We start from the raw sequence: 144179 nt of genomic DNA on the forward strand, positions 1-144179 counted from the left end.
GTGTGATGCTTGGGATTGTGTGTAATTAAACTGGGTGTGGATTCTTCATGAAAATAATGTACTGTAAGAAAAATATAAATTGTTATTTGAGTAAGATGTGCACAAAATACATTATTTGTTTAATTTAAAATATGTTTTGTATACCATTGCACATGTTATTGTTGCTCCTTTCTTCTTTTGGGAAGTTATCCTCTAACCACTCAAGTGTGCTTGCCATTTCCGTGAGAAAAAAAGTGCTTCCATCTTATAACACATGTTTATAAAATGAATGCTAATAACAGATAAATAAATACAATGCACTTAATGTTTAGTAACAATTTGTTGTGTTCAATATCACCTGGTGTTTCTCAATTTGTGTGCAGAGTTGTAGTGAGAAGATTGTATGAAGTGTACAGTTATGGTTTGTGATTGGCACATTCCATTGCAATGTGTGCTGAATATTGTTTAACATGTTTGTACAAAAAGGTATATTTGCATGTTGTAAACATTAGTTTTGATTTTATGAACATCTGTTTTTTTGTTGATTGGCACATCCTTTTTGGTCTCCCCTATGATTCTGAGACTTGTAAATTCACTGAAAAAACATTGTTAAAGGGACGTTATGTTTAAGTTGCACTAACAAAAACCCATGAAATTCAGTGAAAAACAATTATTAAAGGGACGTTATGGTTACAGGTAAAACCGAACAACCCTTGAGATTCAATAAGGGTGGAATCCAGTGCCTAATTTGTAAAGAAACAAGTGCCAAGGCCAGAAAAGGTTCTGAGCCCCCTTGTGTCACTGCGGACCTGCCCACTGAAATGCCCCACACGTTTTTCACAGTATTGCCGTTCTTCTCTTGCTGCATCTTCTTTTGCTGCATCTGGAGGGGTGGGGGATGGACGCATTAGAGCAGCCTGCCTGAGCAAGTATTTTGCATCCTTGAAGGAACAAATTGTTATAGGGGCTTTTGTGCTCTCCCTCAAATGAACACACATGCAAAAACGTGCATTTGAAGACACGCCTGGATCAATAACTCAACAAAGATGCCAGTGCTCGCAGGTTTCCTTTGGCCATGCGTTACATGGCCGTCCAGTTCTGTTTATTATTTCCCATTTGGATTCAGGATTTTGATTATTTCCCATAAGGGAAAACAAGTCCCAGAATCACAACCAAAAACAGAAGTTGATGGCCTTCTCATGCATGGCCACAGGAAATGTGAGATCTCCGAATTTGTTAAACTCCTAGGAGGTAATATTGCGTACCCTTGGTGTATAGGAGAAAATACATGTGTTTCAACAGTGAGGTTAATGCAGCCTGTGTTCTTGAGACATGTCTCAACGTTTTTTATTTAGGCAAAAGAAGTGAGAACCTTTTTTTTTTAAATTGGGAGTGTTGTTATATAATCCTGATACAGGCCTCATCCCTTTTCTTAGGCACAAACAGCATGAAAGGTGGCAAAACATCCTTCAAATCTCATTCACAGGCCATGGTTTTTTGGGGGCATGCACAAGCAGACATGCTTCTTGAAGTACATCTTGGGCCATTCTGCAAATTCAGAATCGCTGTGTAGTTCTGGACCGGATGCAGTTGTAAAGCAATGTCATTGTACTGGTGGACCAGTGAAGACACAATCATGACTGTGCTATCCTTCTGCTGTCATACCCCTCAGCATGGTATGACTGTCTTCCCTGGTCTGTCAGTGCTGTGGTATGCCATCTTCCTGTGCCCTCTGCTGCAAGTGGAGGTACAGCGGCTTCATAACATCCAATGCAGCCTAAAGCCAGAGTGCACATACAAGGAACTTGTACTGTGGCTATTTGTAGGACTCACACCACAAACTGAATTATCTGAATGCAGGAATGAATGAATGAGCTCCACGATCCCTGCATTGCTTTAACCGCATATGCTGTACCAACGCTGATGTTACAAAGGGGACCTTCTAAAATCACTGCAACACCATCAACACCAACGTACTAGACCTACTTTCTCACTGCAGCACCTATTGGCCTTCTGCTTGTTTTAAAACACCCAATCAGGAGCTGACAGGTGAATGCCGGCCCCCCACCAAAGGCCCACACTCCAGCCCTGCTTCCAACTTGCCATATTCTTATCCTGACTTCCTGTGCTGAAGTTGCATACCTCCGCCAAGCCTATGGATCCTGCAGATGGGCCCCGGCTGCCGCTCTTCATTAGGTAAGCCCACTGGGGCTGCAATTGATTTTATCATCGTGCCTTGCTTGAATCAAACTCTTTTCAGTATTGACTGCAAACTGTACTGTTAACCAGTTTCAAGGTGTAGCACAATTAGCAAAAGTCAGCTCACTGAATGAGCTTTACAACCCCTGCATTGTTACAATGGCGTATGCTGGACCGACACTGATGTTACACAGGATACCTTCTAAAATGGCCGTGATGCCATCCAGCACCAAAGTGCTAGCCCTACTTCCTCATCGCAGCATATGCCTGCACTGATTGGCCTACTGTCTGTTTTAAAACACCCAATCGGGAGCCAGCAGGCGAATGCTGCTCCCCCACCAAAGGCCCACACTCAAGGCCCTGTCCAAAGCTTATCGGAGCAATGGTAAGTACAATAGCTGTTCCATTCTTGCCACCTTCTGACGGCAGAAGTCGTCGCTGCACTTCTCATTGGCAATCTAACCTAGTCTGCTTTGTCCACTCTGACCTACATGCCTATTTCTGCATTGCTCCATACCCCTATTTCATATTGACTTACCCTTCACCCGACAATATCACCGGTATAACATTCACGTCTTGCTACTCCTCGAAGTAATCTTTATCTCCCACAGCTGTGCAAAAGACCTCATCGTATAAAGCTGTCTATGTTAATCACCTCATGACTCGCAAATGCGTTGAGTTCAAACTAGTCTCACCTTATTCACTTGCCTCTACTTTCACGGTACGCTCATGTCCCTTGTCCATCTTGTTCCAGCTATACCTGGCTCACCGGCTTTAAGGACGGAGACCCAATCTAACATTAAAGATATCTGTCACCACGTAAACTACACTGTGGGCCTGATCACGACCTCGGCAGTAACGCTTACGCTATTAGCGCGACCGCCATAGCCCCCGGCGCTAATAGCGCGGGATCACGAGTTGGGTGGACTTGGAAGTCCCCATTCCCCATTGAGCCCATTCGGGAATGCCCCATTCCCCGTTGGGGTCAATGGGGAAAATTCGCGCTCTTACCGCCGGCAGATTTCCCGCCGGCGGTAATAGCGCAAATTTTTGGCAGATTTCCCCCCAGCCAAGAGCTGGGGCGAAATCCGCCAAAGCCCTGATTCGGCGGACCCTTAAATCTGGCGGTAATAGCGCTACCGCCGGATTTAAGGGTTACCGCCGAGGTCGTGATCAGGCCCTGTGTCATTACTGCCTCGGTAGCAGTCTGGTGGTCAGTGTCTTCCTTTGCTTATACTCATACATTCTGCCGCAAAGTTAAGGTAGTGCAACATTGCTATCTGCCTACCCTGCTTCTTGTCTGCCACTGATTGCTTCTCCCCAATAAATCTGCCTATGTTACATCTTGTTGGAAAATCGCTACGTGCCTATTATATCTTTTCAGAAACTATTATTGCAATTTACTGGAAACTGTTCCATGCCTATTGCATCTAGACAAAAATGGTCTCAGCATTTTGATGAAAACGACTCCTTTGCCTATTGTATCTTGATAGTAATTGTCTCTGCATTTTGATGAAAACTTCTGCTTTGCCTATTGCATCTTGATAGCAATTGTCTCTGCATTTTGATGAAAACTGCTCCTTTGCCTATTGCATCTTGATAGCAATTGTCTCTGCATTTTGATGAAAACTGCTCCTTTGCCTATTGCATCTTGATAGTAATTGTCTCTGCATTTTGATGGAAACTGCTCCTTTGCCTATTGCATCTTGATAGTAATTGTCTATGCATTCTGATGAAAACTGCTGCTTGCCTGTTGCATCCTGATAGTAATTGTTTCTGCATTCTGATGGAAACCAATCCTTTAACCATTGCATCGTGATAAAAACTATTGTTGCGTTCTTGCATCTTGATACAATCGCTATTTGCCTACCTACTCTGCAACACCTTATTACTTTATCAGTCGAATCTAGTCTATAGCCACAGCTAGCTTACCAATCCCGCCAGGCATGCCTATGTACAATGCTACACCCATGCTTAACCAGCCTAGTCAAAAACTGTGACATTGGCTACACTAACTACTATACTCCTACTTTCTTCAGCCATGCCTGATATAACTAGGAATTGGACAACCATGCAACCTACCACTGACCATGTTACCTTACCTAGTAAGAACAACATATCTATCTCCATGTCTACCTCACTACCGCACCACATTGCTGTAGAGCCTACCTACTTTCTGCCATCCTGTTTATTACATCCTACTAAACACTATACAGCTAACCATTTCAATGTCCTCACACCAATTCAATGGATTCAGCGCCATGCCGCCAAACCCGTCCCCAATCAACCATGCCAATCTACAATCCGAAACTTTAGACTAGGCTCCAGATTTAGGCAAACCTTCTTACCAGCCCCTAATGACACAGTTCCAACCAAACTTAAATCTATGTCAACCATTTCTACTATGAAAAAGACCTTGATCACCTTTACAAAAACAGCCAAATCTTACCCTTCCTGCACTTCCAACACTACAGAGCCGCATAACCAACTCAATAATACTAACTCTCCTCTCAAAGGAGCACTTATAAATGCCAGATCATTGACGGCACATGCGCTAGATAATGCTGAGATTTTCATCTCTAATCAGCTTAACTTCTTGACCATAACAGAGACCTGGCTCCACATTGCAGCTGGACCTACACTATCCCTTGCCGTTTCAGATAACTACATCATCACAAGACTGGACAGAGATACCTCTAAAAGTGGGGGAGTCGCTGTAATATCCAAGACTCACCTAGGACTAAGAGCTTTGCCATGTATCCCTTTACCATCAGCGGAAATATTATCCTTGAAGCTCCCACTTTCAGTTTCTCGCACTTTAAAAATACACCTCCTTTACAGACCTCCAGGTCCTATTTTGACCTTCAAGGAAGATATCTCACAACTCCTCTCTACTAATACTGGCTCACAAATTTTAATTCTTGGTGATTTCAATTTAGGGTTCCTAGATGCTAATGATAACAGCCAACTCTATATCAGAACTAGTTTTCTCCCATCGTATCACTACTCCTACAAACAATAAAGGTAGAATCCTAGATTGGATTGCTGACCTCCATAGTGACACAAATTTCCTCATCAACGCACCTTGCGCCTGGACTGATCACCATTTTGTCCCATTCACCCTACAATCTGGCAGTCATCTAAACCTGCCCACCGCCTTAACACCACAGGCACTGACTATGAACAAAAAGAACATTACAACTGAAAACTTACTACCTCTTATACAACCTATCCTTAACTACTGATCCACTTACCTAGACCCCTCTACATTTGTAGATGTAAACAACTAAACACTTAACCAAGCCATCAACACCATAGCTTTTTGAAATTGCATAAAGCTAAGCCCCAAGCACACCTTAAATCTTGGTTTACCTGAATTACAAAACTCTACGCAATAACAAAAGAAGAGCAGAAATAGTGTGGGAAAACCACCCTTCTGTCACCAACAAAGACTTATTTGCAAAAACTGCCAGTTGCTACAAGTCTTCCATCCTCCAATCCAAAAGCGACATTTTTAATAACAGAAATACCAATGACAAATCCGGTACAAGCGAGCTTTTCACCATCCTTAGAGAGCTTCAGTCACCTACTACCACTACGGAAACAAAATACAAGCAGCACTACTAGATAATATTTTGATGCTACAATCCAAAATAGAAAAGAAAAAAATCAGTATTGCCTCCGAACTTGCCCCACCTAAGCCTTAATCTACAATTACTAAACCTGACAGCCTATTCAAATTTACCCCTCTGACCATTAAAAAAGTTGAAAATATAATATCCAGCCTCAAACCATCACACTGCCAGGACTACATTTGCCCAGCTAACATCATTAAAGATGCAGCTAAAGAATTAGCAGCTTCCATCACCACATTTATAAACTCCTCATTCAAAACTAGCACAGTCCCACCTAACCTGAAAGACTCCTGGGTCCTCCCCTTGCTAAAAAAAACTAACCTTGACCCAGACATTCCCACAAATTACAGACCTATTACTACTGTACCATTTTTGTTGAACATTCTTGACAGGGCTGTGTATGTAGACATACAAGCACATCTAGAAACTAAAAATCTTTTAGGCCTGCCACAATCTGGGTGCAGACCCAGACACGGTATGAAAACTGCAATATTAGATTTGAAAACACAAATAGATTACCAAAAATACAAAGGAAACAAATCACTCCTTCTATTGTTAGATTTATCAGACGCTTTTGACCTTGTCAACCATGAAGTCTTGTGTGACCGCCTTATATCATCAGCCCATTTCTCAGACGAGGCCACGGCCTGGATACAATCTTTCATTGACAGTAGAACAATGAGGGCTTTCTCAGCTACAGCCTCGGCAGACCCGGCACCAGTGACATGTGGAGTACCACAAGTGTCCTGTATCCCTCCAACATTGTATAATATTTTTACTAAGCCTTTATTTGATGATCTGGACCACTTGGGTGTAATGCAGATGACACCCAAGTCCTCATGCCTATCCCCGGGAAATATGCCCAGGACAACAAACTACCAGATAAAATATATCTCATCATTCAGGCATGGATGGCTACCCATGGCCTCTGCTTCAATGATGAGAAGACAGAATTACTTCTCACTGGCTCCCACGTTAAACTAAACAAAGTTGACACCAGATACAATGCCTTTAACATAGACGGCATTAATATCCTGGTATCCAAGGAAGTCAATGCATTAGGTTTTTATCTTGACTCATCATTAACCCTAACCAAACAAGTAAATGTGACAGCATCCGCGACAGCCTTCACCTGTAAGCTCATAAACGCTAGCTGACATTTCCTTTCAACAAGTTGCTCTACTGTAGCCAGAGCACTCATTTTATCCAAATTGGATTACTGTAACTCACTTTATCTAGGAACTAACAAGTGAAACCTGAGAAAACCTCAAGTTCTGCAAAATAATGCACTTAGGTCTACCTTCAATATACAGAGATCCGACCACATATTAGAAACCAGACATAATCCTCGCTGGCTCTCGATTAAGAATAGAATATCCTTCAAAACTCTCACACTTACTCACAAGTGCGTATCTAATTCAGCGCCTACATATCTGATAGATAGATTCTCCGAAAACCATTCTAACCGGCCTACCAGAGTTGCTCAACTATATTGCCTCAGAGTCCCGATATTTAACCTACAAAAATTGGGGGTAGCAGCTTCGCTGTTTTAGCATCCAAATTATGGAACTCCGTACCCATAGATCTAAGAGTGGAGCCTTCTTTGTCTTACTTTAGGACTCATGTAAAATATTGGCTCACCACTCAGGAGATTCAATAAGCCTTTCATCCTGAGACTTTCTGAATAGTTCCTATCTTTACTGTACCTACAATTGTATAGCTCAAGAATGTATCACCATATACAACAATGTTACCTGTCTGCTTTGATGCTTCTACTCTATCGTTGTATATAACCACTTCAGTCTACCTCACCTTGATACCTGTACTATATTGTATCTAGACATTGTAACCATTTACTGTAACTTGTCATGTACCTTAAGTAATGTTCCTGAGACTTTTGAATAGCTCCCACCTTTACTGTACCTACAACTGTAGAGTTCAACAATGTATTACCATATATATTAATGTTATCTGTCTGTATATAACCACTTCGATCTACCTCACCTTGATAATTGTATTATATTGTATCTAGATATTGTAACCATTATTTGTAACCTTCCATGTACCTTTAAGCAAAGCGCCGAGTTACCTGAGGGTCAGGTGCGCTATATAAATAAACAATTCAATTCAGTTCAATCTCTTGGCACTTGATTATAGGTGTTATTATTACTCAGCTGAATGATAACCAAAGTATTCACTCCTGAAAGGCTCACTTGGATTTCAACAATTGTATTGTGTACTTTAAACGATTGTTGGCATCTCAACAGTGATGCCTTATTACATGGATCTGGGGATAGAGCGAGGCAAAAAACACTCAATGATGTGTACAGTTGTAGCCATGCCTAGCTACGCGTGTATCTTATAATGCGCATTACACCTATCTTGTTAGGGTCACACTATTATCGCAACTGTTAGTTCCTTACATGTTCTCAGACGGTATTCACGATAAAACCATCTCCTGTTTCCTGGCATTTAACCATGTTCAATTGTCTTGTTCACCAGTATAAACGTTCCCAAATGAATTGCCTGTCTGCTTCGTAGACGCACATATCACACCTCATGTTTATGAGCTCCAATTAGTCCTCCTTTCTTCCATTCTGGTTGCTTATTAGCTCTACAGTAGACCTTAATGCCTTTTACAGAAAGACAAGCCCCCCTATACACACACACACACACGCATGCACCCACCCGCCCCTGTATCTAGTATCTGTGGAATCCTATTTATCAATGTGATGCTTAAATGTACCTTAAATGATCAGACATTGCTCAAACAAACACTTCATGGTGCATTTTTCCACAAAGGCCCTTAGTTCAAGGCAGGTCAACCTATTGAATGATCTTCATGGAGTTTTACAGAAGTGTCCCTGAAACCCCATTACACTCTGGTTTGATCTATTCCCCGGATCCCACAGTGAAATAGCTCAACTAGGGTTGCTTGGCATGCCTTTATCGCTGTCAAACCAACATGCTAAATGTAATAGAAGTCACAGTTTTCCCAATATTTAACAGACTCAAGCCTACTGAGAGTTGTAGAGGAGGAGCCAAAAACCTCTACCAAATTCCCGCCCTAAATGGCCTATATGTTGGGAACCAGAAGTAGTGATAAACAAGACACTTGTAATGATGCCAATAAAGCGAGCAGCCTTTGAAGCAAAGTACCCATTGAGAAAACCGTTCTTTATGTATCCACAAAGAGCTGACAGTCTCTTGGGGAAGATCCCTGAAGAGCGAAAGAAGATGGATGAAAGAGCACACAGGTGACATCACATGTTGTAAAGTGACACGCCGAGAACAGATGACTGATCAGAAAGTAAAGAGAACAAATAAAATCCAGTGATGACGTAAGAATTGAGTAAACGTTCCCATGTAAAATGAAGATTACACGTGTGAAGAGCACGGAAGAAAATGCAAACCATTTTATAATTGTACAGACGCTGTAACGCAAGTAGACTAAGTAATCATAAAGGCTGGCTATACGTAGTGAATAGATTGCGGCGATGCGCCAAGGTATATATATGCATAAGAAATCTGGATGTTCCACATTGTGTTTTAGCAAACTGAGACCCCATGAGCAGGGAAGACAAAAATGTGGTGCAGTTAATAAAAGTAGCTGATGAGCAAGAAAGAATTCAAGAGGGCTTGGTTGGCCCAGTGTCAGAAGGCCAGTGCAGCCCAGAACTGGTTGTCTAGCTTCAAGAGATACAATTAATGCAAGAGACGGGTCAAACCCCAGCCAAGGCACAGCAAAAAGACAATGATTGCCAAGTTTTATTTATTTTAAAAACCATCAAATACAGAGAAGAAGCTCAAAATGTAGTCTCCAGTCATGTGACCTAGATGGAAATAGACTTGGGCAGAGGACGCTGAGACTAGAAGATGAGAGCATGCTCACACTCCCTTTTTATTACCAGGAGTTGTGAGTCTTGCAAGGCCATGTTCAAAGGCTAATTGATTGACAGAAAGTAAGAGTGATGATAGATGTTGGGCTAATTGGGTGGAGAGGCATGGTCAAGCGCAACCCATCAACAGCTGGGGTACCAGCTTTTGTGCTGCTAGCAAGTGGAATATTCCAAAAGGGTACATGCGTGCCAACCAATTATAGAGGGCCACATATCAAAGAGCCCTATAGTCTGTGAACCAATAAATCTTTGTGTATTTTATGAGGATGAGGATGACTTTCACTAAAGGAGGGCTTAGTTGCCCACCTGACAATAGAGACCCAATCTGTTATCCAACCACAACCCAGTTTAAGTTTTACAGTTTGCCACGTAGTGTGACATCAGTGATGACAAAGTTTTACTATTAAAGCTTGATTTTTATGTAAATCGATGAGAGACCTTGCCATGAGACATCCGTCGATGTCTGTTGTACTCCCTGTTTTAGAAAATTGTTAAAACAGCGTACCTTTTGCCAACTTCCTCAGTCAATCTTTTTATTGTTGTTTGAGTAACTTCTGCATCCCATCCATTCAATAAGAGGGCCACCTCGTCTTAGAGGGCCTACGGGTTCACATCTTTAAATACAGGAGTATGATTTAAACATCATACATAAGGCTGGAAAAGAATAGAACCTGGCTAACTGCATGCCTCGTCACCCGCTCCCTGATCTGATGAGTCACACCTCCCTAGCAGAGAAATGATTCAACTTTATCACTTAGACGCTGCCGTCGGGCTCAGTGACTGCAAGTCTCACCAGTGAACAGATGCTAAATGATGACACCTTGCAGAAAGTACGAGAACTGATTGCAGCCAGGAGATGGGTATCCATATTTCTGGGGGTGGGGGCAAGAAGGAAAGGTTTCAATGGCAGATCTATATGCGCTCAACCAGGTGAAAGATTAATTCTCTGTGTAGGGGGAAGGCCTAGTGACAGCTGGTGAATTATTGTCATTGGGATCGTATCTCTCCAGGACTGAAATCTCTGCACTGGCACCCAGTGCCTGCGAGGATTAAGTTCAAAACCCTCTGCATTGTACACAAGGCCTTCTGGGGTCTGGGACCAAAATACCTTTAACTCTCCCTAAATATCTTCCTTCTCGAGCTCTTCGCTCATCCGCCCCCAACTCCCTCAGTGTTAGTCACTTCTCCAAGCAACGAGTTGATGGAAGATTACTCTCTTCGCTGGGACCCCTCTCTGGAACAGCCTTCCTGCCTCCCTGAAACTCGAGGAGAACCATCTCCGGTTCTGGAAGCACTTCAAAACCTTCCTCTTTGCCTTTGCTTTCTCTCCCCCTCTCCCCTGCTGATTTTCTGACTGAAACTGCTCGGGTTACCTGGCCACCCTTTCTGATCTCTGGCCTAGGCCCCGTCAATTTGCCCACTTGCACTGCCTCCCTGGCAACCCCTTCACCTGGGGACCGTTCTGTATCCCTACAGTCCCCCACTAGCACTTTTGTCTGCACTTCCGTGCACTTGCCACCAGCTGGCCATTATTTATTCTTATTTATTCCACTTTTTCCCATGTACTGCACTTTCCCCTCTCGCTTCCCCCGCGCACTTTTCCTTTTCCCCCCTTCCCGTGCACTTGCACGATCTGAATGACACTTGGCCTAGTATGATCGTTGTCTGTCCTCCCCTTGTTTCCCCCCCCCTTGTCTCATCGCGCCTTGAAACACTTGTGTGTATAGGCGCATTATAAATGCCACATCATATCATATCATATAATATCATATCATATCATATCATATCATTGAGGCATGTAGATATTATGGAGGACTCTTTGCGTACGGCCGAGCATACCAATAGTGCCTAACCAACCAATGGTGTTTCAGGGGTTTGTTGATGATTTTGCCCACAATATTTGCTAGTTTAAAAATACATGTGATGCTTGCTGTGGTAATATATGTCAGTAGTGCCATGTACAATCGGATTCATGGTGGCTAGACCCATAATTCTAGTAAGGTCACTGCAAGATTAAATGTCAATGAAGGATGCTTCAAAATATGTCAGTATACCCATATAAGGACAAACTTTGCCCATACTGCAGGAATAATACCACTGTTACTAAATGTTAGTATCCCTCATTTAGCACATAAAAGTTGACGTTGCCCCTAATGGCATAATGCCAGTTTATGAAAACATGGTCATGCTGGCTGACCCAATATTTGTCCGTCTCAATGCCTCAAGAACATGTTCATGTTGTTTTTGTCCATAATGCAGAAATAAGATCAGTGTAATAAAACATGAGTAGGATGATACGCTAATACATGCCAATAGTTCCATCCTAGGACATATTCTGTCATGGGGGATTTGCCCATATTCACTAATGCCACAGCACTCTATGATGTGGGATTGCATGATGAGCATCTTTAAGACGTATGTGAAAATCACAGCAAGAAATAAAATGGCCCCTGGATCCTTACTTGTTTGTTTGTTTAGTATTTATTATGCACACCGGACCCTCGGATATAAGGGCGCAGGAGGTAAGAAAACGTGCAGTTTAGTGCAAGGTTACAGAATGTCATTAATGCGAAAGGATTAACAATCTAACAATTTAGTAAAATAAACAGTAAAGAGATAGCAATTGTGGCAGGAATATAGGTAAAAGCAGACGGGAGCAGATTACTTGACATCAAATCTGTAATGTAAGCACGCATTGTATTTTTAAACACAGAGAATATGGTGCCAAGGGAGAATATGAAATTGTATTAATTGCCTTAAAATGAATATTTTTTCAGAAAGGTTTATATTTTGTCATTAACGTATTGCTATATTTAAAAGATTCAATTCAGAAGCACTGTCATAAGGACTTTGAAATAAGTTGTACAACTTGTCACCAGACCAGCAGTGAGAGCAGAAATACATTTGAAAAATGTCACAATAGGAGGGAGACGAACAGAGAATAATCACAGTTAATTACACAGTTAATTACATGTATGGTAGTATCTACTGGCCGGAACTACTGGCTTGGATACCACAAAACAGACTTACCGTCACTGGTACTCGGTCTGGCGGAATTTCTGGCAGTTTCAGAGTGCCTGTAAAGTAAGTAAATCCCAATTCCATGGAGTCTCATAGGACTCCATAAAGGTGATTTCTTGGAATTACCAGCACTGGAAATTACCAGTACCAGTAATTCTGGCATTTATTTGCCAGAAAAGGCAAGCTTGACCTCCAGCTCTTTACTGGAGGTAAATCAGTGCCCGCACCAGCAAACTTGTGATTGCCGGTGCGATAAAAGTGCCGGTGCTGGAATTACCAGCACTTTTACTGCACCAACACCAACAAAACTGTGATGAGGCCCTAAATGATAGAAAACTTTTACTTGTCAAACACGAGGCCAACAATGAAGCACTACGTAAAAACATATTATTTGTACATGACTCACACTCTACACAGATGCATCATTTTGACTTGTCCAGCATTGTAACCACGGCTGGACTTCCTTCCCCTGCATGTAACCAAGCTTTGCAATCCTCTTGTTGCCTCTGCACCTTGCTACCCCTGCAGGGGTTAGGTGCGAAATATAAATAAATAAAATACTAAAAAAACAAATACTAAATCTGGCTCACACGCGGCCTCCTTTTATTTCAGCACATAGTCTATCTCTCTCTGCTGAGCCCAAATCCCGTTCATCCTGTTCCTTCCTGGTGGAACACTACGTCGGATCTCCTACACCTATCACTGCTCTATGCCATGTTAGGTTCTTATTGGTCCCTTTAGCCCAGATACAAGCCCTGTCATTTTAATGTGTATTAAACAATATAGAGAAAAGTCTTTCCATGTAATTCCACCCAATGTGTTGTAAGGTGCGAGAGAGAGAAAAGACCCCTCAGCCAGGAGCAAAACCCTTCGCAACTAATCATTTTACTGCTCCACAGACCTGAAAATGATGTTAACATTTCAAAGACCAGAATATAATATATAACTATTTTATTGAAAAATGTCCAATTCATACAATCTGTCTATCTAGAAGAGACAAATCGAATGGAATGTTTAACAATTAAAGGAAACAAACAGTGACTAAAATTGCAAGTGCTTAACGGTGACGTGAGAAGAGTTTATACTGCTATTGTTTTTAGCAAGGTGCAGTGAAGGGAGGAGGTGCGTCATTGAATTCACTATGGCGCTGAGGATCAGCATACCAATGATCGGTTACGGAAGATTGACCATGCCAACGCACAGGTCCTTTCCAATAGGTCTCCCGTTGGCCGGTTTTTGTTTGCCTACAGCCAGCAGACTAGAGTTTCAATTCTGCATCCCAGCCATCACCAGTAGACTTTCCTCTTCCACTTGCTTACATATAACCACTTTGGCTTTACACACCAATTTCACACATGCACACACAACCATACAATTATATTTAGCAACATACACGCATAATTAAGTACATGCAGACAATGAACTTCTACACTTACCCGTGCACCCTGAGTCAGCTTCCAATGGCCTGCCAGGGGAGTCTGAATGTGTGCCTGGTCCTCTGTATCCTCTGCGTCATGCATGCTGATTGCGCAGAGATGTGAGGCAGCGAGCCCATCCTTCCTACGCACTGCTGGCCTCTCAGTGTTGCAGTTTACAGCTTCTGGGTAAAGTCCTTTGTATTCCATATTATGCATCACAGAACGTTCATAGTGGGGGACGGGCCTCTGCTTAGAGGCAGGCGGCAGCCCAGTCGTGGAAACAGGATACAACCCCACATAGCCCTGCTTTCTCAGAAGGACTGCACAATAGGTGGAAAGATGTAAGTTTATAACGTTAATTTAAACATACTTCCCGACCAGAAAACAAGGGGGGGCCTCTGATCTCATGCCTCAACAGACCAGAGGCCCTCGAGCGTCCACATCAAATTGTAACTCTAGCTCATTAAGATCATCAAGATTTGGTTACCAAACATAAGATAAGAAACACCAGGTGGTTTCCAGGGATTGACACAATGGTGGAATGCACCATTAGAGCATGCCATCCATGTCAAAGTATGACCTGGTTGAATGTCTGATCTGCCTGACACAGTGTAGAGTCACTCGGCTATTGATTTCCTTGGGCCATTGAAGGTTACTGCCCAACAACCACGTATATCCGCTAGACCAAAATAAAGGACAAACCCCAATAGGGAATGAGACCAGGAGAGTAATTGCAAGGGAAACAAATGTATATAAGATGTCAAAATGCAAGCAGAGAACTATGCTGCCCGAGAGCACTCTGCCAAACAATACACGGCAGCACATTATAAATCGAAATAACATCACAATTGATGTCACCACATACAGTATGAAATAACAGTTTCAATTGGTTGGCCTCCATGTTGCAGCATTCTCTGTAGGTGGTATTGGGCTGCAAATGGCTGCTGTGCCTGGCTTGTTCGGCTGGCACGTGGCTCAGCTGGGCTCATCTCTGCTCATCTCTGCGGTGTGAAGGTCGCACAAAGTCCACGAAGAGTTACACATCTAACTAATTTGAACTAAACAACAATCATTGGCATACAAAGAATAATGGTTGACATAAACTACTAGGTGGATAGGGGGCCTTTGTATCGCACAGATAGATATATGGGCATTCTAACCCTTGCATTTGTCTGGGGGGTGCCTTACCTGTGGTGTTTGATCTGGTGCGTTCCCTGGTGCCTTGGTCCAATCCTGTTTTGCATATGGTCCTTCACCTTCCTGTAATGGCTTGACAGGTTGAAGAACAATTGTCTGGACATTTGCCCAGAACTATGCCAGACGTTAAGATTAATTGTAAACCTTCCAGCTATTACTTCTTTTGTTTAGCCTTTGTAAGAAGGGCTGCTCACTTTTCAGTGTGTACATGTTGCAAGCTTATGACTTAAGGTCAATTGAGGTCGCAGACACAAGATCACCACTAGAAACACATATCACCTGAACATGGATTCACAATTATGGAGGTATTTTGCATCCAGCGTGTGGTGACACAAAAAAGAGGTGGGGTGTTGGATTTTTTTTATCTCTGCACCATAGCACCAAGGCTAGATTATTAACATGATATGGAAATATTTTTGGACACATGAAAGAGGAGAACTAAATCGCACAGCAATGTTTCACAATTTGGAACTTTGAATACTCATGCAAAAACCTGGGGAGCGGATAAGTGCAATCTTTCGTCATCCTCCCTAACACAGGGAGTATGATCAATAATCAGTACCTGGAAGAGACTAAGCAGAGCGTAAACCAGGAGAATAATTATGGACATGGTTGAAGGAACGCCAAGATTCTTCGACGTTTGTCCTGTGGGAGACACTTTTGTTTTAATAATGATGTCATGTATGTGTATGTGATGGCACGTAGTGTGTCCTTTACTTGACACCACTTACAGGCTCAAATACCTTCTGATGTGTCCCTTCTAAACCAGCTTTTCAGGCTGCGATTAGAAAAAAATATATACATATTCGTATTGGCTGAAATCATTATGTTAGCAAATCTCAATGTTCGGCTGCTTCTGCAAATACTATCACCACAATTGCGCGACATGACTTCAAAGGCATCATGTGTCTCCCTTACATGTTCCATTCTGCCTTGTGATGAAAGGCCAAAAGGGGTAATCAATATTCTTTTCAGGGCTTACTTTTACAAACAATTGGTGAATATTGCCTAATTGATTTAATCATGAAATATCGGCTTAATGCATATTTTCAGTAATTGATATCATGTTTTCCTAAAAAATAATAATACAAGAAATTATAATGAAAAGACATATTACAGTCCAATTTAATTTCATCAACAAAGATCTTTTTTGGATCGGATTCTACAGAAGAAAAGGGAATTTTTCACTGCTTCTTAGAGGGTGGGTGGCTACATTTTGCGTGAAATCATTTCATTGAGACCATTATGATGGGATATAAGTCTTTTATAACGTGCCTGTACACAAGTGTTTCTAGGTGCAACAAGACAAAGAGTGTGGGACAGAAGGAGGACAAAACAACAATCTTACTAGGCCTTGTGTCATTCAGATCATGCAAGTGCGGGGAGGAGAGAGGGGGAGAAGTGCCAGGGGGGAGAAGTGTAGGTAACTCAATAAGTGCTGCCAGAGGGTGGCTCATAAGTGTAGAGAGACAAGGGACTGTAGGGATGCAGATACAGACCCTAAGTGCTGGGGAGCCCAGAGACAGTGTGAGGGCAACTAGGCAGGCAGGAGCCTGGGCGCAACTTTCAGTGGGTAGCCAGGTGAGCAGTGTGCAGAGCAGTCAGGGACATCAGCAAGGGAGAAGAAAGAGAAAGTGGAAGCAAAAAGGAAGGTCTTGAGTGGTTTCAGGAACCGGAGGTGGATCTGCTCAAGTTTTAGAGAGGCTGTTTCAGAGGGAGACCCCAGCCGAGGAAAGAGATCTACGCCCACTCTCTGCTTGAAGAAGCTTCTGACCCTCAGTGAGTTGGAGGTGGATGAATGGAGGCCTCTAAAAGGAAGATGTTTAGGAAGAGAAAGTTGGGGGTAGTGCGGTCCCAACCCCCAGAAAGCCTTGTAAGTGATGCAAATGGTCTAGAATTTCATCCTTGCAGCCACAGGGAGCCAGTGGAGAGATTTCAGAGCTGAAGCAATATGATCCCTGGACTTGAGGCCAAGGAAAAGTCTTGCGGTCTTGTTCTGTATAAAGTTGTAAAGGCAGACGAATAGGGAAGGAGTTGGGGAAGGAGTCTGAAGAGAAGGATGCCCCTGTGACAATGTCTTCCTCCTCATAAGAGGGGAAGGCCAGACTCACAGAGTGGACCCCCAATGTTTTGACCTTACATCTGGGATCCCCCTTTGCATGGTCACTTGCTTCACAAGCCACACTACATCTATTGGGTCTTGGGACATAGGGAGGCTTACTGTAATCATAGATATGCTTGTGGGAGGATGACTCCCACTACTGTGAACATTCTCATGGGACTTACCATTATTAGACTCTTTGTGGCCCTTATGGGAGGAAGATTTTTCAGTATTGCCACCCTCCTTATCTTTGTGTTTTTCCCCTCCTCCTGCTTATCAGAAGCAGACTTGTCCATATGGGAAACTGTGTGGCACCCATAAATCTGTTGCAATGGCTAACTTCATTGGATCTTTCTCCTTAGAATCAGCCAAGTGCTGCTTAAGCTCAGGGGAACAAGAAGTAAACATAGGAATCAGTTACATACGAAATCCAAGTATTACCTTTGTTCTTTTTGTAATCTTTAAATCTTTTCAAGTAAAATCTTGGATGAGAGGAGGAGACAGACCCATTACCAGATCCTCCAGAGGAGCCATTGGCAGCTTGTAATTTAGCAAGCTCCAACTGGTGATCCCTGTCCTTCTGTTTCTCTGCTTTCTCCAGCTGTAGCTTAGCCATGCGAAATTTAAGTTCCTTCTGCTTAAACAGCAGTTATGGCTACTTCAATTCCAGCATGGCCTCAGCCTCAGTGCGAGAAAAACAGATGTGACTCTACATCATCCCTATCATCATCTGTCTCCTCTATGAAGGCAGCAACAGTCCTTCCAGCACTGTTACTGTGAGCATCTCCAACACTGTATGCATTGTCATAATAGGCTAAAGCTGTGATTTGGCTTTTCTGCCAATCTATGATATTTTGGATCATTTCAGCTTTTATGCCAGAGGCTGACAAGCCTTGTTACGTACAGATCTTCCTTGGTGTCTCAGACTTTCAAGCACTTAAAGTTACATTCGAAATTGCTTCCCTTCTATAAGTGTGGCAGGTGGCGTACAGTAGAATTTAAACTAAGGTGACAGTGTTTCTTGTATATGTGTAACCTGGGTATTTCACCAGTTTGCAACACTGGGTACCTCTGATCTGATCCCACCGCTGTACACCAATTTGTTAAGATGGATTTCTAAACTCTGACCTGGTGGGCAGTAGTTTAGGAGGCCACCCTAGTTTAGTGGAACAGGGGAACCTTCTGGACAAGTGAATGAAACACAAATAAACCACAGTAATAATAAAACAGTTACCACACCCGCCTTTCACTATTTACCATATATACAGTTACGTTTCGCCTAATGCGGTAAAGGGAAAAACACAGGCACAACCTGGAACAGAAGGGTAGGTTAACACAAATATAGCATTAGGCAGTTCATTAGAATCAATCCCTAACTTAAGCAGTCCAGCACTACGAAGTGGAGAGCCTTGTGCTCAAATGTACAGCAGTGCGTAATGAGGACAAGTGGGTCCTCTTCAGGGAGCTGTAGCAGTTCAGGAAGGGACTTGAGGTGATGAAGAACAGTGTCCCACTATTCTAGGAGGGTCTACCCTTGCAGGCAGAGCGACTTTCGAGTTTCAGGAATAGCTGGGGAGCGCAGGCTAGCCCAGCTAAGGCGATTATCTTTTCAGGGATTCTTGTGCGTAATGAACAATCTCTGTGTCAAGGGACCACCGGTAAGTGATGCAAGTATTCGCCGACCCTCGACACAGTCTGAGCCAAACTTTTGGAGTAGACCAAAATTACTGAATACAAATTATCGACCCCACCAAAAGACCTAAAATACATACCACCAAAAGTTGGAACTACAAAAGTTTGAACCTTTTGTGGTATTTATATTTTGGCGGGGTCAGTAAAAAAAAGAAAAACAAAGGCTGTGGGGGCTGCGGGGCTGTCCCCCGCAACACCTATAGTATAGTGAGGGAGGTGTTGCAGGGTACAGCCCTGCAGCTGACCCAACATAAGAAAAAAGAAAAGCTGCAGGAGCTGCGGGGTGTTCCCGCAACACCCCGCTCACTATACTAATCAGTATAGTGAGCATGGGTTGCGGGGGACACCAACACAGATGACCCGAAAAAGAAAAAAGAAAAGGACCCTGCAGCACCGGTTACCGATCATGGAAGTGAAGGGGAACAGGTGTCTCAGGGTCCAGCAAGATGGAAGCCAAGGTAAGTAAGGGAGTGGGGGTTAGGGTGTGTTGGGGTGGGGGTAGGGGTGTGGGTGGGGGTTTGGGTAGGGGTTTGGGCACATCGGGAATGTTCAGGGGAGAAATGACTGAAGATTATTTTGAGCAAATAATCTTCGGTCATTTCTCCCTCGAACATTTCTGTTGCGGGAAAATCACACAGATTCAAACTTTTCCAGTCTAGGCCAGGTTGCTTGTATGTTCAACCCCTGCAGTTGCACGTTGCTCCGGCTCTCAGCAGCTGTGGGACGGGATGATCATCTGTGGTGGGACAGTAGCCTTTTCTCAGCTTACAATGAAGAAAACAGGACAGGTACAGTGCAGCACGTCCCAGGGCACAGGGGGGTAGGCAGGCAAGGCTCCTACGATGACAGTCACCACAGCAGGGTGACGTAGGAACCGCAAATACTTGCGGCATGGCACACTATCTTAAATTGCAAGCCTGAGGAACTAGGACTATGACATCTGGAGGGAGAGGGCCTAGGACCACAAGATAGCGATTTGCCAAGTCTCGGGTGTCAACTCAGAAGGGATGCGCTCCTATGCGATACCCCGGGTTTGAGCTGGTCAGTTCGCTGGATGACCCAGGAACACTTCTGATGAGGCACTTTTGGAGGGTAATCAGGAGGTACCGGGAATAGTTGTTCCCACAAATTCAAAGGGTCGAAGCGCCCTTGAAGGCCTTCAGTGATCGATGCAAAAACAGAGGTGAGACGGGACAACAGCGGGCTCAGGGTGCCAAACCTTCCAGCAGGTCTCTGGTGGTTCCACAGGTCTGCTTTCTTGATTTGATTTGAGGTATTTCTAAATGCGCACAAAATGAACTAAATTGAATCCTGGCACAGATGTAGAGAAGAATAAATGTAAAAATTCAGGCGCCTGACAGTGATGTTGTTGGGAGCACAAGGAAAGGAGACATTTATTTGGAAAGGTGTGTCTTTAGGCCTGCTCTAAATGCCAAGAAGGAATTAGCCTTCCTTAGGTTCAGAGGAAGGCTATTCCACAGTCTAGGCCCAACAACTGAGAATCTGCAATTTCCCCATGAGACACATTTTGTCCTTGAGATGTTAAGCAGAAGTTTATTTTCTGACCTCAGGGCCCGGGTGGGACGGTACAAATTCAACATATTCCTTAGGTAGCTTGGTGCCAAGCCGTTGTAGCATTTAAACACTAGACAGCCAATCTTTAATTTTACACAGTCCTCCACCGCTAACCAATGAAGGGAGCAGCGGAGGCCTGAAGTTAATGTGTTTTAGGTGCACAAAACACAAATCTAACTCCTGCATTTTTTGCTTTTTGTAGGCGATGGATCTGTTTAGCTGGGACTCCAGCAAGGAGCCTGTTGCAGTAGTCCAATATTGAGTTGATTAGAGCTCCTACAAGCACTGCGCGGTCAGTCTCAGGCCCATATGGAAGCGCTTGCCGCAGCAGCTGAATATTATAAAAGACTTATTGAACTTTAGCGGAGACTTGGCCGGCACAGCCCACGTCACACTGCCACATACATCCGAGGTTTTTTACCCTTGAGGCACATTTAAGTGTAGAATCCAGAAACTGAGATGGGGCGGACTACTGTTCCCCTCCAGTACATGTTTTGTTCTTGTTTCAGGATACTTGACTCCTTTTGTAGTTTGGTTTGAACTTTAGTTGATTGACCTGGAATGGATGCAGAACCCCTTCTCCTATCCAAGATTTGTTTTGTGCTCAAATGTAGGATAGCCACGGGAGGATCTGCTCTCTTGCATGCTCGCCAGGTGTGGGCCAATAACGGCCCACAGTGGTTCCAGTCATTCAGGCATACCAGAAATACTGGCACCAGTAGTGAGGAATGGGAACAGACAGTCCCAGTCCTCTTGCTGGGCACTAGCACACGTGACATGCAGGAGCCTACAAAAGTTGTGGTTTTCGCGCGAGGCTGCATGGCCAAATAAGGAATTCCCATGTCTGCTCAACCTGGAAGAAGGCACAAGGACAAAATGGCCAAAGGACAGAAGACGAGACTTCGTGGCATAGCCATTTTCGGCACTGGCCACAGTCCTGAGCCAAACACGGTAAACGCGATATGGTTCGTTATAAAGAAGTAAAGATACTTTAGAAGTAAACTGCTACCACCTGTTCATCCTAGGCACACTTGTACAATCACCAAAAAATCCTCATACAGTGTCTAGGGTCATAAAACAAAAGGACCCCTATGCATGGTACTGTAAGGTACTTGACACATAGATAAAAGGTTACCAAGAAATGTCAACATAGTCAAAGACTAAGGAAAACATAGGTTACCAGTACTGATAGTCTGAAGGATGTGTCAGTTTCCCCCTAACAGATGAGCAAAAGCCCAGAGGAGCGCAGCTGAAGGCTGTGCTCCACTGGAAAAGTCAGGTTAGGTTAGCTCAACAAAAGCAAAACTTTTGTGGGGTTGGTTGATAAATAGAGGGAAAATCGCACCTAAGGGAAATCTTTCCTAACAGACCACACAACAATGTGCTGTGTTGACATGGGCGTGTGTCATGACTGTGATTCACACTTCACACTACACTCATGTGGCAGTTGACCTTCAGTTTTCATGGGCACGTACATGTGTGTGTGCATTGTGTGTGTGTCAGTTCCTGATTGCTACATACTGCATGATTGTTGATGTTGATGTTGTCTATGCCACTCATGCATTTACAAAGATAACTGATGTCAATGTCTTTTGTCCCATTTTCCACAGTTGCTGCAGCACGTGAAGAGGGCAGAGGCATTACTGTAGATCATAAGGACAGGGACCAGCCCACCAGACCAAAGCGCATACCCCAGCCAAGCAACATTGATAACACCTCATCTGAGGCAGAGTTGGCTGGGGGAGTGCATGTAACATCGGGCATAGCTGCTGAGGGTATGTCACAGGAGGTTATTGTGGAGGGGGACTCCTAAGTGGCTGTGGGCCAGTGTACAGTAACAAAGGGGACATCCAGGGAGGAAGACTCTCTGGAGTCATCCAGCAAGATGGAGGGGTTGCTGGAGGAGGAGGCAAGTGAAGGCCAGCACACAGGGTCATACAGGAGTGTGTTCAGGCTGCACTCCTACACCAGGGATGTGAGGGTGTGCAGTGCACTGTGAAGGTAGCTGCACAACCTCCTGTCCCTGCTCAATCTGCTGCAGCCCTGCCCACCGTTGTGGATGCCTCCACCCAGACCGAGCCCCCCCTTGTGCCCGAGGAGACAAGCCCTGAGTTGGGCATGCCTTGCTGTCTGGTCTGGAGAGGCCACAATTCGTGATGCTTGTGAGGAGCTGGCACAGCATCACATTTCAATGTGCCTCCACCTGTGCCAGCGGACACATGCTCTACTACTATCGGATGGTCTATGGGTGCTGACATATTCACTTGCCCCCTCCTTCTCTGTGCCTTAGTCATCCTCTTGGCAGTCTTCCTTGCAAGGTGGCATCAAGGACACCTCTGTGCCAATCCCACCCACATCCACACCTCCCAGACTTGTGGAAAGCATGTCCCCGCCTCCGGTGGAAGTTAGAGTTACTACAGAAGTAGTGATCACTGTGCCTGCCCAAGCACCAACACAGAAACAGTCATCAGTGGGACAGCTGGCACCTCAGGACAGTGCTGACACTGTACCCCTACCCCCAATGTGTAATATCCAGTCTGCAGCGGTACCTGTACAGCATATGCTCAGCTAGGCAGCAGCAGATAAGGAGTGCCCAGAGGCAATCCTTGCAGGGCTGTACAATATCAAGAAAGCAAGATAGGCAGGGAAGTTCAGTCAACTGACAGGAGGAACGGAGGTGACTCCAACAAATGGTGTGCATCAGAAGGGATGTCCGAAGGGAGCTGATGACAGAGAGGCAGCAGACTAGGAGGGCAAGTGTAGCTAGGGCCAGGGCAGAGGTGGTGGAAAGAACTCTGAGATGGGTTGCTATCCTGGAGGATGCTTGCAGGGATGCAGAGAAGCAGGAGCGACAGTTGTTGGGGGCCATGCAGTAGAGAAAGGTGGCCCGCCTCCAAGTGGAGGACAAGGAATGTGACTCTGCCCTAGAGGATGTGATGAGAGACTATTGAGCCTGCTGCCTGTGTATATAGTTATTTGTGTGGATGTTCCTTTTGATCTTTTGTTCATTTTTGCCTTTGAACATTTCCTCCTTCCACATGGTATTTTTTCATAGTGTACATATTCATAATACAGATTTGAGTTTCTTCATCACACAGTTGTTGGTGTCTCTATGTTCATGTCCTGCATTTAGCTTACTTTGGTTTTGGTATGCATTTGTTCTGTGACTGTCACGTAGGTTGAGGAACTCACTGTGGATGTGTGGGATACACTCATCACTTGTGCAGTCGTTATTTGGTAGGTGTGTCCCTACCGATGCATGGCCACCGACCTACGCACATCAGCTATCACCCAGTGGATGCTCTCTTTTCATGCTGCACATCTGCCACTCAAATTCTTCATCTTCACATGTGAGTTTTTGAAGTACTAGCAACTCCCATACGAAATATATATTCTTTTTTTTGCTGATCATGGGGAATTAGATAAGCCGACCACCAAATCCTTACGATGTAGCATGGCCATGTGTCACATTTTTGTCATTTTCATGAAATGTACGAATGTATGAATATGTAAATTATCAAGCATATTCCTAGTTTCATTTTTTACCTTTTCACCCACCCTCACATTTGTAATATGTTCAGATCAGCCAGAAACCTAGTCTAACTTGCCATTAAAGTTCCCAGAGTCACAGCTAGATGCATTTTATACCCCCAAAACCGACTGGAAATTAAATGAAAAATTGCATACAAATGCAAATAATCCTCAGTTTGATTGCTGCGCAAAACGCCAAAAAATTAAATAGTCTTTTATGTTAATGATGAGTGTTTCTGTCAGCAAATGGGATGGCTGCTTCACCCCCCACAGCCATCTGTTCCCCTGGGCCAACCTGTGACCAGAGATGTGTATGAGTCTCTTTGAAGTTAGTGTGGGCTCTTTGAAGTGGATGCAGCCAAAGAGGGTCTGCTCTTGATGTCCCTGCTTTCCTGCCAGCAAATCTGTAGGATAGTGAATTTTGACGCCTTCAGCAGCATCACATTTTATTGCTGGGTTATTAAATGGGAGGTGTGACATCCAGCTGGAGTGGGGCTTTTCATTGTGAAGTTGTGCACCCAGCCAGAACAAGTTTTTCCTGAAGTAAGTGTCTCTTCAAATGTCATTGGTGTTTTGTGGGGGAACCATAATATACATTGCTTTGGTCAACGCACACATTCTGTTCTGCTTTCCTGATATTTTTTTGTGAGCAGTGATTTCTTTTCCCAGTGTGGCTTTTTAAAGCCATGTTTATGTGCAAACACATGTGCAGGGCGTTTTTGCTTCCAATGTTTGAAAACCTTGTTTCCCATGTCACAGGATTCCTTGATTCCTCCTTCTTTTGTGAATGAAACTGCTGCTTGTCCATGGACAATGACAGGTAGGCCCCTTTCCCCATGGTTCGTTCACTTTACATCAACAAAAAAAGAAAAGGCGATGCCGTTTTTGTTGCAGTGTTTACATTCCTGCCATTCATGTGACTGGGAAAGCAAAAGCCAGGTTGTTTGTGGTTGCAGTGTTTAAATGGCTGCTATTCATGTGAAATGGACTTCTGTGTGCCGCCTTTAAATGCACCCTACAGTGCACATTGGCTTTGTTTGTGGATCGGGTGTCTTTGTGATTTGGAGTCCATGAATACACGGACCGCACATTGGAAACTTTGCACATAGGGCCGTTTTCTCCATGCTGAATTTGTGGGGTCAATGCACACTTTTCCATGAATTGGTTCCTCACTGTCAAGCAGACAAATACACGGGTGAGCATTTTGCTTTTGCATGGCATTCTCCGTTAGGGTCATTCAGCGGTCGCATTTTGTGTGCACTTCATGGGTGATCTCACACGGAAATAGTTCCTCCTTTTTAAACAGAAGAAAACAAATTGTGTAATTACTGCTAAAAGTGTACACTGGTTCCCTCGGCTTTTAATATTTATTACTCGTGGTCCCATCGGAGACGCTCTGTGCAGGCTCTTTGATGTGCTTTAAAACGTCCCAATCACTTCTTAATGTTCTTACCTCCCCTAGCCCAAATGTCCCCTAGCCCACGCCCTGATCCTCTTCATCCGTGCATCAAGCCATCGACTCATCCATCCATCATCCACCCATCTACCCTTCCTTCCTCTCCCACCTTCACCCCATCCTCCATCACAAACACACTCAGCCATCCATCCGCTTACCAGTCAACAAACTCAGGCATCCATAAACGTACACAGTAACACAAACTCAACCATCACCTACTTCACATGCTCACACACGCTCTCACACACGGTCATATTGAGCCATTATCCCATGTCTATCCAAACACACACAAACCCACAAATGTATCATCTTACCTACACACGCAGAAACTCGGCCATCTATCCAATTAGCCACCCACACACACACTCCCTCATGCATTCATTTACCCCTGAATCTATTCACACCATACTCTCCCCAATTCGAAAGCAAAACCCAATTGCTTTATTAATGGTTGTTGTTTGTATTTGAGCATGCATACTTTGTTGGTAAAGGAAGATTATTAAGTTTGTAATAATTCCAAGAGCCACATTTTTGGAGGCTTGTGACAAAAAGTGCAACCTTTAACCGTGTAATGCTCCAAACTTGTTTTTTCGTGGCTTTCCGTCACTGAATATGCATCTCTTTGAATCGGGGAACTTACATGAGTGCACTTGCTCGGGTGTTTTTCTGTAAATGCGACAAGCCCACATCCACCCCCTCTCTTTTTTGTAATCGATAGCTTCCTACCCTGTAGAACCTCTAAACGTTTGCTCCCTGAAAATGGAAAAAAAACGGAAGCAAATGCACCAATGTAAGCGCACCCATGGAAAGACATTTAACGGAAACCCATGCCACCGTCAGATCTTACTGTCTGGTGTATGGGCGATTTTATAAAGAGAAAGAACTTTGCCGGTGTATATTTTTTAGTTAAGGTCTTGTGTTGACTGTCCAATTAAAAACAACTCCATACTGTCCTACTTCCACATCCAGTGATAAACCTGTCAATTAACACCAACATGATGACTTAATTAAATTCATCAATAGCTTCCTGTTTCTGTATAATATGTGCCTTTGTCCACAGTTTATCCTTGACAAAAGTTTCAATATTTCAAAACCCGAGGGTGTGTTCAAAATGTGCCCGGTAGCTGTATCTGTGTCCTGATTGGGCCCAAAGATAGCATCCTGGTGCCTCTCTGTCATTGAAACAAAGTCCTGACATGGATGCCCCTGGTATGGGAAGAAGGGCTTACCCTCCAGTGCAGTGAAATGAGACTTCACCATTGTTGACGATCTATTTTGGGGGGGATAAAAGCTGACAGATGTGTCAAAGGTATGATGTGTCTGCTGGGGAAGTAATAGGGGCTGACAAGTGGGACAAGAGCGTCCAATGCAGCCTCACGTGAGGCAATGAGACAGCCAGAAGGGAAAGATGAGGGCATGTCCAAGCTTTAGGTGGAAGTCTTTCAGATGACTGTGAATGTATTGCCGCAGACGGGGAGGAATATTTCTGCTTTTGAAATGTATAATATTCGTTTGGAACATAAATTCGGACAAACCTAAAATACGGCTACTTCGTGTGTTTCAGCAGTATTTGTATTTGTGATATAAGGTAGGTTTTTGTTTTATCAGATGTTTGTGTACATACTTCAGTTATAATCAGAGTTTCTGAATTTCTAAAACGAGTCAATAATAAGTCACAACAGAATTTCTAAATCTTAAAATAATTGTGCGACATTTTAATGATTTGTTCAACTTTCTCAACTATGATAAACGCGTAATCAGTATTAAAACTCTACTGAAAGATGCACCAGGGTTGCAAATCCCCATGTTTAGGAACACAGTTATTTCACAGTTAATACCCCTAATCCCAAACTATTTCGGATTTCAACAAACTGTTTAAGCAAGGGTGCAAGTGCCTTTGTGAAACACACTTAGATGTTTTAAATTATTTTAATCAAAAGCACACGTCTTAAACAATAAAGGGTCAGGGCGCACCTCTGCAAGTACCGGAAAGTTCCGCTTGGCCACGTATCCTGCTCCAGAGACTTGGACCATTACTTTCTGCAAAACAGCATTTGTTGCTGCTTTTCATATCATCTATCAATGTGGACTACATAGCCCACAAGGTGATTATACTTCAGCCGCTGTTAACATCAGCATTAATAACAACATCATCAAAATAGAATTGTAAGTGCTTACTTGTGATTTGTTTACTGTAGGCTTCACCCTTCCTGTTGGAGGTGGTGCTATAAAGTACGGAACGCGTATGCACCGCACGCACGCACCTGGGCAAGTACCGGAAAGTACCGCTTGGCCTCTTTGCCGTGCTTGTCGCGGGTTGCGGGCGGTGCTTTCTGGTACTGCCTTACGTGTACTTTGGTAGGCCCTTTTTCGGAGCATACTGATCCATTTTTAAAATAAAACAGAGCCCGATATCGTTAAAATCAGGCATGCCGTTGGTTACGGCAGTGCACTGTTCTAATGGTGCCTCTTCTTTGCTAAATTCACTGCAATGCCCATCGAAAAGAACGCGGTCAAGCTCTACACTGCGCACAGGGCTGTTAAAAGCAAAATTAAGTTCCAGAATTGGACAACCATTGGGCATGGATATTCAACCATTTTGTCGGGACTTAGCTCTCCATGGAGGTTCTGAACTGGATAAACAAGGAGAGACTCCTTCTACAGTTTTATCTTCAGCAGAACTGCCAAACTCTGTTTTTTTCTACTCAGAATGAGCCAGTGCACGACATGTCTGAAAAGAATGAAAAGCAAATCCATTCTGATCAAAAAGCACGGAATGCTTAATTCATCAGTTGTATTTGTAAATGAGAATGTTTCTTTAACAGACAGTGTTTTACTCTGCAATGTGTTAATTGGCGCTGGTGACCCACTGTGTAACTTGCCTAGGAAGAATGCTTCTGCTTATTTGGCAGTTATTGACTTAGATCTAAATGGGTCATGTTTCTCATCACACACATTATCTGAAAATCTGTCCAAATCACCAGACTTATTTACCAGTGTTAGTGACATGAATTCAGTTGGGAAGCTTTCCTTTATAGATCCTACCGCGTGGAAACCAAAGGTAAATCAAACACCCCTAGAGGAGATTGACCATATTGAGAACTCAAATGGTCTCATTAACGTCAATGACCTCTGTGATTCATTCTCTGGCCAGGTTGTTTGAAACCCTATGTACAAAATCTGATACTCATTTGCAGCAACTTGACCGCATTATAGCATAGCAGCAAACCATTGTTACATAAGTGGGTACTTTAGGGGTCATATCAAATCTGACTACAGCAAAGGTTTCAGTAAGTTGTCAAACTAACCCACATATAGAGGGATATCGTGGAAACAATCTCCAAAGTTACTCAGTTCCTTTTATCCCAGAACCCATTGTTGATTTAGTCAGTGAAGTAAATACTGAACCTGACCAATGTATGAGAGTAGGAACACAAATGCCAATGCAGAAAAAATGTAATTATGCTCCATTGGAAGGTGGAAGCACAAACATATTAGAACTACATGCCAAGACTAAGCTTCCTACAGCTGATCTAACAAACAAACTAAAAACATAAAAAATGTTAAGTTAACACCTTCGTCTCAAACAAATCGTTTTGTCAAAAATCTTACCCAGCTATGTACTGCGGCCACCACGGCATCCAAGGCAATTGTCAAAAAGTATATGCTACAGTCACAGTCCAGACAAAATCAACCATTCTTGGACAAGAGCAGACGTGTAGAATCTTATGGCACCCTCAACGACCTGGTAAATGCCATTTCGGGCAATTTATCGGAAAGTACTAAAAGTCCACAAAATGATGCAACGCCACAATGTCTTATCAGCACCGAATAGTTCATCTGATTGTGAAAAACTAAGACAAATCGTTCGTCGTAGCGAAATTAGACAAGCGGTAGATGAATATGTGGCAGCTCAACCAGTCTCCAGTTGCTTAAAGGTTTCCAAAAGTTATAAGAAGGCTCAGAATAATGAAGGGATATCTACTAGAGATGATTTGCAGTCGAATCAGCAGCTCAAATACCTGTCAGAGTAAACCTTGAACAAGATTTGGCCGAGGGGCATCATGGAACTAACTATGATGATCAATCGATTCAATCAACAACTAGCTCTGACATAAAAAATCTGATAAAATCAACAATATCGCAGATTTTGGATGAAAGAGCTGGTGAAATTGGTAAGTCAAAGCGAGTTCTAGCAGAAAATCTTCAGAAATCAAAAGATTATCAAAGATAATGACTTTACCAATAAAACGTCCAGCAGTTCACTCGCTAACTTTGATGTGTCGGCTATTCCCAAGTCCCGGGAGGATAGCTCAGCGGCAGAGTGTGCGTCTTGGAAGCAAAATGACACGAAGCAACACAGGTTCGATCCCCGGGTCTGCGCTTAGAAACCTCTGGGTGTTTAAGCGCGTTATAAATACGTAACTAAGACAAACAAACACAATTACGCAACTAAGAAAAAACAAAACAGCGCCTCGATGCCTGCGGGCTGTGTGAGCGCTTTATAAATGTAAAATAAAAAAACTCAGTACAACTTGAATTGCGCATCGGTTCTATCTATATTTAGTGAGATCCCAGCCCTGGACAATATTGGTACAGTCGATATTGAACAGGTCGAATTCACTCAAGCTTCTAAAAAAACCTCATTGACTTTGTGGATAAAATCTAGAGTTGTATTGAATACTATTTGGGCTGTGAAATCCCAGCTTTTTGATTTAGGTTTTGTGATTCTATCAGGGCCTGGATCATCAGTCATTAATTCAACTGGCACGCCTAATCAATCTGTGGCAAATCAGATAACACACAAGCAAACAACATATAATCATGCCTGCAATTGTAGTGAGAAAACTGCACAATGTTAGCTAGTAGAGTATAATACACTATTTCTGTTCAGCTGGAATTCTAGAGGATTTAAACATTTAATAAACAATTATTCCTCTACTATGCAGTCTCATGACATTGTCTTATTGCAAGAAACATGGCAGATGACAACACCATCCTGGAACAATTATGATGTTTATATCAATCCAGCGAAAAAGGGCACTGTCGGGAGACCAATATCGGGCTTACTAATTGCCATTACACAAAACACGTTTACTAAATCAGAAATATGGTTTCACCCAAACCCTTATGTGCAAATGCTTAAACGGACTAAACATAAGATCCTCAATGCACGTATTAATGTATAATGGATATTTGGTGGCAGGTTTATGGAATGCATGAACAAAGCTTTAGATTTGATAATTCGAGACAGTAAAATGAATTACTTAATAATATCTGGTGATTTAAACCTGCATTGTCTGGAATCAAATAGACAAATAGAACGGATTTCAATGCTAAAATGGACCCAATTTGTTAAGAATCGAAATCTTTTCATGCTAAATGGATCCTTTTTGTCAGATGTCCCCCCGAGACCTACTTGGCATAGAGGCTGATCTGTTGAGTTAAATTCATTCTTTCCAGGTACTTCACTCTGATAAGAGTGATCATAATATTCTGAATGTGACCTGGGCATCCAGATGTATGTCGATTGAAAAGACAAACGATTATATCCAAGGTTCAGTCATCGTAAATACTGCTCGAAACAGACTGATTTGGACAGAGACATCATTGAAAGCGTTTAGAGATTACTATGGCTCATAGATGAATTATGATGAGAACGGAAAACTCGGTCCATTATTAGTATATCCTGAGCTAATGCAAATGTTTCAACCAGATTCTATTAGGCAAAGGACAAAACAAACACCACACTTGCATATTTTTAATCAAGAAATTAATAAAATGAAAACACAAATTCGATCTGAAAAAAGAGAAGTTCTGAAGCTACCTCATGATAGGAGAGCCCTAGCGCTAACTTGTATTATTAAATACTGTCCAGCAAAAATTCTGGCCAATCATGGAAAATTATTAATCAAGTAACAGCTGGGCATCAGGTAGCTATTCAAACAAATGATGTAAAAGAGGACGTCTGGGTTAACTATTACACAAACCTTTATTCCTCATCCAATCCTATATTGTCCGCTTAGTTGACAAAGGAGCTTAAAGGGTTTCATCTAAAATTCGATTGTGAAGATATTCTGTATTATATTCATAAAGTGAGTCAATCAAGGGCTCCTGGTCCCGACGTTCTGTCAAACTTGATTATGAAACAATTTCCAGAAATGTGGGCCGATATATTGGTCATTATGTTTAATAACATACTTTCCTCCCAAAAAATTCCTTCCTCTTGGAACCATTCGATTACCATTCCAGTTTACAAAAAAGGTGACCGAGCTAACCCTGCCAGTTATAGACCAATATCCTTGCTTGATGCCCCCAGTAAGATTTTTTTTCATATCATCTTAAGCGAACTGAATGAGCGATCTAGTAAAAATTCTAAGAGAGATCCTTTTCAGTCAGGTTTTGTCAGTGGGCTAGGTACTTTGCTTAACATGATTGCTTTAAATATGCTAAAGTCACAATATGCAATCTGGAAACAATCTTTGTATTTTGCTTTTATTGATTTGCGGATGGCGTTTGACTCCATTGACAGATTTTTGTTATTTCAAAAAATTGCAAGCTTTTACTAGCTCTGATAAAACAACTTCATTCAGATACATCCATGCAAGTGCATCTCAACCTGGAAGGGCTCTTGTCGACATAATTTAATACCTTCCAGGGTTTGAAACAACGATGTACCATGGCTTCGATTCTATTTAACCTTTGCATCTTGGATATGGGTGAGTCCTTTCATAATATCATTTCTGATGCACCGGAGCTGGGTGGTCAGCGTATAGCATTGTTGTTGTATGCCGATGACCTTGTTCTGGTGTCTCAGACCCCATGGGCTTACAAAATGTATTGTCCACCTTGTCCACATATGCTGAAATGAACAAACTGGTTGTGAATTTAGAAAAATCCCAAGTATTAGTTTGTAAAAACTCAGGAAAAACCAGAATTGGTAATTATATCTGGACGCTCCAGAATGAGCGTATGAAGATTGTATCAGAATACAAATATTTGAGTCTGACAATATAGAATACTGTTACAAACACGTTGTTTCTGCCCAATATACACTCAAAATTGTTATCCTTAATTTCACAAGGAAAGATAAAGATATTTTCAAATATTTAAATATTTAAATTTACATACAAACATGTGCTATTCTTTTATGAACATAAAGTAATCCCTATCTTGATTTATGGAATTGAATCCAGGCTGTATAACAAAGATAAGATGTGAAATGTAATTGAGGCCCGTTTTTGGCGGAAGGTATTACACCTCCCAAATTGTACTCCGATGTCAATCCTACGATTTGAACTGGGCTTAGTATCTTTGGCCAGCCATGTAATGTGGCGATTGTGCATCTTTTTCAGAAAGTGCCTATTAGGTCTGGAAATCAATAACGTCTTAAGCGTTGTAGCTCGTCAATTAATTTCATCTAGTCATAGTTTTCCTCTGAAATGTCGCAATTGTGTACTGAATGCTTTGGTGGAAGCAGATATCACAATAACATTTTTACTCGAAAACCCTATACGAGCAAAGACTACATTTTAAACATTGGGACTGGATAAAAAATCGAGAAAATTGCATGAAATATAAAGAATTTGATTCCCTTAACTTTGGCCATAAAATGTTACGCCAAATGTCAAGCTACTTATTGAAATGTCCTTTTCCAACTATAAGGAACAAATATCTACGCTTCAGACTTAAGTTGTGGCCCACAAGGGATATTCTTGCCCGGCGAAATGTTATATCCTCTGATATTAATATTTGTCGTCATTGTAAAATTAACATTGAAAAGGATACACTGCAGCATGTAGTGGAATCATGTCATCAATTGAGTGTACAGCGTTACAAGTTCCTTGCAAAATTGTCGTGTTTGGATAATGTGGTAGCAGAAAAGCAAATTTGGCACCGGTTATTTTCAAGCACAAAGTTCACAGTGATGAAAGCAATAGTGCAATTTCTCGAAGTAGCCATTCCAGATGAAATCAAAGAATAGATGTACAATTGGTCTGAAATTTTATAACAGAAAGGTGTAATGTGTAATTAAGTATTTTAGTAATGAAATTATTTACAGATGTTTTACTTTGTTATAAATAAAGGTAATTATTGTAATTTGAATGTGAAATGAAATAAGATTGTATTTGAAAAGTTGATTTATCAGCTATGACCTAAGCCAAGGAAAGTCTCTGGAGAAGGATTGAGGAGGTGTTGATGTGAACTTCATTTTCTTATAACAATGGGCCCTAATCCTCACCAGTGCCAAACAAGAGAATGTAATTAACAACTCCTAATGCATGCCTTAACTTCCTCTATGAACACCACATCGGAAATGATTTTGTCTATGTTGAGGCTCCTGTTGGGGAGGGACAGACACACAGGGGTGTGTTAGAGACGTCTTCCATCTCCTTAGGAATCAGTGATTTACATCTGTACTTGACAGATGATGGCAGCACCAACACGACCATGCAGTACCTTGCACATGGTGTCAATATGCCTTCATGAACATGCAGACAGTATTGTTTAATTTAAGGTTGCAGTTAACAATGGTGTCAGCACCTGCACATGTGATTTTATACCTTAACATATGGAGACTTTTCCAGAGGCCTCCAATAGTGGCTGAAGACCACACATATTGCATTATAAGATATAGACTTTGTCAATATCTGTTTATTGTTGGTTGCAGTTTGTTTGTAATGGGGGGAGTAGCTAATTTGTGTTTGGTGTGGGTAGATATCCTCCCGTGGGGGGATTTTATTTAAGTTATAGGAGAACCTTGAACTTTAAAAAAAAAAAAAGAAGAAGAATAATGTATGCGGATTGTCAGGTGTACCATACAAAAGGGAAAATTAAATGTTAATAAAGAACAGAGGAGCATACAATCAGTGTGACCGGGGAGGTATTCCAGGACCAAATGATACCCATTAGAAACAGCGCCACTCAATCCCTTAACAATACTCCCCACCGCCCATTGCATTACCTTTGCTGTCTAATTTAAAAGTTTGTAGGAACCTAGTTGAGTGATGTGATCTGTCGTTCCTGAAACAGCATGCCTCAGTACGATTTCCAAAATGACTCATTTAGTTGGGTTTTGTTAGCTTAGTGGTTCATGTTCCAATTGTTGTGTGTTGATGTTTACATATTTGTAACCTGTTTTTGTGAAACCTTATGATTGTTAAACGTGTTACTCAAGTTAGGTATGTTTTAAGAATGGGCATATGTATTTGGACAGTGATCAGAATTTGAAAATACTGCCAAAATTGGCTGCCTGACATATCAATTAACTCATACTTTTACTTTAACATTTATTTTTAGGACAAAAAAGTGTATCTGTTGTAGGTGTGATGTGAGTAAGGGAGTGTGTGAGTAACATGAGTTTGTTTTGTGTGTGTGTGTGTGTGTGTGTGTTCGTCCATACCGGTGTATGGCACTCCAAGACTTCCATATCCGGGCCCCCATTTCATTATTTCTATACTCCAACAGTATGTTCGATCCAAGAAAATGTGATCCTACTCCAACATTATTTTCCCCATTTGCCAGTTTACAAAATCCTATTACAGTGGTTGTGCATTCTCCATTACTTATTTGTTTATTTATGCATCTATTTACATTGAGATTTGGCAATGCACAAAATTGCAGTTCAGCCACAGCAAGTGGATAAAATATTGTGATTTTCGGATAATTAACCTGCAATTGATGGTGCATGTCAAAATGATCAGTGTGGTATATTTGATAACATAAAGAGAAGAATACAAAATTGGGTAAGTACAGAAAGTCAAAATCAACTTGTCACCATGGGGGACACTCCTCTTCTACACTTATGCAGGACATTACTAAGATAAACACCTAATATAAGGAAACATCATTCAGAACCGGTTCAAGGTATTACTAATAAGACACTAATGCTGTGATCTCAGGAGGGGTTGTTGTCAAAAAGAGCATTGTGACATATGGCAGCGTATTTGCATGCTGCACATAAGTGAAAGAAGTTATAGAAAGGGTTGGCTGTTTTAGAGCTATGGAATATGTAGCAGAGTGAGAAACAAGATCCAGCGGAGGAGAAGTGAATGCTTAATCAGCATAAAGGGAAGGATAAAACACCTTTGTGAAAACAAGAGCGTGGACACAGAGGAAAAGGGATTCAAACCCTTAAAGGAATTGAAAGCAGCGGCGGTGTACATTAATCTGACATAAGAGCCCTCTGCTTATAACAGTGAGGACAATGTGGACGAGAGTAAAAACAGAGAACGCAAATATATCTCGACACGCAATGAAAGTAAACGGCATGATGAGAGAAAGGACAGACAAGCTAGACAGATGGAGATAGAGGAAGAAGAAAGGAAGCAGAAATAAATAAAGGACTAAGTTAAGGGAATAACAATAGTACAGAACAAATGGATGGGAGGACAGATATTACTCAAGCTGGATGAAAAGGGCATTTATGGGGTTCGAGAAAAAGAAGAGAGAAAACAGTGGGAAAATAAAGAAAATGAAGAAGAGAGAGCATATAAAGAAGAGAAAGAAATAGAGACTACATGAAGGGAAGAATGAAGAAGGTACGAGGCAAGGAAAGAAAAGGCTAGAAGAGAAGAGACAAGAGGAGGTACAAGCACAAAGAATGAACGCATTCAGGTTGCAAAGAAGGCGAGAGGAAGTTGAATTAAGAGAGATGAGAAGAAAACTAAAAATGAATAGAAGTAGGGGACTAAAAGATGACGAGGTATTTATGTCATAGAAGCATAGTGCCAGTCGAAGCACAAGAATGAATTGAGGAAGAGAGAGGGTCACAACAGCCCATCAGTGAGCTGCAAATAATAACAAGAATACCAACATGGGCTGATGAGCGAGATACAGAAGACATAGGGAAAATAATTGGGGATTTATATTAGAAAATGAGGAATAAAGGGCATACAACCCAAGAGAACGTAGAAGGATCTCTATTGAGGGAAACTCGAGGCCGGTCAGATGATGGCATAACAGACGAGCATAGAGCGCTATATTTAAGTAGACTAGATCTTGATGATGCAGAAAATGATAAAAGTCATACAAGCTGGGGCATAATAAAGTCAGACGAAGAAAGGGAGGGATGCATGCAGATTTTCAAAAAAATTGAGTGTAGAAAAAGGTGTAAAACGGTCAGATTGAGAGGGCCTCAAAGAAGAAAGAACACCAGAATCAACACTATGGGCCTCATTATGAGTTTGGAGGTAGCCATGCCCTTAATAAGGGCATGGCTACCCCTAAACCCGGGTATGGGTTCCCTGAATGGGGAAATACTGGGCCATTCCAACCTTGGAGGGCCCGGTATTTCCCCATTCAGGGAAACCAGACCCGGTCCATCCCAATTCCATTTGAGTGCCCATAGTGCTTAATGGTAATGGGGAGCATGCTAACAATGGGCCCGTTAATGATGGGCCCGTTGTTAGCATGCTGGCCCACTTGCGGGACCCGCTAAGGACGTCTGGTAAAACCAGGCGTCCTGAGCGGGTCCTGCGAGCGGACCTCATAATGGGGCGGTAAGGGGTTAACGGTTCCCGCACCTTTACCGGTGCCGTGAACTCCTTACTGCCCTCCTCGTAATGAGGCCCTGTGTACTGATCGACCACAAGCACGATCACGCAGTGCAGGGGCTGTATCCCTACCATATGTAAGTAGATTAAGGGCACTACCAGGACGGAAACAAACTGACAATACTAGCCCCACCTGGAAGACGAGAACTGTAGGCAGGTATGATTATGGACCAGGATTTTCACAATACCCATTATTAGAGAAAGGGGGAGGGCGACCACAATATATACCATGGGCACAAACGTATAAAGCCAATTTAAGATGTAAATTATCGTATTCAATTTCCAGTGCAGGAAAATGAATCCATGAGTTAGAAATAATGACATCAGGAATAATGTTAGCTACAGGTGACATAAAAGGATTGCTAGCAGCCATTATAGGGGAGAGAGCTGATGACATTTGGAAGCAAGCAGGATATGCAGGTTTGACTGTACAAAACACAACACACGATGGAGCGCAATTTAAAATTTCACAGCAGATGTATGGCGTCCACTCAAAGTACAATATTCTGATACATCAGATATGGTGCGATTATGACTAGGGAACTGGGGAAGGATGAAGACCCTATTGCTTATATTCAAGATATTCAAGAACACTTGCACCTTGAGACACGTGAACTGTGGGATAAAACTGTAGAATTATTTTAGCACATTTTGCGTCATGAACTGCCCGAGCCAGTGCAAGGGCATATGGAGAATCAGGTGGGAATGGAAGCGAAGCCATGGCCAGAAATACAAGTGATGATCGTGCATCACTGCTGATTGATGCAGGAGAAGAATAAGAAGAAAGTTGAGAGCAGGAAGCAGGAAGAGGAGAAATTAGTCCAGAAAAAGTTAACAAAAATAGCCATAGAGGGAGCGGTAATGACAAGCAATGAAGGTGGGGTGGCGCAGCAGATGCAATAAGTGCAGTAAAAAATGTAGTGTATCCCATGGATACCCACTACAGTGGGTAAAATATTTGACCAAGGGGAAGAGGAAATGAGCTTAGAGGAGGAGGGTGAGATGGATTTCAAAACCGTAAGGGAAAAGGAGGATTTAATGGCAGGCAGCCATAACAATTCTGGAATTACAGAATAATAGGACACATAGCCAGAACATATAGAAACAGAGGAGGTATGCAGCAAAATTGGCAATCTCCAACAGGGGGCTGGGCTATGCTCCACAATATAATACAGATCCAAAGGAATATTATGCCCAATATCACACACAGATTCAGACATATGCACTGTAACCACAGCAAATGCAGCAAGCGCCATTACAATTGCAATCGCCACAAGGGCAATCACAACAAGTGTCCATGCAAATACAACAGGTACAAACTCAGCAAGCACAGACACAGCATGTTATGGTGTCACAATGGAATAGTAGTACAGGAGTCCAGCAATCACCTAAACCCACATTAGGGAATGTGGCTGTGCTAGGAGGAAATCCTTTCAAAGGTACAGGGATGAATTATTTTCTACAATAGGACAGCCCACAGAGCGACCTGATGTTTTCAGTACTATCAGTGACACCAGACCACCAAGAGGAACCAAGGGTCAAGGTGGCGATAGGAGGCAAGACATTTTTATTTCTTGTGGACACTGAAGCAACTCGTTCCTGTGTCCGTGAGGGGAAATATCCAATGTCAGGTATTGCAATGAATGTGCTCTAGAGGAGAACACAACATGTATATGGCATTACTATATTGTAGGTTTTACACCAGTTAACATATTATGCCATGACTTAATGATGAAACGTAACATGGCAATATCTTTTCCTGATAAATGAATTGTGTGTTCCACTCCATTGATGCATTATATGTATGTGAGAGAGTTTACATTAGCCTTTACAGGCCAGAAAGCATTACGAGGGGTCCCTTTGGACACAGAAGTATTTTTGGAAGGAGTGACTGGGCCTCCTTATGACCCTGCCGGTCTGGTAACAACGGTGCAGGTAGGCTCACCGGCACTATTGTTACCGGACCGGCAGAGTACCGGCAGAGTACAAGTCTGCAAGACTGATGTTTTTCCGCCCGCCAGGTTTCACCTGGCAGGCGGAACGGCACCCGCTTGTATACTTTGACAGAAACACTGGCACTGTTGCACACGGTGCCAGTGCTTCCATGCTCCCCATTCCCATTGAGTCCTATGGAACTCGAATGGGAATGAGGAGTTACTTTTTCCGGCACCTGGCTCCCGTTTTTACCAGCATGGCTATTATTGTGGTTTCCCATATTGATTGGTAAACTATTAAGAATACCTGATGCATTTTTGTTCAGACCAAAAATCCCTATGGATGATGAAGGGCAGATTTTCCCCTTAGGAGTTAGAAGCAGTAGTGGTCAGAGAGGAAAGGGTGGTTCTTCATGGGACAGATGATAAGGGAAGAGGATGGAGAGCAGTGATAGCCCTGAGGGAAGGATAAAGGCTGACAGATTTGACAGATGAGTTGCTTAAAGACGAGTACTAAGATGATGAATTAGTATTTTTCATAAGTCCTATTTATTAGATAAATGTAGAGAATAGAGAAATACTGCAGTGAATAGTGTTGTTAAAAAAGATACCATTATTTTTCCAGGAAGATTTATAGAAAGTGCCAAAGATTATATGGACAACAAGTTCATATGAAGTGGGTCTATTAAAAGGAGTATGATCAGTTAAAATCAAGCTTAAACCAGGAGTACTTTTGCCACATGCAAAGCAGTACCCATGTCCAGAGAGGCGAATGAATGTATATTCAGGGCCATTCCCACTTTGATAAAGCAAGGAATATTGAAACCATCTGATTCTCCATGTAGCACAGCTGTGTACACAGTGAGAAAATCAATGGGGAGTCATGGAGATTTATACAGGATCTTTTCCCCGTAAACAATATAGTCAAAGCTTAATTTCCTTTAGTTCCAAATTCTACGACAATATTGTGCAGCATCCCATCTAAGGCCAAATATTTTACTGTCATAGATTTAAAGAATGCGTTATTTTCAATTCCCCTTAATGAATACTGAAATGAAGTTGCTTAGTATGTTTTCTTGTAGTTCCACAGTCGGCTTTATTGCATGTTACAGCAGGTTGTAATAAAGATAGGGACTAATAGGATCCACTGGTGTCCCATTACCCAGGCTCTCAAGTTCTCCAACTGCCTCAGCTGGAACCTCCACCAGTGTTACATATAAAAATTCCACAATGACATACTGAACATTCTCACAAGCCACTCACTCACAGAAGCACTATAAAACAAATAGTTTCAGTATTTGACTTGCTTTTCATATAGAACTATCCACGTGAAACATACTTGTTTGCCGCAGGGGTACCGTGTGTCCCCTTCAATCTTTAGTAGAGTCCTCCAGATGGACTTAGGCAATGCTCAGCTCGAAAGTGCACTAGCTCAATATGGGGATGACATTTTGGTGTGCAGTGAGACAGAGGAAAGATGTAGAGAAGATTCAATTAAGTGTATGACTATCCTCTCAGACAAAGGATACAAACTCCACAAATAGAAGCTACAATACTGTCAGGAAGAGTATTGACTAAATGATTTGAAGAATTAAAAAAGGCGATCAGTACAGCCCTGCGTTGGGAATTTCAGATTATCATGAAGAATTTTATTTATTTTCCCATACAAATGGAGAAGTGATGACAGCAGTCCTTACACAGAAAACAACATCAGGACATGGACACAAACCATTAGCCTATTATAGTGGGATTTTAGAGCCAGTTAGGAAAGGGAATTATTAATGTGAGCTGTATTTAACTGCTGCTGCTTTCACGACTGAAAAAGCTTCAAGTAACAATGGGGTGTTCAGTAACATTATTTGTTGAGCACTCATTATTTGTCATTTTAGAGAAACCCAAAAGTACATTGACCACATGAAAAAGCATCAGGATACACAGTAATAATCTCAAATCCTGCGATTGAAATTGTCAGATGTAACCCAGCAGCGTTCATAGCTGAACCAAAAGGGGCGTGGGGGGTGATTATGTACATGATTGCACAACGTATACTGAATACTATAATGAAATTCCCCAAGCTAGAGAAAATTTCCTCAGGAGGGGGGGTGTTTTTATTAATGGTTCTTCAAAATATTGACCAAACAACTGGTGAAAGGCATACTGAATCAGCGGTAGTACAGCTGAACCGAGATGGTGAATTTAAAGTAGTGACAAGTGAGAGATTGCCTGCGCTTTGCAGAATTAGTGGCGCATCAGAGATTCAAAAATGAGGAAGTGATGGTGTACTCTGACTCCATCTATGTGACATGAACAGTACATGCAGTTCTGTCATGCTGGAATCAGAGTGGCTTCCTCCATGCAGACGGCACTCCAGTGCAACATGTAGCCCTATTGAATAAATGTATTGAAGTACTAGCACTCCCATTGACTCCAGCAGAAATAGAATGTGCAGCCCATTCTAAAAGGACAGATTAAATTTCTTGCGGAAACAGAGCCACAGGTTTAGAAGCCAAAAAGGCAGCCTATTTCCCAACCATTTCTAATTTTGAAATAGAACGTGATAATCAAATAACAGGACGATGCATGTTGATAAAGGAGGGCTTTAGCATGCTGTCTATTCTCCAGTTAATTGAGATACAAGGGCAAGCACCAATAGAAGAGAAGGATTTATGGAAGAAACATGGGTGTTCTTTATCCCCCACTAAGGCAATTTGGAGACAAGATAGCACTGGAAAGCCAGTTATGCCTCTTGCATTATTGAGGGTAGCACTGAAGCAACTCTACTACCCTGTGCACGTGACTTGAGAGAGTCTAGCTGGTACAATAGCAGAAGAGTGGTTTTCGGCAAATCAGTTGCAGCATGTGGCACAGTTTATTGTAAATTGCATTCTGTGCCAGAAATATACTGCAGGGCACACTTAGCAAATGCTGCCAAATTCCTTGTGCGTGAAGTGTTCTCAAGATGCGGTGTGTGTGAGGTTTTGCGGTCTAATAATGGACCGCATTTTGTAAATGAGCCGTTTGAACAAATAGTTTTTCTATTAGGCATTAAGCATACGTTTTCCTCTGCTTATTACCCACAGGTGAATGGTGACTGTGAGAGTTTCAATGGATTATTGAAGGAAAGGATTGCAAAAATGTAAATAACTCAGAAGAAGGGATGGGAGATTGCCTACCCTTAGCGTTATACACTTTAAGAAATTCAGCCTGGCTCAGATCACCATCGAACCCCTCATGAATTGGTGACTGGACACTACATGAGAACCCCCTTGCTCCTTCAACTAGGTTAAAAGCTGATTCCCACAGTGTAGCAAAAACTCTAGATGACTAGATGATTACCTAACAACAATGACTGCAAGTATTTCTTTCATGTCTCAACAGGTCAAGAATCAACAGGAGGGGTCAAAGAGAAGCAACATAGATGATCACCAATTGAAGCAGAGGATTTGTTAAAACAACCAATTTTATACCTAGGCGACCAGTTTGTACGCACTTGAAGTACTCCTTGCTTTGAAGGTCTGTCATTCCCACAGCAGCCAAGTTAAAAGGAAGAAACAAATAAAGTGAAACCCTTACCCCTCCTGCAATTACTGACTGAGAAGCAAGAGAAGAAGTTCTGCATATGCAGATTGGTTCTATGGCCAAGAGTAAAGACAAGGAAAATAAAGCACACAGCAGCACTTTACTCTAAAGACCAACATCTTTTAACATTTCACAAGGAATAAACAGACTTGCAGTTATCCTGGAACCTTTTTAGATAGGCTAAAGGAACCATGCATTAAATTATCAGAGCTGAAAGAAGAAATGCACACTTCATCGTTATGTTACCTATTGCTAAATGTTACACACATTCTTGTATGCGGTTTTACCTACCTATTAAAGTATTATCCAGCTCTAATAAAAAGATACTTTATCATAACGTTTCTTGGAAATCCTAAGAACAGTCCTATTATTTTTATAATATTTATTGCAATCATCTTGCAGTTCTTGATATAAAGGTGTGATTCATAGAGACTTAAAGGGTTACATATCAAAAGTCTGAGCAAAAATGAGGAGGTTTCAAAATATAAGAGGCTCATTGCCATAAAGAAAATTGATATGTTTCCAAGGAATAATAATTGTGGTTTCATTCTGCATTATGATTTGTTTTTTTCTTTCTGATTATGTCACAGAAAAAGAACCAGAACCAGAAAATGAACCAGAGATTCCAGCTGTATTACTGTATGCAACTAAGCAACCAGGCCAAGTATAAACAAATACATATTCCATAAGCACTATCCCCAATTTTATCACAATCATAAATGCCATGTAGACTTCAATTACATCATACCACCATATTACAAAAACAGTATACTCCCACTAAATTACCTATAATTAGTATACACATATTACTATCGTGTGTGTGGCCAGATTCTTGGGAGCATAACAAGTACATACAATACACCTTCAAATAAGAAAACTCGCCCTGAACGCCATGCAATTGAAATGATATCCACGGACAGAAACATTTACTGCATACTCGGCAGCACCTGCATTCCCCTTTTTCACTTAGAAAAACAACTCCATATCATCTTATTCCACTCCCCAACTCTTTCCAGGCCCTCTTTCGGCCACCAAAGAACCCCAAATGTGTACGCAAGACTTTTTTCTCACTGCACTGTTGTGGTCAGCGGCTATGTCCGTGGACTCGATGGCACTCACAAACCCTTTTTTCACCTTATAAAACAGCTCACTCCCCACTCCTTTCCAAAACCTCTTTCGGACACCAAATAACCATAAATGTCTTATCCAGACGTTTGCCCCACCATGCTATCCGGGGACATCAGCGGCTGTCAGTGGATCCAACATTACAAACGTTTCAAAAAATATGACGCACCTCATGCTTTTGAGCATCCAATCAGCGGCCAGGTACAAAGTCTTGCGGAGAGCACACAGCCCATTGATTGGTCCAGACGTGTCCACGGACCCTGAATCAGGAAGTAAGTCCATGGACCAGACCCATATGTCACAATTTTGTTTGTGCATGCTTTTTGGATGTTTTGAAAAGACTACTGGACATATTTACACCAAATTTACAAAGGCATGCTTTCAGGACTATGAAACCGCTCCTAGGGAAAATTTGGTGAAAATCCATGAAGCAGTTTGGGCTGTAGGTACGGGCAACATGTTCACTGCTCCGCACTCAAAAGAGGTCATAAATTGGGTTCCTCATGAGTAAACCAAGACACAGCATGCCTTCCGTTCGTAAGATATAGCCTTTATTTACCATACATGGCAGATCCAAAATACAAATTGAGTCAATTCTTTTGAACAGTATATAAAGGGGATTCCACTACAGCTACCCTCCTTCACAAGCACCAGGTGTGAATGTCCACACTTAACACCGATTCATAACTGCCATTTTCAATTTAGACAGAACTATTTAAGGTTAGTGTGCATATTGTACATGCTCAGTTTTAGCTTATTATAAACACATTTTTATTATATTTTTTTATTGTAGAAATTTGTGAATGACCATCATGCATGATGCTGATTGATGACTAGCCTGAAGACGGGCTCAACAGACCACGAGAATTTGTTTAAGTCGATCGCATTGTTTAGTTTTTTGAGACCTAGAAACACAAATATGTGTCCACCAATTTAAGGAGAAACATTACTTAGGGTCCTTTTTCATTGAATATGCCATTACTAACCTCACATATTGGTTAATAATGTCCAGATTGAACTGAGACATCTGTTGTGTTCTCGCTTAATGAAATAAGTGATGCCTGCTGGTAATGTCATATCATGCATTTTTAGACTTTTTATGTCTATGTTGTTGTATACATGTGATATATAAATATTAAGATATGTTAGCTGTAGAGCATGGTTCTGTCTAAATTGAAAATGGCAGTTCTGAATCGGTGTTAAGTGTGGACTTTCACACCTGGTGTTTGTGAAGGAGGGTAGCTGTAGTAGAATCCCCTTTATATACTGTTGTATTTTTTGGTCCTCTCCCACACAGTCACCTAAAAAAAGAGGACGTAGACACAACTGCTCTCCAAAATCGCACACTCTTACTATACTGTAGATAAACAATTGACATAAACTGAGCACAGACCAACACTTTTGGTTTTATTCCTGTTGAGTCCAGGATAACTGTTAATTGTGGTTTCAGTCACAGAGCACATTAAATTATTCCATGTGTAACATGAATCCTGTGAGTATGGTAGAGATATGAGCTGTGACACAATTCTTCAACTATCCTTTTTATTCAGGGAGTTATTGATCTTACATGGGTGACTAACAGTGCAGCAAGGGAATGGCATGATAATGAAGGAAGCACATAAACAACACATTGTTATATTATGTTATCTTAAAATTATTTTGCATGCTCATGTAATGCCAGCAATGTAGCTTCACATTAGAGTGAAGCTAGATCTTAGATATTGAACTAGATGTAGAATCAGTTATGGAACAACAAAGATTTTAAGGTCTTCCTGAAGGACAGATCGGCACCAATGCTCGTCATAAATTGAGTGAGAGAAGTTCACAATACGGGGACTAGAATAGAGAGAGCACAGATATGTTTCAAATGTGGGATCACCGCCAGTTTTGTTTATTTTATCTCAGAGAGAGTTCTTCCAGTCCTATAATTAATAGTTTTACTAAGATAAGGGGTCGTCTCATTCAAAGGGAAGCTCTGTAAAGTATGCAGAATGCCTTAAATTCAAACACTATTTCTACTCGGAGACAGTGCAAGAAATTCAGAACCGAGAAGAAATGTTGAAAGCGGTGGGAATTTCTAACCAGACAGGGAGCTGTATTTTGAAGTCTTTGAAGATTAGTGATCATCTATTTAGGTGAAGCTTTATGGATGTCATTGGCATAATCTAGTCACAAAGGTATCAGGGCAATGAATGATTGCATCTAGAAGAGTGGTCTAGGTTTGGACAAGGTTCCCAGAACTGAGCAAGCAAAAAGAAGTTTTTTTAGTGCTCCGATTAACCTGATCTATCAAAAAAAGGTGACACACTATAAAGATCTGTTGATTTGTTTTATTGGATTAGAAGGTTATGGGAGGGGCACCAGCATTGGGGAAAATATCTAAATAAGGTTAAAAAGCAACCAGTATCTCTCTCTTTTGAGAGCATGAAGGCCTGACCACAAACAATGTTTGTGCTCTGCTGACAGTTTAAAAGTGCACTTTTGGCCAATCTAGTGTGTTTCAAATTGAATGTTTAGCCTTCCAGAACTCCTATACATATCTTAGTTGATCTGGCAACTTTCTACAACTTTCCAAGGGCTATTTGCGACTCGGGAGTGCATGGACAGTCACGCAGTCCATGCACAGTTCCTCTGAAGGGACCCACCCATTACTTTCAGTCATTCTCAATCTGGCAGTCCAGGAGAGAGCAGCAGCTTTTCAGAGCTATTTGGGAGAGCTGTAATCTTGCTGGAAATGGCATCACTCATGGCCATGCCTCCTCCACAGCCATTCCCACCACATCACCATCTGTAGGGCCTGGACAGGGGAACATGCACAGTGATACAGATCAGGATGAAGAGGAAGATGAAGATTAGGTGGTGGAAGTCCCTATCTCCAGCACCCAGACTGAGTCCTGGGTGTAGCAATAATTCACTACCATTGAGGATGTCCAGAAGGCTTGTGAAGCCAAGGTGCGATGCACTGAGTGCAAAGTTGTACTCGTTCGCAGAAAACCTGGGCTGTATTCATACGGGACCACCTCCATGAGGTGCCACACCAAATCTAACCACCCGAGTGCTCTGAGGAAGGCGGTCATTTGACACTCTATACCCCATCTTCTTCAACTGCTCCTGTTACCACAAAGGATACTCCTTTGGGGCAGAGGATCCCAGCAGCCGCCTTGCCGGCCATACAACACACTGTTGCCCCTTAACTTTTGAGGATCACAGTACTATGTATGTACTGCGATGAACCGTTCTGTAGGGGGGAGCAGTATTGGAGTGCTTTCAAGGCCTCGGTCAAGGAGCACGAGAAACACAGCTCCTTACCTTAAATTTAAGGCCCTCCCAACATTTTTGGTGCCCCTTCCCTCCCTTCCCTCTCCCACCTTACCTTGCCTCTCCTGGGAAAAAACACAAAAAAGCCCCAAAAAATACAAAAACAAAAAAAACAGAAGCCACATTTCACAGTTAAATAATAGAAGTGAGAAACAAAGTTACAGGCACCTTTGCAGCCTGCATGGTCTGCAGACAGCATGGTAGTCCTCAGACATCTGCAAAATGCCAATGAAGGGGTAAGGGAATGGAAATCATTTTAATTGTTTTTCACACAAAAATGGTGGCTCTTAAAATAACCTTGTTTTCTCTTTTTAAATTTCCTATTTTTAAATTATTTTTTAAGCTACTAAACCAACATTCTACACAATGTAAATATTTGTATTTTTTGTGTATTTTTCATTTTTATTTAATGCAACTTCTAATGAATACTTGAAACTGCTTCAATGCATTTTGAAAGTTTTCCAGAAAAATCAGATTGAACACATCAGTTAGATGGACTCCATCGCTTCAAAATATGTTGACAATATCAAATTTAGGGCCTGATTCACAGAACATTTTTCAATGGTATTGCTCCATTGTAAAATGCTTCTGTGTATCAACCCCTTCATGTTCTCATTATGAAAAGTTGTAATGGCAACATCTCGCAAAAAAGTACACACTGCTTTATTCACATTGCGCCTTGCTTTTTTCATTTGCTGACAAAATAAATCTGAACGCATCCACATTTCACTCAGAGCAATGCGGGAAAAAACAATGGAATCTCGAAACATATCCATCAACTTTCCAAATGTATCCTTCATTGCAAACAGCAATGACATTCAGGTAACGTACCTCAAAGTTTTCCCTCCACAATTAACAACAATGATGTCTGGAAGTTTTAAGTGAACCATATTCTTACAAAATGGTAATAAGTCAGCCCACTTCATTTCTTGCACTCTGTACCATGACAATTCAAATTCATGTAATCCAAGATGTTCAGACAATCCACAGTGCCGAGAATAGACCTTCACCCAATGGATCCAAGAGATTCCCAAAATCCTTATACTCTGCCTCCTCTAAAGACATAGGCATAGCCCTCTTCAGTGCTCTCACCAAACAAAACTCCTGCCATCCTCTCTTCCTGTAAAACACACCCAGGAAACTTGATTGGCTGAACCACTGATGTTTGTGGACCCCATGACTGTCTGCGACATTTGCAGTCCCATTTCCATGCCAGGCACCCTTAAAAGACCCAGATGTGGCACATGCCATCCACAGACTACCATGGTGTCCACAGAAGGCATAGCAGCAATTCTAACCTTTCAACTTTCATGTTTGTAACACTCCCTCATTGACTGCTTTCAAACAGTCACATATCCATCCATCAATCACATCCAGAAACTCTACACCTAGCCCTGTCATCTTAGTTCAACACTTCAGATGCATACTTGAACTCTCAGAGTCCATATCTCCTGTTAATCACAGCCATCTGCATCAAAAACTATTGTTAATCCCTCCAAGATTTATATTTCCAGATTCAACAACATCCATATATAACAATTCTACAAGTCTGAGGAAGCCTGAGCATTCAGGCGGAACGCTTTACTTTCTCCATCCACTGGGCTTCCTTTCTAACAAAGAAGTTGAACATCGGAGGAAAAAGAGTAAACCTTGCAATTTGGGACATGGCAGGCCAAGAGCGATTCCATGCACTTGGCCCGATCTAAAACAGAGACTTGAACTGAGCTATTTTAGTATATAATGTTACAGATGAAGACTCCTTTCAGAAGTCATACATGTGGCATAGCAGTATATACACAGTCGATGCTTCAATAATTGGCAAGACCAAGATCAGTTACACACAGTATTGAAGTGGTGAAGGAGGAGGAAAGGGCGCGCTGTTAACTGCTGTACCGCTGAGAGACTTACCCTATCTTCTGTGATCTACAGAGACCAGCAGAGATTGAACGGCTGAATCACTCTTGCCGCTCCGAGTCGCGTAAATCTGTCAGTTTCAGACAGCTGACAGCGGTTGAGGAGAGCGGGAAGCGAGAGCCAACGAATTTGCATTCCCATGTGATTCGTGTCACGTGCCATCAAGAGGACATGCCCCCTGACCAGCCCATAAAACCATAATAGTGCGACCCTTGCGGTGTGAACCCTGCAAGGAAGAAAGGGCGCGTTGTTAACTGCTGTTTACGGCTGAATCGGCGGGAAACTGCTGGTAAGTGTCAACAATTAATTATATTCATAAAATCGACTGAATAGTAAGAAACTGACTATTTACAACCATAAATACCCAAAGATGGATATTGTAAAACCTTGTACAAGACTCCAAGAAAAATTAGAAGAATCTGTAATGATGACTAACACAGTCAGGGCACAGGTCACCATTAAACATCAGCCCATTACTACATTCATGGAGGAGAAACATAGATTAGAAAAAAACTAAGTCATTAATGCACACAAAACAGAGACTAAAAACAACATCTATGAAACAACACCTAAGACAGCGGCTACCACAGAGGATAACATGGAAGCCCAGACACAGTATGCAATCAGAAGTACTTTGGAGCTGACAAGCGTACCAGCAACAGAACTTCTAACCAAAGAGATCTTAGCAAATACTGATACGGATACTGATTTAGTAGCACCAGACCAAGGTATTATCAAGAGTGACAATCTACAACAACCAAGATTGCAAGACTCCTGCTCACACCATCATTGCAAGAGAGAGCAAGGATTGCAAACAACATTGGCAATCAACATATCGCCCGACCAACTCACTTTGCAATAATAATATGCAGACTCTACCTATCAGGATAGCACACCTGTCACTTAACATTACTAAAACAGACGCAATAATGGACTCTCAAGAGAAAAGACAAGAATTATTCAACGGGATCCATCCAACTCCCCATACGAATCAAATAAACACCTCTACACCGATAATCCATAAAGAAAGCCATACAACAACGAAAGCATGTACCGAAAAACCAAATAGCAATGTAAAGATACAAAAAAAAAAAGAGACTACTGAATCCTTATCCATAAATAATCATTCCGACCTGACGAGGGACCTGCCTAAATCTCCTCAGAGATTACCTACCACAATGTTAGACTTGCAAAATACCTTGATTGCAGTACTATCACAAGCAATGATTCCATTTTTGAAAATGCAGGAATCCATGGTTGACGCTACAAAAGATCAAGCGACACTTTTAGCGATGATCATGACGAAACAAACTCAGTTCGAATCATTTACTAATACCATACAAGAGCGAATGAAATACGAAGCAGAAGCATCCAGGACATGGCAATCACGATTAGCGGACATGGCAAGAGTGGACCGCATAGATAAGCAGAATTTACTGGAGACAGTGTCAACAATAACAAAAAAATTAACAGACGAAAAAGCGAAAAAACAGTCACTTATGGCAACTCAATCACAATCATCAATTCAAGAAACTCAAACTGAGGAAAAAGGCTACGGTAATAGAATTAACACTGATCAGACAACACAGTATGAAATGCAACCTTTGATGATTGAAACAAACAACCACTTACTACCGATAATTCAAGCCACAAATGAACCCCCAATGTGCACACCATTTGATATATTTGATCTTTCCAATTGAGGCACGGTGGAACAAGCCGCCCTGAATAAATCAACTCACAAAAAAGCGATTAAGAAATCACAAACCGGATCTCGAGCGTTCCTAAGAAAAATGCAAAGTATGCAAAAAGCACTAGGTGATAAAACAAAGTCAGCTAACCAAAGTAATGTTCAAAAAGGTCCAAATCCCAATTCGGCTATAGTAAACATCTCAAAATCAATATCACAAATTGTTAAACAAGTACCAAATGAACCATTAGATGACCTGTTAGCGGAAATCAATCATGACGCCCAAAATCCTGAAACAAGTCAAGCCCCAGTAGCAGAGATCCAAACAATTGAGGATTCGTCGGGCGACTATTCAATCACCAAAAACCCTCAGGACGACATATTGATTGTCATTGATGAGTGCTATGATACATCCTTGGCAACTTCAACAACATCCCAAGAATCAGATGACCAAGAAAATAACATATCTTTTATATATTCATCGGTATCAAACGATGAAACATGGACATCCGCAAAAAAGCAGAAGAGGGAAAAAAACGACACACCGATGTCTAGCAGAAGTCCTCCTATTACGAGACCGAAGTTTCAACACCCCTTGAGTACTATGTATGCTCATAAAGTAGCTCTGTTTCAAACGACAACAACTACAGAAGCACCGGTGATACTCAACAGATCTAACACTCTACGCTTACTAAAAGCCATCCCAGATCTTAGCGAAATCGAAACGGTCGACATTGAAGTAATCATTTTCCCAAATAAAAATCACATGGAGGAAGCTCATATTGACTTCTATTTAGAAGAAACCATGCAGAGAGTCCTAGCGGCAAATCATCAACTTAAGAAACTTGGATTTAAAGTAGAAGAAATCTTTGTATCCAGAATGATGGCTAGGAAAAAATCCAGGAATATTTCACTATTTGATCAAAGAAAAAACTATAACCAAAGAAAGGAGACAAAAGAAAACAAAAATCAGAGCGACAATATATATACCGCCAAACCGAAAAATGTTTCCGAAAGAGAGAATCAAACTTCCCGACCAAGTAGAAAAACATACTTATAACCACCAAAGAATAAAACTAACAACACAAACACAATATCCCTAACATCTTGGAATGCAAGGGGTTACGAACATCTATTAGAAAACCCATCGATAACCTTAGCAGAATCAGAAATAATATGCTTACAAGAAATTTGGTTGACAGAGGAAGTCCTTTGTGATGGATATATAACTTGGCTGAATCCTGCAATAGCGTCGAGTTTAGGCAGACCGGCATCAGGGATGCTAATACTAATGAAAATCAATGCGACATGGTCAATATTAGCAAGAAAGAACATCAATTCCTGGGCACAACATATTACTATCATCATGCCAATTTATAACTCGAAACATAACGATAACAATATGATTCAGTGTTTGGAAAACAAATGCATCTCAATCTTTAACATATATTGGAACCCTACTGCGATTAGTGACAATAAAATAATCGACTCCATATGTGAGGAAATTGACTCCATTGCAAGATCTAACACTGGAAACAAATTCAACATAGCTGGTGATTTCAATATACATTTAATCATTAAAGAAGGCAATAATTGTACTCTTGAAGAAATGTCACCCCATGCAAGGAAATGGATGAAAGAAATGAGAATTCGTAATATATTCTTAGCCGAACAACCTAAGAATGCTAAAGGAATACCATATTCGACCTGGACAAGCAAATCCTCCACTTCAATAATTGACTGTATATTTGCCTCTGAAACCCTACAGAAATCAGTAATTGCAACTAACAACATTCCACACTGTTCAAGTGATCACCTTCAGATTTCAATTTCATGGAGAGCCCAAAAAACTATCGCTGAGCGAATACATTTAACAGAAATCAAAGTCTTGAATGGACTGAAGAAGTTAAGAATTCAAAGACATCAAGCCACTGAAATACTTTCCACATTTCAAGAAGCACCCTTGAATGACCAGGAAAAGTTGAACTATGGATGGATCCTAGAGAAATACAAACATTTGCAGGTTAAATCTACGAACATCAAGACTACTCATGGCCATCAATACAATCCAGAAATTAAGCTAAAAAAACAAGAGCATCAAAAGAGACTACGGCTATTGAAAAAAAAGAAAGATCCTGACTTTGAAAAACAAATAAAATACTCTAACTATTTAAAAGCAAACAAGGCTACTATGAAACAACATGATGCCGAAGCGATTTTAAGCGATTTTAAGAGCTCTACAAAACAAAAACACGAGAAACCTATGGTCAATGATGAATGATAATTCAATCTAACAAACTATGATACAAGAAGTGGAAGCCCACATCTGGGTTAAACACTTCTGTGAAGTATACAACACCAATACAGCAAACTTGCCTAAAAGCAAAGAAAATGATACGAGTACTTGGAAATTTAATTGGGATGTGGATGACATAACAAATAAAATTAATGCCTTGAATCCATCCAGAGCTCCAGGACCAGATGGGCTTTCAAATGCTATCCTCAAAGCTACTCCGGATAGTTGGGCAAAATTCTTCTTCCATCTATTGTATCTAATAGAAAAAAGAAAAGAAATTCCTTACACTTGTACAGTTGCAATTCTGATTCCGATTTACAAGACTGGAGACCGAAAGAACCCGAATAATTAGAGGCCAATAGCCCTCCTAGATCCGCTAGGAAAACTATTTGCAAGCGATTTACAAAAACAACTGAACAACTGGGCTGCAAATAACGAAAAACATACGAAAAGACAAACAGGATTTGTGACAAAAATAAATAAACCTGTTGATATTGAATTTGATAAAAACGGAAGCAATCATCAGAGCGCAACAAGTCTATGCTATATTCATAGACCTGAAAATGGCGTTTGACTCTGTAAACAGACATAAGCTCTGGGAAAAACTATCAGCATGGGGTTGTCCTATTTGCATCCTCAATCCGATAATACAGCTCTACTCAAATACATCTGTTCGAGTTCGCCTAACAAAAGATGTTATGGTCACACAATCCATTCCCACTTGGAATGGACTGAAACAAGGATGTCCATCAGCCGCTTGCTTATATAACTTATAGACCAACAACTTTGAGGAACAAATCCAAAATCCTAAAGCAAATCCACCGTAGATTAACAATCTATGCTGACGACATCATCATATTAGACAAAACCACAAAAGGCCTTCAAGAAACCTTGGATAAAACACAAATGTATATGTGTACAAATGACCCGCAAATTAACACAAGTAAAACAAAGGTCATGAAACTTGTCACTCAAAACCGGAAAATCCAACATCCCTTAAGAATCTTTCTTGAAAATAAAGAAATACTGGCAACAAAGACAATAAAATATCTGGGCGCTCTGATTAATCCCTCTACCAATGAAAAAGAATGGTATGAATGCATCGAAGAAAAGACAAGATCCTTAGCCAGACAAGGAAGGTTTTTTCACCTGAAATACGGCACATATTCAGTAAAGGCTACAACCCTATTATACAGACAAAAGGTAGTTCCAATAATAACCTATGCAAGCGAAACATTAATCAACCAGAAGGTGATCAAGTGGTCTTTTCTAGAAGGACTATACTGGCGAAAAACACTAGCTCTCCCAAAATTGTTTCCCATTGCAAGGATCAGATTTGAATTGGCCTTACAGTCTATCGAGTCTATAGTTTCATGGAAACAGATGGACAGATTCCATCACTGGAAATACTAAAAAGAAAAACACAAGCTTTTCAAACGACAACTCTTTCGAAATGGACAACAACAATAAAAACAAAATTGCAACTTGAAGAAATATCAGAAGAAATGCTAACAAAGAGGCCACAGCAAGCGAAACAAAAACTAAAAAACAACGATTGGATAAAAACAGTAGAGAGCCAAACAGCCTACAAACGTTACCTCAAATGTGACGCCGAGACAAGAGCTCTAAACGAACTACCTGACTATTTAAGTCAATTTCCGGACAGAAATATACGTGATTTATTTCTAAGATTTCGCCTAAACATACTACCGACCAGAGACTATCTAGCAATGATAGATAAATCTGACACCGTTTCCTTGGATTGTAGATTTTGCAAAGAAGTGAATACAACAGAAACATTATTTCGCATAATCATGGAGTGTCCGATGCTGAAAGAAAAAAGGGAACTCTTTAGAGATTTTTTTAAAATCTCGTCAAAAGCAAAAACGACTGAAGAAAGATGGTCTAATCTCCTACTAGGAAACGATCAGTGGCTTATCATCAAATTCTGGATTGAGATTACAAATGAATCGGAAAGGGTCTGAATTAAATGAATTGTTCTTATTGTAAAATCAAACAAATCATTTTAAATAAAAAAAAAAATATATATATATATAACAATACATAGTACAGGTATGCTTACATTTTCTAAAGTATTTTCTTCAACTCTTTTACAAATACATATATATATATATATATAGAGAGAGAGAGAGAGAGAGAGAGTGTTCCTGCTACTTACCCTGTAATAAGCATCTCAATAGGCATATTCTCTTTTTGAACCACTCCAGCAAAATCAATTCATTGCAGTGCATGTAAAACAATTTCTTTTTAGGCCAAATTTGATCAAAGGTAAAACATTCATCTGTCCATTTATAGCAACACTGTGTAACCTTTTTCTAACAGAAAGAAAAAGTTTAATATGTTGGCAGTACATGCATACCTGCAAGTATGGCCGATTCCAATTTATAGGTGCTTAAAAAGTCTTCATTTTGTTCTTTGCTTTCTGTGACATGTAATTCCATTCCTCCCATTATAAAACTCAAACTAGAATTCCCACAATGCAAAGAAACAAACAGGACTAGAATGGAAAGTGTGACATTTTTATTGAATGAAAAATATAAAATGCTGTGCATTTAAAAATGTTTCTTTTTAATAGAATTTTCATGTAAGTTAAAAAAAATACATATGTGCATTTATAGCAGCACTCTGTGTAACGTTTTCCTAAAATAAAATTTTCTGTGGCACTTGATATGTGGAAGATATGTTGGCAGTACATGCATACTTTGTCACATAACCCATTCCAATCTGTAGATGCTTATGAACTCTGTTTTTTATGTGCAATCTGGAACATGCAGTCCAAGTTTTATAATGGAAAAAGTGGAACTACAAGTCCCAAAATGCAAACAAACAAACCAGGACTACATAAGCACCTACAAATTGGAATAGATTATGTTGGCAAGTATGCATGTAATGCCAACATATTAAACTTACACACTCCAAGTGCTACAAATCTTTTCCATCAACTTGTATTTTATTTTACAAATAAGTTGCACACAGTGCTCCTAGAAATGTACATATGCATTGTTTTACTTTCAGGAAAATGCTCCTAAAAATGCCCAGCATTTTCATTTTCCATTCCAGAAACATCTCACACTTTCCAGCCTCACTCATAAATCCCTTACACTGCCACCATTGTCTGCCTGCTCACACATATGTGTATACCACCAACGTATCTCTATACAATACGTCACCTCACATATAAACTACTCTTCTTCTCCAAACTCTACTATAAGACACCAAATACTGCTGCAACAAAATTTCACCATTCCATTACCACTCGGTCACACTTTCCCTATTCTTTAAAAACACTACAGCACATTACAAATACATTGCCCCACAAACACAGCACTTCTTTCATTAAAATCAGCAGCACTGAAGTAACCTAAACATGCATCTTTTTCTTACACCCATTGCTGTCCTGTTCTTTCTAATCCCTCAAACACAAATGTTCTAACAGAATACTTAACATAATTTAGGACACCATCTATAACAGAACTTCATTAACTCTTTTTCCCAACAACTCCTCCTTCCTTCATGAACAACAACCTTTCTTACTAAAAGTACTTGGCCATTACCATATATACCTACTAACATTGATTTACAATTAAATGAAAGAAGAAATTCCCGAAGACAGCTACCAAAAAAAAGAACACTCTTTGCATCCTACAAAGTAAGTACATTAATATAGTATTCATCTGGGTATTATTGTAATAATGTAGTGTCACTATATATAAGCCTAGAGTATTTTTTCAAATCAACATTTATTTCACTCTTGCTCATTATATTGTATCATGCACACTCTTTCTATTTTCATCTTAACACCACTGGTATAACACTCACTGTTTTCCTCAAAACATCACAGTGTCCCTACTAATTCATTGGTACCACCACTCCCTTACTCACTTACCCAAACCCATCACACCCCTACACACTCCTACTCTTACAACCTTCCGAAGCACAACTATCATCCCACTACACATTCACACAACATGCTATTTATTTCTACCATCAAACCCATACATCCATGCACAATACATCCATATACATTCCACAACTTTCAAAACTAAACTTTCTTGTTTCAAACAGGCATAACACAATGCCCACTAAAAGGCAACACCGTAGAAAAGAAAAAAAAGTGCAGAGCAAATAAAAGCTAGGCATATCCTCATCCACCTCTAAACCAATGTATAGAAAACATTAAAACAAAAGTTTAGTAACCTCACTCAAGAAAACAAGAAAACTAAACCAGCCACAACTAAACAAGGCAAATATTAAAAGTAAAAAAAGATATACAAAGAAAAGAAGAGCTACTAATGAACCAAACACTATATGCTCCAGTGTTAAAACAACCACTATAAAGCAATCCAAAAAATTAATGTTACAAAAAATGTTCCACATTAGACTTCTTCACAATCTTATTAAAAAAAGCTGAAAAGTCACGCTCTACCCTCAAAAACTAGCAAAGGAGACTAATCCTTGAAGCTCTAATTGACAGGGCATTTCTACTAAAGAGAACATTGTTTATATTGATTTTAAACAGAATGAAACCACTAACAAAATTAATTAATAAATAACAAAAAGTACTTCTAAACAAGCGCAGTGTCAATATAGATACCTTTTCAAACTTCTGTGAAGGTAAATGGATTCATACAAGTAGCTTAGAACCATATTTCAATTAGGATGCTTATAGACAAGAATAATAAAACCAATTGCTGCAGACAGTGATGGCCTAGGTTATGAAATGGTACGAGACACCATTATGGCAAAGGAAAAACATCTCCAACAAACTTTCAACCAAATGTTCCTTTCACCCAAACAAACTGCCCAGTGTACAATTGGACATGCAGCTCAATATGTAATGTAAGGCAACAATCCTTCAAATGTTTATGACAATTCCTCAATCACTATGTCAAACTAAAAGTCAAAAGTAGAATGAAAACTTTACAAACCATGGAATCCTCTCCAGTGCACAGCCACACTGGTCTGCGAGGACATTCACTACTCTGCATTCCGGGAACTGTTTGCAAAAGTGCCTTCCACCTCATCAAAATGTTAGCAACACACCATTCCGCTGTACACAATATTGTGCATTGACTACATTATGCAAAAAGTCCTGCTCTACAACTGCAAAATTTAAATAACATTCTCCTACATGGAATAGTCAAAGAGCTCCTTCAAAAAATAGAGCACATCCAAAGTAACTACTTTGGACCTGAAGTTGACTTAGAAAATTCAGTAACTTCAGAAAAAATTACATCACACACATACCAACTTCCTAACAAACACATACACAAAAGAAATAGCTAAGTTTCAAAACAAGTCTGCTGAAATACGTATGTGTCTGTTGGTTGAGAACCTTTTATAAAAAGAACACAACAGCAGTAGATATAGCCTACAAAATAGAGGACAATGGAGAATCCCAACGGTTCCAATGAGCTTTATAACAGAAAATAAATACAAAATAACGGATCCCTCAATAATGTGCACATACTTTTTTTTACTGTAGCACATAGCTTAACAATAACCAAATGCCATCACGTGCTATCACTAATAACTCAATATTCCCACTTCCAAAGTCTCTCCAACAACATAACTTGTATGAGGGCAGTACAAACAATGCAGTAATTTCAAGCTATAATACACCTTCAGCCAAAAACAGCCAAATTACCTCTGAGGTACTAAAGGGCATCCGTGGCAAAGTAGTATATTTGCTATTAAAAGTTAAAGAAAATGTAAAAACTCTAGGTGTTAAACAACCAATAGATCAATCTTAGACTGTACTAGATAATGTTGTACTAACAAAAGACAAAATAGTTTGGCAACAACAAGTTGACTTGAACAAAGATAGACAAGCCCTACAATATCTAAAAGAAAACAATGAATACTACAAAGATATAAACATAGAAAGAAACTATTATACTACTTCAAGATTCACCAGCAACTGGACAATTTGAACGTGTAGGTCCTGCTACTGCAGCCAACATTTTAGACCAGTGTAACATTCCCCCACTTCACTGCAAAGACACCGTTGAAGATGCATTAGAAGCATATCAAATGCATCAAGCCAAAGGATCCCCAATGAGCATATGGTAAAAAAGTGTAAAAGCACATTGTTTTCCTCTACTCTTTCATACAGGAAAAGAAAGAAGATATGACGAAAGGGCCACACAAATAAGTGCATCAGAATATCGCTCTTTACGAATGTACTTTGAAGATCCCAGATTCAGAAAAAATTTCCCACCTCCTTTTCGAATGTGAACTAGCAACTCTATGTTATGGAGTGGCACACACATTAACAACTGGCTCTGATTGTTTTGAACTTTTACCTAACTACTTCAAAAAATAAAACACAAGATAAAGTTTTGCAGTCAAGTTTCACAAATCTGTTGACAAACATGCGTGTTTCAAAAGAATACTGGTTCCAACATCACACTGATGTACATTGCATGCTGAGGTACCTAGACTCACCCACATGGTTTGTTACTTTAAGCTTTGCAGAGCACTCATGGGATGACTTGCTTGACTTCTTACGCACTGAAAACCAAAATAAAGATGGAATAGATATAAAAACAACAGGAGAACTCTGTTATTTTGACCCTGTCAATGTATCAAGGTACTTTCACCATCGCTTGATTGCCATGCTGCACTTCATTTGCAATAAAAATACCCCTATGCTTGGAGAAGTGCAAAACTTCTTTTGGAGAAACGAATATCAATCCAGAGGAGCACCACACATCCACATGTGTTTGTGGATAAAAGATGCTCCCAAATTTGGCCATGACAGTGATGCCACTGTTTTACAGTTTATTAAAAAATAGATATGTAACCTGTGACATTCCTGAAGGAACCACAGATAGTGACCTGCATACACCAATTTTAGGCTTCCAAAAACATAAGTGTGGCAAATACTGCCTACATCGATATAAAAACAAAGGTAAATACTATACCAAATGTCGCCAAAGCTAACAAAAAGAGTTAAAAGACCTCTGGGATGACATATCATCTGCCAAAACACTGTCCAGCTTCAGTATTAAAATACTCTCCCATAGAGAATGTGGGTGCTATGCAGCTGCAGACCGTTTAACAAGTACAGCCTCATATGGCAAATCTGAACACATTGTCTGGCTAAACCTTGGTCCAGCTTCATCCTAAAAAAGAGTACTAACATCCTACCATGAGATAGAAACAATAGTCACAAATGATCCCCTCAGCTAGGACAAACAATTTAATTGACACATACTACTTAAACAAAAACAAGTAATGCTTTGAAAAAGAGGTGCCTGTACGACTCTATTGCTCTCCCAAAATGCACAGACAGTCATAAATCACCAGTACAATTACAGAGCCAATACGTTGAACGCAGGAAGACGCAATAACTTGCAACCACATACTCTTAGAAAATAATGAGCACTTATACGGCTATTTATTCAAAGCTTAGCAACAACCAGTGATAACATAGAAATAAATCACAGAAGAAACAAAGAATTTAAAATGAAATACATCACTGTTAGCGTAACTGGATTCCTCATCTCACCAGAAGTGTCTGGAAGACCCCGATAACAGCCAGGCCGAGAGCACAAAAGCCCACAGGTATGCCGGACAGAAACGTCCCCCCTCCGGCTGAAGTCTCACCTGACCGCTCAGGGATTCCGCATATATGCACCCTTCAAAAGAGGTGGCGATTTCTCAAACCTTCTGGCAATGCACTTGCGCATTGATGAGCACCCGTTGGTTGCCAGCTGGGTCAACCGACAGTACCCTCAAGGAGCAAAGTGCCTCCCTCCTCTAAAAACAAGCACCACGGAAAACAGTCCCATAGCTCATAACAAGACATAACAAAGTTAGCTTTCCCAGCAGAAATGTCCTTGACTGCATACCAGGTTTGGAAAGCATGTTTTCTTCAGCATCGTGAAACTAACTCTCAGTAAAATGAGTGCAGCTTTTCACTGCGGCATGAAGTAAATATCCATCATGGCTCCGAGCGCTCCCAGAATGCACTGCGCACCAGCACCATTTTTTAGCTCAATTATAACAATTCCACCCTTGGATATTTATCTTCCATAGCCCAGTGGCAGAGGAGCCGGTCTCTGAAACTGATTAAATATTAAAACTAAATTAGGAATGCATTGAATACAACAACAACAAGCTATTATAATAGCTAATATAATGCAAATGCAAGCAAAAGCGTAACGTAGTGAACCCCCAACATCAGGAATCCATGAAAATAACCAATCCCACCAATTCCCAGTATGATCTTGGGACACTTGAGAAATGAGATCCCTCAAACCTAGAATATGTCTTTCAATGGATCGTGAATGGTCACTTAGATTGAAACAACACATACCTTCAACTGCGTTACAGCCTAAATTATGCTTTAGCAATAGATAATCAACAGCAGCTCTGTTTTGCAAAGTTGCATTTCTAATAACTTGACTATCAAGGAGTAATTCTTCTAATGCCTGAGAAGTATGATTAAGTCCTTTGACGACTAAACATGCTCATTTAATCAAAGATTTGTATCCCCCAGCAGCTAAACCCCAAACTCCCACTAATGAAAGGGTTAATGCTAGAACCTCAGCTTCTGATAACAAATGCACATGTGAATCGCAATCGGGAGATAGACCGACAGACTCGAAAGTTGACCTTTTGCCTCGAGTTATCGCTGGGTGTAAAGGAAACATCATTAGTCCTAATCGAGTTAAGGCACATGGACCTCCGGAAATGTTAGCTGGAATATAAGTGTATGTGATGTTGCCACATGAAAAGAGCTATCCTGTTGGAAGTTTCACATGATTCAAATGACTGGCAGCTATCACTGTATGATTACAAGACATTGGCCCTCATTACGACCCTGGCGGAGTGGGTTTACGCCAGCGGTATTCGCGGCGGACCCGTCCGCCCTACTACGAGTTCCCGTAGCGCCATGGAGCGCTTTCCGCCTGGTTTTTCCGGGCGGAGAAATCCATGGCGCTACGGGACCTTGTTGTTAATTACGCCACCGTATTTTACGGTGGCGTAATTAACGCCTTCCCCACTCCCATTATACCCTATGGGGCAAAAATGGGAATGGGGAAGGGTAAAATGGGGAATGGGGATTTACCGCCCCGCCAAGGTCGGAATGGGGCGGTAAATCCGTCAACCCCCATGGCGCTATCGGCAGCTTTCCGCCGTGCTCCATGGTGCATTTTGCACCACGATTTCCGCTAGGGTCTTAATGAGGGCCATAGTGTTATTCATGCTGGTACATGTGCGTGGCACTCGCGAACATAATCGTTGCTCAAACATCGTATGATTTTGCTGTTTGGTTAAATCGAGCTGCCTGCATTTGCCAATTTCTTTTGGATTGCATGTCATAAGATAGCACACATCACCTTGGGTTATATTATAGTTTATAACACATGTCAAATTTCTCCATTTGCGATCGGTTTCCTGGCAAAATCTGCAGTACTCATAGACGGAAAAAGATTGCCTAATATCGAAATCTTGAACCAAAGAATCATTGTGTGTGACGCCGAAAATATGCTTTAACACAGGAACTGGCATCGGCACTGCTACTAAGCACGTAGTCAATAAGGCTTCAGCATTGGGCACATCAGTAAGGCAAAAGTGCGTAATGTTGAGCACCTGTTGTGCCAGGTATATCCACATATTTTCCGTTTGTGTAATCATGGGAGAATGTTTTCTTCGTCCTGAAGATGCCTCTCGCATGACTGGCATCAAGGTTGTTTTCACTTGCTCCTGACGTGTTTGCCGCATTTCACGAATCCATGTCTTTGGTTTGGCTGCCTCTCGCATGACTGGCATCAAGGTTGTTTTCACTTGCTCCTGACGTGTTTGCCGCATTTCACAAATCCATGTCTTTGGTCTGGCTGGCTTTTCGGCATCGGCATAAGGCTGCTTTTGGACAGCATTACTCATCATTATCAGTATCCCCTTGATCACTGGCACAGATGTGACATTTTTCATGGGTAGCAGCATGTCGTTTAACTCTCCCAAATGGAGTCAATTTAGTACCACAATTACACCAGCCAGACACAGGATCTACAAGGCAAACCCAGAAAAGAGATATCAGTGTTGTACATCACTCTCCCAGGTAACATTTGTCTGCGGGCACATATTGCCATTTCTTTCTACCGGGCTCCATTACTAAAACTACTTGGTCTTTGCCTGATGCAATGACATCTGCGGCACTGGTGGGCCACTTGGCCTTTCCACCCACACCTTCGCACCCGGTACCATATTGTCTGAAGAGCCAAAACCACGATCCCCATGGGTAGTTAACACTGTAGGAGGCTCCCCCTTCTTAATCATGGACAACTTAACGGGAATGATAATCAATTGGGCCACCCAATCACCCTTGTGGATCGGTAACAATTGGTCCCCACTATTCATCAGGATGACTTTGATCTTGCCTTGGTAATCAGCATCAATTACCCCTTCCAACACTTGAACTCCCTTCAATGCTAGGCCAGATCTAGGGACAATCCATCCCATATGCTCTGGGGGAATTTGTACTTCAATCCCTGTTTCAATTACAACAATCCCTCTTGGGTCTAATCTGATTTCTTCATGGGAATGCAAGTCTACCCCTGCTGACTCTGGAGTCGCCTGATAAGGAGCTAAAGAACCCAGGGTAATTTCCCAGTACAATAGGGTTTCTCTGACTGAATTGGATTGAATTTGTAAAGTAGGAGTCATTTGCCGCATCAAAGGAGTTTAATGCTCATTCACAGGCCTATTGTTTGGTACTTGCAACCCATCAAACACACGATCACGCCAGCCTGCCAAACTGCCATCTCCAGATTTGCGCAGCTGTTCTTTCAACAACCCATTCATTCGTTCAATCAGCCCGGAAGCGGCAGGGTAATAAGGAACATGGTAAAGCCACTCAATACTCTTTTCCTGACAATACTCCTGTATTAGTTTGCCTTTGAAATGTGACCCATTGTCACTTTGAATCTGCAAAGGCACTCTGTAATGTAATATGATCTGATCTAACAACCTGATGGTGTTCAGTTGTGTTGCACACTTGCACGGCAAAACCATCAGATATCCTGAATATGTATCCACAATAGTGCATGCATACTGACAACCTTTACTGATTGGCAGGGGACCGATATAATCAATCTGCCAAATTTGACTTGGTAGTTTTCCTCTTTGCAATATACCTCGAACAATCTGAGGGATAGGTCTATGCTGTTGGTGTTGGCACACTGGACATTGCAAAATGATCATTTTCACTACCTCTAAAGGAATACTAATTCCTCAAGCTTGTGCCCACCTGATAGTAGCCTTTTCTCCAAGATGCCCACATTTCTGGTGAGCCCACTTGGCCAAACCCTCCAAATCGTCTTCCTGAGTCTCCGCATCCACAGATGAAATCTTGGTGTGTTCGTCTGCAACAGAATTAAACCAACGATCTAACGAGTCTGTGGCACAATGCACGTCCACATAATACACAGTGACTTCACTTTGTGATAGCATTTCTGCAATATCTTGCCACAATTCTTTTCCCCACAACTCTTTTGAATGAATGTTCCACCCATTCTTTTGCCAGGTTGGCAACCACACTGCCAATCCATTTGCCACTGACCATGAATACGTGTACACATGACATCGACCAGGGGTCTCTTGTTTCAATGCTTGGTAAACTGCGTAAAGCTCTGCAAACTGACTGCTCTTCCCTTTCCCTGACATTGTCAACATATTTTTTGTCTTGGGATTGTACAACACTGCTTTCCAGTATCGCTCAGTTCCCACATATCGGGCTGAGCCATCCGTGAACCAGGCATGCTCTGTTTGCTCCACGGTCAAATCGCTGTAAGGTACTCCCCATTTCACGGGAGACTCGCGTTTTTCAGGCAGTTCCGGTGGTATGTAATCTGAGGGCGGTATGTTGGCTACGTGCTCATGTAATTTCGCAATTCCACCCTTCCCTGATTTGGCTCTGTCTTGAATGTACCATTTCCATTTAATTATGCTGGCTTCTTGAGCATGTCCTATTCTATGCGTTTTAGGAGAGCTCAGTACCCATTGCATGATTGGTATTTCTGGCCTCATCAATACATCATGGCCCACCGTCATTTGCTCGGTATCAACAAGGGCCCAATAACATGCCAGCAACTGCTTTTCAAACAGAGTGTCTGAGTTACCAGCATCGGGCAACTTATGACTCCAAAACCCCAATGGCACTTGTTTCCTGTTCTGTTTCTGCCACACACTCGAGTTAGCACAATTGTCTTGTACAGACACATTGAATTCCACTTCGCCTTCCTTCAATGGCCATAAGTCAAGCACCTGCTGCACGGTGTCTTTCGCCAACTCAAATGCTTTCTGGTGCTCTTCCCCCCACTGAAACTCATATTTATTGCGTGTCACTTTTTAGAGGGGGATCAATATCTGCCCTAAATGGGGAATGTGCTGTCTCCAAAGCCCAAACAGCCCTATAAACTGCTGAGCTTGCTTTTTGTTCATTGGAGTGGTGAATTCAAGTATTTTCTGTCGGGCTTTTGGCACCATTTCTCGATACCCATGATGCCACTGAATCCCTAGGAATATCACTGTTTCAGCTGGGCCTTGAATTTTATTCGGGTTAATCGCCCACCCTTCCTTCTTCAATCCTTCCATTATGACATTTAACTGACTTTGCACACTGTGCTCATCCTTGCCCTGAATCAAAATATCATTAATGTAGTGAGAGATGTGTATGTCAGGTTTACACAGTATCTTGTCTAAGTGCTCTGCCACCAGCCGGTGACAGATAGTCGGGCTATGTATGTTCCCCATAGGTTACCTTGTAAAAGTGTACTAACGCCCGCTCCAAGAAAATGCAAACTGCTCTTGACACTCTTCAGCAATTGGCACAGAGAAAAATGCATTGGCTAAATCGATCACTGCATACCACGTCCCCTCAAACTTTTGGACATTCTCAATCAAGGTTTTGGTATCTGGGACTGCAGGCACTAAGGGAGGAGTGTGTTTATTCAACTCACGGTAAACCACCGTCATCCTCCATGACCCATCCCCCTTTTTAATAGGCCAGAGAGGATTGTTCCTTGCGGTGGTGATAGGGCATAACACACCCGCCTCCACATACTCTTTGATGGTGTCTGAAATTTCCCTGTGCCCCCCAGGAATGCGGTATTGCTTCATTGCTACCCGCTTGGTTTCCACAGGCACACTGGGGGCATCTTCAATTTACCTATGGTAATGGGTGTACAGGTCAATGCACTCAACCAAAACTCGTACGTTTTATCTCCAAGTCCCAAAGTCAACCCTTCCAGAATGTCAAAGCCAATTATATATTCAGGTATCCGGACAATCAACACTTGGTATTTCTGCCTATTCAAATTGCCTATTTTCATCTCCACTTTTGTTTGTACTGCGGGGGTCTCCTTTCCCCCAAGACCTGTAATAGTAAATTGTTTGCCTTTAAATCATGCTGGATTTCCATGAATCAGAGAGGCCTCCGCCCCGGTGTCTATCAATGCTCGCACCCCTTGCGTATTTCCTGGCCCCCAAAAAATCTTAACATCAACATGGGGCCCCCTATCAACTTTTATGCGAGCAGACGCTGCCGGAGCTTGGCCGTAGCCCTAGTCAAATTTCAAATGAGTGTGACTTGACTCCGCCTCTAACATTGCACTCACCACCTTCCTCATATCAGCGTATGTTGGCTGGTACGGGGAAGGTCTCCCCATAGACCCTTCTTCTTGTTCTTCCGCAGGAATAGCGGAAGGTGAGGTGTCCCCCTGTGGCTTGGTAACTACCTGTTTCTTAACCTGTTTATAGCGCTCTTTGGCTGCAAGTCCTCTTTTTTTGTATAATTCATACATTACTCTGTTTTCAATGCCATCAATTTCTTCGTGTGGCACACCATCTTTTAACAAAGCTAGAAACATGTCCTTTCGGGACACTCGGGAGTCTCTACTATCTTGTCTCCTTCCTTCGGTTCTTCTCTCACTATGCTCCTCTCTCTCCCATGGCTTGTCATTACTCTTGTCCCACTCCCCTAAATCTGCCAGTTGCCGAACGGCATCCACTACCTCATCAGTGGGTTTGCCCGTCATACCTACGAGCAAAGTCATAATGACACTTTTGTATGCGGGTGGTGCAGTTCTAATCACCATGTTTCGAGTTGAAACTGAGAGCGGCACGGCCCCCATGTGTCCTGGAGCATCTACGTGAATTGCCTCTTTCATAGCATGCTCTCTGACTTTTTGAGTTGCCTCTCTCAAAGTATACCACTTTGTTTCTTCACTAGGCCAATCTGTGGTAATGGGGTATTTACGGTTACATGCTTGGGCTGCTAGGTGCAACAAAGACACCTGTGCATATTGACCATTGTCATCAGGGGGTGGTCCTGCCCTTAGGACCTCATGTACATTAGTGTCAGTTGACAAGGGTAGAAAACGCAGTGAATCCATGGAATCTACCAACAACCCTGCAGCTCACCCATCTAGCAATCTCACCATCCATGTCAATAAAGGTTCCCCTGATTTTTGCCTGAAACGGGTAATAATTTACCCAACCTCCTGCTGGGTGTAATCCTCCAGCGTGGTTAAATCCACCACTCCGCCTGCCAGATTCTGCGGGTGGGGTCTGGCTCGCCGTCTTCTAACGGGCTTAGCGCCACTGTTTTCTGCTAAATTTCCATCTTGAGGTCGGATTCATTTGCGAAACTACTCTCTAGACTGGTGGAGTCAAAAACATCACCATCCCACTTATCTGGGTCCCAGTCCACACCGGCGGTAGAGATTACAGCTGCCACCTTTCTTTTGTTGACCCCCCCCGTCTTTTCCTATACTTATACCGGGCTACTCTGACTCCTCGGCCACAGCCTGATATGTGTCAGCCTTATCTTTAAAAAGTTTCATTTGAATCTGCTGCATTAACGCAGTCTGCCTTTCTGCAGCCAGCTCTCTTTCTAATCGCAAAACCTCATTTTTCATTTCCAAATTCTTTTGATGTATTTTCCTATAAGCATGCAAAAGAACCCAACCTCGCCTACCTAATGCCGCGCATTCTCTGCTACGTTCCACTGGAACTTATTGCAAGCACACCATTACATCAGACGGATCAGCATCTCCCAATCCCTGATCCCATGTTTCACTTAGCCCTGCGCCGCATGCCCACGTCTGGCCAATTTATCATATGGACTCTTAGTTCAGCCTGGAATGATAACATCAGAACATTCACCGCCAGTGGCAACACTCTTTTTCCTGAACAAACTACTCATTACTGCAAACGAAACAAAACCTCTTTATATCTATATATTTATTTTTTCTTTCCACACTGCATTCACACCCACAAGCACACACACACCGGGCAAAGGAAAAAAAACAGCTTAACACAGTTCAACACTCACTGCCAACTCACTTTCGCTTGCAAGGTAACCAAAGCCTATCTATCTATTTACAGATTCTTGAATATTTGGAACAATTCATCACAAATATCCGGTTTGTGATACCAAAAATGTATTGCTCTCCCAAAATGCACGGACAGTCATAAATCACCAGTACAATTACAGAGCCAATACTTTGAATGCAGGAAGACGCAATAACTTGCAACCACACAGAAAATAATGAGCACTTATACGGCTATTTATTCAAAGCTTAGAAACAACCTGTGATAACATAGAAATAAATCACAGAAGAAACAAAGAATTCAAAAGGAAATACATCACTGTGAGCGTAACTGGATTTCTCATCTTGCCAGAAGCAGCTGGAAGACCCCGATAACAGCCAGGCCGAGAGCACAACAGCCCACAGGTATGCCAGACTGAAGCGTCCCCCCTCCGGCTGAAGACTCACCTGACCGCTCAGGGGTTCCGCATATATGCACCCTTCAAAAGGGGTGGCGATTTCTCAAACCTTCTGGCAACGCACTTGCACATTGATGAGCAGCTGTTGGTTGCCAGCTGGGTCAACCAACAGTACCCTCAAGGAGCAAAGTGCCTCCCTCCTCTAAAAACAAGCACCACGGAAAACAGTCCCATAGCTCATAACAAGACATAACAAAGTTAGCTTTCCCAGCAGAAATGTCCTTGACTGCATACCAGGTTTGGAAAGCATGTTTTCTTCAGCATCGTGAATCTAACTCTCAGTAAAATGAGTGCAGCTTTTCCCTGCGGCATGCAGTAAATATCCATCATGGCTCTGAGCGCTCCCAGAATGCACTGCGCACCAGCGCCATTTTTTAGCTCAAGCATAACAACGACATAGCCCAAAGCTAGTCCTACAAAAACAGTGTCAAACCAGATGAGAAATCTTGCAAATATTCAGTCTCAACATGCGAAGGAAGCCTAGTAAAACTTTCCAAACACATCCTAATTAATCACATAAAGTTAACATTTAAATCTCTGCAACATAGAGAACTCTATTACATTGTCCTACTGCAACTTTTTAAAACTTGAAGAAAAGAACAAAAATTCTTAGGTGACTATGGGCCTCATTACAAGTCCGTCGGTAATTGTGCCGGTAAAACCTGCAGGTTGCCACCGGTCTTGTACATTTTACCAGCGCCTTGCTTGCAGGTAAAACCCGGGGATTCCTACCCCACCTGTACAGGAAGTCAGGCCCCAGTAAAATGTTGTGGCCCATTCCCATAGAGTCCCATAGTACCATATGGGAGTGGGGACCATGGAAGCACTGGCACTGTTAATAATGGTGCTGGTGCTTCCGTGACAGTCTGCCTACCGTGGTCGCTGTGCCCGGCAGGGTCCGACATGTCAGGCACAGCGGCTCTGGCAGGCAGACTTGTACTTTGTTGGTCCAGAAACAATGGTTAACTTATTGGCACCATTGTTTCCGGATCGACAAAGTTTTAATGATGCCGTATGACTCATTTAAAGCTGCATTCAAAACAAATGAAAGCAGTATAACAATTATCGATTTCAAACAATACAAACAATTGGTGGGCCATGAACGCTAACAAGAAGACAAAATTGAACCTCAAATAGATAAAGACACTCCTGAGGGTAGTCAAACTTCCCTTACAGGAATCCATGAACCACTCTGAGAACCACTCATACAAAAAGAAGCAGAAATAGCCATGACTGGGGTAGAAAATATCAATATAAACATTCTGAAGAAGACTTGTCAGTGCTCAGATCACAGCTAAATGTTGAACAACTCATTTATCTAAAAGTCACGAAAGAAATTGAACATGGTTTTAGAAATAAAAATAAAACTTGTAGCTATAAAAATTATAAACCTCTGCTCCTGTGTATAAGTGATGATGCTGGTCTCGAAACACATTCTTAATTAAAATAATCAGCACATTTCTACAAAACTTTATTTAAAAAAACCTTTCATAACAGCCTCCACAGGTTTAGCTGCCTACTACATAGGAGGTGTAACTTTACACCGACCACTGCTCATTCCAGTAGAACACCAAGCAAATTAAACTACAAATTATCAGCAGAAGCTGCTACTGAAGTATGCAGAATTCTGAAACAAATTTAAGTGTTCCTAATAGATGGCATAAGCATGATTTCCAACCTCATGTTGGCTTTAATTCACCTAAGAATGCAAGAAGCCCTAAAAACTGACTATGAAGAACTGTTTGGAGGAAAACATGTTATTGTTTTCAGTGACCTCCTACAGTTAACACCAGTAAAAGGTCAATCTATTTTCAAAACATTAAGACATAAACAATGCTGCAACACACTCGGCAGCATTGGAAATGTAAACCTCTGGCACCATTTTCAGTACAGAAAAGTAACCCAAAATATGCATCAGTCTGCAGCCCTCACCTATGATAATATTTTGAAAAACATTAGAACTGGTCTGCTTACTAAAGATGCAACATCCATTCTAAATACTAGACTAATCCATGAGCTATATGGGTCATACACATCTGCTGCTGATGTCATGCAACAATTAACTCAGCATAATATGTTATGTATTACCTTAATGGCAACCCTTGCAGGCTGTAGTCATTCAATGAGACAATGTTTAAAAAAGAAATTCAACCATACTTAATATCAGCTCCACAGACAAACTACAAGTGCATGGCATGACACCACCTATGTGCCAACAAGCAACAGCATGACTAAATAGCTTAGAATAATGTATCTCCAACACAATTGGATTAGGGAAAAGGTTAACTTTGTGTCTAATGCTGAAACACGTGTATGGGGTTTCTGTTGGCACTCTTGTTCAGAGAGGAATTGCCATAGCATTTTGGTGCTGCACTTCCCATGTGGGCGGGACAAATACTGACATGCAAATGGATATTTCCCATCTGTGAAAGGTACAGTGATCAAAAAGCGTATGTTGCAAACTCTCATCTCAGAACAGGTTATCATGCCATGTTCTTTCTGGAGAGGAGCGCCTGCTACCTTTTTTGAAATATTTGCAAGGAACTTGGGGTTGGTCACCTGGGGGTAACCAGACATGGACTCCCTGCTCACTGTGCTCGGAGAGGCACGGCTTCACCTCACTGATGAGGCCCAACAAGGCTGCAACACGTGTATGGGGTTGCTGTTGGTAATCTTGTTCAGAAAGGAATTGCCATAGCATTTCGGTGCTGGACTGCCCAAGTAGGCGGGACAAAGACTGATATGCAAACAAATATTTCCCATCTGTGAAAGGTACAGTGAGCAAAAAGCGGGTGCTGCAAACTCTCATCTCAGAACAGGTTATCATGGAATGAGAGGAACGCCTGCTACCTTTTTTGAGGTAACTTTGTGTCTAAACTGCAGAGTAATTCTAAAAGGCAACCTTAACGTAGAACAAGGTTTAGTCAATGGAGCAATTGCTACAGTTGTTGGCTTTCAACCTCCACTTTGACAGACTTGCAGAAGTTAAAAGAATTGGCCGCACAATAGCACGTTTCCTAGTATGTACGCAGATAACCATTCTCTCTGTCTCTTGCATATGCTGACACTATTCACAAATCACAAGGTCTAACCCTAGATCACAAATTGATTGACATTGGCAGCACAGTCTTTAAGGAAGGTATGAGTTACGTAGCACTTTCACGTCTTTGTGCACTCAATGGTCTATTCCAGTTAACTTTGATGCAAACAAAGTCAATGCTGACATTCCTTGCATCCTAGAATACAACAGGCTTCGTGCACTGTACACCCCCATCTAGATATGTACCCCATACGTCAAAAAAGAAAACTTTAAAAAAGAAAATGAATACAAAAAGAACCTATAACAGATCTCCCAACAATACCGCTAAAGAAACAAGGATCAACTGCTTCTCGATCAAATAATACAACGGCAAAACTGTCTAGTACAAAATCAACTGCAAGTCCATCAGAAGACAAAGAGGCACATATCTCTTCACAAAAAATAAATGCAGGCCCATCAAAGGATGCAGAGGCAGAGCTCTCTGGTCCATTTAAATTCAGCAACTCTATTGGAGTAAATTGCTATGCAAATGTAGCAATCAATCGTCTCTTCCAATTACCACCAATGGTTCACAATATTTACTTAAGTGGTTCCGACCAGTTGTGTTGACAAATGCTTATCCTTCATAGAAATGCCACAAATATTCCTGACAGCATTTACAGTGTCTCAGGTATAAGGCAAGAATTGGACTAATGTGCAGAAATGATAAAAGTTACCATAAACACACAAAATGATCCTCAAGAATTCTTAATGTACTTACTACAAGTACTGCAAACCAAAAACATCCCAATGATTGAAATCTTACAGATGTCATACACGTGGAAACATGCATGCACTCTCTGCAACAAGGTTTCACAAGAGCACCTCCCTAATGAACGATTTGCATATGTATCCATACCAAATTGTGAATCCATTCAATTTCATCAACTTCTACAGAATGCAATTCATGGCATATTATGCCCTTTGCAATTCAATTGTTTCAGCATACAAATAATCTCACATAGCCAATGTGCCATACTAATGCTTCTAAGGTACAATGCAGATGGTGCTAAAAATAACAGATAACTCACTAGCTTTACACACGAACAAGTATCTCTTGGCAAGAAAATCTTCACAACAGTAGGCATAATATGCCATACAGGGGCCAGAACCACTTCAGAGCACTATACTACACATGTTAAAAAAAGAAGTTGTTGGTTTGAATGTAACAACACCTCTGTTACTCCAAAACATAGGTTACCAGCAAATCTAACAAATGCCTACATAATATTCCTTCAACCCAAATGTACCCACTAAACTGTAGCAGAATCACCAGTTAGAATATGCCAACAGGTGTCGAACTACATCCATAATATTACAATAGTATGTCAATCTAGTTAGAATACGCCAACTAATTACTTCAAAAATACTCTTCTTTGTAATACACTTCATATATGCCATCGCAAATCTTGTTACTACACAACTTCTTCTAAAGGCTTATGTAGTTAGAATACAGCAACAGGTATCTAACTACTTTAACCACTCCCTTAATGCCAACACACTTCAAACAAACAAGCTATAACACTTACACTCACATAATTGTCATAGGTTTTATTTTAAACCTGTATGGATTTCTTTTCCATTGATTATATAATGTCAATACAACAACAGTGCATCATACACTAATGTTGTACCAAACATAGCACATAGAATGTACTGTTTATGAGGGCAAAAAAAGTAAATGTATATGTAAAATTGTATGCTCAACAAATTATGCTGGTTTTGTTTCCCACAGAAAATGAACAAGAGATTCCAGCTTCATTACTGTATGCGATAAACTAACCATACCAAGTATAAACAAATACATATTCCATAAGCACAATACTCAATTTTACTGCAATCATTAATGCCATATGCAGTTCAATTATATCATTCCACCATATTACAAACACTTTATACCCCCACTGCATTACCTTGAATTACTATACACATATTACTACTGTGGTGGTTGTGGCCAGAGGGCACATTCTTGGGGGCATGGCCTAGGGCCATGCCCCCAAGAATCTGGCCACCGGTCACAACCACCACAATATAATTAAACCATATAACAAGTACGTACAATACAGCTTCAAATAACAAAACTCACCCAGGACCCCCTGCAATTGGATTAATGTCCACAGACACCAGAATTGACTGCAGACTTGGTGACATCCACAAACCCTTTTCTCACCTATAAAACAACTCCATGTCATCTTTTTCCACTGCCCTACCCTTTCTATGCCCTCTTTCAGCCATCAAATAACCCCAAATGTGTTTTCCAAGCTGTTTGTTCACGGGTTAAAGTGTGCAGAATACCGTGGAGTCCGCTGCGCGGGCGGCACCCCCGCCCACTATTTTCACTTAGAAAAATAACTCCATATCATCTTTATTCCACCACTCCACCCTTGCCAGCCCCTCTTTCCACCACCAAATAACCCCACATGTGTTTTCCAGACTTTTTATCCACTGCGCTATCCACGGACACCGGCAGGTGTCCATGGATCCAACAGGGCGACCGTTTCAAAAAATATGACGCACCTCCCGCTTTCCACCATACAAACAGTGGACACAAATGATGTCTGTTGACATCATATCACACGCTGATTGGCCCAGCAGCCTGTCCGTGTAGCGAATAAAGAAGTGAGTCTGTGGACAGAACACAGATATCACTAATGTTTTTGTACCTACTTTTTGGTTGTTTGAAAAAAGAAACTCAACAGATTTACAGCAAATTCACTAAATCCCGCTTTTGAGATCAAGCTGCCGCTCCTGGCATAAATTTGGTGAAAATCCGTCTGGCGGTTTGGGCTGTAGGCATGAGCAAAACATATTTCCCATTGCGTCTATGAGGAAAACCACACATTTTGGGAGTCCCCCTATAACTTTTCCCCCAAGGATAAAACCTCACCGAACTTCGGAGAATCAATCTGAGTGGGCCATATCCTTCTTTTTCAAAGTTTGGTGACGATTCGTCCAGGGGGGGGCAAAGTTATAAGCCACCCAACGAGTGCTTATCCTATGGTTTTAGCAACTTAACCATAACTACACAGCTGCTGCCGCAGGCCATGTAATATATATATTTCTAAATATATTGATCTATTTTCTTTTACCGAAGGATACACTTTCAATGCTTCACACTCAATAGCGTTCATACATTGGGTTCCTCATGTGAAAATCAAGACAGAGCATGCCTTCTGTTAATAAGATATCGCCTTTATTTACCAAACATGGCAGATCTAAAATATAAATTGAGTCAATTCTTTTGAATACATTTCTATTTCTGAGCTACACACTATCTGCTCATTGCGCAGAATTGCGGGATGGAAATGTGCCAGAGGGGACATAAGATTGGGTTTGTCGCACTAGCAGAATCCATAATTAAAATCAATATCTTCCTACAGTGAACATTTGAAGAAGGCAGCAATCCTCTGATATTAGTAATTCATGCACATTTGAGTAAGTGTTCTGCTGCAGGTCTTTTTAACTTTAGTAAGCTGCCTTGTGTATATATAGAGAATAGCTTTTGTTTAATAATCCTGGATTCGATATTTAGAAACTTCAAGGATTCATTATTTTGAAAATTGTCATGGTAAGTTTCAGTCTTCAAAAAAGGTAAGGCAATGCAATATTTGTTCATGTGCAATGCCCACTTCAGAAAAGTACAACAGTTTTCTAAAACATTTTGTGAATTGTTACTGAAATGTGGCAATTCTGGGGGCAATGTAAAATGTCATAGGCAGTTCTGTGAACAATGAGACATCAAAAAGGCTGTTGTGTGTCAATATGTTAAGGCAGAGTGTAAATCTGGTGGCAAATTTATATGGTGTGGGTCAATTCAGGGGGAAATGTGAAGTGGCGTAGTAAGTGCTGGGGCAATGTGAGACTAGACGAAATTCATAGTGTTGGGGTAATGTGATACGGTCTGCGAAGTTCTAGGGGAAATATGAAGTGGTAATGAGCAAAAAAGTGGCATATCCAATACGACATGGATCGTTTGTTTGGTAATGTGAGAGTCATGGGTAAAGCTGGTGACAACATGGCATAAGGCAATTCAGCAAGCACTTTGATGTACTACAAGCAGTTCTAGTTCAATGTGAACCAGAATTGAGCCCATCATGGGCCATATGAGTGTCTTATTACATTATTGGGTGAATGTGACATAGCATGGGCCGATGGTAATGGCAAGTTTAATGACATTGGTACAATCTGGCAGAACTTAACATGACATAGAGTAATACATAGGGCACAATGAATTGACATGAACAATATTTCTGGGCAATGCCATGCACCATAGGGCAACACAGTGAGAAATATTCAGTGACATGAGGCGGTTTTGGAAGTAACATGATGTTGCATGGATAAAATCATGTGGCAATTCAAAGTGGCAAAGGAAGTTCATGGGCAATATGATTGAAATGGAAAAAAAACATTGAGCAATGTAAAGGGGCATCTATAGCTGTCTGGCAAAGTGATGTTGCTAGAGTACATATGGGGCAATGTGAATGATAAGGAGCAACGGTGAAGGAAATGTGACATGTTATGGTGCAGTTAGGGCTGCTATGTAAATGCCACCTTGACAATAAGCTCATATTATTAGGGATGTATAGAACATAGAAAAAAGGAGGATGTTCCCAAGATGGGGAACTCCCGCCCCCTGCACACTATCTAATATCTGTAAATACAGATCAATAATGTGTACAAGTGGAGTAAAATTACCTGGCAATAAAACAATAACCACTTGGTGCTTCTCAGTGCAATTCACTAACTTGTTCTATATATATAGCTTGTAAAATAAATCATTTTAGACAAAACATTTACAAATGACAGACTTCAAGTTTGTCACAAGAGCTTGAGATTTATTTATTGTAATTGTTGGCCCAACGTGTTTCGAGAATTCACTCTTCATCAGGAGCAAAATTAATATTTCATAAATTCTACAAAATGAAAGAAAAGATTTAACCAACTTAGTAATAAAATAAACTATGGTATTTCATAATTCAACACTTAATGACATTTCTTGCCACAATAGATCATAGATAAGAAAATTTGCAATCTTAACGTTTACTCCCACATAGGAGAAATTTCAATGAACCATAAAGAATAATAATCACAGTCCTTGACAGATCATCATCAACATGTGCTGATTTGTAAAAACCTTGTAATCTAGCTCAAAATTAAACTCAACTAGGTCGATTGGACTGAGAACTAAGGTAGAACACATTCACTAGAATTTCACCATACGTTTCACAATAAGTTTTGTTAACCTTGTGTTTTATAGATTATGCAAGAATATGCATCCTTTCATCCGTATGTGCTTTAAAGTTCCCGTCAATCCCTCAGGAGGAAAGGACTTCCACCTTTTGTTTATGTAGGTCCCTGTGAATTATTTAAATAAACACAAATTTAGATATGATGGAAACTGGAGTTTGTGCATAATTTCATATCAAAATAATGCATCAAAAAAATGTGCTGCCCTTATCAAAATGAGTTCCTCATATTCACATAATTCGACCAATGCCCATTAGGTGTCCATGTGATGCACCTCAAAACCCGATCCACAAGAGGTAAAGCAGTATGCAAAGTTGAAAGAATATAAGTTGAAAAGAAATACGAAGCAGGTAGCCCGGATGATTCCAGTGCAGATCTGCAGGAAAAGAAGGTAAGGAAAACAAGTTCTACATCAGGTTCTAATAGTATTTAATGAGTAACATAGGACAGAGACCAACTCTGTTCCACTAAGACTTACTTGATGTAAAAAGTGTGCGTGCAATGCGTGGCTACGTCATAAGTGATGATGTAGTGCTGCGCATGCACGATGGTTTAAAAAAAGTGAAACTTTCAACAGAGTAATAGATATAGAAAAAAGGATAGATCTATTCGATGTATGCCTATATTTGGACTATGATCTAACTAACGATTTTCTAAGCCAGAAGTGGATGAGTGCGGTACGTCATAACACGCATGGTGTTAGTAATAGTGAGATATGGGTGACTGACACTAGTAATGATGTCATGCTGTGTCAGCACTGCTGATGAAGATGTGTTTGAGAGGTTGTAGAGACTAAGATATACAAGTCATGGTACGAAAATAAAGAGAAAGGAGTTCATAAGGGTCACAGATGGACCAAGATAGTTTGTGATGTCCTGGGTAATGGTATCCCTTCAAAAATGTGTGTGTATAAAGAGCATAATAATTTCACGACTGGTTCATGTGGGAAAAATACTACCCATTACACTATTTAGACAAATGTTCATATTTGACAAATATAACAATGTTTTAACAATCCTCCTTAAACTGCTCCAACTTGGGGATTCACAATCTATTTCAGAGATATTCCCACACGAGGATTTTCAAAATTAACGTAAAAACATTTGACAAATATATGTAAGACCACAAATGTCAGCCATTTTCATAAGTGTGAGGTACATTGATGTATTATCATCGTCACAATAAAAAATGCCATGTATGGAAAAGCCAGGCTTCTATTACACTGTTTGGGTAACTCAAATAGTTGGAAAGAATTGTTTTATAAAAATATAAAAGTATTGTTATAAAAATGGACCCAGGTAATAGTCCTCATTGATCCCTAATGGGCTTAGTGAATCAAGGTGATGGATCCAGTATAGTTCTCTTTGAGATAGTCTTTTTTGAAAATCTCCCCCTCTTGGGAGTTGGTGTAATACTTCCAGTATTACTACGGTCATTTGAGAAACCTTGTGATGGTGATCTCTGAAATATCTGTATATAGATAGAGTGGATGGAACAGATAGAGTGGATGGAACAGATAGAATGGATGGAACAGATGGAGTGGATGGAACTGATGGAGTGGATGGAACAGATGAAGTGGATGGAACAGATGCAGTGAACGGAACAGATGGAATGGATGGTACAGTTGGAGTGGATGGAACGGACAGAGTAAACAAATCGATAGAATATTTGGTACAGATGGAGTGCTCGATCTCAAGCACCTAACTGATAACCACCATATTACACTACCACGCTTACTCTCTCCTATGCACCAACACTCAACTAGAACACAGCAATACTATGACACATTTGGTATAGCTGTTCTCATACTAACACCCGCCACATACTCCTCATCATCCTAATTAAACACTGCAAGCTGAGCACACACCACTAGCTTAAGCATCTCCTCAGGCCTAACGCTGCCACAAATCAATCTGGACGTCATCCCTCCAGAATGAACACATATACCTGACCTCTCAAGCACTACACCTACCACTAAGAAGCAGCTATCATGCAACTGCCACTCCGGCTGCACACATATCTGGTGCACACACACACCTTATGAGTCTTTCTCTCTCTATTGGCCTGAACTACGGTTCCCGGGGGCGTTCAACCTACCAGTGCTTTGAGATCATATCAATGATACATAAGGCGCTATATAAAATCCAAGTAACATAACATAACATACAAGTGATTTGATGTTTTTTGTCCTGATATTGGACTTGTGCTCTGTCCATCTTTCTTTTGCTTTCCTGGCAGTCCTTCCCACGTAGTATTTGCTGCATGGCCACCGTAACGCATAGATGATGTTTTTTGAATCACAAAAGGTATTTTTTTGCCCGTATTTGCGTGTCTAATGTGATCTCCCTTGATCACACTTAAGCAGTGTTGGCAATTGAGACAGGGGAAGGTTCCATTCTTTGGTTTGCTAAGGCAGGTTTGGATGGAGGGTTTGGGTCTCTCAGATTTTATCAATCTGTCCCTGAAGTTGCTTCCCCTTTTGTAGGCTAGCATGGGTGGTTGTGGGAATAATCAGTTCAGATTCAGATCGGGCTTGATAATGTCCTAATTCTTGTGTATTATACACTTAATTTGGAAGCTTTGACTGGAGTATCTAAGCGTATGTATTATATTTGTCTTTGCATTCTTTGGTTGTGGGGCTAAGAGGTCTTCCCAGTTTTGTAATTCAGTTCTTAAAATAGCTTTGTCCAGGACTTCGTCAGGGAAACCCCTGTCAGTAAATCTGGATTTTAAGATTGAGTATTCTTCTTGTAATTTTTCTGCATCCAAGGTGATTCTTTTGAGTCTTAGAAGTTGACTGTATGGTACATTGTCCTTGCAGTGTTTAGGGTGAAAACTATGGAAGTGCAGGGAACTGTTCACATCTGTAGGTTTTCTGTAAATCTGTGTTTTGAGTCCTTGGTTTGAGATTTCTATGGTTGTATCCAGGAAGTTAATGGGCGGTTTACCAATTTCGATGGTGAATATTATCCAGTCTTTACAGCTGTTAAGGTATTCCCAAAAGAGTAAAAGCTCAGTTTCCGTGCCAATCCATAGGCCAAACACATCATCAATGTATCTTAACTAACTCTTTATTTTATGTTTCGAAGCAAGATTTTCCAATACGAAAGATTGAGTCTAACAAATGGGATGTATAGAACATGTCAGAAGACTTTGTCACACATGGGCCAATACTGGCATGCCATTGTTCTGTCTGGCTTTAACATTTTCATTGGGGGAATGTAGACACCATCAGGAGAATGGGCCTCATTCCGAGTATGGCGGTAAGGGATAGCGGCCACCGGTAACGAGACCGGTGGCGGTAATCCCTTACCGCCATACTCCGAGTTCCCTTTGCGCCCTCGCCCTTAACGCCTGCTTTGAGCAGGTGTTAAAGTCGAGGGCGCAAAGGGGCCTCCAAGCCAATAACGGTGACCGTAATGAACTGTCACCGTTATTTGCATCTTCCCCATTCCCATTGAGCCCTATGGGGGCTCATTTGGGAATGGGGAAGAGCCTTGGTGAATGGGGAATTACCGCCCCGCCAACCTTGGAATGGGGCGGTAATTCCGCCATCCACCAAGGCGCTGCCGGTCCGGGTACGGCGTCAACCAAGGCGTTAATTGCGCCATTGGTTAGCGCCGTACTCGGAATGAGGCCCAATGTGTTTTATTGTGGCAATAGTGCCACGACTTTGGTAGGAATGGCTTCCTTTAGAAATGTAAAAACCAGTGTGAACAACTGTTTTACTAGGATACAACAAGCAATACATGTTTAAGACTAGTCTCACAATGTTCTAGTGGCAAAGTAGCTGGACCAACAATGTCAAAGAAAATTGTGGTGACATGTCTAATATATCATGCAAGCGTTGTCCAATTAAAATGCATTATCACACCAGCTTGATAATGTATTTTACTGGGGCAACACTGGCATATCATTTTTAAACTGCAATCATGCATTTCTAGAGACCTATAGATGCTAATATGAATATGTGTTATAATGGAGGAACACTTGCTTGGCATTTGTAAACTATCATTACAGTTTTACAGGAACAATGGATATGTGCCAGGGCTGCAACAGAGAAATGTGATGCCGTTTGAAAAATCCAATGCCATTGTTGCTACACTAAAACACACATCATAATGTATTTTACTGGGACAACACTTAAATATGATTGATGAAACAGGTATTCCAGTTTCTGAGGCAACAATGGAATTGATTTGTTTAGAATAGCATCACATTTCTCTAGGGCCAATGAAGATGTCAACAACATAATGTGTTTTCTGTGGCAACAATGGAATGAATGGTGCTGTTGAGAATGGCATTATATGCAATTATCTGTGGGAGTGAGAAACATGCTTGGCAATGTGAGAAGTGGCATGACAGTGTATAAATCGACAGATTATCATTGTCACTGAGTTGAACGTTAGCATATTTGGTAACTTGCCAACACCCTTGCAGCTAATTGTTGCTACATTGTATGTTCTTGAAAATCTAATAGTATTTGATTCACAAGTACAGGAATACGTATGAATATTAAATGATACATTTAAATGATACATTTTCTGGTAGCATATTTAACATGTATGCCATTAATACTGGCACATGATGTATTATTAGCATTTGTTCCAATTAGCAACTGTTTCATAGATGACAGCCTTGAAGCTAACAAACACACACCATTAGTGTACTGTACATAAACAAGGCCTTAAAACATGGCACAAAATGAAAGGTTGATTTTTTAGATCCTTAGGTTGCAGCCCTGAGCTCACTGAGCGCGTAGACACAACTGCTTTCCAAAGCCACCCACCCTTACTGTACTGTAGATTAACAATCGATATAAATTCAGCATAGAACACAACTTAGGTTTTACTCACACTGAGTTCAGGATAACTATTAATTGTGGTTACATTCACAGAGCACTATACATTACAGCAGGTGTAACTTGAATCCTGTGAGTATGGCAGAAATATGAGCTGTGACTCCGTTCTTCAATTATCCGCTTTATGCAGGGAGATATTATTGGTACATGTGTCACTAACAGTGTGGCAAAGGAATGGCATGAAAATAAAAGTAGCACATAAACAACACAATGTTATATTATGTTATCTTAAAATTATTTCTGATGCTCACTTAATGCCAGAAATGTGCCATCACAGTGAAGCTAGATATCAGATGCTGACATGGACATAGAATCAGTTTAGGGGACAACCAAGATTTTAAGGTCTTCCTGAAGACCAGATCGGAATCAATGCTCTTCATAAATTCAGTGAGAGAAGTCCACAATACGGGGGCTAGAGTACAGAAAGCAAAGACATGTTTCAATTGTGACATCACCTACAGTGTTGATATTTTGTATCTCAGAGTTCTTCCAGGCCTGTAATGAGTAGTATTATCCAGGATGAAGGGTAGACTCATTCAAAGGGAAGCTTTGTGGAGTATACAGAAAGCCTAAAATTCAATCCGTTTTCTACTGGGAGCCAATGCAAGAAATTCAGAACTAGGAAGATATGTTGAAAGCCGTGCGAATTTCAAACCCAACAGGCAGCTTTATTTTGAAGTCTATGAAGATTAGTGATCATCTATTTAGGTGAAGCTCTATAGATGCCATAGTCACAAAGGTATCAGGGCAATCAATGCTTGCATCTAGCAGAGTGGTCTAGGTAAGGACAAGGTTCCCAGAACTGAGTAAGCAGAAAGAAGTATTTTTTAGTGATCTGATTAACCTGATCTATCAAAAAAGGTAACTTGCTATAAAGATCTGTTGATTTTTGTTATTGGGGTAGAAGGTTATGGGTGGGGCACCATCATTGGGGACATAAGAGAACATATCTAAATAAGGTCAATCAGCAACCAGTATCTCTGTCTTTCGATGGTTTAGTTAAAAAAAAAAAAAATCATCCATAGTTGCAGGGGCGTAATGCAGATCTAAAGCCTAATCGATTTCATTCCGGATGGGCCCACTGAGGTATGAATAAGAATCTGTGTATTGGCTACATTTTTATAGAACTTTACACAAAAGCTGCAAATTAGTCGGGTTAATAGTAGGTAAGTACACATTAAAAGGAATAGGCGAGAGAGAAGAGCTCTGCAGAGAATGTGTGGCATTTTCGTATTAAGAAAAGATTTTAGCCTGCAAAGGACAGTTACCTGAACTCCTGTGGCATAAATATGATTCCGCCAGACGTTATGGTTAACTGTATCAAATTCCAGAGAGATCAATGAGCATCAGAGCACCTGCCTCGTGTTGATCCACCCAAGGTCTAGGATTCTCAAGTCCTGAAATTAGCAATAGTTCAGTACCTCTGCCTCTCATAAAGCCAACTTGAGAAGATCATTTATGCTCACAAATGTTTGGAGCTGTGAAATCACTACTCTCTAATAGTTGGAGATCAGGGGCAAGTTAGTAATGAGACAGAAATTAATAAAGTGCAGTAGATCAAGATTTGGATTTTTTGGTAATGCTGTAATCACTGCTGTTTTTAGGGATGGTGGAACTTGGCCAGATTCAAGGGAGTTATTAATACATTTTGTCATTGCCAGGGCTATGTGTGGAAGAACCAGAATATTCCGGAGATAACCTACTTGTAGAAGGTCTTTCAGAGTACTTGAATGTTTTGCATCAGCTAATTCTCTAACTGCCTCCTTTGATCCCCCAAACTTGAAGTCTATCAGGATACACGTATTTACAGAATTCAGCAGTACCAAATACAATGCATGTAGCAATGGATTTATTTGGGTAGATGAAACTGCATTGTCGTCATAAATCTTATCATTTTTAATCATAAAAAAATAACAAAACATTTGCATAATGCTTGACTGGACATAAGTGTGTTGGAAATAGAACTCGGATTGAGAAATTCAATTAGCATCTCAAACAATTCTCCCTGTGGGGAATATGCTGCAGAGATAAAGTTGGTATAACTTGTTCTTTCCTGAATATGTTATTTTTTATATGAATCAGATGGTTTCATAACTAATTATGACTTAGACAGCTATGGTGGCTGATGGGGACTATATTTTAAGGACTTCTGATGAAAGTGATGTGAGCATGTTGATCATGCTCGACTTATCAGCAGCTTTTGACACGGTAGACATTGGTCAATTGGTAACTAGACTGTCCAGAGTTGCTCAGGTCTCAGAGGATGCATTAAAGTGGTTCTAGTTTTTTTTTTTTTAAATATTCGGATCCAAGTAGTAAAACTTGGAGGTTTCTCCTCTGATGACCCCCCAGTCCTCTGTGGAGTATCTCAAGCGTCATCGCTGTCACTGATATTGTTTAATATCTATTTGAGGCAATTGATGGATATGGTTTACATGTTTAAATTGAAGTATCATTCCTATGCGGATGATACGCAAATCTACGTCAGATTAAAATATGCACCGCAGGCGACAGACCACATTTTAGCCTGTGCCAATGCCATTCAAATTTGGATGATTGAGAGTAAGCTCCAGGTTACCCCCACCAAAACTGAGGTTATAGCGTTTGTCCCAAAGTATTTTAGGAACTATCACGCTACCACTGCTTGCCCTGACATTTTTTATGCATATGGCAAGCACCATTGAGCAATAATGCCCATGTTTCAGAGGTGGTCAAATCCATCTTTTACCAACTAAGGCTTCTAAATCCCATTTGCCTTTCATTTCTGAACCAGACTGTGCATTGGTTGTGGAGACCATGGTAAAGTCCAGACTCGACTATTGCGGCACTATTCTTCTGGGAGCACCAGAGAGCCAATTACAACGGCTCCAGGTAGCCCAGAATGCCACTATCAGACTGGTATATAATCTGCCAAAAAAGGTCCCCATCTCCCCGTATCGGAGGAAACTGCACTGGCTGCCTGTTCGGAAAAGAATTGAATTCAGAGTATTGTGCCTTTTACATACGTCCATTCAAGCAACAGCCCCGGGGTACTTGGTTTAAAAAATAAAGCTTTATTGGCCATCATAAGCTTTACGCTCAGCTGACAAAAATCTGCTGACTGTGCCACCATTTCACTGTGTCTCACGAGGTAATCAATGTTTCTCCATCAGGGGCCCTTGTCTATGGGATGCACTTCCAGTTGAGTTGCGGAAAATTACTTCAATTGTTCTTTTCTGAAAGAAATTTAAAACGTGTTTGTTCCAATGATTTTTGGTTCTGTGGTCACAGCTGAAGTGGGCAAAGGAATTTAATGTCAGCGCCTAGATGCAGGTTTCTTCGTGGTTCCGAAAGGATATGCGCATTAATAATCCTTAATCTAATCTAATCTAATTATGCTCGACCAAAGAATGAGACTACTTCTAAACTGTGTTTTTTCAGCTTTTTGAAGCTTTTATTGGGGTGCAAACCGATGTATTCTTTTTATATGTTGCTATGATCTTTATGTTTACATGGGCAGTGTCTTTCTATAAAACTTGAAATGACTACCTCTAGCTCTGCAAGCAGAGCTCCTCAGAGGGCGGGGTGAGTAGTATTGGACAAACTATTAGAGCACATTGTTGTGCAGAGATGAGCTGCACATTTTGGAAGATGAAACTTTATCCAGGGCCTCGGAGGGAGGTATTCGGAGGTAATTCAAATATCTCAGGAGTATAGAGGTGGAAATAAACTATGCCATGGTCAGAAAATTCCACAACTGGTTATTTTGAAATGTACCCTTTTACTCAGTGGCACATACTGGATCTAGAACGTGACAAAGTTCATGGGTTGGCCTCGATACACATGGGCATAAACAATGGGGATACAGGTGGGATAAATCCCCCCCACAATTTTAGGCAGAGGATATAATATGATTTATCCCCCCCACAATCTGGATCAAGGGAAAAGATGGGCGCTTTAATTTTCCAATTGTGACACAGAGCATCTTTTTAGAAATGTGCCCTTCTTATTCCAAATACTTGAAGCATATACACACACTGCTTACCTTCCAATGAACTGCTAGGTAAGGTCCTTGTATCGGTAGAATAGGGGATGAGTGGATGCACAGCTGTCCCAACCCCTCCTACCTTTATGTTATAAACTGTAGGGCAAATACCAGACATCAATAATAATCTGCAGACCATCTTTTCAAAAACAGTGGGCCTCATTCAGACCTTGCCAATCTGGAAACAATGGTGCCGGTAAGTTTACCGGCACCGTTGTTTCTGGACTGGCATATTACAGGTCTCCCTGCAAGAGCTGCCTTGCCCGACAGGTCTGACCCTGCCAGGCACAACAGCCACAGTAGGCAGACCGTCACAGAAGCACAGGCACCATTAGCAACGGTGCTGGTGATTACGTGGTCCACAATCCTATAGATGGGAAAGGGGATTTACAATTTGCCGGCGCCTGACTTTCTGGGCTGCCGGGGTTGTAATCCCCCAGTGGCACCTGGAAGTCAGGTGCAGTAAATATTTGCGGGTCCGGCAGAAACCCACCGGTAGCACCGGCACGGTTACAGCCGGACCTGTAATGAGCCCCAGTGACAAGATTTGAGTGTTGAGTCCACAAAGTAAAATTTACCTTGTATAGTTCAGAGTAAAACATGTATTAATATACAAATACAGTGGGCCTCATTACAAGTTCTCCGGTCCGGACTTAACGCTGCTGTTATAACCATACCGGCTCTGTTTCCATGATCGCCAAATTATGACCTACGAACCCGGAAATACCACCACCATAAACTGCCACCGCGGAGTCAAGCCACCCGTAAACTCAGCCTGCACGGAAACTCCCCCGTTACCGGCAATACGAAACACTGCGAGCATTATGAGTAGCATGGACATGGAAACACCACTGCAAAAATAGCGCTAAAACCATGACCACGGTGGCAGTATCGCTGCCACCACGAACATGATGCTAAACTGTGCCTGGTGATCTGAATCAGGCCGCAGGTGCACCAAATGAGCCCAGCAGGCCACTGGGAGCCTACAAAAGGGCCACACCCAGGCCAACTCCAAACAGAACTATGCAGACAGCAGCTCTAGTAGCATTGGGACTGGAGCTATTGAACCAACAGGCAGCACTGCACATGATGGCAGTAATGGTGCAGAGGAGGAGGAGGCGGAGGCGGAGGAGGCACAGGCGGCAATTAGCAAACCCTGTACCCATGCCAAACCCTATTGTCCATTCGGCGCGACCCCGCCGGCAGCCTGCAATACCCTGCATCAGGGCCTCACCCTGGAACCTGACCCCAGGACATATCCACACATTATACCGGCTGGACCGTCCAACAATCATGTATACCACTACTATGATTGAGGGCGACATCAGCAGCCACATTGACATCACCACCTCCATCCCCCCCCTCCTGAAGGTGGTGTCGGTACTGCATTTCCTTGGCACCGGAACTTATCAGCACACAGTTGGTGAGCTGCACGGGCTTTCACAACCCTGTTTCTCCAAAATACTGGTACAGGTACTGGATGCCCTGTTGCACCATGTGTCTGAACCCATCGCCCTACCTCGTACCCTTGCCCAGGTCATTGCCACCAAGTTGGCCTTCCATGCCATTTGTCATGATGCCTACCCCCGGAGCACCAGGCCAGGCCCAGCACCCCCGGGAGCAGGCATCACGCCCCCGGGTAAAAGCCCAGCGGCCCTTTATAGGGGCTCTTTGGACTCTGTCCTGGCGCCGTTGGCGCCAGGCTCATGTTGTACATCAGTCCTGGCGCCATAGGCGCCAGGCTCATAAAGGGACGTGTTTGGTTCACTTACCTGAAGCAGACCATGCTGCACACTCACCTGATGCAGACCATGCTGCATGAAGAACCAAGCCAAATGAGGCTTAGGAGGGACTATTTTTCTGAAGGAACTATTTTGTTACTTGGGTGGGGCTGTGGAAGAATACTCACCTGGAACTTCTTCCAAGGCTATTTAAGCCACACCCGGACAGCCACACATGCTTCGCGTTGTTCTGCATCCCAGCAGCTGAACGCTCACCGTGTCTGCTCCTACACCTGGACTCCAGCCACGCCCGCCTCGAACCTGGAACACCTGTAAGGGAATAAAAGAAGAGGAAGGTGAAAACCAAGAACTATTTCAACCTTCTTACCTGCATCCGGAATCTTCACGCCAGCATTCCTGAAGGAAGACTTCCATTTAAAAGCACTGCGTTGCTCGCTGCAGCGCCGCGCTTCACTCACCTGTTCCCGAGACGCCGCCCAGCTCCATCGCGGCTCTCAGTGCCGGTCGCCACATCTCTGCACCGCACCTAAGGGAGAGAAGAAGAGACAAAAGGTGAGCAAGGGAACACAAGAGGAAAGCCGGATTTTCTGCCATATTACTTACCGGCTATTCTTGGTGAGCCATTCCACATCTCGGGTCGGCGCCACATCTCTGGCAGGTACCACACCCCAGCCCCTATGGGGAAAGGACAAAAGACATTACTGGGGAATTATAAAGACATTTAGAGGGGTCGCCCTCATCGCTGACTCACCTGATTTTACCCCGGCAATTTAACCCCTCAACGCATCGCCTTTGCTCTGCACCTGAAATAAAGGACAGAAAAAGACAACATAAAAGGAGGCTCACACTTGAACTTTTGCATCTTCATACTTATGGCGTATCGCTCAGTAAAGTCAAGTGGATTTGCCAGCGCCATTCTGAAAACCAGTGAAGTAACTGGACGAATGCGCGCCCCTGCACCAGAAGCAGGATGGAGAGTTCATCCTTCCAAACCATAAGGTGAGCTTAAACCGGGGGTTTTGGAGGAAGTTAGAGGAGAACGAAGGGAGAAAGGGGGGAGCAAGCACATTATTCAGCAGACAGTTAATCCCCTTTCTCATCTGTAGAAGGATATTCCTACGGGCCAGACAAGCAAGATTTGGGGGTCCTGTTCAATCGGTGGTCCGAATTCTGCACATCACGCTTGGAGAGGCCACAGAAACCCAGACCAGACCAGCGCCTCCGTGGGAGCCAGGTGAGCGTTACACCATTGCAGGCATGCCAAATTGCATAGGTGCAGTAGACTGAATCCACGTAGAGCTGACAGTACCACGTGCTATCGAGATGATGTACAGCAATAGGAAACTGTACCACTCACTGAATGTACAGATGGTATGTGATGCCACACAAGTGATAACACATTGATGTGCACGTTTCCCGGGATCAACACATGACTCAATGGTTCTGCAAAATTCAACATTGCCACGGTACATGGAATGCTACGCTGGACAAAGCACATGGCTATTGGGTGAGTAGAACTGCCAATGCACAGTCCCTGTAGAAGTGGGGTGTGTGTCCAAGGCAATGACCTATGTGATTGGGCTGCTACGACTGCACATGCATCACCCCCCGCCCATTGAGTGAATAGTCAGCACAACCTACACATCACCAGGATACACATAACTGGTTGCCACAGTGTGCCTGTCCACATCCTGCCACATGACACAAACAGCCAATACTACTGTAAAAGCAAAAGAGAAATATCGAGGCTGAGTACCACAAAAGGAAATACACCAAACACAGGCTTATAAAGATTCTCAGATCTTTATTCAAATAACTGTACAGTTTACAAAGGAACAAAGTATCAGATAGCTATCTGGCCATCAGTACATCACTACGAATACCAGCCCTTTCGGTGTGAGAATTGAGAGGTACTGGACTTCTACATATGCTCATCTTTTATACAATTCTCAATCGCGATGTCCAGCTCCTCTGCAAGTTAATTATTTTCAGACTAGGGTTCGTGCCGAGTTCGCCTCTAGTTAGTCCAACTATATGCATGTGGATTACATCTAGTTTATAAAACAACAAGTCACAATGGCAACAATGTATCTTAGAATTTGACATTAAGACTTAGTACATGTTTTATACAATGTAGTTCAACAAGTGCTCACATTCAGTATTTAAACAACATTGTATTCAATGTATGCCCGCGGATCAGACTTGTTGGTGCGAGTAATTCTTTGATCTTCAGGTCAAACATAGGACATGGGCCCTCATTACAACCCAGGCGGTAAGTGTTTAACGGCGCAGTAAAGAGGGTCGGCGCTGTTAAACACTTACCGCCTGATTACAAGGTCCCTTAGCGGGATGGTGACTTTAACGCCTGCTTTTTGCAGGTGTTAAAAACCAACCCGCTAAGGGACCTTGGCGATAATTACAGCAACCGTAATTTACGGTGCCGTAATTATCGCCTTCCCCATTCCCATTATGCCCTATGGGGCAAAAATGGGAATGGGGAAGGGGCCATTGGTGAATGGGGAATTACCGCCCCACTCACCTTGTAATGGGACGGTAATTCCACCATCCACCATGGCGGAATCGTAAACTTAGCGACATGGACCATGGTGCTAGTAGCACCATGGTCCTCCGCCAAGGTTGTAATGAGGGCCATGGTCTTATTACACGACCCAAACATTTAGCCTACAGGCAGCTTAGGCATTAACCTGTGTAAAGGTCAGGACGGCTAAGGTTACGAGCAGGAGAACACTGTCCACCATTTTCGAATACAGAGTGACTTTGAGGTGGAAATCAAAATGACGGATGTTCCCAAAATGGCGGCTAGGTCGATCTAAGGTCAGAACCTTGCAACGCGGATTTCTCCGCAGAGCGACTGGGCTTAGGCCAATATATACAATAAAGGAGGCATAATATGATATCCCATTTAACAAACCCTCCTTTTGGCCTAAGCCAAGCGCTAAACTACTTCTAGTCACTTTACAAGCAACTCCACGTCTCAATGTCCATACATCCTGAATCACTATCGGAAATATCAATTGCCATGAGGTCGGATACTAAGATTTCTTTCAGCACAAATTCATTGGAGATCTTCTCTGGGGCGTATACTTTGTGCCCTAATGCACCCATCGCTTGTGCACAACATCCTCCTAACATCGAACATATACCAGGAAGACATTGTATACAGCAGCAAAGAAACAACAGAATACCTAAAATAATCATCAAGACCGAAAGTAACTTGCATCCCCAAGATCGTAGGAGGTCCCAGAACCAAGCGCTAAGTTCCCAGTTTCCCTCGGGAACATGCACTTCTGAACTAAGGACATGCAGATTTTGGATTGCTCTGAAAATCATTGGGGAGGAATCTGGCACGAAAACGCAGCAGGCGGACCCCACTAATTTACATACCCCACCACGTTCAGTCAGGATGACATCTAATGCCATCCGGTTCCGAAGTGCCACTAACCTTATTGCTTTCCCTTCTAACGTTATATTATAGAGTATGTCAGTGGTCCGGTTGATGGTCCTATCCAGTACTCTCGCTAGTCTCCTGATGTCTTCTGAGTTCAGTATTTGCCCCCAAAATGGCACACAGAATTTAGCTACATCGCCCAGAACTTGTGCTGAAGTATCGCCATTCTCGTCCCGTTGTGGACGAGCCTTTGAAATGTCTATAGTGCTAGCAATGAATACCCCGGGTAGCAGAATCCCTAAATAACAAGTTCCTTGCCAATCCCTGGGTAACCATGGAAATGCTACATTACCGCAAACAAAGCAGACAGGTTCGCCTACATACAAAGGTCTGTTCTCACTAGTCAAATTCGCAACATTGGTGCAACTTTTAAAATCACCCATTGACTGTGTACCATTCCTCTGTATGCAGAAAGAAACTGAATCGGGGCTGTGGTTAACAGTATAAGAAGGTGGCGTGGCATCCCTATTGCCTATAGCAGCCATCTTAAAAGAGATCAATGACTGGAAAGGTTGGGACAGTCTGTCAGAAGGCCTAATAGAAGCAACATTTGTCTTGCTCCTATTCGCAAAAATTGAGCATCCCAGGGGCGTCAGAACACGTCTTTCAGAATCGTTCAAGTTCGTCCCATCAAAGTTCCCTGAGATGCTATCGTTCCATCGGCCAAAGAATAGTGCTCTAAGAGAAGCATAGCAAGCAGTTGTCAAAGGTAAAGAATGAATATACCAACCCAGCCCCTTATCCCCGTGTTGCGGTAAATGCGAACAAACCCAACAGTTAGACCTATTAAGAATGGTATGTGTAGCGTTCATGATGAGTAACAGAGTGTTGTTGTGATAACTCTGTCTGTGCTGAGAGTCTCTCTGAGATAAAGTATGCAGATGTACAAAAGGAGTAGGAACAGTGGGTACATTTTCAGTGGGTAACACATTTTCGAGTGGATGTACTTCTTCCGGATACCAAAATCCTAAGGCAATGACTATTGTAAAACCAATCAACATTATCACTAAGCAACAATACGTTTTTCGGGGCCCACGCATTTGATTGTTAATTTCCGTAGCTGGTCACACAGTCTCTTATCTTTTCCATACGTGCGGGAGCGGTTGCAGGCATTATTCTTCAAATGATTTACACCAATGTTTTTTTGCTGGCGACCTCCAGGCCGAGCGTCTTCTTAGTCCTTTCACAAACCCTAGCCAACAGAATCCCTTTCTACACAAATGATCGGGCCAAAAAGGCAAGCCCTTGATGACTTTTCTTCGAAGGCACACCAGAACCATGCAGTAGGTCTATTTCCTCGGACGCAGATAGTACCTTGTGATCCCTGGTACTGAATGATCTGTGAACAACGTGTCGTCACTTCCCGTTGGAAACAACGAATCCAAAGCAGGATCTGATGCAAGATCCGGAACAAATTCAAAAGACGAGACTGTTGGAGAGTGTGGAGGTGAAATGGCTGTTTCCCCAGGCCTCACGGGCTGAGGGAGAGTCTCTGATGCACTCTCGATGCTGTTTACTTCCTTGTGATCGTTGGTTGCAGTACTGGTGAGGGGTTCTGTATCTTCTGTAGCGTGTGGCACAGGGTGTGGAATCCTCTTAATGTGTGACGTGTGGATCCAATTCTTCTTTCCTGCTACCCGCACCGCCGTCTGTGTGACCAGGAGGACCTGATGCAGGCCTCGCCAACAAGGTGCGAGGCAAGAGGATCGCTCAAATGCTTTCGTAAAGACCCAGTCACCCAGTCGTATGCTGTGGCCGGGGCCCTCATATTTCACAGGTAAAGCCTCTCGCACCTGCTGATAAATCAAATACAGATTTTTAGTTAACTGGCCACAATAGTCAGAAAGAAGTACATAATCGACCTCGGGCAAAGAACAGGGCCTGGGGGCATTCCAAATGTTAGCTGGCCTACCCATGACCACCTCAAAGGGAGAGAGCCCAGTCTTAGTTTGAGGGGTCGTCCTCATGGACAATAATACGATCGGTAAGGCATCCGGCCATTTTAGTTTGGTGTCAGCACATGTCTTAGTGAGCTTGTTTTTGATGATGCCATTGTGTCTTTCTACTAGTCCAGCACTCTGTGCGTGTCTGGCCGAATGGAATTGTTTATCGATCTGTAATCCCGTGCATATCTGCCAAATTACAGTAGCGATAAAATGTGGACCATTGTCCGACCAGATGACTCTTGGCAAACCAAATCTTGGAAAATATTCCTTTAGCATGGTCTTTGCCATGGTCATGGCTGTGGCATCTTTGACGGGAAAAGCTTCAACCCATTTGCTAAAGGCACAGATGACAACTAATACGTACTTAAAATTATGGCAACGCTCTATTTCAATAAATTCAAAATGAATCACCTCAAAGGGGACAGAAGGTGGACCAAAACTACCCCTAGGAGTTGATGTGCCCTTTCCCACATTGTGCTGCAAACAAATCATACATCCCTGAATGAATCGTTCAGCTACTTTAGGGATTTTATCATTTACCCACGCATTTTGCAACATTTTAGTGACCTTACGAGCACAAATATGTGTGAGACCATGAGCCATAGCAACCATCATCATAACATATGCATCAGGCAATAGCCATTTCCCTTCAACTTTGTCCACCCAGCACCCATCATCATCCAATTTTCCCAAGCCCTCAGCCCATTTCTTAGATTCTTCTAACGTGGCATCAGCTTGAATATTCTTTACGGAATCAATACCCTCGTCCAAAGTACATACATGTGTGGCTTCCCTTGAAGTATACATTTCTGAAGAGGGATCAGTGGAAGTCTGTTTGGCTATCTGGTCAGCGAAAGCATTACCTTTTCCTACATTGTCTACGACCTTCTGATGCACTGCACATTTCATGATAGCTATCTGAGTAGGGAGTGCAAGCGCTGAGAGTAACCGTACTATCAAGGAGTCATGTTGGATTTTAGTGCCATGTGAAGTCAAGAAAGCTCTTTCTGCCCAAAGTCTGCTGAAGTTGTGAACCACCCCAAAGGCATACTGACTGTCAGTATATATATTTACTGTAAGCCATTCGGAAAGTTCACAAGCTCGGGTCAATGATATAATCTCTGCGGCCTACGCGGAGTTATGCGTGATTCTTTTGGTCTCCATGACCGTGCTCAAAGTGGTGATTGCATAAGCAGCTGTGGATGTACCATCCTGGAGTTTGAAACAGGAGCCGTCACAAAACAGCACCCCTAGCGGATAATTCAAAGGAGTGTCCTTTAGGTCTATTCTGCCTTTAGTCTCTTGTTCAGTGGTGTAAAGGCAGTCATGTGACTCTTCGTCACTGCAAGCAGTACCTTGCGGGAAAGGTAGAAGTTCAGCCGAATTAAGGACACAACGCCTCTTAATTTGGATGTGCGGTGCAAACAAGATCAATTTGTATCTCGTTAATCGTGCTGAGGTGAGGTGTTGCGTTTGCGTTCTTTTTAATAGAATATCTACAGAGTGAGGTACCATCAGGGTTACAGCATGGCCTAGGACCATTCCCTCGCTCTGCTTAACGGACGCAGCAGCAGCAGCAGTGACAGATCTCAAACATCTTGGCAAAGCGCATGCTACAGGATCAAGGGCAGAAGAAAAGTAGCCGCACGGCCTATTCTTCCCTCCATGTCCCTGCGTTAATACAGCCAAAGCACATCCATCACATTCATGCACATACAACAGGAAGGCCTTTTCATAGTTTGGTGTGCCCAAAACTGGTGCCGAGCTCAATGCAGTCTTGAGCAGATCAAATGCTCGCTGATGTTCCAAGTTCCACGGCAATACCGAAGAAATGCCCTTCTTCGTCAAAGCCAACATTGGTTTAATCACTAAGGAGAAATTCGGGATCCACTGCCTACAGTAAGAAGCCATACCTATCAAGGCTCTTACGTCCTTCTTTGTATTCGGGACAGACATGCTAGAAATTATTTTTATCCGTTCAGGCGTCAACCTTCTTCCCTCCTTTGACAGGAGATAGCCTAAATAGGCAACCTACTGTCGACAATATTGACATTTTTTAAGCAAAGCTTTGTGTCCATGTTGAGCTAGACGAATAAGCAACAACACAGTGCCCTCCTTACACGCACTTGCTGAGTCAGCAGCTAAAAGCAGGTCATCAACATATTGAAGCAGTGCACAAGTAGAGGGCAACACAAGGGTATCGAGCTGCTCTTTCAAAGCCCTACTATAGGTGCTAGGACTTTCCGTGCAACCTTGCGGTGCACGGGTAAAAGTAAACGAGCGTCCCCCTAAATTGAACGCGAACAAGTACCTACTGTCTTTATGTATAGGGATAATAAAGAAGGTGTTCTTTAGATGCACAACACTAAAGTAAGTAGCTGAAGCCGGGATCATGGTCAATATTGTTGTCACATCAGGCACAATAGGAAACTGTGGAGCAACGATCTTATTAATGGCACGTAGATCAATAATAAAACGGAAGTGAATTGTATTATCGCCTTTTTTGTACACGGACAAAATTGGACTATTGCACAAACTACCTGAAATTTCCTCAATCACCCCTCGATGCACAAAATCGGAGACAATGCATTTCAAAGCTTGCTCACCATCGACCGAGATCTCATACTGGGGAATGCATGGCAACTTCACTCCATATTTCAAAACAATCTTAACTGACTCAATTTGCAAAACATTGACATCATTGTCATCAATCGCCCACAAACACTCCGGAACATCGCTAAATTCCAGCGGGAAAGGTCTGGTCAAGAATTGAGAGACAGAAAGTTGCTCTGGTGAAATCGTCAAACGCACTGCGTCAGAAGAACAATGAATTAACGCATTTAATTCCTTCAACAGATTCAACCCCAACAAATTCTCTCCACAATTCGTGGTCAAAAGGAATGGACAGTGGTCCGTAAATGTATCCAAAGAAATAGGTACCGGCGAAGAAACCGGACAGACGACTGGTGTGCCAGAAAACCCTACAGAAACATTGGTTTGCCCTGACAGTGGAATGTTTGTAACCCGCGAATGCTCAATGGAATACTTCTGTGCCCATATATCTATCAAGAATAGATGTTTCCTATTACCCACTAATATTTCAACGTAGGGCCTTTCTGATTAACGGGAATAGGCGTTGGTTCCAAACCCTGTTTCGGGCAATCCTAGCAAAACAGAATGTCATTGAAAGGAAGTTCTTCAGAGAGGTAAGCAGCAGAAGGATGGTCAAAAATGTTTCTATTATCCACACTCAATGCCTGATTGTCCTGTGAAAAAGGTTGCTGTGAATCTTGTGAAAACTGACCTCTACAAGGGCCCCCTACCCCTGAGTGGCCCCTGGATCTTCTACCCATATTCCCAAATGTGTTATTTGACCTCTGCTGGAGGATCGGGCATTGTGCACGCCAATGACTCTTGTGTCTGCAATAAGCACACTGGTTAATGTTTACTGGACCCAAGGGCGCATTTCCTTGTGGAACGTACTGACCTCTAAATTGCAAATTACCCTCTCTAGAGCCTCTAACAATTTGCTGCAATAGTATTTTTGTCTTTAAGTCACCTTTTCTCTTTTCAACTCTTTCCTTTTCGTTATTGACACGATTCTCGTAGTACTGAGCCATGTGCAGTACTCCTGACTGAGACTTCACTTGCCAAGTGCTCTCGGAGGACATGATATGTGACTGGAGGTCAGGCAGCAATCCACACACAAATTTGTCCACGAATAACCTTTTCCCAGACTCTGTGCTTATGTCTTGCCCACTGTAATCTGAAAATACTTGTTCGAACCGGTTGAAGAACTCGGTAGCACCCTCATATTTCCCTTGGACACAGGCCGTAAGCTTGTCCCAAATAATCCTTCTTTCAGGAATTATAGTCTTGAATTTTGTCACTATGCTATCAGGTAAAGTTAGTATTACCTGTGGTGGTCTCTCATCAGCTGGTCTTTCTCTATCGAGTCTAGTCATAGTATCCCATGAATCTCCTAACCCTGGTACATCATCTACAGTCCTAATCTGTTTCCACAAATCAACGGGCAGGAGTACGGGAAACAACAGATCAATATCACTTAAGGTGAATACTGAGGATTGTAAAACAGACTCTATTTCTTTGTAGAACCCAGTTGGATTCTTTCTAATATCGGGAATAGACTGTTTAATGGTGTTCACTTCCTGCCTCGAGAACGGGACGTGAACGAACTGCGACACATAATGTGCAGGAATTTCTTGAGCAGCAGTACCTACTACAGAATTAGCTGGAATCTCTTCTTTTGGGACAAATGTCGGAGGGACCTCTCTCATTGGCAACTGAGAAGTAGGCAACTCCGAACGCTTACTAAGCAACAGAGCAAATCGAGCACTAAAGCAGCTGAAGAAGTGTTCAACGAAAAAGCACTCTTATAAATACTCAATAACTCTGCGGGACAACAAATCTTTCTTTTTACGCACTCATCCTGTAGGTACTCTACCATTACCTGTATCACTTTCCTCTGCATTTCTGGCGTATACTGACTATACATGTCATACACTTCAAAGGGAGCTATCGATGTATCTGAGATCCACCTAATCGCATCTTTCGTACAAATTCGTGTTTCCTCAGTTATCGATTTTCGACAAGGAGAAAACCGTTTCTGTACGAACATAACATCCTCTAAGCTATCACCATCTACATCTTCATTCTTTAGCCCTTCCAATTCCCTTCTATACCCAAAAGCCCTCTCAACATGCTCTTGTACCTTCTCCGCAGTATCTCTAGAAAACGCTAAAGTATTCAGATCCCTTAACCCTTGTGGGAGATCTGGATCACTAAGTCTGTTCCACATTACACATAAATGAATTCCTAATCCCGCAATAAAAACGTTTTTCTCAGGAAAATTGTCTAAATTATGAAGTGTGGCAAGAATATCAGTTTGGTCACCCTTCTCCATGCATGCTTAGCCCACGCAGTTAGCTCACTCTTTTTTTCTGAAGATACAGTATTACAAGTTACAACCCTCGATCCCGCTCCCTGATCTACTACAAGCAGTGTAGAACCACTTGGAAGAGGGAGAGTAGGCAAATTTTGAACATCCGGATACAGAGGTACTATCGCTGGCGCGGCAGGCAAGCCCACCGGACCCGTAACAGTAGGCAAAGGTGGAGGAGCAGGTGGAGGAGCGGCGACAAGAGGAGGAACAATGGGAGGAAGAGGAACATTAAGAGGAGCAATAGGAGGAGCAGGAGGAGCAGCGGGGGGAGGAATGACAGCAGGAAGAGGAACATACAGAGGTGGCGCAGTGGCACCAGGCCTTCGTTCTATTAACAGTTTATCGATAAGTTCATCAGATACATGCAAGTCTTTAGAAGGATACATTTTCTGGATACCAAGTGAGAATGCCCTATCCATATTCCTAACTGACTCAGACTCTTTACTCTGGTCATATAACAACGCTTTTTCGGCGTTCATCATATGACGGCGCGCATGCTTTTCTCTACTCTTAAGCTGCTGCATAGCTTCTTTCTTCCAATTTTGTAATACATTGAATGCTGCAGGTATAGCCTTTTTCTTCAATAATATAGATTCTAAGTATTCAATATGAGGGATTTCAAAACTACCATTGATTGCCCACTGAAGATTGGAAGCATGTCTAGTTTGTCTGTGCCAAATATCATTGAATACTATAATACCAATGCCGTGCTTACAGTACATAGTACACGCCGGCGACCCCTCCATTGGTGCCGGTCGGCCAAATTCCAAAGATTGTCTGTCACTGCGGAATAACGCCCTGAAACAGGCAGACAATTTCCCAGGCATATCAGAATACTGGTGTTACCTGGTCAATAATTGCACTTGCAAGTGTAATGCGCCAAAACAAATTATCAGGATACTTAAGAATCGGGTCATGACTCACCTGATCAAATCCTAAGGAGGTCCAATCGGAATACACATTTTTCTAACTAAGGTGCCTCGTGGTTGGTGATTTCGGCAAATCTGCCTGCCTCGATATATGGACCCTCGTCAAGATGCCGACTCGGACCGCAGGCTCACCGTCCAGGGATCGGGTTGTGCAGCGCTGTTGAGGTGTCGTGTCTCATCCAAGAAAGGGGCCCCCTTTTACGCTGTCCGATCCCGGTCCGATAGCCGCATCAACCTTCAATGAGCTGGCATCAATCTTGAGGGTCCCTATTCGGGTGCCATCTGTAAAAGCAAAAGAGAAATATCGAGGCTGAGTACCACAAAAGAAAATACACCAAACACAGGCTTATAAAGATTCTCAGATCTTTATTCAAATAACTGTACAGTTTACAAAGGAACACAGTATTAGATAGTTATCTGGCCCTCAGTACATCAAAACGAATACCAGCCCTTTCGGTGTGAGAAGTGAGAGGTACTGGACGTCTACATATTTTCATCTTTTATACAATTCTCAATCGCAATGTCCAGCCCCTCTACAAGTTAATTATTTTTGGACTAGGGTTCGTGCCGAGTTCGCCTCTAGTTAGTCCAACTATATGCATGTGGATTACATCTAGTTTATAAAACAACAAGTCACAATGGCAACAATGTATCTTTGAATTTGACATTAAGCCTTAGTACATGTTTTATACAATGTAGTTCAACAAGTGCTCACATTCAGTATTTAAACAACATTGTATTCAATGTATGCCCGCGGATCAGACTTGTTGGCGCGAGTAATCCTTTGATCTTCAGGTCAAACATAGGACATGGTCTTATTACACGACCCAAACATTTAGCCTACAGGCAGTTTAGGGATTAACCTGTGTAAAGGTCAGGGTGGCTAAGGTTACGAGCAGTAGAACACTGTCCACCATTTTAGAATACAGAGTGACTTTGAGGTGGAAATCAAAATGGCGGATGTTCCCAAAATGGCAGCTAGGTCGATATAAGGTCGGAACGTTGCAACATGGATTTCTTCGCAGAGCGACTGGGCTTAGGCCAATATGTAAAATAAAGGAGGCATAATATGATATCCCGTTTAACACTACCACTGGCCCATACATCTGGAGCCACTCAATACATGCACCCACAATATGCACCAATGCCCCCCAATGCACATGATGCCTGCACATGAGACATCCTGCATCAACAACATCATCACAGTCAATTGATTGACTCCGCCATGTGTGTACATCACTGCACAATGTCATACTTACCAACCAATATTTTCAGCAGGGGCAACTACACATGTACATCAATTCGTTGGTCAATGTCCAGATGCCAACGTCCACTACAATGACCCAGGAATGGCATTCAACCACCAGTCCAACCACTGCTTGCCACATATGGATGAATGATGAATGACACATTATTGCACTGTATCTGATGAAGACATGATACAACAAACACTGACATATCCTGCACATCTACATCCCATGTGGGTGATGCCGATTATGCACTCAAGCCATGGCTGATGACGCCTGTACGGAGGGCAAGGAACAGGCATGAGGAGGCGTACAAGAAGGCACATGTCCGCACACGTGGCATGATTGAGAGGACATTTGGACTACTGAAGGCCCGGTTCCGCTGCCTGAGCAGTTCTGGCAGATCACTGCTCTACAGCCCAGTGAAGACGGGTAAAATCACACTTGTTTGTGCCATGCTGCACAATATGTGCTTGCGCAGGAACATTCTGCTGCCCCAGAAGCAGAGGATGAAGATGGGAATAGAGATGGGGATGGGGATGGGGATAGGGATGGGATGGCTGCACCTCCTCCTGGGGGTGCACAAGATGGACAATGAGCACGGGATACACTGATTCGCATTTACTTTTCAAAGACTGCACATTGACAGGATTGCATGGATACGACGATGCCAGTTAATAAATTGATGGACTGCAAATGAAATGATGGATGTCCACTCATGAATGTTTTTTTCAATGATGATATAATTTTTAACATTACAACAGGGAAGAAGGTGCATTGGGTAGGGAAGCTGGACACCCGTGCCCACCTACCACCCAAACCTACCCACCCCCACCCAGGCCCCAAATCACTAACCCCCATAATGGACCTCCTCAAACCACCCAAACGTACGCACCCCCAACCAGGCCCCAAATCACTAACCCCCTAATGGACCTCCCCCACCACCCAAACGTACCCACCCCCAACCAGGCCCCAAATCACTAACCCCCTAATGGACCTCCCACACCACCCAAACATACCCACCCCACTACACCCTTCTTGTCCCTATGTGTCCTGCAGTGCCAAACACATGTGCCATAATTTGCGTCTGCGCTTCTGCACACAGGCATCCTTGCCAAAGGACCCTGTTAGGCAACTTGAGCGCCTCCGTGGGCTGCAAGAGGTGGAGCTGGATGGGGTGGTGCATCTGGATGGCACTGTTGCTGGCATTGGTGGCAAATGTCCCAGATATGCCTGCTGTGCAAGCAACATAGACTCAGCAATACTGGAAGTGTTGTTATTGCCCTCCCGAACATGGCGTGCCAGGGTCACTATGGTGGTGGCAAAGCGTCCAATTGACCTGGAGAGCCGACGCACAGATGTGCTGTAGCTCTCCCTCTGCAGGCTGGGCTCCTCAAGCTGCCTTTCCACTACCTGGGTGAGGGTAGCCTGCTGGTCCTCCATCCGTTGCATGCGGGCATTCAGCTCAGCCATTGAGGGGGTTGGCAACCTCAACAGACTGCGTAGTGATGTTGGGCTGAACTGGAGGTCATGGAAGGATGCCAAGTCATCCAGGTTGGTCACCTCCCCTGTGGCCCTACATCTGACTGCAGTGCTGGGGCACTGTTGTCGCTACCTGCAGCCTCCTCCACAGTACAGATATTTTCTGGGGTGGGTTGTGTAGGCATGATGGGTGCCCGTGGCACCTGTGTGGCAGTAGGCAGCGTGGAGATGGTGATGCTGGTGGCCGGTACATGCGTACCAGATGCAGCTGGTGGCAGAGTTACTGAGCTGCTAGCGTCATCCTCCTGGGCAGGGGTGCTGGCTTGCACACGTGCAGGTGCCGATTGCCTAGGCTGTTGTGCGGTGTCACTTTCACTTGAAATGGCTGTGGGGACACAGAGGGCATGCTATTAGTAATGTGGTGGTACCTGATGGGTGCATCACATGTATCAGACAGGTTGATCAGTGAATATTTGCATTTACACGCATATGATTGTTGACGGTCATGAATTGTAGGGATGTTGATTATCGTCTGGGTCATGATTGGGTCCTTCAGGGCACTCATGCACTGGCTGGGAGGGGTTGTTAATGGGTCCTTTGGAGCACTCATGCACTGGCTGGGGGGGTTGTTTATGGGTCCTTTGGGGCACTCATGCACTGGCTGGGGGGGTTGTTAATGGGTCCTTTGGGGCACTCATGCACTGGCTGGGGGAGGGTTGTTAATGGGTCCTTTGTCCTTTGGGGCACTCATGCACTGGCTGGGGGGGAGGGGTTGTTAATGGATCCTTTGGGGCACTCATGCACTGGCTGGGGAGGGTTGTTAATGGGTCCTTTGGAGCACTCCTGCCCTCAACAAGTACTCCTATGGCATCCATATTTGTGCACATACCAGCATCTGCATGTGGGCTCACTCCTGCCTCAGCATTCCCAATCCCGTGGATGGCCTCAAAGTGGAGGACACTGCTGCAGCGCTCCTCCCATGTCTGCAGCCTCAGTGGGAAAGGGGGCCCTCCACCTGTGCCACTGCTGCGTTGCCGGTGTGTTACAATCATGTTACGCACCCTCAGTCTGAGGTCGTCCCAACTCTTGTGGCAGTCCTTGATGCTCCTTGTAGTCACGCCCACAGTTGTGCACTTGCGTGCAGATTTGGCTCACACATCCTTCCTGCGCTGCTGTGTTGCACGCCATTGGTCTGCATTAAACAGCATTTCGGCATGGTGCACTATGTGGTCCACCAATACAGTGAGCTCTGCCTCGCTGAAGCACTGTTTGCGTTGTCTCTGGGCAGGGATCCCAGCTGCCATGCTGGTGGTCCTTTTTGGCTTCACAGTGTGCACATTTAGCCTGTGCTGACTCTGGATGGCAGTGGATTGTGCTTTATATGATGGCCGCCTCTCTATTTCCGGTTTTCGCGGTCATGGTATTTCCGCATCCGTGTCCGTCAGGACGGCAGCGGACACGGTTTTTACACTGCTTGTGGGGCTGCTATGTCCATTTCCATGGGTGTTTACGTTCCGACGGTGACACCATTTACACGTCCGTGTGGTGCGCGCGACCGACAGCCTGTAATCAGCCGATCTTTCTGCAACCTTGCAGACGCGGAAACTTTATTACCGTCGTCACGGAATCACTGCATTCCGGACCGGAGAACTTGTAATGAGGCCCAATGTATGTAACTGTGTAATTTATCAAAGCCTTTGTAATGAATTATTATTATGCAAAATGTCACCTCCTAATAAATAGGGTTTAGCAGATAATTCAAACATTGAGGTGTCCTTCTCCAACTAGGAGAAATATTGAACCATTATTTGCTTATGGGATAGTATAGTCAGAACTGTTATGGTTAGATCTGTAAGGTAAAGTGTGGTGGGTGAATGCGTGCAGAACCAGGAATAACTGTAGTCTGTGCATGTATGCTTTCTGCGTGTGCTTTGTTATATACACTGCAATCCTCTCGCTTCCAGATGGGTGGGGTCCAGAGTTTGTTTTGTTGGGTGATGGAGGCCTTTAGGGTTTGTGAGTTGGTTTGAGTGAAATGCGGTTTTGGGTGTTTAGCAGGGTGGTTCGCTAGCCGTGTGGGTGGTAAGTATGTGTGGTGACAGAGGGTGTTAGAGAAGAGAAAGTGGTTGGTAGTATGTTGGGTGGTCTCTGGATATTGTACAGCTATGCTAGTGGTTTCTTTTTGTAGGGCATTCACCTTTGCATTGGAATGAGGCTAAAATTGGATTGGTGGGACGAGAATACAAGAAAGGAAATAGATTAGTATGGTAGAAATTATTGTGAAAGGGACTATTAGCTGCCACTGAGGTGGGTCATTATCTAGAGGGGCTGGGTGTTGTCTAGGAGTTATTGGGTCCTCTTGAACTATTATGCACACTTTTGTGCATGTGTCTTGAAAAATCTATCAGAGAATTGAGGAGTGTTCGGTTGTAGAGATACTCGTGGTTCTGTAACTCAGGGCTAGAGTTTCAATGCCTTTGTGGATGTGGTTTGGGCATTGTATGGGGATGAAGGGGCCTGCCCACATTTTGACATTGTATGGGGTAATCGTTGTATAGTTGTTGTTGATCAGTTTTTATCTCAGTGAGTTGAATAAAGAGGTGTTATGCCATTTGCGGAAGATTAGCTAGTCTTACATCGTCCCCATTTACTTCGGGATCAAGTTCTATAGTTTGGCTATGAGAATGGAGAAAGCAGTTTCTGCGAACTTAGTTTTCTCATAATGTCTTGTTTCTATTTGGAGGTCAGTGGTCTGTTGGCAATTCAGAGGGATTTGAAATTGATTAGTTTCTTGACTGTTAGCCAATGTAGAATATTCATGGCTGGGGTCATCTCTTCAATTCAGTCTCAGGAGTAGCCTTGCCACTGTATTTTGGATGTCTTGTAGTTTTTTGGTGAAGTGTTCGGACATTCCTAGGTAGAGGCCATTTGAATTGTCTATTCTTGAGAATACCAATGAGATGATAATGAGGTACAGTGTGGGAAGACAGTGTAAGGGAGGACTCCCATTATTAGCTATTGCTTTGACCTGTGGTTCCGCTGTCCATGAGTATTCCCAGGTTTTATGTCACTGTTGATGATTCAGGTTGAGTTCCAATACTCGAGGGACAGGTGTGAGTTGCCTGTGTTAGGCTGTTGTCTCATGGGGTTATCATTATTTTCGTTTTGGTTGGGTTTAGTTTAAGGTTGTCATTTGCCGCCCATGTGTTCATATCGGTTGGCATTTATTGTGGGCATTGTCAAGATCGTTGTTGGTACTCATCTTGAAAATGAGTTGGGTGTCATCTGTGAAGTTGTAGGATGTCAGTCAATGAGTTTGTATGAGCTTCATTAGGGGGCCATGTAGATATTGATGAGAAGTGGAGGGAGGCTTGATCCTTGTCAACTGCCACAGGTGACTTTTTTGTGTTTGGTATCAACGGAGGGTTATAGGTTCTTTCGGTTCTGTTCATGAGGAATGATTTCAGCCATTGAAGTGCTGTGTTTTGATGCCTGCTTCTCCCAATCTTTTGATTTTTTGATTAATGTGGTAAGTTTGATTTTATCAAAGGCAGCCAATATGTCCAGTAGTATGAGGGAAGATTGGGTGATGTTGTCTGCATTAATCTTTAGGTTTTCCATTATGGAGAGGAGTTCTGATTCAGTTTCTTTCATCAGTCTGGGATTGGTCAAGTAGTCTGTTGGATTCCAAATGGTTGAGCAGTTCTTTATGCAAGTGGTTCTCCAAGGTTTCCACTGGATAGAGTAGGTTTGACATAGGTATGTAGTCCTTGGGATCATCAGTTTTTCCTGCCTCATTTGTTAAGAGAGGTTTAATATAGAACAATTTTGTTTAATTTTGGTACTGTTACAGAGTTCAGAGATAGGTCCATTTGTAGTCAGGTGTAAAGGGCTGGTGTTTAATGGGCGAGTAGCTGTATGTAGATATCCGGTGGGCATGGGCTGCTGGGGGATCCAGCCTGTTTTGTTTATTTCAGTAGGTTGCTAAAGGTTTCCTCCCTAATTGGTTTGAATTGGGTGAATGTTGTGCTGGGTTTTTGGGGATCTGGTTTCTGGGAGGAGGTTGTTAGTGGTCCTACTGGATGGCTCAACGGCTTTCTGGATTGATCATATTTTTGCTCTAAGGTGGTCTGCGACACTGTCACATAACATTTGCGAGGGTACAGTGTTACAACTGCATGAGGTTGGGTTTTATATATCCTTGATAATTCTGTACATTTCCATGTGGGGGTCTGTTGCCAATTGGATTCTTGCGGCGTAATGTGCTTTCTTGGCTTTGAAAACTGACGATCTGTATATATACGTTTGTTGGTAGTTTTTTTTGTCCAGTTGCTTGCAGTTTTCGTGTCTTTTTTATTTTACAGGTTATTTTCTTGAGTTCTCAGAGTTCCTCTGTTAACCATCTGGCCACTACCTTTTTCGGTGTGGGGTTGAATGTTTTTAAGGGTACCAATTGGTCTAATCCATCAGTGATCCAGATGTGAAGGTTAGAGTTTTTAAATCAAGCTTTCCAGTTTCTTTTTTTGTCAATGGTTGCTTTATGTTTTTGGGTATTGTACGGTTTATGGTTCTAACAGTGAATGGAATCCTATGATGCTTCCTCCAGATGATTGGGGTGGGGGAACATGAGGGAGACACGGGGCATGAGCGGTGGGTGGGGGGCAACAGGAGAGAGACACAGGGCATGAGCGGGGGTGGAGGGGAACAGGGGAAACACGGGGCATGAGCGGGGGTTGGGGGGAATGGGAGGGAGACACGGGGCATGAGCAGGGGTTGGGGGAACAGGGGAGACACAGGGCATGAGCGGGGGTGGGGTGGAAAAGGAGGGAGACACAGGGCATGTGCGGGGGTGAGGGTTAACGGGAGAGACACGGGGCATGAACCAGGGGATGGGGGAACAGGGGAGAAACGGGGCATGAGCGGGGGGTGGGGGGGAACGGGAGGGAGACACGGGGCATGAGTAGGGGTGGGGGGAATAGGGGAGACACGGGGCATGAGCGGGGGGTGAGGGGGTATGGGAGGGAGACACGGAGCATGAGCAGCGGGTGGGGGGGAATGGGAGGGAGACACGGGCCATGAGCAGAGGGTGGGGGGAATGGGAGAGAGACATGGGGTATGAGCGGGGGGCTGGGGGAATGGGAGAGAGACACGGGCCATGAGCGCGGGGTTAGGGGAATGGGGGAGAGACACGGGCCATGAGCAGTGGGTGGGGGGGAACGGGAGAGAGACAAGGGGCTTGAGCGGGGGTGGGGGAGCGAGAGGGAGACACAGGTCATGAGCGGGGGGTGGGGGGAACGGGAGGAAGACACAGAGTTTACTATGCAGTGCTCTGATGCAAACGATAAACAAAGATGGCAGGCGTCTCTCACAATATGACGCACTGCATGCTTCACCGCAGCCAATAGGAAAGCACGTCAGATGTCCGCAGACATCACGCAAGCCACTTGCCCAATCCCTGTCCTGTCCGTGGAGCGAACAGGGAAGTGTGTCCACGAAGCAGACACAGATATCACAAATTTTTTTCACTTACATTTTGTCATTTAAAAAAAACTACTGGATGGATTTACACCAAATAAAAAAAGCACGCTTTCGGGACCAATCCTCCGCTCCAGCTGCAAATTTGGTGTAAATCCGTCCAGCGGTTTGGGCTGTAGGCGTGACCAAAGTTTTTTCCCATTATGTCTATGGGTAAAAAGAAGTTTTGGGACCCCCCCTATAACTTTGCCCCCCCTGAACCAAACCTCACCAAACTTTGCAAATTCAGAGTGGGCCATATACTTTGGTTGCAAAGTTTGGTGAGGATTCGTCTAGGGGGAGCGAAGTTATAAGCCGCCCAAAAAGTGCTCTTCCTAAGGAAACAGCAACTTAACCATAACTACATGGCCACTACCGTGGCCATGTTATATATATTAATTGGAGTTGTAAAGGCATAACTGGTGTAATAAAAATGTCTTAACCAAGTCTGCCTTCAGCCACTCGATTTATACACACAATGCATGTCCTTCATTGAAGTCCTATGAACAACAATTTTGGCTTCTGTATAAGTATTTGACATTTGTCTTAGATACCTAGGTATTCACACGTGCCTTTCCCATGCCTATACAAATGCCAATGCTTGTTTTTAATTTGGCCGAATGTTGGCAAAGTGGAACCTCTTTAAAAAGTCTGAGAAGAGCACTTGAATGCATTACTTTTTGGTTTTAATTAGGTAAAATAAAAGGACATGCATTCCCAGATGTAGTCAACATTAAGAAACTCCTTCAATTGTTATGTATGAAGCAGGCACTGCATATTCCCAAGTACGCTTGGGCAATAAACAAGCCAGAACCTCATATGCAGCACTGCCTAACACCCTGTATGCACCCCATGCAGCACTGCACATACACACCACTTTCAAGTATATCTCAGAAAAGACTGAATCATATTGCTCTGCTATATACATAAAGATATCATGGATCTGGTAGAAATACAAGCAATAGGAACCTAATTTGCTATGGATTCGAAAGGATGCAAAGATGGAAACAAATCAAAAATATCAAAGCCCCCTTACAACAATTATACTGAGTACTTTGTTTAGTTAAAATCCCTTCTGTAAGACTTAGTTTAGTAGTCCACAAATACTTTACTTCGAACACTGTTTCGCTGAAAATGTATTTATAATGAGCTTTAAGTATTGTGCTTTTGATGAGATATCTGCAACTTTTTGGAAGTGTAACTGTGTTTTGAAAACTATCATTATTTGCTTTTCTTTTTTAAAATAAATCTAAGAACAAAGGACACATATATTTAAAGGAATTTAATGATTCTCACTCGGCCCTCTGGCAGTTTGGATTGGATATGTTGTGTCTGTAGCAAAGTCCCAAAGGTGTCCCCTGCCCACCCCCAGATTTTATGGGCCTCCAATGCCCGTGTCGATACATGTTGTGAAGAGCCCCGATTTGTAGAGTAGAGGTTTGGCTCCATTGTGGGATGAGCTTTCTGCAATTAGCTGTGGGGGTTGTAGCAGACACTCATCAACTCCATCAAGTAGAGCGTCAGCAATGGTATTAGAGATGTTCTGAGGTCTATACACAAACAGCTTTAAATGCTGGGGAGACCGCTCAGTAAAAAAGGCTGCATTCACAGTGTAAAATGTCTGGAAGAGGGAATGAAAACCTGTCTTTGCAATGAGTACAATGCCATCGAAACAACATGTAGCACGATAAGCATAAAAAATATGAGAATCGGAGGATTATCATTCATCTTCCCGTGGCACAGTGGCACCCCCACCCATGTCAGTGTACAGTGCCCGATACTCTACAACACCCACAGCACACTGTACTGTAAAGTACTCCTCAGCCAGTCATAGGCCCTGCTGCACTGTTGCTCAATTTCCCTCTTCAGTCTCTACAGCGTCTCCAGTGTGTTAGTAGATGGCAAACTGTGTTAGGAAAATCCAGAGTGAGAAGTTACTGCAGGATATCTATTGTATAACCAGTGCCAAAAAGCTACTTCGGCGCTCATATCTGGTATGCATCACTGTGCGGTGGCGAGTACAGCAAGTGAGATAGCACATGAGCTGCAATGCACAAAGAACTCAGCAGCATGTGATTTTTGTGCTGGACAAGATCCTCTGAATTCCCTTGGAATCTGAAAGCTTGTTGCATTGCAATCCATGTAAATACCTCCCGCCATCCTCCACATGGCAATACGACATGGAAACCCGGGGTCTGTCCAAATGTCAGTGTTACGTGTACGCTCTCGCGAAAAACGAACACAAAGTGAACGTGGGGGTACGTGGTAGATGGGATACGCAAAAGAGTCAGTCAAATACATTTGAATAAAGTGACTGAGATTTTTTGTAGCGCCAACAGCAACACCGTCTGTGAGACGATGTGCGATTTGGGAAAGACGTGTCCCACACCGGTTGTAGGGGAAGTGTAGAGTCTGATTACTTTTTAATTTTTTTTTATTTAAAAGTAGTTTACAAGAAACTTTTACACTAAAAAACGAGTACAAACATTGAAACAACAACACACTAAATTAAAACAACTCTTACTACTTTTTGGGAAATTATCCAAATAAACCCCCTTTGCTCAAACATCTTCAATTGATCGAGATTGTTTCACCAGAACATTTCAATGGAAGAAACATAAGGTATACACAACCTACGCATGCTTTGTTTCTTCTTACTGGATGCCCCAGATATGAATTAGTGTTTTGCCTGGGGCAAATAAATGTTCTCTAAATCATTGTCCAGGCAAGATTATCATAAGATAACTCACTTCCACGGATGTATGAACCAGGGCCCTGGCTAATTTTGAAAACGTGTGCATGTGGCTTTTAAGTTGCAGTGAAAAAAAAATATTGCTGCTCCTGGGATTTATAATATGCCGCCGACGCACTGAAGCCTGGTGGCCACAAAGGAGTTCCTTGTGCATATTATAAGTAGTGTGTCCAATTGTTTGACACTGTGATGTATTACAGTGTGCAGCCAGCGACACAGGCCACAAAGAAGCGCGAGACCTCCTCTTCGCCCGTCTACCCAGAAGCCTCGGGGTCTTCCGCCTCCTAAAGAGGGAGCAGACTCGAAGTGTTCGGCTGCGTGCCTGGGGCTAGCCAACAACGTACACCTTCCATTCCACCGGGGGAACGCAGCCCATTAAACGGTTCAAGTGTTTTGCATGCTGGAAAGTCGCGCCTGCCTTGCTCTTTGCCTCTGTTCTGAATTAGAATGCAACGGTTTTCCGCTCACAGATTTGAACTCTCCCTTCATGCTGTTGTATTTTACAGTCGCACACAGGTAATGTACACGAACAAGGGCATTGGGGAGTCACAAAATAAAAACACTCATGACGAGGGAGATGTTACATTCCGCTTTGAATTTTTGATTTACAAAAAAAAGTGCCATCTGGAAATCGCCCCCCTCACCTCTTTTTTTCTCAGTGGGCCGAGGGGCTGTGGGAGAGGGCATGCTCGCCCATATGGGACGGATTAATTCAGCTATGCATGCTATAGAGTGAAATATGAGATGCGATGGCATTCTATTGTATTGAGACATTTTATAATGAGACTGCTAGACCGGGCGATGCCGGCAGCACAATGTGGCACATCTCCAGAACATGCCAATTGAAGAGGCACGTTATAGCAGACCATGCTCTCATAGAGAAAAACGCCAGTGCTATGTAATGGCACACACATGACATGGTTTCCCACAGCCGTGTCATTAAGTACTGATATGGCTGGGTCTACTGCGCCCATGCCAAACAACCTGACAGCATCAACAGCATGACCACTGGCCCACTGACTGCATAGCATCTTCCAATCCATCACCGACCTGAGGGGACACAATGACCTGAAAAACACTCAAGTTGCCCTATAAACACACACATACACACTCCTCAGCCCCCCACACACACAGACATGTACACACACACACACACACTGACACAAACATGTACACGTGCACACTCACACAGGCACATACATATTTTTCTCCACTTGGGAGTGCACCGCTTATCATGACTTTGCCACTGTGCCGAACACATGTTACTCGGTGGTAATTCAATGGCTGCACCACAAAAAGTACACTTTGCTCAGTGCTAAATGCCTATTACCGATTGACACACCGGACTTAGTGCTGGCCCTTCCCACTGTGCACCCTGCACGGGATAGAATGCAGCATGCGGGAAGGGTCAACACAAAGAAGAAAAAGTGGGCAGAATATGCAAAATCCTCATTAAAGGAGGAAAATGAGGAATAGAATGGGTGTGGGAAGGGAGAACTGTGTAAACAACCAACATGCCCCAGCAAGCGCTAAGTAAACCCTATTTACAAAAGCAATTGTGCTATCATTTCTGACTCCAAAGGAGAATTATCTCACTGCCACCCATCACAAAGCACAAAGCGCAATGAAAGCCCACACTTAAAAATCACAATGCAATCTCAATGAACATATGATTGCCACAATGTTGGATTCTGTATTGCTAGCACTGATATTACTACATGGGAGAAGGAGGAGGGCCAGAAAACTCCATCAACGAATAACAATATTTGGGATACTAGATGAGGAGGTGCATGGAAGATACTGCTTCCCTCCCCATGTCCTCCCCATGTCATCCTAGACCTGGTCAGAGAGTGGGAGAATGACCTGGTATCATGCACCATGTGTTCATTGGCTGTGCAACCTCTGGTCAAAAGTTCTATCAGAGTTACACTTCCTGGCAACTGGATAATTCCAGCATACCACAGCCATTTTGGGGGGTATATCACAGCACACACAATCAAGTGCCTCCACCAGGTCTTGCGTTGCATCATAGCACATGTGCATAGGCATAATCACATGCCATGCACACAGCAAGCAAGGCAGAGAGTGTGCCAGGAATTATATGCAGTTGCACACTTTACCAGGGTTCTGGGAACCATCAACTGCACCCATGGAACATGGAACGTGGCACCCCCCCCCCCCGAGACACAGAGCACATATATCGCAACAGGAAACATTGAAATGCCATACATTTGCAGGTGATCTACATGCCATGGAAGACATCATGCATGTGAATGCCAATTACCCAGGATGCATGCATGATAACTACATCTTGTGGCATTTCCTTATACACCAGTCACTGGCATCTGGAACCTTTGGCTTGTCAGTGAGTATCAAATATCACACACAAGCAATCACATAACACACAAAAAGACAGCAAATGACACCATATGTCAGCACGTGGTACAATTTGCATGTGATGGCATGACAATCAACATCATCATAATAATTGTCACAAGGGCATCCTTAGAGCACGTAGCTAGGTTTGGGAAGCAACAGAGTGCCTCACAATCACAGGGGGTACAACACAGTGAGGGAAGCAGAAAAAAGAGACTGGGGAGCAAACACAGGAGTGCACGGGTGGGAAATTGGCAGCAAGGTTGTGGCAAGCAACCAGGACAGGAGACAGTGGGGAACAGATCACAGAGTCCCAGGTCAAGCAGGGAAGGTAGAGTGTGTGGACCTACACATTAGGGACGAGCCATTCCTTGAAGAGGAAGGTTTTGAGCGCTATCCTGAACTCTCTGAGTAATGGGGCAAGTCTGATGTTCATTGGGAGGAGGTTTCAGAGTCTTATAGCATAGATAGAGAAGGCCTGTTCCCTGGTCCTTTCCTTCCTTCACCATTAGAGTTCGAACCTGAACATTTCCTTACTCCTTTTGAGTTCAGGCCTCAGGAGATGCCAAGTTTCTCAGTGAGGTAGCATGGGGACTACTGGGTGACAGCCTTGTAGAGGATGCATCAGGAATTGAACATGATATGGGCCTGCAGCAAGAGCCACTGCAGCCCAATGCGTTATAGGGTGATGCAGATGAATTTGTGGAGTCCATTGATGAGTTTTGTTACAGCATGAAGACATCATCTCAGGGTGCCAGTGTAGTTGCTGGAGGCCCTTCCAAAAAGTAATTGCCACCAACCAGGCGGGAGAGGAGCAAGGCTTGGACTGTGGATCTGCAGTTGTTTTCTGGGATGAAGACCTTCATTTTACACATTTGAGAAAGTAGCTACCAAGACATTGTAGAGGAGTAGACGAGTATGCCACTGATAGACTCCGTCTCTTCACCTCCGTCATATTTGAACAAAAGTAGAAGAGCCCTACGTGTGACACCAGGTATTGTCCCAATACTGCACCGAGTGTATAAGAGACGCTATGCACTCAGACAACCATACTGAAGGTACCGTCGCACTGAGAGGGTAGGAGGATGTCGACATACACCACTGGATATAGAAGAGCTGTAAGTACAAACTGACAGCTGCAGAGTGACGTCTTGAAGGAAAAACACAAGGACGCACTGTAACAATATGCAAATACTTAAATAATAAAGAACTAACCGAAGTAACAAGAGAACATGCAAGCGAATAAGAAGAAATCATGTCTACCAAAGAAATAAGTTAGAAGAGAAAAAGTGAATGTACATCTGTGGAAATCCAAGGTAGCCGAGACACAAGGAAGCTTGCTGCAGAAGAAACTATAACGTGACTAAAGCGGCAATGAGATAAAGATGGTCGTCGGACTTGTGTTGAAACCAATTAAGCAACCTCAGAGACAGACCAGGGCTGCAGAGGCAGGAGACATAGGAAAAAAAAGCTATGTGTGAGGAACAAAGAGGAGTCTATTGGCATGGGATCAAGGATGCCAGATCAAGAAATAATTGCAAGGCACAAAGGGAGTCAAGAGGATAAGCCATGTACATAAGACATATTTCTATTAGATTAAGAAGAAGCGAAAACATCTGCAAGTGCCAAGTATTGAACAATCAAGGATGTGAAAAGCATTTGTAAAATGAAGTGATCAAGTCTCCAGAGGCCAAGAAGAGAAATAGCACCCAGCACAATTAAATCAAATAGCAGTAAATAAAAGGTTGAAATTGACAAAATTGTGGTCTCCTCACCTGTGACTCAGAAGTTGAAAACAAGGGCTATTCATAAAGCTACAGTTGAAGATAATGGTGTACCTATAATCCCTGAAAAGTCCCAGAGCAGATAACAGGCTGCAAGGTCAACAAAGAAGAACCCTTTGCTTAGGGCCTGACCGATAAATGATCATGGACTAATTGGCCAAGTGGGTAGTAGTCTGACATTATTCTATGCACCTGGGTTTCGTTTTCCTTATGTGCTGCTAACGAGCTGAAAGTCCAAGGTTGGGAGAGAATTCCAACCAATCATACAGGTCTTTGCAGCAACATGCTAAACAGTGTTGCACAGGCCAATCCGCTGCTGTTATTCAGCTTTAATCTGTATTATACGTATTTAGAGGTGGTTCAAGGCGTGCCTACCAGATAGGTGGCACCCAGTAATATTACTAATACTTAGATGATGTATAGTTACATATGTTCCCTTAACAAATCCATCCCTTCAATAGGTTTTTAGGTTTGCATAGCAGGATGACATCATAAATAAAGCACATTGAGGTATAAAACCTTTGTGTAATCAAAATCGAAGGGTGAGTGTGTGGACGACTTTTACTTGTTCGCCAGATTTCCCTACTTTATTGAGCTGATAATAAAGTAGTACTTTGCCATATTCTTTGAGATTTTCAGGTTTTTTGGGTCTGAGATCATTATTGATAATTCCATCAAGCACATGAGACGCTTCAAGGTGCTATTGCACAATGTTGTTTCGCCACTGTTGCTAAGCGCTGTTTGAATGTGAGTTGTCTGTTGATGTTTCACCCACGATACATGGCACAAGTGTCCATCTGTGGTGTGAAGCCCTGGAGGTTCATAGCAGAGAGCCGGGTCTGGATGTCAGGTGTTTGGTGCTGTTTGTCAGATTTAGTAATTCTTTCTTTGAGGGGTTGAGCATCAGGTAAGCACTGAAAATCCAGGACTGGACCAATGTGAAGCAGGCCTTGAGTCTACAGAAGTCTTTGATGGCAGATAGCCGCAGGTTATCTGTGTGTCATCTGCATATTGGTGAATGTGTATGTTGTGTGGAGCAAGGTGTGTTCAGAGCGGTTCCATGTAAATATTGAAGATCACAGGCTACAGGATGGATCTTTGAGAGACTCTACAGGAGATGAGCAAGAGTTTTTGATTTTGAAGATTCCATTTGTTTGAACTGCTATTGATTTGTAAGGTAGCATTTGAAGCAGCTGAGAACGATCTCACTGATCACTATGCGGCTATGCAGATTGTCAGTAAAAGTCTGATGGTGTACTGTGACAAATTCTGCTGAGAGGTCAAGGAGAACTAGGAGTTAAGGATGGCCATCATTGAGGATTGTAAGGGCATCGTTGATCACCTTGATGTTAGCTATTTCAGTTCTTAATTTGGATCTGAAGCCAGATTGGTAGGACTGAAGCAGGTCATTGGCTTTGATGTTTTGGAGAAGTGTTGTGGCTACTGCTTCTCAAGGATCTTACCTAGGAAAGGAACATGTAGTATGGGGTGCCATTTGCTGAGATATGAGGGTCCAGTGTTGTTTCGTTAAGATGTGGGAGGATTGTCAGGTCTTGAGGGGTCAAATGGAAGGTGCCTTGACTTAGGGAGCAGTTGATGATTGTCAGGTAATGGTGGAGTACTACAGTCGGAAGGCTCTTGAGTACGAAGGCAGGGAGGATTTTGTCTACATACAATGTGGTCATGAGGGAGGCTAAGGTGTCAGTCAGAACTTTCATATTGTCTTCAAAGTTTTCCAGGTAGTAGGTAGTTGTGGTTTTGCAAAATTGGATGTATAGTGTGCAGTCAGTTGTGGCATTGGTGTCTCTGTGTTGGCGGTCCATGTTGATCCTGTTGACGATGAAAGCGTGGATGGTGGTGGATTATTTGATAGAGTTTGCTACGGGTGTGTTGGGTACAGGGATGATGTAGTGCCTGATGGCTTAGAGGAGGGCTCTGCTTACATTGTTGGCTTTGGCTATGGTGTTTTGGTAGTATTCAGTCGTAGCAGGGTCAATCAATCATCTGCTCATAGTGTGGAGTTTCTTGAGCAGGGCGAGGTCATTTCTGCAGCTGAATAATTCAATTATTGTTCACCGATGGTTTTGTAGAGTGGGACTTCTCTACATAAATATTACAAAAAGTTATCCAAAGAAGAGTGTACACAGTGCAAGAAGCAACACTGTTTTATTGCACGATCAGCTGGGAGAAGACAGACAGCTCTGTGGACCTGAACTCTGAGGTGTTCTGAACTCTGCCCATGGTGGGCTACAATATTTAAACAACTAAACACACATTAACATAATCCACATTAGTAAAATATTTGGGCAATTATAATACATGATTTGATACTCATTATTTCCCTAAAAATTCTATACATTGTAAACTGTGAGCGGATGAAAATGTTCCTAAAACAAAACCCCTTTTCACACCCCTTCATTATCCTATCACCCACCACCCCTCAATTACATCATTAAGCTGACCAGCAGAAAACCTCTTAGCTGTAATTGGCTGGCACAGTTCAACATACAAAGGGATAAATAGCTGCAAGCTAATTGAACCCTGTGTTTGAAGATAGCGCGTGGCAAGAACATTCTACCAAGCCCAACCAATCACCACGCAGACATTGACAAGGCCATGGATACTGTTGCAAACCTAGAATGTCCAGTATTGTCCCCCTGATTGCCTCCCTGTCCCTCACCCCTCTGCCCCTGCCCAGCCACCCCCCCCCATCTCCCATCTCACGATCCGCTGCCAACTGTTCTCAGAGACACCGTAGATGGATTTAATTTTAGTGCATATAATTCATTTTGGTCTACCAATCATGCTTGGGCTCCAGTTGCCTAGCACCATGGCCTTCAAAGTATCTCATGAGAAACTTTGCTCTTGCAACTTTTAACTGACATGGCCTGGTGGAGCGTGATATCCTGACCTTGCTGCTCTAACTTTTCTGTTTAAATTTGCAAAAATAAACCACACTAACCAAATCCTGTATCCGTTTAATATATGCTGGGTGAAAATGCATCTTCTACCATGGGTCTACATAAATATGGCCACCCTAGTGCTCACATATTACTCATAAAAAAACTACAGCTCTACCTAGCAAAACCCAATCTATATACTAACAAAGACCCCATCTCTCTGCCTTCCTACCTACTACCCATGCAACAACACTTGTCCTGTGACATCCATTCTCTCGCACTTGTGGTGCACAACTCTATTTCTTTTCTGCCTACACTGTGATGTCACCAATAACATGCCCCTGCATCACAGCATTACTTTTATAGTTGGTACATGCGGCCCCCTTGTGGACATTGGATCTACGTCTCTTCAGTTTCTTTCTTGATATTGAGTTCTTGAGTATACCAGGGTGCAGAAGGTTCAGGCTTCAGGTTGCGCTGGTTCACTGGGGTATGGTGGTTGTGAGGGTGATGTTGAGTTCTTGGAGAAGCAAGTTGCACGTTACAATTCTGGTTTGTCAGAGGTAGATCAGCCTATGTGAGGTGGAATTTGGTGAGGTCTTCTGTGAGAGCCTCGACTGAGACGTTCTTGAAGGATCAGAAGGCTTGTTGGAGCTAATGGTGGAGACGTCCTGTTGGGTGCATGGCCATGCTGACTTGTAAATAATGGTGTGGCCGTGGGAGACCTTGTTTGGACGGTCTAGTTGTACAAATCTGTAGCTGTTGTGGTTTAGCACATCTAGGATATAGGTGGAGGTGGGTGTCATCCGTTTCTCAGTAATGAAGATGTCATCCAAGTCAAATATGTTGATGAGGTCAGTGATGTCAACTGCATGGTTGAATGCTTAGCGGACATCCGTTTTAATCTATGGTGGATGCTGGAGTGGTGATCGCGTGTACGTTAATATGGTTGAGGCTGCTGTGATGATTTGTCCATGATGTTGCTGGTGAGCGGCGTGGTTGGCTATGAGCGGCAAAGTTAGGGATGGGCTGATGGGAGAGAGGACTGAAACACACATGCATCAATAATCACATCAACAATAATTTGCCCCTGTGCAGAGGACAGTACCAACCTACTGTCATCATTCCTGGTGATACAGATCAGGAATCCAGCCACCCCAGGTGAGGCACGCTACAACGCAGAGCACATAACCACTAGGGACACAATGGAGCGCACATTCTGACTGCTTAAATCACGCTTTCTGCTCCCCTGACCGCTCAGGTGGCTTATTGCTATATCCACCCTTGTAGTATGCAAAATCATGGTGGCATGTTTTGTCTTACATAATATTGTCACATGCTGTGGCATAGCAGTGCATAGTAGAAGTTCAGGAGGGCTTGTACAGGCATCCACAGGCGCTACCCAATCCCTTATCAGGCCAAAGGGCACGCGGACAGGACAATCAGGTAGTACAAACCTACTTTGCCTGAATTACAACCCTTGTGGAACACACACAGTAAAGACACATCCCTGATGGCCTTCAATGATGCAATCGCACTGATCCAGCTTGCCCATAACAACACTCTGAGAATGTGTCTCTTGGATTGGCAAACACTGTATGCCCTAAAACATTAATAGTACACTGCCAACTCATTCACATCATTGATATAAAATGCACAAATCACTTCCAAACTCATGTCAAGTCGGAAGAAAAGTGTCCATGTCACAAGCTCATAATTCATGGTATTGCTCTATCACATGTGTTTCCATTAGTCGCATGCATCAAGTGAAAACAATGTCTAATATCTTTAATAAGAACAGGACAGTTGTAATTGGCCTATAATTTGTAGGTATAGTGGCGTCCAGAGATTGTTTTTTTAGGAGTAGTAAGACCCAGGACTTTAAATTACTGGGTACAGTGCCAGATGAGAATGAAACATTAATTTGTTTAGAGATAAAGGGCGCCAAATCTCTGGCCGCATATTTAATTATCTGAGCTGGGCAACTGTCTCCCTGGCACCTTGAAGCTTTAAGGGAAGCAATAATGTGTTCCACCTCACGGATAGAGACTTGGGAAAATTTCAAACTTTGGAGATATTTAGGAGTACAGACTGGTGTTCTAGCATGCTTACCTAAGTTCGGTAAGGTCGCTCTTCTGTCTGCGATTTTGTTTTGGAGGAAAGAAATTTTATTAGTTAAGGCGTTCTGGATGTTGGTACACCAGAGTTTATCCTTCACACGAGTTTCAGTAGGGGGACTAGGGCTTTCCAATTCTCTTCGAATAACAAAGAGCTCCTTGGTGCTTCAACTAGCTTTGTTGATCCTATCGTTGTAGGTTTCCTGTATAGTACGTATTATTTCTTTTTTGTATTTGGCAGAGATATTCAACACATTTGTTTTATTCTCCTCAGTAGGTAGGGTTCTCCATAGGACTTCCATTTTCCTTTTTTCCGTTCTCAAGTCTTTTAATTGAGGAGTGAACCAGGAGTCCGGATGAGCTCTGGGTTTACATTTCCACAATTTAAGCGGGGCAATGCTGTCTAAGGCCGTAGAAATGGTAGTGTTGTATACATCTACTAATGGATCTGGATCAATGGTATCCGACAATGAGTTGGGGGTGGGATAACGAGTGGTAGGATCTTGCCCACAGCAATATTCTTTTTGCTCCTTGTGAGGAGTGGAGGTGATATTGAATTAGCTTTAGTGGTGGGGATATTGGCAGAGAGGGTGAAGGAGATTAGAGAGTGATCAGACCAGGATTGAGGTGTTATGGAGGTGATTGAGGCTTCACAGTTGAGATCAGCAACCCAATCAAATGTTCTGCCTTTTTCATAGGTGGGCTGGGTCCCTCTTTGGGTGAAACCAAGTTCAGTGAGCATATCAAACACTACTAGCTTGTTGGTCATTAGGATCGTTAAAACCTAGGCTGAAGTCTCCAAGCAGTAGTATTTGTGAGGTGGCTTTAGTATTATCAGATAATATTGTACTGATATCTTCCTCGAACAAGCCAGTAGGTCCTGTAGGTCTGCAGATTACATGGGCGGTTACGGTATGAGAGTTAAAATAGATATTTTAACTAAGTAATTCACAGGACGTGACAGTAGGCGAAAGGGCTGTTCTCATGCCTAGGTTTGCCTTAGTAATGAGGGCAATGCCCCCGCCTCTGGAGTCTAATCTGTCTTCGCTTATGAAATTGTGTTGTCAGGTACTGCAAGTAAGAGGGGAGGGCCTGCAGCTGCATGTAACCATGACTCAGTTATTGTAAGGAAGTGTAGGTTTTCAGACGTGATCAAGTCCGCTATGTCAGTAGCATCAGCCACCAATGAACTGGCGTTGATTAATGGTAGGAGTATTAGTATTGGTCAGGATGGCGCTCGTCTTATTGTTCGTGTCTCGCATTTCTTTTGGCCTTATGGTTATTACCCATTATAAGAAGGGTTTCTTTGTCTAGAATGCCGGCCAGTGGGTCATGGGGTCTAGTTAGTCTGGAGCCAAGTCTGCTATTTCTAGTTCTGGTAGAACAAGGTATGTTAGATTTAGTAATTCTTGTAGAACAAGATAAATTAGCTTTAGTGGAAGATTTATTGCTAACCAGGGTGATGAGTGGTAGGTGGTCAGGGTCCATGCCACTCATATATTCTGAGTAGGAAATAATAGTATTTACTTTCAATTCAGGAAGATATTTCATAGGTTTAATGGATTTAGGTTGGTGATCATACTTGAGCGGGGGCAAGAACATTGTCGGTTTGATCCCATGTAGGGAAAAGGAGTGGTTAGACATATCCCGCTGCTGGTGGACTAAGTCTATAGAGATAACAGTCTTAGCCTGATGGCGAGCGGCCAGTATGGTGCACACCACTTTTAAGAGCAGGTAGGTAAAGGCGTGCATAGTACCAGTAGTATGCCCTGAATGATTGGCTAAAATAGGTACTTAGAATAGATAGGAGTTCTCGGGAATAATTTTCCCTAGGCAGTGACTAGCTAAGGCGCTGGGATGGGTGGCTAATGACTGGTTAAGGCGCAGAGATTTGGGATAGTTACTTAGATTAGATTGGGGTCAGTGGTAATAGTGATCCCTAGGCAGAGAGGCTTCTTTATTAGCCATGCATGCATGCAGATAAATGCAGGTGTGCAAGGTCTATCTCAGTTTTAACAGTCACATAGTAGGGGAGCTGTCGGCTAAGAAATGCTAGTATGTAATAATGCTAAATGGAGTATAACCAAATAAAGAACTTGAAGTAGTAGGCCTGGCATGGAAGTAAACCAGGTAGAAGTTGACGAAGTGCTGCAAAGTGGTTTTAACAAATTATGCTGACAAACTTTCATTGCTGAATCAATAACTGTATAAAAACTGCTGCAGAAGTGTTATTCACTTTTTGAAATAATAAGTTGTGGAAGAGCATCCTGACAAAGACAATTCATGTTGCTACTGATGAACTGAGGAAATATTCATAGATTATGTGAAGAAGATTATTTTGAATCAAACTATTATAAGAGGAAGAGAAAGATCTTTCTTTGTTGAACTACTGGAGTGTTGGATCTTTCTGTTGTTAAGTTGGAGTTGCAAAGAACTGTGTTGAAACTTTGTTGCACACCCAGGTTTTCCTGTTTCTTTATTGAATTGTATAGCAGAATCCTGCTTGAATCTGGTGAAGAGGAATTCACCCAGATTATAAGGAGATTTTTTTTTATGATATTGTGAACTTAACTATTACATTATTTTGTTGCCTTTGAACTGCCAACCATTACCTTATTGAGTTATTGTATGTATAAGTGTGAGGGACAGATATCCTTTGTTAGAGTGTTTACTTTAATGTATTTTAGGCAGGGAAATCCTTGTCAGATTAGGGATAGTGAGGTGTTTATCCAACCTTTTGAGTTCATGAAATGACATCTTTTGAAAAACCTTCACAAAGTTGTCCTCCTCACATTTCTGACACTTCCCACTCCGCACACACCAGGAATTCCACTAGGTACCCTCAAATATTACCACCTCCACACATGCCGGTAATTCCACTGGGTACCCCAAATAGCACTGCCTCTCGGGCTGCCTGGTAATGTACATGCAGTTTGGAGGAGCATGTTATTTAAAGTGTTACGCGCATAAGCATGTGCTGCGTTCAGCATGGAAATTACATGCTTTTGTCCATTCCTCTGATTTTCTCACTGCTGCCTAGTGGATCAAATGGAGACACCTGTGGCTTTCTGTTACTCCTGCCTTGTGCCATTTTCTACCTCCTCAATCCATATTTTGCCTCAAAACCTCTAAATCACCTGCTGCCTGGTAGTGCATCACTGGCTGCTGACCACTTGCACTGCCTTGGAGTGCCTGGTATTCCTCCATGGCCTGTTCTTCTGTGTGTCTCCTGTCAGGCTCTCTGAACACCTCATCCGCCAAATGCAGACTTTCATACCTCCATATCAGCACCACAGCTTCACAGTGCACGTACATACAAGGGCCAGGTGCTCTGCACCACCCTCGGGTGCACCATGTCAACTACGTCCACCAGCATCCCCAAGGTGGTGAGGCTGAGGGCTGTCAACCTCTCTGCTGCAGAAGCTAGCATCCTGGGTGAACAGGTCCTGGCCCATTATGAGGCCCTCTTCGATCATCAGAAGCAGCTTGGGACGTGTGGCTGTCAGAAGATTTGAATGGACATAACGGTTGCCATCAATGCAGAGGGGGGGCAGTCCATATAGTGGAGAATGCAAAGAAGCACTGTGATAACCTGAGGATCTAAAACCAGGTGAAGCACTGGCGGCCCTTAATGGAGGTGCTTCCATAGAGGTGCAGTCTGCAGGCCACCATTGGGTGGCACCACTTCGCCTCCGGTCGATGGATAGGATCAAACCAGGGGTTTATGTTCAGGGCCTTGACCTGTAGGCACATATCCAACTGCTGGTGAATCTGTGGACAGGGTGAACATGTCCACAGATTTAGAAAGTCCGGGATGACTATGCATGAATTCAGCAAGTTATAGCTTTTCTCGGCATGTGTTTTGCACATTTATTAACTGGCATGCAGCCTCATGCAGATACTGAAAGCATGTCATGGCACACATCTGTGAAGCGGACATGTCTAGGAATAAGCTCCGGCAGCTTTGGGTGGCAAAGGATAATAGTGTGCATGCAATGTGAGATGCTGGCAGCAAGACCTCACACAGGAACACAACTCAGATTGAGATTTTGAGGCCATGTAAGGTACATTTATGCACACTTCCTCTATGGGTTGTTCAATTGAGAATGATGATTGCATCATATCCACTCAGCAGCTGAACTTGACACAACGGTTTGGATGTCTGTTCATGGCAATTTAGTGCATTTGACTATGTGGATCAACATTGGGACCTGACCTATCAAGCCACTGCATGAGGGAGCATGGTATGTCATCATAACAGTTTTTTATGTTTGGACCAACAACATGGTTGCTTGATCCTCAGCAATGGGTGCATGGATGTGTTGCATGATTTCATTTTGCACTGTCAGGGGTGCATGTTGCAAGATGTGGTTGGATGGAGATGTGACTATGGTGCTATGGACACATGTGGCCAGGTGCCGTTTCCATGGTCCTGCCTGTAGGATACACGTGGGTCATGGCTTCATTGCTATTGTGATGTGAATTGAGCTGTTGCCATGTATATGTGGCCACACGTCAATGTTCACATGGGCATGTTTTATCATTGTGACTTGTCATTTTGCTTTCACTTGTGAGACTGGATTCATTCAGATTTCAAAGCTTGGGCCTGTGCGTGTGAGGCATTTGCTTGTTTACTGATGATGACTGCATTCTACTGATACAATGGAGGGGAGTACATATGCATTGGTACTTATGATTGATTCCTGTGTTGTATCTTCCCTTTTCCACAGTTGGGGGGCTAAATAAAAGGGTAAGACCTGTGCTGTAAAGCTACATACCAGGGCCAAGTCCTTCAGACACAGACGCAAACCCCAGGCACGCCCAATTATCTCAACCTCCTCTGAGGTTTATATCGTTGGGGGAGCACAGCATTCTGATGGCACTGCTGTAGAGGAGCCGTCCCAGGATCCCAGCATGGTGGCGGACACCGCAGCAGCGCAGGGACAGTGTGGTGGTATCATTACCACCCAGGGGCCCCAAGGCATAGATACCTCATTGGAGGTGTCACAGTTGATGGAGGAGGAGAAGGAAGAGCAGGCCATTGCAGGCCTGCCCACGGTGTCAGGTGCGGGTAAAGAAGTGATGTGCAGGCTGTCCATGGCACTTGCTTGTCCATGTAGATGAACTCACACTTTAACGACAGATATAGCTTATTGGTATTGGGGATGATGAGAAGGGATGTGGTATTACTTGGATTCACATGAGGACTATGTCACTTTAACTCCAAAGGACCAAAGTGTAGCTGCGCTCAGTTCTTGTTGGAAATGTTTGTGTGGCTGTGAGTGACTATGTTGGAGTGTGCAACTACTTGAGTGTATGTGTGACCAAGTGGTGGGTATAGTTTGCATGCGTAATGTTTGTGCGAAAATGTTTAAGCGTGCGTACAGATGTACAAGCATTTTAGTATTTTGTTTCAAAGGGTATGTAAGCGTAAATGGTGTATGAGTGTGAGAACATTCGTTCCACTTTAAATCACTTCCATCGCAGTGGTGCACAGAAAATACTGTTGGTAATGCAGTGATTCGTGGTATTTTAAGGGATCCAAGTGTAGCTCAGCACGTTGAGGGACTGTTGCTTTGATGTTATATATTAAAAGCTAGCTGTTAATTCTTTGACTTTTTGCAATTCCTTATAAAAAAAAAACAAGTACTATAAAATGTTTTTGGCCAGGACATGGTTTGGGCTGGTTGCTTGCTTATATTCAGGGCGGAGGTGGGGTTATTTTTGCCCCTGTAGTGAAAATCAAAAGTTGGCAACCATGAACCCACAGTTTAATTTCCTAATAGCTGCTGTCAGCACAACAGAAGCATTTATTTGTGATTAAGCCGCTTGACAAGCATGTAATATCATTATAAATATAACCTGTGATAAAACACGAAGGAAGGGGCACAGTATTTGTGTGGTAGTACAACAAAAAGAACACATTTCAAAGAAAACTAGCAAATTCATGTTTAAGAAGCATTTTTGAGTTTGGAAATGACCCACGAGGTAGGGGGCATGCAGGGATCAAATCATGGCATATTGCTGGACTGGTGTTTGGCAAAGATTTCCGAACCCCCAGTCCAGCAATCTGCCAAGGGGGAGCAGGATATCATACAACACTGTCAATGCGTGCAAACCTAATATTAATATTTTCGGTTATATGTGATTTTAGCGACCCAAATTTCAAAGTGGTACATTTCATCGCAACCATAATAATGAAAATTTCGGGGGTGCCCTCAAAAGCCCCCGTGTTTTTACCCTTATAACGCCACCCCAGCCACATCCCGACCCATTTTCACCCCTTACCTCGCTACCCCATACATATATAATTAATATTTTTGGTGTATTATGTACTTCAGTGAAATGTAACACTCTGTTTTGTTTTCGGTAAAATGACTGGGTACCATATTTTCTTATTGTACTTTCCCATTGCAGGAACACACATTGGCTCTATCATCCTAACAAAGACTGCAAGGTCCCCAGCAGCAGTGGCACCATCAAAAAGACATCTGTAGTAGGACTTGCCGAAGGTAAGGATGCCTTTTTTTTAAATCTTATTTTACTGTGGGTGAAGAAGGTGAGGACATTTGAAAGGTATAGTTAGAAGTCACAACCATAGTTTTCAAACCTATTTCTGTGGCTGTTCCTTTCGCATGTCCAGTTTGGGGGTGGTACTGAAAGTCTTTATCTCATGCCGGAGTTGCATTTACAGTGCACTGAGTACTCTCTCCTGGTTCCCCAGCGTAAGGCCATGCTTACTGTCTAATGTCTAACACCAAAGAGCTAATTTTAGCTCCTGTTCATTTAATTGTTATTTTGAAGTCTCAGGAAGACCCCTGCATCCTTGATTAACTGTTTATTTTCACTGCAGCAACATTGCTCCAAGCATCAGTGTATCAACCTAACCATCTGTGTCCCAGCAAGAAAAATTGAGTGACGCACTTGACCAGTCACGCGGCGGTTAAGGATTTATTTTCACTATATGTCATTGGTTGACTAGAAGTGCTGCAGGTTTATATCAGCCCTGTGCATTGTGCATCCAGGTTTGGGTTTCGCCGCCATTCTGTGACCCAGTCCGGGACCAGACTTCAAAAAGAAACTGAAGGTAGGACTTCACAATCTGAACAGTGAGTCCTCTGAGACTTGTATGAATGTCCTGCATTTTATTTTTTCCAACCAGTATTTAGGGCCCATTTTTGTGTGGGCCGTTATGTTTTCCCCCCAAGCGTTTCACATGGTTCAGTTCAAATCTGTGCATGTTGTATTTGCCATTTTACATCTTTTGAGAGAAGTTTTTACTATCCAATCTGTATTTCTGACCCATTGTTTCCGTGAGGCATTTTTTTCCCCAGGGTTTTCGCATGGTTCATTTGGTTCATTTTAATTCATTGCATGTGTTGTTTGCCATTGTAAATCTTTTGGGGGCATTTTTAATTTTTTAAAACTTGGAATTGTTTTTAAAAATGAATGTGACATACACTAAAGTGTAGGTTTTCAATGTTTTCACTGACTCAGAGTCCTTTTTGAGATGGATTGTTTTCTAGTGCCCAAAGCTGGTAAGAATCTCAAACGAAAATCAGAAGGATTATCTTCTTCTTAAAGTTAACCTCTCCCCTAATTGTATCATTGCCCTCCATATTGTATATCGACTACCAGGGCCATTCTCGGACTTCCAAGATGCCCTGATTCATTCTCTCTTTGATAACCTGAAAAAACCCACCAAATCCATTATCCTGGGAGAGCTCAACCTAGGCCTTAATGACTCAAACGACTCCCAAGCAGCCTCCCTCAATAAAGCCTTATCAACCTTAGGGTTCATTCAAGCTATCACAGAGCCTTCTCACATTAAAGGCCGTACCCTTGACTGGGTTGCCCACCATAACTGCTCTCCCATGGTACGGACATCTCTCCTATTGCTTGGTCTGATCATCATTCCATTTGATTTGAACTCTATACTATGAAGAGGTCCCTTAATCAACAAACACCGCTCCCCCTGGCACTTACCAGAAGTTCTCGTCAGCGAAAATCTCACACCTTTCCTCCTAGTGCCTGCCTTCAGACCCCTTCTCCAGTGACCTGGAAACACTTGCCGATGCTTTCAAATCCATCTTCACTCAAGCAGTTGACGCCATTGCCCCACTCACCCTAAGGAAAGCTAAGTGTACTTACACTCCAATGCTTGGTTTTCCCAAGAGTTTCTTGAGCTATGCTCTAGGAAAGGGACAGCACTCTCCCACTGGAAAGCTAACCCTAATGACTCCTCCAAGTTAGCTTTTAAGATAATCTCCAAAGAATATAAAGCCGCAATAATCAAAGCAAATGCCACCTCGTTTAACACAAGGATAGCAAATGTTAAATCAGGGACCAAAGACATTTTTGCTATCTTCAGAGAGTTGGGAACACCCACCCACACACCCCTGCCGACCCTCCACAAAGACAAAGGCTGGTGACAAAACAAAATCATCGCCCATCAACAAGCTCCGAGCCAACAAATATCTAATCTACACAGCAGCACTTCTGATGACACCCCTCCCTTTGCTTTCAAGGAAACGAGCGAACAAGAAGTCATCGCCCTCCTCAAGTCCATCAAAACTTCCTTCTGCAAAGGGGATGCCTTCCCTGCTCAACTCATTAAAGATTGCGCCCCTACCCTTGCCTGGTTCCTTACAGCCTTTATCAATGCCTCTTTCCAGTCAGTCCAATCAGGCCACGTCCCAACTGGTCTCAAGGAAGCATGGGTGCGCCCTCTCCTTAAGAAACCTGCACTTGACCCAACTATCCCAGGAAACTATAGACCCATCACTACGGTCCCATTTCTATTAAAAATCCTTGATGAGGCAGCTTATCTGCAAGTCCAAAAAATCCTCGAGGCGAATAACCTGCTCAGCCTCCGGCAGTCGGGATTCCGTCCGGGACATGGTACCGAAACTGCACTTTTAGATCTAAAAAATCAAATGGACGATTTCAAAGATGCAGGCAAACCCGCTCTTCTTCTGCTCCTCGATTTGTCTTGGTGGATCATAATACTCTTTGCCACCATCTCTCTTCCTCTGCTAACTTCTCCCCTAAAGCCATTCCTTGGATCACCTCGTTTTTCCAGTAAAGGGTTATGAATGTCTTCTCTGACTCAGCCTCTGACTCAGCCTGTGCCCACCCAAGCGATATAAAATGCAGAGTCCCACAGGCTCTTGCATCTCACCCACCCTGTAAAAACCTGTTTACGAGGCCATTGTTCCACATCCCTGCCACAGTCGGGAGTTGAAGGAGGATGCAGCAACAGGACCAATGACAATGGAGGAAGTGCAGGCACCAAGCAGCATGGCACGTACACGACAGCCCCGGGGGTTGTCATTAACCCGGAGGCTGTCTCAGTGGTGCAGGCGCTGGTCTTTTCGGCGGCACCAGGCTCGACGTAGGAGGCGACAAGACTCGGGGCTCTCAATATCAGAGGGGCAGGTATTGGCCATCGGGCAGGAGGGCAACGTGGGCCTTACCACAAGGATGTCTCCTGTGTTGGAGCGAATGGGCCAGCAGATCGTAGTTGAGCAGCAGCAGGCACAGGGGGCAACACTCACCATCTTGGAGAACACCCTGTGTCAGGCAGAGAGGTGGGCTGTGTTCCTCGAGGAGTCTCACAGGGAGTTTGAGAGGAGCATGATGGAGTCCCTGCAGGCCCTTGAGGTGAGAGCACAGGCCTGCCTCAGGGAAATTGACGCAGAGTTCAATGATGCCCTTGCTGAAACTCTTGGGCTGCCTGCGGGGTATGGTCACAGGTGATGGGGGGGTCCCATGTGGTGTGGGTTGTCTGCGGGGTATAATAACGGTTGATGGGGGGCCCTTGCGGTGTGGGTTGCCTGTGGGGTGTGTTCAGGGCTGATGGCAGCACACAAGGGCCTTCCCACGCAATTTGGCTGGCGTGAGTGGGGTATGCGATTTCACTGGGGTGCGGACGGGGTACATGCGGCCCTTTCCACACGATTTGGCTGTTGTGAACAGGGTATGCGATTTCGATGGGGTGTAGACAGGGAACACGCAGCCCTTTCCACACTATTTGGCTGACGCAAGCGGGGTATGCGATTTCGCTGGGGTGCTGACTGAGTACGCGCTGGCCTTTCCACGCGATTTCGCTGGCGTGAGTGGTGTACACTATTTCGCTGGGGTGCGGACGGGGTACACGTGGGCCTATCCACGTGATTTTGCTGGTGCAAGCAGGGTTTGCGATTTTGCTGCGGTGCAGACAGGGTACAGGTGGGCCTTTCCACGCGATTTGGCTGGTGAGAGCGGGGTGAGCGATTTCACGGGGGTGCGCGTGGCCTTTTCCATGCAGTATGGCTGTTGCATGCAGGGTATGTGATTTCGCTGGGGTGCAGACAGGTTACGCGTGGCCCTTTCCACTCGATTTCGCTGGTGTGAGCGATTTTACAGGGGTACACACAGCCCTTTCCACGTGATTTGTCTGTTGGGAGCGGGGTACGCGATTTCGCTGGGGTGCATGAGGGGTACGTGCGGCCCTATCCATGTGATTTGGCTTGTGCGAGAGGAGGGCGCTTCGATTTTTTATGCAATTACGATGGGGGGCTGTGTGCTGGGCCATGGATGATGCGGGGTCTTGCGCCGTATTGGCCATTTCACATGCTTTTTCCTGTGCGCGGCCGTGTTGGGGGCGTCACTGGCGCTGCATGCTGTTCATTGTGCCACGGCTACTGATGCCTCGGGAAACCCATGAATACGAGTGCCGCGCCATTGCTGGTTTGCGACACGGCTGGCACACGCATGGTGCACGCTCTTTCATGGTGCGTGTCGCTTGCGCTGCTTTTGCGCGGATTCTATGAATTGGGCCCTTAGTGTTTGGCACCAACACCACAATTTGGGGCACCATTCTAAACCAGCACGTGCTATCTGTTCTCAACCGATTAACATGTATAGTGGGCCCAAGACGAGTACATTTTTCTTAGGGGGCTCAGCGTCAAAAGGTTTGAAGACCACTGATGTAGAGTGTTGAGGCACAGATTATTGGAGGTACTTGGATAAGACTGGACCTGTGGGTGTTCCCTTAATGTAGAGTGTTGGGGTGCAGATTAGTGGAGGTACTTGAACAAGGAAGGCCTTGTAGGTGCTACCTTGATGCAGGGTGGTGTGGCCAGATAAGTGGAGGTACTTGGACCCTGGAAGACTTGTGGGTGCTGTCTTAATGTAGGGTGTTGGGGGGCAGATTAGTGGAGGTACTTGGATGAGGGTGGAGTTGTGGGTGCTGCTTTAACGTGGGGGCACAGATTAGTGGAGGTAGTGGGACAGGGACTTGTCCTTCGCAGAAGAGGAGTGGAGGTAATGGTGATTGCTGGTAAATAATCCATGATTACTTCTTTCCCATGGGTCCGGAGCAACAGTTGTTCGACAGCGCTATGTCCATATTGCCCTGGGGCATCTTGTGGGCATTGCGGGTACTACTGATTTTTCTTTATGCTGCATGTTCCTGCCCGCTTTTAATTCCATGAATCAGCTCACAGCGCTGTACCTTTGGCCCACGCAATGTTTCCACCACGCTAACTATTTTGTTTGGGCTTTTCTTTTGCAAATAAGAAGGAGCGACTCAGTTTTCATACCTATAAAATCAAGTGCTTGTAAATAGCATGGGTTTTATAAATAGGCATTATTAAAGTAAATGGTGAAAAACCTGGACAAGAGTCAAGAGTGGGTAATGTTCTGTCATTCATTGGTTCATTCTTGGGTTTGGACTGAATCAGAATGCTCACGTCACTTCTATAGAATCAATGGATATAATTCAACTTGTTTTCCTTGGGCCAGTAAACCTACTGACTTTTAATACATCACTTATGGTTGATCTATGACTTATAATCTTCTGGCTAACAAGCCATCAATAACAAAGCAGATGTCTTTTGTGAAATGCATTTTGATGCACAGATTAAAGTTTTCCATACGTAATCTACGCATAGATGCAGGTCTCTGCTTGGTTCTGTGAGGATGTGCGCAGTATAAATTTCATATCAAATCAAATCAAATAAACATATAAATAGAAATATTCACATATATTATAATATAGATACACATGTATATATGTATTAACTGATAAAACCTTAAGGTTGCAGTTAATTTGCACAGATTTAAGGCAACAAAACCCTTGAAATTCAAATTCAGCAGATGTGGAAAGTCATGACCAGCTTAAATTGGCACGTTCCCACACCTCAACTCACCTTAGCTAATGTGTATTCAATGACTTTCAATGGTTTTGTTGTACCATAGTTTTTTTTTTACAGGCCACTAGCCATGGCTTTCGTACATGTTCCCCCAATATGTTTATTTTGGACACACTAGGGTTCAGCCGTGGCTGCTATGCATGTCATCCAGTCCCTTCAGCTGTGTCCACTGTACATGTTCCCCCAATATGTTTCTTTTGGGCCCACTGGCCACTACCGAGCCACTGGCCATGGCCTTTCACCATGGCCACTGTATATGTCTCTTGGGCCCACTCAACAGCGTCCTTCAGCCATGTCCACTGAATATTTTAGAACACTACCCAGCCACTAGCCATAGCCTTCGGCCATGGCCAGTAGCCACTGCCTTGTGCTGTGTCCACTGTACATGTTCACCCAATATGTATCTTTTGGGCCCACTGACCACTACCAAACCACTAGCCATGGCCTTTTGCCGTGTCCACTCTACTGTTCCCCAATATGTTTTCTTTTGGTCCCAATAAGATGCCATGGTCTTATGCCGTGGCCTCTATACATGTCTTTCGGCTCCCTAGCCAGTACCTTCGGCCTTGACCAGTGAGCGCGGCTTTCGTGCTCACTGGCTAGGGCCATGTTACATCCCTTGACATGTTGCCAAAATAGCTTACGCCACAGCTCACTGTAACTTTTTCCCCATCACCCGCAGATAGCAATGGACTACAAATAACATAGAATATTTGGAAAATATTCACAGTTATTATACATGTGACACTCTTTCATGGCAGAATTTTCATTTCTGAAAAGCCACCCTGCTGCAAAGCAGCATGGGAGATATATCTATAATTTTGGGTGAAGGGGGAATAACCCCAGACCCCCCCACCCCAGAAATCAATTCAACGCTTCATCCCCAACCAAGGTGTTTTGTACCTGGTCCAATTGTGTCCAGCTGTTTTGTCTGTGCAGAAAAAAACGTTCTCTATGGTAAACAGCGTTATTTTACTTGCCTTGACTAACATTTGTTTTGCAAAATTTCTGCCAAATATGACATGTGAGTCAAATGTTATTAGCAATTAATATTTTGGGTTTCCTACGTATCTCGATACTCAACTTAACTATAGTGTGACACGGACTAAAGTGTTATTTAGTTGATCAAAGGTTTTATTAGCTAAGTCATTAAATTATATTTTATTTATTTTTATATTGGTATTTTGGTTAAAATTCACTTTTCACCCATATGACACATATAAGATCCATCTAATATTTACAATTGCATTTTTGTTCCTTAAAAAGAGAAAAAGAAATAGCATTGATTTATAAAAGGCAGTTCTATGTAACATTTAATGATTCTAAAATATCAACCAAACACGATGCAAGCAGCCAAGTTAAAACTGATCACGTGATTCCTTAATTGTTTACAGTGAAGGGATCAAGCCCCTTGAAAAAAATGTCCAGAAATGTAATAAGTGCTATAATCTATTAAACTCTTTCCCCGCACCTGAACACAATCCACCATTCCTCTGGAGTGATTGTAACCATTTCATCAAAGAATTTTCCTGGTTGATTGTTCTTCTGGTATTAAGCCTGTACAAAAGAGCAATAAATGTTGCAGAGTTTCACTGCTATTCTCGTTGCTACAGAACCTACATGTTGAGTATCCCTCCCTCCACAATCTCCTAGAGATTAAAAGATAAAATAAAACCTTAGGAAATCAGACCTCTAGAGGGAACATGGAAATTTCAGTAAATACTTAGGAAGAGTATTATAGGGTCATACAAGTTCTGATGTATCTTAAGTTGTGATATATGCTCTAATGATTCTGACCAGTCCATACGCCATAACATCATTTTGACAGCCACCAGGGTTAACAAGAGCATCTCTTCAGAGGTATTCAGTTCCTCAATTGGCAGGTGACATGCCGATCTCCATACTTCAGGATAGGGTCACTCTGATTATTCAGAGCCTCCTTGATAATTGAGAAACCACTCACTGGGCTCTCACCTATACATTTGCCATATAGGGACAATGATTTCCTTTTTGACATGGTTTTCATTGAAATGAGGCCTTACTCATATTTTACTAGTTCGATAGAAGTTCCCTGCGGAAGTTTGATGACCTTTCTCCAGAGAAGGCCTTCAAAAGTTGGCCATGTATTATGTGAGGTTGAAAAAAGCAATTCAGCCTCATAAGTTAGAATATATATCACTTTTAAAACAGTAAAATTAAACTAAAAGCATCATAGAGAATCTACCAAAAATTTTAATATGAGCCACCCCTGCGAAGCCAAAGTTGTATTTTCAACTTTCAGTTTGGTGGTTCGTCATTCAGGCTAATATTCAACAACATACCCAAATAGGAGAAAGATGCCACATTTGTGATGGGCGCATGATTTAAGTGCCAAACTAAAGGCATCACTCGCCTCCCAGTATCTGGTTGAAGTATCAAAGCCATTGATTTTGTCACATTCACCCTCAGCTTGTTTTGATCCACATAGGACTGTAGGATCATCTGTAGGGCATCCAATTGGCGCTTCATTCCTATGTGGGTCTGGTCCAGAAGGGCAAGGTTGTCAGTATATAGGAGGTGTCCCACTGCTCTTCTGACCAATCTTGGAGGGAAGCCTATTACCCCCTGCCAAGGTTTCCTCCATGTTGGATATAAACAGGTTCAATTTTGCCGGGGCAAGAGGGCAGCCCTGTTGCAGACCCCGTACAGTCACGATTGGATGAGTGAAACGTCCTGCCCAGTCCAACCTTACTCTAAGGGAGGTGTTTCAGTAAAGAGCTCTAATTGCCTGCACCAGATCGAGAAGACAGCCCCATCTCGTCACCTTAGCCCATAATAATTCCCTATCCACTGAGTCAAAGGGCTGTTCTTAATCAATGAACGCTAGCTATGGTTTGCCCTTGTTCATCATCGCCCTAGCCTTCAACTCGTTGAGCAAAAACACGTTTAAGCTCGTGCCCATCTCTTTAACTAAGCCGGTTTGAAAATGACAAACTGTCCAGACGACTTCACCCAACTGGACAGCCTCTCCAAAAGGAGGGATGCAAACAGCTTTACCACCAAATCAAGAAGGGCGATAGGGTGGTAGTTCTTAGGCTCTGCCCTGTCCCCCTTCTTAAAAATCGGAAACAACTATTAAAGATCTCAATCATGATGGGAATTCTCTTAGCTTCATGTGAGAAACCTAGGGGTATTCTCCCATTTGGACCACGAGAATCCTATATTCGGGTGGCCAGGGCACAGCCATTGCCTTTGGATCCAGACCCTGGGGGTGAACCAGTGCGGGAGGATCACCCGGGTAGGGGAGTCCGGACTCATTTGCATGGGAATACCCTAAGCGAGACACGATATACCCCTTTAACCCCTTTTGTACAATCACATAACCCTCTGTCTTTTTGGGGGATTTTCAAACACCCAACATCTACCCCGCATTTTCGCATAATACTAAGAAGAAGAAGAGGCAACCTGGAGGGGTGAGGATTACCAGTGAAAAACCCACTAAGACACAGAAGACAGACTACAACAGTCTGATAGCAGGCTGTCCCATTAATGAAGTCAGACAAGTCAAGGCAGACCCAACGCTAATCACACACCAAGCCAATATCAGAAGTGTCTGTAAAATGAAAGTAAATTCCCTGAAGTCAAGGGAAGTGATGTGAACACTGAAAAGCAAATGAAACTAAAGGCCAAACATGAGGAAATCACTAAATAGAGGAAAAGTGAGTAGAATCCACAAGAATGGTTGTTTGAAACAGAACTGAATGTAAAGTAAAAGGAATTGATCTTAAGAAATACAAGTACCAGAATGCAGCAATGTCAGAGTGGTCTTGTATGGAATTAAAGCAAAGCCATATAGTTTTGAATGTCTCAGACAGCAAAGCAAAGTGAATCTGGAAGTAAGAGGGTTGGGGAATGATATCCTGTTTCAATTGTGTAAGCCTGAAAGAGAAGCAAACTTAAAATATTATTTTGCACTCCATGGTACTCTACGAATAAGAGACTTTCAAGGGGAAAGAGACTTTGTTGCAGAAGTCCCTGGTGTTTGTTCTGAACTGCATCCTCATGCTAGAGAAGCCAAAGTGTGTGCTAAGCCCGAGTGTGCTGCCTTGCCCCTTGTTGAAAACGTGGGGAAGGAAGGCCAATGGCCTGGACATCCTGACATATCATTTTGTGAACACTTCTTTCTTTTTCGTAACACTGTTTCCCACACTATTTGTTTTTAGAGGTAAGGATTGGCAACAGGTTTATTAGCATTGGCCCTTTTTTACAAGACATCACTAGTACTGCGTTATTATTTGATGGTCGTAGATTGCTCCCATCTGTAGATTTAGGATTAGATAGGCGTTTACCAAACCATTTTTTTTAAGTTCAATAAACACCCTTGAACTGTGATCACTTGTTCTGTCTTACTGTTGATCAAACAGTAATCTTGTCAAACAGAACTAACCTTGAATTAATACATGAATGTTCAACAGGCTTCCATGGAAAAGTAAGGAGAAAAGGCTCAATCAGACCCAAACTTTAAGAAACATTTGAATAAAAATAGACACATTTTTATTTTGTTGATGAATAGATAAAAGGCATATTAAATCTGTTATGGCCCATAATGCATATTGAGTCTTTTTCAATGTAAATAAAGTGCATAGAGATTAAAGTGCTACATTTATGATAGCCCATAATACATATTGGGTCTATCTAATCTGAAAAAAGTGCAGATAAGATAAAAGCGCTACTAAAGGCCTTTAGTAGACCTACCAGAAAGGTCTACAACCCACTCGCACAATTGGGAAACCAGGTTGCCAGATTTGAGTGAAGGGTCGTCACGCGAAGGAGGGGAATGGTATTCACAAGTGTGTCTGTGAAAAGTTGTTTCGAACTATGCGTACAAGACATTCAATCAGATGTTGCATTGTTAAAGATTAAACAAAAGTACACAATTCAGTAAAATGGGGTGCTATGCGTCAACTACACTAGCCTGGGACCAGCAAATTACTTATTATATGAGAGGTCAGACCTAACAATATTTATTACATAACATTGGTAGTTCCGATGGGAAAACGCTTCAAACTGGACTCCAGTTGATCTTCTTCAGGACAGTGCACTCCCTTATGTGTTGAGCACCACATGATATAAATGGATTCAAGTACAACAAATCGTTAAGATAAATGTAGGGCAGACAGGGAATTGAATCAATATTTTCGACCCTATAAAAGAGAAAAAAAGCAAATAGACACATTAAAACTGGGTCTGAATGAGACTAAACTAACAAACATACTCCTGTGTATAGGGAGAATCATAGATACCATATTCTCGACCAGAAGATTTGGAACTAACGTCATATAATTGCTTCTAACAATTTATCAGCCAAAACCCACGCAGACCCCAATTAGTAAGTCTGTGGACACACAATACAAGGACATATGCTTAAACTGGGAACCAATGCCCTAATAGCCACTGTGAAGTAAGATGACTACACATGCTCTAGCGGCTAGGTCACCTGGCCCATTCTAGCTGTGAATTGAATTGTCAAAAACTCATCTATATTAGGTGCTCAGGTTCGGTCGCTTGTGATGGACACAGAAAGAAATGACTTCAGTGACAGCGTCATCTTGGTGTGGAAAGCTCTATAATCAAAATGTGCTCCAATGGATGCCATGGTACCACGCTGAAATCACAGTCCTATATACTAAAAAGACAAACCAAAAAGGGAAACGTGTTTGTATAGTGTCCAAGGAATAGCCATCATGAGTGAAATATCATCCGGCGAAGTTAATAAGTGGACACTAATTCCAGAGATGGAAAAAAGCGCCTCGATGTACTGCATCAAATATTAGTCTACTTGAACATGGATCTGTGCTGGTCTACTAAAGCATGAGTCTTGCGCGTTCTCTCAATGCCAGATTGTGAGATACAAATGGATATTGCGCCATTAACATTCTTTTAAATGGGCTACTTCCCTACAGCGGCGCGGTAAATCCAAACAAACAGGATTTTAAATCACAGAGAACTTACATGCGATATACAGTGGCGTTTAAGGAGCCGAAGTCTCCGCTTGAGTTTGCATGTCGAGCTCTGTACCCTCTTACTGTTGATGCCATACCTTTCTTACATTCACAATCTGGCCGAATAAAATCGAGAGAAAGTCAGCCCATAAAATAGGGCCAGCCTTTAGAATGATGTTTGAAAGCCCGCCTGGGCTAGGAGCTCGTGAATTACTAGTCTTGTAGACTACTCTCTCTTCTCCCCATTTAAGCAATGACGTTTTCTATGACCTAATTCCCTTAACCATAGGGCTCCCCTCCTTTCTGACAAAGAGGATATTGGCTCATCCTCAGCTCTTATCTCACCTTTTCCAGTTAAGTATGACTCATTTAAATCACCACATATAATCACATCTGGGTCACATGCCAATTCACTACATTTGTCCAATCCATCAATAACCATATCTACGAAGACTTACGGCCTCATTATGAGTATGGAGGTGGCTATGCACTTAATAAAGGCATGGCTGCCTCCATACCGGGTTCCAGGTCCGGGTCCTGCGAAAGGGGACTTACCGGGCCATTCTGACCTTGGAGGGTCCAGTAAATCCCTTTCGCTGGACCCAGACCCGGTACTTCCCATTCCCATTTCAGCCCGCACAGGGCTCAATGGGAATAGGGAGGGTGCTAACAACGTGCCTGTTGATAACGGGCCCGTTGTTAGCACCCTCTACTGCTAGTGGGTCCTGCTGCAGACCTCGGAATAGGGCAGCCAGTAATGAACGGTGCCGGTCCCATACCTGCACCATTCATTACAGGACCGCCAGGGTCCTAATGAGGCCCTTAGTCTTTGGTGACCCCTGGATTCCAATATAAATTGACAATTATAAAGTGCACATCCTCATTTTGGGTATCCACTGTTCTGTTGTAACAGGATCATTTGAATAAAAGGGGTTTGAGTTGTATATTAACAAAACCTCCATTCGGAATCCACTCCTCAACGCTGTCAAAAGGCCGGATGCCGGTCTCCCCTGCAGGTCCTTTGTAGCCGGGTTAAGGCAAGTTGAGTAGCTGTTGAGGACCGGCACTGTACTCAACCCGGTTTCCTGAAAGAATATTATATTGTAAGCCCCAAAGTCAAATTCTCCTCTTGTGAACAGGTGTTTGAAACCTCTTGAGTTCCACAAGGCCAAAACGAAGTCCTCCGTTTCTCCCTGTGCCTCAAGCTAATCTTTTTCCTTTGTTCAGGATCAAGGACTGTGCTAACCATGTTCATGAATCCTCACTGTCCAGGTTTTTAGAATCTCTTTTTGATTTGCTACTTTTCTTGTAGCACCCTGATATTATGTCTGATGCCATCAAAGATGTAATCAGTGGTGTTATATATCATGTCATATCACCAGAGATGTCATTAGTGATTCCATAGATGATGTACTTAGTGATATCCCCACTGTGATGTCATCATTTTGGTCATAGGCAGCGCAACAGGGGACACGAAGTTAAGGTGGCTTTAGCTAAATTTCAGGGGTTTTGGTGCATTAAGTACTCACCTTAACGCCCCTGCAACTAAAGTTTTTTCCGTGAATTTACAACGTTTTGTTATACTTTCGTCCATGTCTATTGTATATTTTAGAACACTACTAGAACACTAGCCATGTCCTTCGGCCATAGCCAGTGGGCCCGGCTTTCATATGTGTTAATATGTGTTCCTTTGAAAAGAAGAAAAATGTCACTATAATTATATGAATGAAAATACTTACTGTATACACATACTGATTTTAAATGGCTGTGCTACCAGCACACGTACTTTAAAGCCAATTATGTCTTCAATTGTTTACAAATGTAGCAGTGATTCAAGTATCTAGAAGGATTAAGCAACATCCTCCTCAGGGGTTCTCTAAACATACAATCATGGATACTTTAAAAGAAATGAAAGACATTTGAATTAATCTTCAAAATGATCTATGATCAGTGAAAAAGGACATAAAAGACCTAAAGCGAACAATAGATAGTAAAAAAGCAGACTAGTGGGCTGATGAAGAAGATATATCATATGTAAATACTAAACGAAAAAGACAGCCCACAACCACTTCCCCCCAAATAAATATCCTTTTCAAAAAACTTTGTTTGCATACTTTAACTTTTTAAAATTGTTTACAGTTATATTTATGGTTGATGAAGAGAAGTGTTACAGTAACTTTCCACAAAGTCAAAACTCAATAGATATAAAAATAGAACTTTTCAGGACTTGCTACCACACATATATATATATATATATATATATATATATATATATATATATATATATATATATATAATTTTCACAGCCACAGCTGCTGGCACAATATATGTGATTGGTGAAAATGCACACCTAGTTATCCACAGCAAAGACTGGAGGTTGCATCGATGGCTATGAATGGCCAAACACTGCGTGACACACCTACTCGCAGCTATTTTCGCACTGGAATTACTGTCATTGTACCTGTGGCTACCATGGAGGATAGCCACAGCTATTAAAAAAACATAGGCAATTGGGCTTTTTTTTTTTACAAAAGCTGTATTAAAACGGCCACTCAATTATTTTTGATCTATTTAAATAGTCAGTGTTTATTCTTTTCTACTTTTTTTTATAATTGAAAAGGGCTGTTTTAGGGGGTGAGAAGGAGTAGGCTGGAACAGGTAAAGGAAACACATAAGGATTCACACAGGTAACAAATGGTAAAAAAGGAACATTAATTTTTCTTAGAATTTTTTGTTTTGTGAGTTTGTTTGAAATGTTCTGTATTTTAAAAAAGGGGGTAAACAATTGTCACTTAAAATAATATATATATATATATATATATATATATATATATATATATATATATATATATATATATATATATTTATATATATATTCCTGACGTTGGAAATAGGCTAGTGTTCTAAAATAGCCCTCTCCAATCATGTAGATTGGCATCTCCCACCACGATCTAGTTGTGACATTTCAATCACATGATCTTGCAGTCCTGGGTGGTGGTGGATGGAACAGAGGAAGCAACATAATTGGAAGATAGTGGTACAGAGGTGCTTTTGTCCGGCAGATGCCTGCGTGTCGATTGTGGACCATAGGCTCTCACCTTATGATGTAAATTAGCCTTCCTATAGGGTTACTACATTTCGTCCCAATGGACCCATGTGAGTTGCTGAATCAAAGTAGAGGTTCCCAAGCTTTGTGATGGTTGGGTTGAAGGTCTCCTATGCAACACTTTCCCAAAGAAAACACACTGAACTTCCTCAACCTCCTTCTTATGCCATTGCCGCTTGACACAAAAATACTGCCAGCTTCTGCAACTGTTTTCTGAGCACAATGCTTCTTCCGTGGAGGTAAGGAAGTACACACCCACACCAACTCTTCATCGTGCTGGTCCCAGACATACTTATGTCTGGGATATGTGGGACTTGGGAGGAAAAAAAAAGCCCATAATAAACACAAAAAGGACTCTGCCACTTAAAATGGAAAAATTAAACAATTTAAAATATAACAAGCTAAAATAAACAAAATACAAACTACAAATGACTGAACAAAAGTCAAATGCATAGGAACAAGAGTGGTAAACAAGGAAGGGAACAATTAGGATACTGCTCTTCAAAAGTCTCTGTAGGATCAGAAATAAGTTCACCCACCAAGAGACAAAAAGCAATGAGAAAAAAGCGAGGTGTCTTTGGGTGTGATGAATAGCCACAGCTACACCAACAAGCCAACCACAGCGCAACTTTTATACATGCTGCTATGCCCAGGCGCAATGACGTGTTCACACCTAAACCATTGATCTACACTTATACGCGCTACACTTATGTGCTTACACATGACTCATAGTCACGTAAATGGGAAGGGCCAATCAGGCATTGCGGTACGTTAATGCGGTTATGTGAATTTGCGCCTTCCGCACCGACTAATCATATTGCACACACTATATAGCCACTTCAACAAGAATGCTCAATCAAACAACACAGTTCATTGAAGTGGCTATGTGGATTCACGCCTTGTGCCAACCAATCAGATTGTGCACACTATTTGGCTGCATCAAAGAGAGGGCCCAATCAAGCAGCGCAGTTCGTTGATGCGGCTATACGGATTTGTGCCTTCCAGGCTGACCAATACGATTGCACACGCCATGTCAATGAGAAGGACCAATCAAGCCAAGCGGTTTGCTGACTCAGCTATGTGAATTTGTGCATATGCCATTGGCCAAACGTACTGCACGCCACGCTTACGCACCTACACGTGACATATAGCTGCTTGTACAAGATCAGCCAATCGGGTGATGCGGGGTGTTAACATGGCTACTTGCAGCTGGAATGACGTACCCATGCATACTCCATTGGCCAATAAGATTGCACACTACGGTAATGCGGTGATACATGACTCAAACCTAGATCTACGCATCCTGATGTCTATTGGATGAAACTGTATGCGTGGTTACAGGTGACATACCTTTGTGGTGACGTGAATACAATCCAGCGATCTGATTGGTTGGTGAGTGTAGCTGCAGCTATTCACCACACCCAAACACAACTTGTTTACTTTTCCTCACTGCTTTTCTTTCTGACTGCTGAGCAGGTTGTGTGTGAAGTAGAAGAAGGTTTTGAGCAAACTCCTCATGTGTCTCTTTCCTGTGTCCTGTGTTTTCTTTCTGATTGCCAATTCATTATTTTAGTAAGTTATTTTCTTTATTTTAATTGCTTTTATATTTTTAGGGACATAGTCCTTTTTGTCATGTCCTATTTGATTTTATCATATTTTCCTTCCAGGTCAGACATTGTCCAACGTGTATGAACACACCAGTAGCAGCAATGGGGTCATTTGGGTTCCGAATCCAGCCCCGCCACAGAATATTATGCGGCATGAAAAAACTGCAGATAGCTGGAGGTACTTAATGGTGGAGTAGCACCTCTCCCTAAAAGAGACAGAACAGGCGCAGTGCAGGCTCTGCAAAAAAGCTACACTGGGCGTGGGGACATCATCCTTTTAAAACACTTAGTCCGACTTCAGTGGGACAATGTTAATGAGTACTACAGAAAGGCCCAAAAAAAATAGAAAATACAGTCACATGGGAAGAACTCTGTACGTCATTGAACAACTGCTGTGGCGACAACCTCTACATTGGAAACCACCATGGCAACTTCAATACCATCCACCTCCACCACCGCAACTACCACAACCTCAACCGGGCCCAAACCTCCCCCATTGTCCACACCGGACCTGAACGACTGAAAGATTTTGTGCTGTTGAAGTGACAGTAGGGTCATGGTAGGAGATGCCACCCCAGATGGCTGCGTAGAGGTCACTTTAAACCACCTGCCCACTGCCACTAGAACTATATATTTAGGCAATTTCATTTTCCCCATTTTTGTAAAAAAATGAAAAACAAAACAAACTCAAAAAGCAAAAAAATACTAAAAAATATATGTTTCCTTTTTTTTACCCATTGTTACATGTGTGGGCCCTTATGTTCTTCCCTTCCCAGTTCCACCATCCTTCTTCCTTCTCTGCAAAATGGCCCTTTTTAGGGCCATTCACTAGGTTATAAAAATAGACAAAATAAAACACAAAAGATTACAATGTTTTGGGTGATCTATTTTATCTAGTTTCTTTTGCTGAAATTTATTTTTTTAAAATATTTTCTTTGTAGCCTAGGTTATAGAGTTCATTGACTTTCATTTATAGCCACGGCTACCAAAGGCCCCGCTATAGCCGTGGCTAAAATCTGCACTGTCCCAATGGTCTCAATATAGCCATGCCTAAGTGTGCGGCCTGAGGAAAGCCGCAACTAGCTGTGTCGAGTTGCCATTAGCGATATCGTAACCGCCGATTAACTGCCCTTCAAAGCTCACCATCTCGCTGGATGCTGTGGTAGGCACGGTTATGAATTAACATTTAAAACCAAAAACTGTTATTTACATGTGTATATATGTGTGTACTCAGTAGTTCCTGTAAGTAACATTTTGAGATGTATAGAGAGTAAGAGATGATGGGAGTAGGGTGCAGAAGCATGAATAGATTCAGTAGCGGTATGGTGGGTGTGTAGGGTGTGTGCTTCTCGGCTGGATTGCAAAGCCAGCTGAGAAGTAAGGCCGATATATGAGGCCTGCGTTGGTCTCTGCCGGTCATTCTGCCCCAGGCACCTCCTAGGCACCCCAACATGATGTGGATCCCTACTGCACACTGGAAGTGCAGCATAGCTGAATCCTGGAAGAAGGCCGCTGCCACAGCCACACCGCAGCCATCAACCTTGCCTGGCTCTGCGACGCGCCCTCATTGGGCCGAAACTCCTCTTAATGAGGAAGTATGCCGGAGCTGGATGGCGAAGCCGGCTGAGAAGCAAGGGCAATATATAAGGCCTGTGTTGGTCCTTGCTTGTTATTCTACCCCAGAGCCCCTCCTGCCCCCCCGACATGATGCAGATCCTTACTGCACACTGGAAGTGCAGCATAGCTGAATACTGGAAGATGGCCGCCGCCGCACCCACCCCGCAACCAGCAACCTTGCCTGGCTCTGCGACGCACCTGATTGGGCACAAGCTCCTCTTATTGAGGAAGTGTGCTGGAGCCAAATGGCAAAGCCGGTCGCGAAGCAGGGCCAATATATAAGGCCTGCGTTGGTCTCTGCC

The sequence above is a fragment of the Ambystoma mexicanum genome, chromosome 4q (assembly GCF_040938575.1).
Source record: "Ambystoma mexicanum isolate Mex_15411 chromosome 4q, UKY_AmexF1_1, whole genome shotgun sequence".
Lineage (NCBI taxonomy): Eukaryota > Metazoa > Chordata > Amphibia > Caudata > Ambystomatidae > Ambystoma > Ambystoma mexicanum.